This window comes from Falco rusticolus, chromosome 2 (assembly GCF_015220075.1).
Source record: "Falco rusticolus isolate bFalRus1 chromosome 2, bFalRus1.pri, whole genome shotgun sequence".
Lineage (NCBI taxonomy): Eukaryota > Metazoa > Chordata > Aves > Falconiformes > Falconidae > Falco > Falco rusticolus.
In genome coordinates, this window is record NC_051188.1 from 55,630,854 (window position 1) to 55,753,111 (window position 122,258).

A 122,258-nucleotide genomic window follows, 5' to 3' on the forward strand; every position below is an offset into this window, starting at 1 on the left:
ATCTAGTGAAAAGATAAATGAAGGATTACATGAAGGTTGACCCTTGGCATAAGAAAAATACATTACAGCATTATTTGACAGCAAGGAAAAATCGCTTCCTGCCTGCGTAATATTGTCTTCATCATTAAAACAACCTCCTTTATTATAGTGTTACTCTGTAGCAAAACCACTTTCCATGTCTCTCAAGATGGCTGTGTTAATAAAAAGCCTTCTATTTGCCCTTGATGTGTGGGATGTGAGCCTACTGATTACTCTGAAAAGAAATTCTTTCTTGTAGTGTAATTCTCTGGTCTGCATCATCATACTTTTGGGTCCTACTTCTTAGTGCTGAGCCAAAGGCTGGTTAAAGTAGAGGTATCAGACGATGGTTCAACAGGACAATCTCAGTAAAACTTCTCTTGCTCTTTGACCGGAGTATCAATGATGTTTTAGGAGCCTTGATTATCCCTCCTTGAGCTCTGAAAAGTCTACAGAAAAACTGTGATGCCAAAGTTCAGTCTGGTGTTTATCATAGCTGTAACAGGGAGAAGCAACACCAGAAGCACCCAAAGGGGAAAAAATAGACTACTCTCATTGTCAAAAGTGATGGTGTATGCTCAATAACCAGAGTGATCTCATGTCACCAAATGGCATACAGTTACACCAAAGAGAAGAGGTGCATACTACTCCTTCAGAGAGGAGACCCAAAGGACTGGAGAATGAGGAGAGGAATGAATAAAACTGGAAGTTGGCATCTTAAAAGAGTGAAGGCCACACGGGCCTGCAAAACCCTGTGTAGGTCCCACACCAGTAATGGTGGTATATTCAGGAACGGGTAGTAGAATAGCTGTGTCAGTTTGATGCCGTGAGTGCCTACTACTTTAAAGATGACATTTTACTAAATCAGTGAAATTCTTTGAGGATTTTACACGGCGTGAGGTTGCAGCAGCTCAGTTAGTGGTGGCACAGATATTTCTGCACTATGTTCATTGTCCAGACATACCATAAGAAGCAGTAAATTTTCTACACTGACCAAAGAAGTCTCAATGGGGGCTACACAAGGTTCATTCGGCTGACTACTGCAGTTGCACCACTGCTCAGGGATGACTAGCTGTTTCCATTGTTGGCTCCAAGATGCTACTGTTTTAGAGGTGCTTATATGGTAGCTAGTTATGGCTGAACTAATTTCACAGCCTTTTAAAAATTTATTTTTCAAGTGTTGCATGATCCTGCTAAAATGTTATGGTAATCTGTTAAATAGCGCTGTACAGTTTGGACTCTGAACTTATTTTGCTAGATGCAATGGTTCTAAGTTTCCAATTAACTAAAAATTAAGCATTAACTGGAATACCTTAATTGAAAAAAATATTAAAACATTTTAATTAATTTTAACAATTAGAAATTAGTAAGTAAGTACTAGTAATTGCCTCCCATAAGGTCATAACTCGACTTTATTTCTAAACATTTGTAATGCCTAGGGCTTTTCTTAAATCACTCAAGCATGACAGTTTCTTTCAGCCACATTAACTTTCTGTAGCGTTACTAAAGTTGTTCAAGTATAATTTGCTTATGTTATGCCTTTTTGCTTACTCACATGACTAAAGTACTTTTCTCTCCACGCAGTGGCATTACTAAGTCCCTGGGTTACAGAGAAACATGCTAGGAATACAGATTATAGCTTTCATATTTTGTTTCTGTGGGCTAGGAGCTGCTATTGCTGCTACTGCATCAAATGAGTGGAAAGTCACTAGTCGAGCATCATCCGTTATCACTGCAACCTGGGTTTTCCAGGGTCTTTGGATGAACTGTGCTGGCAATGCACTGGGTGCTTTTCACTGCAGACCTCACCTTACCATCTTCAAAGTGGAAGGTAAGTAAGTGTAATTTTACTGGAACATACAGAGAGCTATGTGTATTGCAAGATGTGAGCCTGAGGAGAGAAAGATTATTTTGGCTTGTACAAGAGATTACGATTAAAGCAATGTGATGAATATAAGCAAAGGATATTGTAGGCAGAATATCAGAAACAACTTTGCAGGAAAGGTTTGTATTCCAAAAAAGACAGTAAACTCTACTTGTGGTTGGTAGCACATGATAAGTATACCGGACAAAGTTCCAGTAAATACACTATCAGTAACAAACCACTGCTAGCAAAAAGATGGACTAAACTGTCTTCCAGCTTTATTTTCCATGCAAAAATAAGCATCCTGCTTGCTGGATGAGGAGAAGAGGAAAGATAGCAAGGCTTGTGACACCTACCAGTACTCTTCCTAGTATCTAATGAAATTAGATAGCAAAGAACCACATCCATGAATACTATGCAAATATTCATATGCTGGTAATTAGGTGTGCATGTATGTACTTTCTGTATCACAGGCTAATGTTTTAACATTGAAAATCAAAGGTGTTCTGTTTCAGAATGTCCATTTTAATGGAAAGCATTGGATTCGGAAACGGTCTATCAGAGCGTAAAAACAAGTGGGATCTTCTTGCCTTGTATCAGGAACAGGTTTTCTCAGAGACAGGGACTAACCAAAAATTTGCTACACAGTGTGTTTTCTGTTTTGCTCTGTGTGTAAAGCAGTAAATGAAGAGGTTTGTTTTCCATTTGCTGTTAAGCCTTGAGACAGTAAGCAAGATAGTGTTTTCAGTGAAACAGTATGTAAGCATTCATGAGGGCAAGGGCAGAGGGACTGCTTCTCCTGGATGTGGGCAGCACGCAAGCAAGATGGAGTCAGGCTGGAGTAGGAAAAATGGATTAAGACACTGGAATTTTAGGCAAACAGAGAAGAAATCCAGACTAGACAGAACCACTCTTCCAAAGCTTTTATGAGACCAGAAAGAAGCACAATTCTCAGATATTAACAGGCAGTGGCTGAATGAGATATAAAATGTACTGTTGCACGGTTGTTACCATATTACATAAACAGGGTCATAGACGCACACCACACCTCACACACACACATGGAAACATGGAATCATGGGGACGTTACAGATCCATACCTTTTCTTGCCTTTCACACCCCTGCCACATCAGACTGTGTGCTGAGACATACAGATCAACTCTTGCATGTACAGAGGATTTTGAGATAAAACTCATTATCATTTTTGTACACATTTTATCATGCCCTGCTCCAAACCATCACAAATCTTACATGAGGGATGTGAATGGATAAGAAGAGTTTTACTTCTTTTAAAGAATGCTGTTCATCAAAAATGGCTTAAAAGGCATAGAAATTCACACATATGCTTTAAAAGTGAATATTATGTATCTTTGCAAATAACCATTTATACATTAATTCTGCTGAGATTTAAAGAAAAAAAGCACCAGCTTTTCTGAGGTACACATGATCAAATTTTTTTAAGCAATGTAAAGTACTTCAGTAACTAGAAACTGCCATTATTGCTATTATTAGTAGTACAAAAACTGCTTTCAGAACAATCAGCTTTAATCCGTTTGCCACTTTGTGTTGTTACTATTATTTGATCAGTAACAGATTGGAATCTGAATAAACAAAACACACATCACTACATGTGCATTCATTAAATATGTATTTATCTAAGTAAGATTTTGCTTATTTGCTGTTTAGAGTAACATAGACAACAAATTCACAACAAATTAAAGTACTGTACTCTTGTAAGAGAGTAGCAAGTTGCTGTAGTGACATTTAGGAAGTCTAATTTTAACCTGCCAGTGCATGCACCAGCAAAGGGTAATGTTACATGTAGCATAAACACTACTCAGAAGGAGTGAGGCATTTTGTCTGGAAAACCTGCTAAACATAAACTCCTGGTAATCCAAGGAAAACAAGAGTTCAACAGGGAAAGAGCTTTGCACTCTCATTCCGTCCTACATTGTAAAACAATAAAATGCTCAGATTAAAGAAGTACATCGTCGTTATTGACAAACTGACGTCAGGGTGGGCTGGCAATATAACTTTTTCTTCTGCATGTTTATGATTTTATGGAATCTATTTGCATTTTATCCTATAGCCAAAGATAACTCTGTTACACAAGCTCCTCACTGCATTCCTACCTATCCATCTTCAGGTTATCTCACAGAAATCATTAGTAATAAGTAACATAAGTCATTCTACTCCAAAGCAGATTTATTTGATCGTTAAAGTTTTGATTGTATTTTTGGGATGATTTTACAGGAGAGGCTTCTATGCAAGCTTTATGAAGTTTTAAGATTTTTTTACTATTTTGACAGTAAACAGAACAGACTCCAGAGGTCTTTCTTTGAACAGGATTACCCTGCGGTCATAGGCGGTATGTAGGTATTTGCCCGAACTGACTTTCAGCTACAGGACTAGTTGTGCTGATAGGAGCGTAGCCAAGGCAATAAGAGCTCACCTTCTGCAACCCAGCCCACCTACAGATCTTGAGGGGTTCATGTTTCTGGAAGTCTGGATTAGCACAACCATGCTGCTAACAGTATACAAGCTGGCTGGGCTCTTGTCAAATTGTACATTCACATGTACAGCCACAGTGTACTCCACTGCAGTGACCGAAACATTCAGATGGAAGATCTTGGGAGGAGTACAACGTATTTAATGTAGCACAGATAGTCATACTGTTGTAGCTACAGTCATTTAAGGCAATGTTTGTGGGAAGAAGCAGTATCTTTTATTAAATCAGCTGCTTTGGGAGAAGTATGAAACAAAGTCATTCATCAGATCTGACACAAAATACAGCAAGCTAAATGTTATCTGGGAACATTGCCTTTTCAGTTAACTTGGTTATGATTATCAGTGTGCTGGATATACTCACGGAAATTATGGGATCAAAACCAAGGGACCATTACACACAGGCACAAACTCAGTGTCAACAAATGCCAGAAATTAAAACTAGCAGAAAGACAATATTGTTTAACAAAACCACTAACCTGTGATTAACCTCTCAGTCCTTACCAGTAAGAAAGACCCTCAAGACCCTTCAAAGGGTTAGCCTGAGAACTAAAGCTCCTGACTCCACTGGAGTCAAAGCTATCATGGACTCCAGAAAGATACTGTTTATGACAGTGTTTCCACCCACACTGTCTCCTGCTAACTCCTCAGTGCTCTCTCTACAGGCAGTAGTTAACTCTATTCTCATTCTTCTCATGTTTATCATCCTGATTTTTACAATCTCAGAATTATCCACAGTTGACAAAAACTAGCTTTTAGTTGCCTAGCACTGCTTAGACGCTTTATTTAGGTATTTTGCCATTGGTGATGCAACAGAGAGCTGTTTCATTCACATAAGACAGAATTGTAACTAGCAAAATTTATTGTGCCCACATCCCTTTTCTGTGACACTTCCCTCATCTGTCAGGGCAGCTACTAGGCTTCTTCAAACAATTAGTTCAGCATCTGGCAAGCCTTGCCTACAGCGCTGTTTCATGACTCCTTTGCACTCTGATTTTCCATACCATACATTCAGGAAGGTGTAGCAGGAAGTAGAAGAAAAGATTCCTTGAATCCTTGCTTGTTAGAGCCTCTGATCTTCCGCTGGCATCTCTTAGTCTTGCTAGTGCCTGTTTTGATGGAGCCAGGTAGGGCAAGTAGTGCTATCCTGATGGTAGCCAATATGGAAAGTGCAATGCCCATGCATTCTGGGTCACATTGACAGGCAGATTCAGAGCTCCCATTTCACAAAGCTGCCACTGTAGTGCAGCTAAGGAGTGGAAGGAAGTTGAAACAAGGCAACTGCTATTGCAGCACCGGTACCCAGATCAGCCTTGCACAGTCAAACACCAATTGAGTTCATCGGGGTGTGGAGAGCAATTCCAGCCACGCTTTGGGGTGGCACTAGCAACTTTCCCAAAGGGCTCAGCCTAGAGCAGGAAAGGACTGACATGAGAGTTTCCCTCACTAGTCAGAAACTTACTGCCAAGGAAAACACACTAGCCATTTGATTGCTGCCAGCCGACAATGACCTGGCCAGATATTTGCGTGGCAGCCAAGGCCAGGCTTCTCCTGAGCCTATGAGGAGCAAACCTACTGCTAAGTCCCCCAGCAGCCAATGTTGCTGCTCCACACACATCACAAGTGGGGTTACATGGCGGGCAGGCTGAGTGAGGACTGGGGCCAGAGAATGCACTCCTGCTCCTCCCTGCCTACCTGCTGCCTGCTGCCTGCCAGATGCCCATGCCCTGCCCACACCCTGCCCGTTGCCCACTGCTTGCTCTCCCTCTGCGTCTTGCTGCCTGCCGCTGACCACCTGCTGCCTGCTCCCTGCCAGCTGCCTGCCCACTCCTTGCCTGCTCTTTGCCCACTGCCTGCCCTCCCACTGCCCGCTCCCTGCCCGCCTGCTGCCCACTCCCTGCCCACTGCCTGCCCTCTCACTGCCCACTGCCTGCCCACCTGCTGCCCACTCCCTGCCTTCTGCCTGCCCACTCTCTGCCTTCCCGCTGCCCATTCCCTGCCCACTGCCCTCCTACTGCCCACTCCCTGCCCTCCCGCTGCCCAGTCCCTGCCCACTCCCTTTCCTCCTGCTGCCTGCTCCCTGCCCACTCTCTGCCTGCTTCCTGCCTCCTGCCCGCTCCCTGCCCGCACCCTGCCCCCTGCCTGCTTCCCGCTCCCTGCCCACTCCCTGCCCCCTGCCCGCTCCCTGCTCCCGCCCGCTGCCCGCTCCCTGCCCGCTCTCTGCCCGCTCCCTGCTCCCGCTCTCTGCCCGCACCCTGCTCCCGCCAGCTGCCCGCTCCCTGCCCGCCCGCTGCCCGCTCCCTGCCCGCTCCCTGCTCCCGCCCGCTGCCCGCTCCCTGCCCGCCCGCTGCCCGCCCGCTGCCCGCTCCCTGCCCGCTCCCTGCCCGCTCCCTGCCCGCTCCCTGCTCCCGCTCCCTGCCCGCTCCCTGCCCGCCCGCTGCCCGCTCCCTGCCCGCTCCCTGCCCGCTCCCTGCTCCCGCCCGCTGCCCGCTCCCTGCCCGCCCGCTGCCCGCCCGCTGCCCGCTCCCTGCCCGCTCCCTGCCCGCTCCCTGCCCGCTCCCTGCTCCCGCTCCCTGCCCGCTCCCTGCCCGCCCGCTGCCCGCTCCCTGCCCGCTCCCTGCCCGCTCCCTGCTCCCGCCCGCTGCCCGCTCCCTGCCCGCCCGCTGCCCGCCCGCTGCCCGCTCCCTGCCCGCTCCCTGCCCGCTCCCTGCTCCCGCTCCCTGCCCGCTCCCTGCCCGCCCGCTGCCCGCTCCCTGCCCGCTCCCTGCCCGCTCCCTGCTCCCGCCCGCTGCCCGCTCCCTGCCCGCCCGCGGGAGGCGGGCGCGCTCCTCTCTCCATGGTGCTGCAAGGCGGCCCCGGGGACGCGCGGCCGTGCCCGGGGGGTGCCGCGCCGGCCGGCTGGGCCCGGCCGCTCCCTCTGCTCCCCGAACGGCCGCGTGCCTCGGCCCCGGCTTCCCCGGGCCGGCGGCAGGAGAGGAGCGGTGCAACCCAGCCAGAGCCGCGGCGGAGCAGCAGCGGCGGGCACTTCTGGGAGGTCCAAAGGGGAGAGGGCCGGGCAGTCACGCGGGGTGGATGGCTGCAGCCATCAGCAGGGAGAAATCCATCCGGGAGGTTTTCTTCAGACTGATGGCCGGCCAAGGAGAAGTCTGCTGAGGGGTACTCCGGGTAGTCAAAGGGACCGAGTCACGGGGGTCTGATACTCAGGTTAGAGGATAACTGTGCCTAAGAACTTTCCTGTAGCAAGCAAACCCTTCTAGGAGAAGCGCCAACAGAAGGGAGGTATGGTTGATTTGTGTTCAATAGACTAAGCTACCCCTCCATTAAGTTTTTCTGCCCAATGAGTACAATATCATTTGCTAATTTAGAAAAATAGTCAAAACAGCATTAGCAAAGTTGCATCAATATAAAAAGAAATAGACACTAGGATCAATAGCGCAAATTCGGTGACCGTGAGACATGGCCAGAATTTATCGCAGAGTTTTATGGCTTAATTCCAATGTAATCGCAATTTCTCAGCAGGCAGAAGGGTCACTGGACTGACTGAAATGCTGATTCCAGCACAGGGACTTTTGTGTATGCAGAGAAATGGTGTTAAGCCCTGGTAACAAAACGTTCTCCACTCTCACAGTTTGCTTCTCCATTGTAGCAAAAGCCTCTTTCCAAGCTCATGGCCTCCATTCTAATATTAGATGACTAGGCCTGCTCCCAGTCAAACAGGGTAGCCTGAAACGCATGTTTGGTCTCTAGGGGAAGCTGGTAATGCACTAGAGGTCACGAGACATTGTTACAATATACAGCAATATTTTTTTTTTAATCTGTTGTATTGTATATTGTTGCCCACCCTCTCCCCTCTCCCCACCCCCAACAGTGAAAGAAGAACATCAATTGAAAAGTTCAGCCTGGGTAGGCGTTATTCTGTTTCAAGTAAGGGAAGGAATTGATTCGTATGCAGTAGAGCCATTCATGAAGCAGAGAGCCATGTTTGACCTAGAAGTCCCTGTTAGAACAGATGTGAACTGAAGGAGGGGGCTAATTCCCAAGTATCTAAGAGATTTCCCCCTAGTGAGCTCCACCAACAGCTTTGCAGTAGCTCCAGAGCAAAACCCAGGGCTTCTGTGGAGATGGAAGGCTGCTTCCTAGAGGAAGCGTTCAGAGCCCAGGAATCCCCCAAGAGGCAGGACAACTCTGGGAAACACACATTTTTGGATCTCAGAGCTGGAACACAGGTTAGAGATTTTGAAGTGGTTCACAAGGAATCCTGATGCCAAATTTTGTTTTCTCTTTGAGCTCTCTGTTTCCAAGATTTTAATCTAGAAGATCTGGAAATTCATGAATCTAAACCACAATGAATCACTGTTTACTGCTATTTACTGTGAAGACTGTCTGGCTCTGACCAACTACTTGCACCAGAACAGACCAGAGCTATGGGGCAGACTGGAAAGAGGTGTGCCTACTGCAGCCAGAAAGATACACAAAGTAAGTCCAAGAACTGCAGGACCAGACTGCATGGGCCAGCTGGAAAACACTGACCGTGGAGGTTTTCACAGACAGCTGCCATTTTGGAGGAGAAGCTGGTGGCAGGTTACAAAGGATAGGCTCTGACACTGCTTTAAAATCTGCAGGATTTCAGGAAAACATAAGGCATTGCAGACCAGCTGTCCTTTTTAGCTCTTGTTTAGATCTGGCGATTTGACAGCATCTCTTCAATCCTCTTTTTGTGCTATAAGCCTTCTGTCTTCCCACCTCTGTACAAGAGCAGAGGTTATGGTGCTGAGATCTTTTTCACTTTTCTCAAAACCTGGAGAAGAGCTTGTGCCAGGTGGACAGTCCCCCACAGGTGGTCTTCATTTGCAGAAAATCAGTGAGGCAATCTGGAAGGTGTAAAGTGCTGCTATTTGCTCGCATGGTTTCCACAAAGCTGGTGCAAGGATGGGAATGCAAAGCTTGTTATTGGGGCATTAATAACAAAGCCCTTTCATCTTCTAATACTCATGCCAGGATAGATTGTTATCTTTATTTTGCTTTTAGCTGTCTTTGATTACTCCTACATAGCAGCAGAGAGTGTACTGCAAAATGAATAGGACTCAGCAGTAATTGGTATGCAGCCAATGTCTTAAAATACCTTTGTTCAAACAGGTTTTTTACCCTGGTCTGCCTTGTGAACACCAAGGTGGGTGGGGAGCTTCCCTCTAGTGTGCACTGAGGAGCCTAAGGCTAGTGTACCTTTTCTAATCTTTCTAAGCAGTTGTGCTACAACCAGCGCTTCATTCAAAGTTACAGAGATACAATCCATTTCATTTTCACAAATCCCTGCAGCAGGAGGGGAGAGGAGACCTGGCAAAAACAGCCATGGTAGGTGGATGGGTGAGAGAAGGAGAGAGAAATACAAATCATTAAAACTGATTTATCAGTTTTGGAATTCATACTGCTGAGATTCAAGATTTTAAATCTTTAGCCTTCTAGCACATACGACATTTTCCGGGAGCGGTACAAGGGGGAGGAGAGAGGCTGAGCAGCAAAGAGCTGGGGAATGGGTATGGGAAAATCAGTGTAGCCAATGGTCATGAGATGAGAAACTGGGGGGGGGGGGGGGGGGGGGGAGTGTGTGTGTGTGGTGTGTGAAGTACTTAAAAATCATCTCTGCTGTGGATACCATATGGAGTTGGCTGGGCAAGTGTGAGTTAAGTGGCAATTTGGTAGCAAAAACAAATTGCTACACAGACAATAGGGGTATTAAATCCCTCAATGCAGGTGTTATTCTGTCTTACAGTACTTACACACAGTTTTGCAATGTCAAGCAAGATGCTAGATGAGTGCAGCCATTTTAATAGAGCTGTACACATGGGATTCCTCTCCATATTCCATATGCACCTAGCCTTACAGTGTCTGGTTATCCTTATAAGCCTTCTCTGGAGTGGGTGCCATGGGACTCTGGTGGTTTAGAGGCTGATTGATGTATCTTCTTGGGTGTTTCACTGATTCAAATTAAATCAAATACTTGGAGCAGAGGTGTTACCAGGGGTGTTACTGAGGGCTTCAGATTCCCGTTTTTTCAGAGCACTTGTTCCTTGACTCAGTCCTAGCGCCAGTGCTGTGAGGGACTTCTGGCTGTGCCCAACAGATGCCAGCAATCCACTCGGTCTTCTCTCTACAGAGTAGACATTGAAGTCCAAGGCTCCTGCATGGCTTTTCTCTCCAGGGATACATTTCCTAACAGAGGAGAGAGGACATCAACTCGGGTGGCTGTGCCTTAAAACAGGGCTTTGTTATTTTCTAGGGCACTTCTTTTTCGTGCTCACAGTCCATGGCCTCATTTGCCCAGCACAACCAGGCAGCAGCCCATGGACCTGATGACCAAACAATCAGCACAGGGGCAAGCAGCCAGGGGTGCAGGAGGTGAGGCAGAGGTCTGGAAGCTGGGCAGCTGAGAAGGGTCCCAAGCTGAACGTACAAGATAAACAGGCCTGGCAGCAGGGTACCTGGCAAGGAAAGGAGCACTTCCGATGACATTTCACTATTGAGGTGAAGAAGCAGCACCTCCCTTTTGATGGTATTCAGGATTTAATAATGGGTTTGTGTCATTAAAATCTTCCTGGATTTTATTACTTTTCTTTTTTTTTAAGACACATATATTCGAAACAAAATTCAGGTCACAAAGCCAAGCATTCAAACCTTCATTCATTTCACTATTAATAATAAACTAGCAAAGTCTTCCTGTTCCAAGGGATTCTTTCTGTTGGACAGAAATGAGCAGAAAGGCATGAAACCAGGATCAAAGGAAACAGAACAAGAGACGTTAGAAGGAGTAATTTGATGAGGTGGCACAGATAACCAACAACCCTGCCAGAATCTGTTAGTGCTGACCCTATGAACTCACATTTAACTAGCTGAGGTCACTCAAGAACAAAGATGGTGGCTAAATAGGATTGACCTATAGAACAAGATGGCCTTATTTCTACTTCATGCCTGGTGCGGGACTGACGGGGGATAAGCAGATGTGCTGGCCTGGAGAGACAGTTGGAAAAACAGATTCCTGTTCTTCACCTACAGTGACCCTTTATGGGATGCTAGGAGAGCCTGTTCAGCCTGTCCAAATATTTTAAAAAATAGAACTTAATAATTTATGGTATTAATCTGACAAAGCATATATTGAAATTCAGGCACATGCAAAGTTTCCTGAGAACGTTTTGTTCATCTGTCACCTTAAATACCTTGTACTGGTCACCCAGATATTTGCCCTCTAAATTTCTAAAAGAGGTCCTGAAACAGTTAAAAAAGCAGAGGCACTGAAGACTTCTGAAGACCATGCCCAACAGTCTACTGATGTGATCATTTTACAGTTATGTTTCTGTTTTACCGTGTTAACTTTTCCAAAGTAAATGTATGTTAGTCTGGAGGTAATTAACAAAGCTGTAGTAAAATGCATCCTCAGGATTAACTTCCTTAAAGACAGAATTTTAAAATTCCACATCCTGAGCTAAGATTTATGTTATACTATCAAACAGTTTTCCATAAATCAAGACTTCCATGCCATAGATTTTAATACTGTACACCATCAACTGGATATGTTATTCATCTGTTATAAGGTGATTTTAGGTTAGACTCCAAAATTTCCTTGCTAGCCCCCATTTCCCCAAAAGTTCATTACAGACACTCTACTGGTATTTGAAAGAGTATGACTGCATAACCTGACAGTCAAAATGAGAAGCAAAACTGAATACTTGAATATTCTCACAGATTTGCTTTCATAATAACATATATACTGGTTTTCTACCAGGTCCATTCTACCAATTTTATACTTGCTATTATTTTTGTACCCAGTGGAGATGTGAGGATACTCTTCTGCAGATTGCAGTCAGGCACAAAGATGTGTCCTGGGCTTATATTCAGGGGAGCAGACAACTGATTCATATTTCCAGAGGAAATGAGAGTTCCGAAGTACTGAATTTCCGCTGCAGATGGAAATCCGCCAAATTCTTCTAATATTTGGAGACTGCCTTTTCCTTCTTCACAAATGAATTTCTAAACAATAACACAGAATGTCAGATAAAAGCCTTTCTATTGATATTCCATCCTGTAAGCAGCAAAAACAGAAACCAAACCCCAGCCACTAAGAAACAGTGAAAGTTACTCACTAACCGTATCCTGGGTGACCAGGAGAACAGGACTCTCCAGAGGTATAAACAGCTTCTCCATTGCAAGACCACCATGAGCCCAAGCAGCTGCCCCAGGCTGGCATCCCATCCCAAGCAAGCAACACACCGCATACTGGGCCCTGAGTCATCCACCTTTTGTTAATAACAGAAGTAGCTATGTCACAATGTGGGGAAAAGAGGCATTTTAATTAACCAAATAATCATTAATGACATCTGGCTTTTCCACAGCATATTTTTAATGGAAATGTTCCACCTTACAAAACAGATGATACAATTATATTCTAGAAAAACTGATGCAATGAATTTACACCACCTTTCAACATCTTCATGCTGCAAGTATTTTTGCTTTACTCAGTGGCAATTACAAAACCTCCACTATCATGTTAACTTAATATTGTCCCTAGAAACTCAGTTCTTCACAGAAATTCAGCATTTCTTCATATTCATTGAAGAGTGCTGGTGAAGAGGGCTTTAAACTAAAGTTGCCAGGAGAGGGGAACTTCACTCCATCCCAGTCTTACCAGTTTGATGCCAGCGACAGCAACAGATGCCCAGAGAGTGGAAAGGGATGGCAGGGCAGCAGGAGAGCACCTGCAGAGCAGCACAAGAGAATTCCAGCTGCTCCAGCCAGGAAGTTAGCTTCCTTGGGAACCCAGCTTAAATACCTCTACGCAAACACAGGTAGCATGGAGAATAAACAAGAGGACTTAGAGACACGTGCATGCCTGCAGGGCTGTGATCTTATTGGCATCATGGAGACATGGTGGGATGGCTCCTATGACTGGGGTGTTGGAATGGAAGGATACAGGCTCATTAGGAAGGACAGGCAGGGGACATGAGGGGGAGGTGTCACCCTCTATGTCAGCAACCAGCTGGAGTGCATGGAGCTGTGCCTGGGGGTGGATGAGGAGCTGACTGAGAGCTTATGGCTCACAATTAAACAGAGGGCAGGGACAGGTGGCATTATAATGGGGGTCTCCTACACCCAAACAGGCCACCCAACCAGGAAGACTGAGTGGATGAGGCCCTTTATAGGCAGATAGGATCTGCCTCATGTTCACAATCCCTAGTCCTCATGGGGGACTTCAACCACCCCGATACCTGTTGGAGGGACAACACAGCAGGGCATGGGCAATCCAGGAGGTTCTTGGAATGCCCTGACGGTAACTTCCTTCTCCAAGTGCTAGAGGAGCCAAGGAGGGGAAGTGCCATGCTGGATTTTGTTCTCACTAACAAGGAGGGGCTCGTGGGGAATGTGGATCTCAAGGGCAGACTTGGCTGCAGTGACCATGAAATGGTGGAGTTCAAGATTCTTAGGACAGTGAGGAGGGTGCACAGCCAGCTCACTGCCTTGAACTTTAGGAGAGCTGACTTTGGTCTCTTCAGGGATCTGCTTGATAGAGTACCATGGGACAGAGTTCTGGAGGGAAGAAGCACCCAGGGAAGCTGGTTAATATTCAAGGATCACCTTCTTCAAGCTCAGGATTTGATGCATCCCAACAAAGGCAAAGTTGGGCAAAAACACCAGGAGGCCTGCATGGATGAACAAGAAGCTCCTGGAGAAACTCAAACACAAAAAGGAAGCCTACAGGTGGTGGAAGCAAGGACAGGTAGCCTGGGAAGAATACAGAGAAACTGTCCGAGAAGCCAGGGGTCGAGTTAGGAAAGCTGAAGCCCTGACAGAATTAAATCTGGCTAGAAACACCAAGGGCAACAAGAAAAGCTTCTATAGGTACATTGGTGATAAAAGGGAGACTAGGGAAAATGTAGGCCCTCTCCAGAAGGAAATGGGAGGCCTGGTTACCCAGGATGTGGAGGAGGCTGTGGTACTCGATGACTTTTTTGCCTCAGTCTTCACTGGCAAGTGCTCCAGCCACACCGCCCAAGCCACAGAAGGCAAAGGCAGGGACTGGGAGAATGAAGAGCTGCCCACTGTAGGAGAAGATCAAGTTCGAGATTATCTAAGGAACCTGAAGGTGCGCAAGTCCATGGGACCTGATGAGATGCATCCATGGGTCCTGAGGGAACTGGTGGATGAAGTGGATAAACCACTCTCCATCATATTTGAGAAGTTGTGGCAGTGTGGTGAAGTTCCCACTGGCGGGAAGAAGGGAGATATAGCCCACATTTTTTAAAAGGATAAAAAGGAAGAGCCAGGGAACTACAAGCCAGTACGTCTCACCTCTGTACCTGGCAAGATCCTCCTGAAAAGTATGCTAAGGCACATGGGAAATAAGGAGGTGACTGGTGACAGCCAACATGGCTTCACTAAGGGCAAATTGTGCCTGACAAATGGCCTTCTGTGATGGAGTTACAGTGTTTTTGGATCAGGGAAGAGCAACCGACATCACCTTCCTGGACTTGTGCAAAGCATTTGACACCATCCCGCATGACATCCTTGCCTTTAAACTGGAGAGACGTGTTTGACAGATGGACCACTGGGTGGATAAGGAATAAGCTGGATGGTCTCACTCAAGGACTTGCAGTCAATGGCTTGACATTCAAGTGGAGACCATTGATGAGTGGTGTTTCTCAGAGGCTGGCATTGGGACCAGCACTGTTTAACATCTTTGTCAGCAACACGGACAGTGGGACTGAGCACACCCTTGGTGAGTTTGCCAGTGACACCAAGCTGCATGGTGGGGTCAACATGCTGGAGGGAAGGGTTGCCATCAGAGGGATCTTGACAGGCTTGAGAGGTGGACCCAAGCAAACCTCGTGAAGTTCAACAAGGCCACGTGCAAGGTCCTGCACATGGGTTGGGACAACCCCCAGTATCAATACAGGCTGGGCAGAGAATGGATTGAGAGCAGCTCTGTTGAGAAAGATTTTGGTGTGTTGTTGAACACACCAACAAGAAGCTCAACATGAGCTGGCAAAGTGCACTTGAAGCCCAGAAAGCCAACTGAACCCTGGGCTGCATCAAAAGAAGCGAGGCCAGCAGGTTGAGGGAGGCAATTGTCCCCTCTACTCTGCTCTTGTGAGATCCCACCTGGAGTCCTGCCTTCAGCTCTAGAGCCCCCAACATAAAAAGGACATAGACCTGTTGGAGCGAGTCCAGAGGAGGGCCATGAAGATGATCAGAGGGCTGGAGCACCTCTCCTGTGAAGACAGGCTGAGAGAGTTGGGGTTGTGCAGCCTGGAGAAGAGAAGGCTCCAGGGAGACCTTATAGCACCTTCCAGTAGCTAAAGGGGGCCTACAAGAAAGCTGGAGAGGGACTTTTTACAAGGGCTTGTAACGATAGAACAAGGGGTGATGGCTTTAAACTGAGAGAGGGTAGATTTAGATTAGATCTGAGGAAGAAATTCCTCACTGTGAGGGTGGTGAGGCACTGGAACAGGTTGCCCAGAGAAGCTGTGGATGTCCCATCCCTGGAAGTGTTCAAGGCCAGGTTGGATGGAGCTTTGAACAGCCTGGTCTAGTGGCAGATGTCCCTGCCCATGGCAGGGGGTTGGAACTAAATGATCTTTAAGTTCCCTTCCAACCCAAACCATTTTATAATTCTATGATTTTCAAGTGTCAGTGACTCTTGTGCCTCTGTGTGCAGCAAGGCTCAGGTCCTTTTCAACAGACCTATTTGCCTGCCTTGTTGCAGGGCTGCCACCCAACAGGGTTTTTGACCCTCATGAATGCATCCCTGTTCAGATTGAAGCTCCCTGCTTTCCTGTTGAGCTGGGTGTCATCTTACTAGGCTACAAAAATCTCCATGTTGGGTGTACGCAGAGGTGGGATTTGTTGAAATGCTGATGCAACCTGACAAAAATGCTCCACCATATGAGAAGTCACCCATTGTCCGACTCAAAGCCCTGGACCTCAACTTTTAAAACAAGGGCACCCACCACAGCCAGGGACAGGATGTAAGTGGAAGGCAGAAAATTTGTTTTCCTCCTTACCAGGGATTTGGGTCAATTCCTGCTGAGTCAGAAAGACTCGCTGCCCTGATGGCAGCCAGAACTCGCCCCACAGTCCCAGAGGTTGAGCAAGCACCACAGGCTGGCACTGTTCACTGAGCTCTGCCAGGGACCTCACTGCCTGGGGCACTGTGATCACAGTATGGCCATCCTGCACACCCCCTGCCAACCCCATGGACTTCATCTTGTTTTCTTTTCTCCCTCAACCTTATTGTCCCAAGGGCATCTCCAGCTGAGACCATCACAGGGCTCCTTTTGTGTTTCTGGCTGACACTGGAATCTGACAGCACAGGCTGCAGAGGGACCGCGATGTTACTGCTGCCTCTGTGTAGGTGTTTGAGATGGGTACATCCTTCCAGGAGGTGCAGGGAACTCGGCTGAGGTAGAAGATGGGATTGTCAAAGGCAAAGAAATAATCTACAGCTGGAAATGTGTGTCCCTGAGAGAACAGGATGCTACAAACGGTAGAGCCACCTTCCCCTAAAGCAAATGCGATGCAGCATGGTTGGAGATGTTCAGTGCAGGGGTACAGCAGGGAGCAAAGGGGTTGTGCTTCTCCAGCTCTGTGCATCTCATCCGCTTTCCAGCCTGTGGTACAGGGCTCACTCTCAGAGGGTCAATGGCCAGTTGGGTCTCTGGCTAGGACATCCTGCACTGCTATAGCCATACTTTGGCCTGGGTTTCACCGGGGGTGCAGACACCCCCAGCCTATGGCTCAGCTAACTTCCTTCCGAGCGGTGAAGCTCCCCTGCCCTGGCTGCTGGTAGTAGTTCCTCTCAAGGAGCTGTGCCTGGCACATCTAGGGAGAGAGGCAGGAGGAGAGACAGGCAGCTGAAGCCAGCATCCCTCCCTGCAGGCAGCAGTAACCGTTTGTGGGCCAGCTCCTGCCCAGACATGTGGCATAGGGGTGCGGTGAGCTGCGCGGGGGAGTGCTGAGTCCTTCCCCTCCCTCCCCTCTGCACGCACCGGGCTGAGCCCTGTGTGTGTTAGCAGGAACAAGCATAAACATTTCCAGCCAAGGTACTTAACACAAGTCTGTTTGCCAAGTGGCTTCACTACCTTCTTTGGTTAAGGTTAAGAGAAACGTTGTTGCTCAAAGGAGAAAACAAGTGGGGGTGTTTTCCCCCTCACCCTTCCTGTCTGCAAATCCAGGCATCTCTGGTCTGCAGTTCCTTATAAACAAAAGAAGGAACTTTTGTGGAGGCTGTTGATAAGAGATACTCCACACCACCCCACATCCCACAGTCTTTTATTATTATTTTTATGTTTGCAATAATATGCAAATGGTTGAGCACTTCCTAGGGTCACTTGCTAGTCCTGCTGCAGTGTGGTGATTGCTCTGGATACTGCAGAGACCTGAGGGCAAGCCCAAGGCAGAGTAAGGCACAGTGGTTATCTGGGCCAGCTGATAGGACTTGCACTGAATCAGCAAGATCTAAGTATGTAAGACTGAGATGCACCCCAGTGAAAGGAGAGTCAGGAAGATAGGAATGGCTTTCTCTTGCACTCCTCTTGCTTGGGAACAATTTGCAAGGAGCCCAAACACTTGCAGCCAAGGGAAAGCAAGTCTGATCTACAACAGCTGGGTCATGGGGCAGGGAGAGAGCTCTTGACAAAACATATAGGCCACAGCCACCCAAAATACATCAGATAGTTTGATGGAAGGAGATGGTTAGGAAAGCCGAAAGAGTGCATGCAAAGTGCAAGGCTCTGCTTTGACCTGGTGGTGACAATTTGGCCACGATGTTCAGCACAAGAGGGACCAGGCTCAAGTTCTCTGAAATCTCAGCAAAGGCTAACTGCTCAACTGGGAAAAATTAGATCATTTCAAAAAACTTCTAGGATTTTAATCAAAAGAATGAGTGGGAACTCTTATTTAAAGATTATGAGTGCTTTCAACCACCTGTTCTTTACAGTTTTACCATCCTGGATCATTTCAAATAAAAATCTGTGTCCAGCAACAGTTCCATGTTGTGCTCACTTGTGCACGCAGCCCTGCAGCAAGATGGTTATAGTTCATAATACTGAAGGGAAAGCACCGCTCTACAAGGCAGAGGAACTAGGAAGCAAAGAATTGTATTTTAGGTGTTCAAGGCTCCTGAGTAGCTTTTTAAAAGAAGGAATGATGAGGAAAGGTCTGTTTCCAAACAAGATTAATTTTGATTATGCATGAGTCATACAAAGTGATTTTTAGAGACAGAGATTTTTTTCACTGTCATTGCTCACTTTTCTCAGTAAGCTAAAGACATAACATTACTTCAGGGTTTGAAGTTCACTGGGTTACATCTGCTTTCACTCAATTCTACCAACGGCAATATTTTCTAAATGGATTTATTTCTTTTTTTTCCCCTTTTCTCTCAATATCTTTGCAGCCTTACTGTCTCCTTCATGCCACTAGCAGAAATGGGATCATAAACTAATTCAATGCTATGTCTCATCTGGTACTGTTGCTCAAGCAATGTCAAGTTCTTATAACCTATCCCCTCCTTTGCCTCAAAATATCTACCTTCTCCTTTCTGAATAACTTACTAGAAACTCAACAGAAAAAAGCTCCCGCAAGCTTCTGGTCAGCTATCAGATCTGTGTAGATGGACCAGCAGGGATCAATCCAACATCCAGGATCCTCTCAGCTGGGATCAGACAATGCATGACATACAGCTTGTGCTGTGCTGCAAAAACAAAAAGCAAGTCTTTATAAAAAATATCTTGTCTGTAAGATGTGAAATGGCTTCTGCTTTGCCAAGCAAAGCCTCTGCTGCAGTACTGTGTCCAGCTCGGGTACTACACTTGGAGCAAGATGCAGAGCACTTGGAAAGAGCATGCAGATAAGAGCAACTAGAATCCCTCAAGTTTACAAAATGCGACCTATGAGGAAAGACTGGAAGAGTTAAGGCTGTTTGGTCTAAAGAAAGGCAGAAACTTTAGGCATGAAAACAGCCTTCAAATACTTAAAAAGTGGCTGCAAACAGGAAAAGCATAATCAGTTCCCCTTGCCCAGTGGTAATACCACAGGAAATAGTGGGCCTGGGTTACCACAAAGACTATAAGCAGTTTTAGCATTCTAACCTAAAAGCAACTGTCCTTTTTTGTCTGCCTACGAACCGCCTGCCTCTAACCCTTAGCTTAATTTTGTTACTCTGCAGTTGTTTTGCTCTGTGGTTACCTGGATCAGGTCAGCCTTGTGGTCAGTTCTAGCTGCCAGAAGTGAAATGTGCCCCCTGATGTCCTCCCTCGCCTCTTCTCTGTCAGACTTCCCTTTTGCAGCCAGCATGCTTAGCTGGAAAGCTATAATTCAGAAAATAATTTATAAAGTACCTAAGGCCCATTTTTAAGTAGCCTTTACTCTGCAAAGGTCTTTTAGTGGACTTCTGGTCTGCAAAGGTTGGTTGGTATTAAATCCTCTTGTGCTTTTTTATGTACATTTCCTACTCCCTGCCTGAATTTGGAGTGGGCATTTTGCTCTATGCTTGCAAAGCCCATAGTCCTGTGTAACACATTTGATATCAATGATTCAGCCTAGATGTTGCTGAGAGATCCACAGTCCTAAGCAAAGGCAGCACCCTCACATTCATCCTGTTTCACTTCCCTGTGCTATTTTCTCGTCCAAACAATATTCTCCTAACATATCTGAAACAGCCCAAAATGGAGGAGGCGGGGAGACAGTATAGGCCAAAATGCTTTGAGTACTCAAGCTGAACATTATCTTCCTTGTATCAAATATAAACAGCATTTAGACTCAGCCTGAACAAAACCCATCCAGTTAATGGCCAGCTCAGGAAAAGAGTCGAGTGAGGCTGGCAGGGAGAAGCAATGTTTTGAATAAGCTTGATGTCCTCTGTAACAGCTGGGATTTGCCATGAGATTGTAATCCTGTGTACAGAACGGAGAGTCACACATCAATGATCTTGAATTGTGTGGGTCCCCTAGTTTTTCTTTCTTCCTACTTAGGAAATGTTGTCCTGCTTTATCAGTCACCTGAAGTTAAGTACAGATGAGGTGCTAAAATTGCTGTACCACATCTCAAGCATAGGATTAGGATTTATCCCAGACCACTTTAGACATCTGTGGTGTAAAATGCTGTGTGTGAGCTAGTCACCCTGTGATCACCAGCCAAGAGGAACAGGGAATCCTGTCCCCTTCTAGGACAGGATCCGTCCTATCTCTGGGAGACACCTGTACCAGGTCAGAGGAGCAGTCTAGACATGCCAGTTGACAATAAAGTAGATGGATGATTAGTGAAGGTATAGGCATACTGGGCAGGATTCAACTGAATCCCACCCTGACTCAGTAGATGCCTGCAGGTGAATCCTACCCTATCTTAGATCAGCTGGATGTAATTTATACCCACAACTTTCAGTCCAAACCAGAGTGCACACAGAGAGCCATTTCATTCTTTCCTCCTGCAGCTAATTTTTACATCTCTCCTCTCTCCCAATCTGTGCTCAAAGGGAGCAACACTTTCACCAAAAGCTGTTACAGGGCTAAAACACTGCAGCTCTTAAAAACTCGCCTTGGGTTGAGGAGCCCCTCTCCATCCCACATTATTCAATGTTCATTGAATAGATCTTTAGCTGACCAGGACTCAAACTTTCCTTGACGTGCAAAGCCTTGTTTCCTCCTCTTTTCACACAGCCTACATGCCCCGATGAAATCCACATTCTTCTTCAGCTATAGTGCAGTGATGGACATGAGTATGGAAAACAAGTCTGATAGGCATTCACTGACAGCCAGGATCTCACTCATGCAAGAGATAATTCCAACTGTTTCAAAAACTAAGCCTGCCATTTATTCTTTTGATAGAGCTTTTACATAAAACATGCTCTGTGCACACACACGTGCACACAGTCATAGAACAGAATCATAGAATGGTTTGGGTTGGAAGGGACCTTAAAGATCATCTAGTTCCAACCCCCTGCCATGGGCAGGGACACCTTCCACTAGACCAGGTTGCTCAAAGCCACATCTAACCTGGCCTTGAACACTTCCAGGGATGGGGCATCCACAGCTTCTCCGCAAGTGTTCAAGGCCAAGTTAGATGGGGCTAGTCAAGCTGTCCCTCATTGTTCTTGTGCAGAAATAATGCTATCCTTCTTGAAAGATGCTTCACTAATACCAGGCTGGTGGAGAAGTAGTTACAGTGAGCAAAAAGGCTAAACAAGAGGAAGGGCTAGTTAAGCTCAGTTGTTTAAGGCTATATCATTGCTAGACAGATTTTGGGAATCAATAGATATTTTCATAAAGTGGTTAATAGTTAGAATGCACTGAGAAAATATAAACCCTTTCCAAAGGAGCCCTTTGTTGAAAAGTTGGCAGTATATCTCTGGCTGGACTCAAATAAATTAGTCATCAGATAAATCAGTCATGCCAGCTATGAGAGTGACACCAAAATAAACAGAATGTTTTAGTCAAATCTATGAAACAAAAGGATCAGCAAATCTTATTTAAAATTCCCCCATGTAATTGGTGCATAATTAAGCTTCTAAACATGAATGCAAGTATGCTGTTCCAGAGTATGTGACGATGAAGATTACATCTTTAAAAGTAAATGGGGATCTCCGGATGTGATTAAAAGCAATTTCTGAATTGCTGGCTCCAAGTTCCTACTGGCAAAATCCAAGAAATTCAAAGCCTGAGTCATTCCTAAATTACTGCATTTTTAACGCCAGGGAAACTCCACAGGTTTTGATGGAGTTACATCAGACTCAGACTGAATCAGGCCAATAGAACTTAGTCCTATTGAAAGCATACTGTCAAATTTTTAAAAATAAAATGTCAGGATAAGTTTATAGAAATCACATTCTACAACAACAACAAAAAAATAAAAATTGGGGGGGTGTAGCAAGTGGCAACATGAGTTGGGATAAGGCAACATGACTGTGTTGCGACCCAAAAGGAGTAGTTTAGGACGACCTTCCTCCCTTTGGGTTCAAGGAACAAGTTCATGATACCCTTGGACTGAATTAAGGTGAAACGACACCAACCAACCAGTTTTATGATTTATTAATATGAAATACAAGACATGTGGTTAGATACGATAGCTCAATTGCGGTTAACTGGATAAGCAAGTCCTGTGCCATACATTGTTACTCATATCTGGTCAGTATTCAATAAAAAGGGGGGGGGGATGGGGGGGGGGGGGATGGGGGGGGGGGGATGGGGAGAGGGAGAAGAAATATCACCACCCGTGGATTCAGCAGTGTCCTATTAGTCCTCTTCACACTAGGTGTCTTGGGGGGGGTGTCCCACCTGAGTTTTCATCGATTCGAATTTCATGCTCTTGAGAGGACACCTCATTGACATACAAATTTACATACCTGTGTCTGTGCAAGCTCATGGTGTGAGCAGTGGTCACAGGGCATCCTCACTGGTGGTTGTGAGGGGTTTAAGCAACCCCTGCTGTGCACATGAGCAGTTGCCTTATGTTGTACCACAGCAGTTTTTTCCAGGACACGCCACCTAGATCTTGCCTGCGCAAGACCTAAAGCCTTTTCACCCTGGACCACCTTATGGTTACCAAGTTAGGCAACAGTGGCTCACTGTGCAGCTACAGCTCATTTTAGCTCCTCTCCAATTTGAGCAGAACAGGGTTTATTTCAGCAGCTCTGCTTGAATTTGTGCATTAAGCAATGTTTAAGGCAATTATCAATATATTGGTTCCTTACAGACTGCCTTATCCCAGATATGTTGCCTTAAGTAACTTACCTTACTAGGTCTAAAATACACAATCTGAACTCTTAATTTTTTCTTGTCCTAAAATACAGGCAAAATAATAACAGATATATAACATTCGTTAATATATTATTAAATATAAATCCAACCCAATGTCATTAAATATATAAATATTATTTAATTTATTTAATTAATCAATATAATATTATTTAACGATTTATATTATATAATCAATATAAGATATTAATTTAATAAATGTAAAATAAAAACAGATACCTTTATAATTATTCCAGTTATCCTTATATTTAGCTCATATATTAATCATTATTTCCATACCAAATACTTTTAAAAAGCTACTTCTTTTACCAGTGTCCTTACCCCACTCCTTGGGATGCCTGTCAGTCTGGTAAAGGACCCAAGCCCTGGGAGGGGAGAAGTAGGGCATGAGAAAGAGACCAACGATTGTAGCAGTGTGACCAGGCAGCAGCTTGTGGGAGGGAAGAAGCACTGCTGTTAAATGGGTTGGGGAAGTTTGAAATGTTGCAAGAAAGCTTTTCTTATCCTGTTGGTGTTTGTTTCCTAATAGCCGCTATCTCAGCCCAAAATATTATGCTTTGGGTGCCTAATGTCAGATAAGTAATCGGTTAACTGGCCTTGTGCATAAAGGATGCAGTTCTCACTGGCTTTGTTGTCTGAGCCTCTGAAATCAAGTCCAGAAGGGTTTAGGGGCAGGTTCTCCTTTACCCAGAGCATATTTAGATACATCAAGTCTCGCAGCTTTGCAATGAGCCTCCCACCGTCCTCCCACCTCATGCTTCCCCGTGCCAGTGTCAGTGCCAGCGCTACCCTTCCCGTGCAGCCATGGCCACCTCTGTCCTGCTCCAATCCTCCCTACACCAGGTGCAGCTGGTGATCATGTCCTTTAGGCAAGGAGACCTGCAAGGGGATGGCTTGAGTACCAATGACCCATACCAAAGTATTAAAGCAGTTAATCCATTTCAGCTCGGGTTGACGATGGGATTCCCAACAGAAGCAGTACAGAGAGGTCTCTCAGAGGTAGAATTTCCCCTCCTTTGCATTACTGAGCGCTTGTTTCCATGAGATACCTCTCCCAAACACTAAAAATGCTCCTCACTTACCAAGTCCCTTAGTAGGACTAAAAGTCCTAAAAGTAACAGCCTTTGTCACATTTATTCATTGATAGTCTATTCAACATGCACATACAAGAAAGGGCAGGCCATCAATTCTGTGCACACTCACCAAATTCCACTGAAAAGACACTAAGGAAAAAGCTTCAGATGTATATCTTTGGTGGAATATCCTCAATGCAGAGAAATTTCACATTTCCTCCCGGAAATGGAGGAGCTTTGTTGAGATTTGGTGATGTGTCTGATAGTAGTGCTAAGGTTTGACTAAGATTACTTCCCTTTTACAGTAGCTTGTATACTATTGATTTCCATAACTACATTTTAATTCCAGCGATAATGTTGCATTCTTTCTCTTGAAGGATCAAACTGAAGTCAACACTGTATTTGCATTGGAAAGGCTGTGCCACTTTCATTATTACCCTAAACCACACAGATTTTAGAACTGACAAGGACTAGAAGGAAAATCTTGCTCTGTAGGGTGCTTAGGGCATTTGTGAATCTGTTCCTGCTTCGTGAGAAATTTTCACGGCTCTGCTGATGTTCGGCTACATTCACATATTTGGGGGATTACCTCTGTCTTATGCAGTGCTCCACCAAGGAACCAAACACAGGCATTGTGCTCTGTTTGCACTTAATAGAAACCACTGAAACCAGAACAAATATATATTATTTATTATTATTATTGTTATTGGCTTCTAGAACTAAATCTTGTAACTGGCACTGTGCAAACACAGAGCACAAAGCACAGCCCTGTCCCAAAGCATTTCTAATCTAGGGAGCAAACTTCAGAACAAGCAGGTAGGTTTATGCCATGAAAGAGGAGGAAGAAGGAGGTGGAAGAAGAATGAGCTTGTTTGATCACACTGCTTCACAAAAAGCAAAAAGAGAAAATCCATTGGATTGGTGGGGTTTGTAGGCTTTTTGTCAGGCTGTTCCTCCAGGGTTCTGGGAGTTACTCCACCAGTCACTGCTGCGTTTCCCAGCTTGGAATAATTTCTGTCAAAATCAAGAAGGTACAACATTTCGGCTCTCCTTTTGAAATGTTTTATAGTTTATAGTTCTTTGGCATCTTGAAGGAAAGGATCAAAATATCCAGTCAGGCCACACCCAGAAATGAGATGGGAACGAGAACCATTTGCCGCAGTGTGACCGCTGGATAGGAAAGGGCATCTGTGGTGGCAGCAGCGGGGGGCTCAGCAGACCCCCTGCTCCTCAGCACCCATGGGACTGCAGGGACACCTTCCTCTGCTGGGCGGTGCAGGTGGGCAGCCCATGAATGGCAGAGCGTTAGACATGGGAAACTGGATCCAGTCCTCTCCAGCTCTTGAGTTTCACACTAAGCCTTGGTGCATCTTAGGGCAAAACACAGTCTATATGATGAGAGGGTGTTTTGGGGTGGTTGATTGACACTGGAGCTAGAGAGTAAGCTTGCGGAAAAGGGACTAATTGTGGAAGAGAGAAAACTCAGTTCTGAAAGCCCGTGGCCATGTTCTCAAATTGTTTAATGATTTCTGAGTTGGTGATAGCACCCGAATACTTTTCTGGTATCAGTACAAGATTCAAATGGTGCCTCCACTCACCACCTAGACAAGTCACATTTTAAATTGATTTATCTGTTTTCCAAGGAAGAAATAATTTAAACACATAAAGGGTTTGACTGTTTAGCTCCAGTCTGTTTTACACAGATAACGCTTTTAAAGAGGGGGGTTGGATTACAATAATTATTTTCTTGAGAAGAGGACATAAGATAACGGAGATTTCCTGTGAGAAAGATGTCTCTAACTTTTACTCTATTCAAACAACAAATCTGAGGCCGAGAAGAATATGTGTAGGGAACATTTATATAATTGGATAAAGACTGACGTCTTGATCATACAGATTCTCAGTAACCACCATGGAGGCAGAAAGTCTCAGTGGTGGAGATTCCCCATGCTGTCCCTCCAAAATGATCAAGAAGGTTGTCAGTTGGTACAACCTAGGAAGAGATAGGGTAGTTCTGATCAATAATGTGCTTTTAATTGCATAATTTGAAACCTTTATCACACAAAACAATTTGGATTTTCCCCTTTGGTACAGTTAATGTAGCTCACACTGTGCTCTTCTTTTTTTATGTGTTGGGAGAAATTAATCTGCGAGCATGGGAAGTAAGGTTCGATGTAGGCACCAGTCTGGCCCTAACCATCTGAGCAGGAATAGGTTGTCCACTTATCTGAGCTTCTGTATTATACCTAAGAAGAAACAGATGATTTCTTTATGTTTGCATCTTGCTTTTGTGCTAATAACTGATTTTTCTATTTTTATATATATAAAATTTAATAATAATTAATTGTCTATTAACTTGCATATGACAGAAGCTCTTATATAGCCAGTTACAGCTGACACTAGGGTCCAAGGAACAACCATTAGAGGAAGAACTTTATGTAAATGCATCAAGAATTGGCATGGTGGCAGTTTTAAAATTTTTTATGTGATCCTCTGGGAGAAACATGTCTAAAAAAATTATGTTGGGATCCCCAAATTACTATGCAACACAGGAAAACAAATCTTTCTCACCTAAAGACAAAAAGGAAAGTGTCACATTACCTAGGCACAGGAGTTTTTTCTTTCTCAAGTTCCTCTCACTCTTTATGCTGGCCTGTTCAACCGGACTTAACTTGTAAAGAGGAGAGGTTCTACAGTGGATAATCCTTTTTGTCCTTGAAATGCCCTAGAATGTGAACCTTGTTGTTTGCCTGTTTTTCTCCTTTGAATTTAACTCCTATTCCTAGAGATTCAAAAGTTCATCAGTAAAAACCTAAAACTGTTCTCTTAGGCTGTTCAGTCCAATTGTGACTAAAACATGTAATAGTATACAAACCCAGTAAGGTTTCTACAACATATAAAACATTATCCAATGTTGTTTACATGTTTCATTTGAAATGTTGTCTTGCATAACCCTTGGATGTTAACGTATGTGATTAAAGCTTAAACTTACACCCAGCACTTGTTAATCTGCTTATAGCTTGCCTCTGCAATATCAGTGAAATGGGATACACCAAAGCTGATGTAATCAACCTGGGTTTATATAAGTCTGGGGCATGGCATTACCGTGTTCAGCTCTAGAGCCCCCAACATAAGAAGGACATGGACCTGCTGGAACAAATCCAGAGGAGGGCCGTGAAGATGATCAGAGGGCTGGAGCACCTCTCCTGTGAAGACAGGCTGAGAGAGTTGGGGTTGTGCAGCCTGGAGAAGAGAAGGCTCCAGGGAGACCTTATAGCACCTTCCAGTACCTAAAGGGGGCCTACAGGAAAGCTGGAGAGGGACTTTTTACAAGGGGTGATGGCTTTAAACTGAGAGAGGGTAGATTTAGATTAGATCTGAGGAAGAAATTCCTCACTGTGAGGGTGGTGAGGCACTGGAACAGGTTGCCCAGAGAAGTTGTGGATGTCCCATCCCTGGAAGTGTTCAAGGTCAGGTTGGATGGAGCTTTGAGCAACCTGGTCTAGTGGAAGTTGTCCCTGCCCATGGAATGGGGGTTGGAACTAGATGACAGCACACTCCAGAGAAGGTATGTCTTGGGGACAGCCAGTTGGTGTGGCCCAAACTGAGCCATAAAGTTGTACAGCTGGCAGCCGATGTCCCACCCTAGAGCTCATTGCTTGGACTTTCTTTACAGAGAAATATGCAGGTACTGAAAATTGCATGGACTTCTCTAAGACTGCTTCAAACTCATTATCTCATTCCAGGCTACAACTAGGACATCTGCCTGCTCTCTGTAAAACAACAGCCCTTGTTCGCCCACAGTGTGGCACACAGGCACAGTGCCCTGGCTGAATGCCCGCTGGGGAATTCCCGCCCCATCAATGTGCCTCCGAGACATTAAGAGGACATAGCAAGGGCAGAGAACTTTATCCATGGAGATTTTGCTGCCGCTTTTGATCTTTAAAGATTTTTTAAGTTATCTTCTGTCTTTAAAACACTTTTTAGGGTGAAAGGAATGCTTCAGGTAGAATTACAATGTCACACATATCACAGCCCTTCAAATATGAATCATCCTTTAAGATTTTGGCTCTAAGTCTGTATCTAGGTTTTTTTCAGACAACATTTTTGCCTGATCCCTCACAGGAGAGGGAAGTTGGGAAGCTTCAGGTCACAAACCATGCTTCAGGTCACGTCAAATCATGCTTTATAATGTTGGACAGAAAGGCACCTCTTTCCAGACTTGATGAATACCACTTGCATGTGCCCTGGATGTTCCGGCGGTTCTCTGTCATCCCCAAATACTACTCCCATGGGAGCTTTTGAAGGCTAAAGGAAGACTCTCCAGATAAAGCAGCAAGGTCTCCTGACCCTAGCAATTTAAAGTAACTTAGCCCTGACTTCCTTCGCTTTATGAGAGCTTTCCCTAAAAAAAAAAAAAAAAAAAAAGTGAGGGGTATTTAAAACTCACCCAGTACTACACGGGGACATAGAGAACAAGCCAAGTGCCTCGGCTTCGGGTTTGGTTACCAAGATCTCGCAGCGCGTTCCTGCGAAATGCTTGTCCCCTAGCGCTCCATGGATTCTTTGGATCTGCTGCCCCCTAAAGGCCATCCGGTGAATTACGGCGTTGCCCTGAACGTCAATCAAGTCTTCATGCAAAATCAATTCTCGGTTGTATTCCTTATCTGGAGCGGTGTTTGAGCTCTACGAAGGAGAGGAATAAATACTTTAAGGGTTACTTCTTGATGTAAGAACGTTTAAGTAAAGTCAGATGTTTTATCAGCAAGCAGAGGTTTTCATGATAAAATTTATCTAAAACTGAGTCTCAAGCATAGATGTGTTTAAAGTAGTACCTTCTTGTACAGAAAAGCGAAACACAAAAGTGAACTGGGTTGTCCAAGGCAGAAACCAGGATCTGGCCACCCTTGCTGCCAGCCCTGTGCTCACAGGAGTAAGTGATTCTCTCCAAACACACTGGGGCCTTCAGCCTCTCAGGTGGAGCTGCAGTATTGCTACAGTTTCGTGTGATCCCAGGCAAGGAACTTTCTGGTGTAGTAGAGTCTGGGCAGACTGTGTCTTACTTCAGATGGTGAATTGCTCCTTCGGATGAGACACTCAGATGTGCCATGAAAGACCTTTAACTGAGGTGCTGGATTCCCACAGCACCCAGTGGATAAAGAGAAGCCCAAGCTGGAGTGGCACACTAAGAAGCTGGTCATTTTGTTTGCTTGGTTAGGAAAAAAAAACCCGAGGCATTTAAAGTTTACCTGCTTGTTATTTGGACAGACCATGAGAAATAGCATAATCTCTAAGCATACCTGTAATCTGAGTAATAAACATTGTCAACCAGCGTTTGTGCTGAACTTCAGCACTATGCAGACATCTCTGGAGGGGAGGGGATCAAACCGTAGGTAAATTAAGTACCTCTCTCCAGTCCTCTCTGCGAGAGGAGCACAGGGCAGTTATACTCCTGAATTAAGTGGGATGAATCGGGGCCTGAGAGAAAGGCTCATCTAACTTAGACAGAAGGGAACTACTGAGGTGTTTAAGCATAGGTCATCTTAAAAGACCTTAAAATATCTGAGACTTTCCACAGTCCTGGCAAATACAATAGAGGAGACCCACATCCCACAGTCAGGGCAGTACAGATTGGCTCTACCAATAGCCAACACACTCTCCTACACATGCCAACATGTTATACTGGGATGCGAAAACTTTAAATTCAGTTTCACAACATAAAAACACTGAAAAAAGCCTACCTTAACATTCATAATTATGTCTTAGAGCCATCACTTAGTATCTGGAAGAGATCCAAACCAAATTATATATCATAAGATCCTGGACAATTAGCTTTAGCGACAACTAGTGAGTGGACATAAGCCACCCTGCGAATTTGGCCTGAGAGCACCGTCTCATCCCCAGGAGTGCCTTCAGCTATGCAGAGGCAGCCCATAATTCTTATTCTGTTAGGGAGGTACCGAAGCTATGCATGAACACAGCGGCCAACCCAGCTGACCACGCTGCTCACAGTGCTCTCTCAGTCAATAGCAAAGCCATTGCTACTGGCCACCTGCCAAAGGTATGAGTCACAAAGGTATTGCAAAGGAAATCCTCTGCAGATCTTTACCCTCTTCAAAGCAGACAGAATGAATTCAAAATTAAGCCACCTTGGCGATTTAGGTTCTTTGGACTAGATCTGAATCTTGAGCTACTGTATCCTTTCACGACGGTGCACCTCCTTTGTTCTTCAAGCTAATCCTGAGTCCAGTTTCAGTGTTTCTTAAGACTGCTCATCTTTGCTTTGTGCATCCCTGCCTTGCAATCTTCTGCTTAACTCCTTCTGTTAATGAGAGTACTGCCACATACCTTGCACTTTCTGAGGTCAGCCCAAAAATATAAAGCCCATACAAGCAACAGAACATTCAAACAAATGAGAAATTGTTAAAATAGGTGAGAGAGCAGATATCGCCGAAGGTGTTTTGGAATGGCTACAAAACATTACACATAACCAGTTTTGCAAGAACTGGGTCCAGAGTATCTGCAGAGTCCAAACCTCTGTGAGAGTCTTCTGTGAGAAAAGAGAACAATATACAGTAAAATGAGATATCCTGAATAAAGTTAAGTATTATTTACAGAAAACACTATGTTCTTTGGCAGGTGATGGGGGCACAAAGAGGTGTTAAAATGGGGAAGGATATAAGGTACATCTTCTAACTTCATAGAAAGTTGTATAAAACCAGTGAGATTTTATCACTTGTAGACCCAATGCATCCTACAGCAGTAACTCAGTCCAGTAAATACGGAGATAAAAAGGTTAGTAATTATGTTCATTAGAAAGCACTGTTCAGAGTACAGCTGGCTTGCAGGAAAACTGTTCTCAGAACTACATGACAGACCTCAAGGTCACTCAAGATTAGCCAGTCTGGGATTCCTTGTTCATATAAATGTGCAGAAAGTGCAAATAACTATTTCTTCTGTCAGGTAGTTCACTATCCTGCAAATGCGAAGAAAAATATCTTACCTTCTTTCAAACACCATATGATTGAAGGTATCAGGTTGTCACAGCTGAAGATAGAAATCCTACACTGTCCAAAAAATGGATGCAAAGAGGACAATAAGAATTAAATAACTAATTTCTGCTCTCCCTACTGTCAAGAGAACGAAAGAGGCAACTTGCCCCACCTATCTCAGACAACTGTTTTTGGATATCATGTCCTCTCCCTCTGTTGTCTCTGTCTTGCCTATAAAGAGAGCCTAGAGAATTGGCATATACTATCCCCTGAAATTTTAGTCTGCTTAAGTTGGACTAGATGAGAAGCATCTTAACAGTGCAAGTTTCTTGCGTGGTGTTTCATCCTGGAGCTAGGATGATCACCTCTTTTAAGAGAAGTTTATTTACCCATCTGTGACACTGGCAGATGGTCCGTGTGTACTATTTGTAATGGTCATTTGGTGCCTGGGCACCTTCCGTAGCTGTCTGTGCAGGTAATTTTATCTCCATAATCTGAAAGGACTGGCTGTAGAGTCTGTAAGTTACGCTCCCATTTTGCAAAGCCTAATTTTAGTAAAGGTTTCCAGGGATTAAAGTGCCCTGTACTAAAGCCAAAAAAAAAAAAAGGTCTTGGTAAATTTGAAAAGAAAGTTCATAGAGGTGTAGTTTGGTTACCTCAGGAGCATTTGGTACTAGACCAGTTACCCAAAGTATCACAAGTGCCTCAGCTGAGAACTCTGCTGAAGCACTACCATGTCAGGGTCACCACGACCCTGTCCTCGACTAAGCCCTGTAGGTACCACAAGCATTTTCCCCTCCATCACCTGGGGAAAAAGTTTGAGTTTAAATAAAGGTTTAAATGTTCCTTGTAGGAGTGCCTCCATGGAGTGCTCAAGGTTAGAGAAATGAATCTGTAGCACTGATAAATACAGAAGATAAATACAGAAGCCATTGAGAAAACATACAGAATTGTGTTTCAAATACTGCAAGTCTTAGGTATGAGAAACAAAATGATATGAGGAAAACAGATGCTTTCATGTGCTCAAAAGGACCACCAACCAGATCACTTGCTATGATTTATTTTTAATTCTGCTGAAAGGCTGAAATGTAATAGTACCTGGAGAACTGATGTTTGGGAGGTCAAGCAGACTCATTCATCAATTCCAAATAATAAAAGTAGCATTTACCAAGTACCATCAAGACAAATACATAGGGAAAAAATGAGCAGGTGTAACACATCAATACCATGTCAGCTCAGCTTTTTATAACGGCAAAGGAAAAGTGGCAGAACGTCCCAAACACACACAGGTCTCTCCCCTGCAAGAGCAAACGCGTGCCTCCTGACCAGGAAGCAATGTGCCACCAACTGTTGCTGCAAATGGAGCTTGCCTTAGAAGTGATGGGGAGGGACAGCTTTATGGGTCCTTGTGAGAGGGAGGCAGAGATGGCCATTTTATGCTGTTACCAGCATGTTGGTTCCTGTGTTCCTCTCTCATCAAAATGGGAATTAATCCCCTTGTCCAAAACACTTTTGCACTCATTTTACAATTACGATGTAGCTAAGACACAAGGAATCCTCAAGAGCAGAAAATAATGTTTCCTGAAATATAAGGTGTGCTATAATAGAGGATAGAATGTAACTTGCCCTGTAATAGCTGAAACTCTTCAACGGGACACAGAGATAGTTGGGCTTATGAAAGAGAAAAAATAAAGAGTAACTAGGTGGGATAAAGTTGAACAAGTCAGTATAGAGGGAAGGAGCGATCCATATCCTTGGCTTAGGGCTGTGAACGGGAAGAAAATAAATACACAAGAAAAACAAAAGTGATGACAGAAGAGTAAAAATGTAGCGAAGGACTTCGGGTAGGAAATGAAGCAAGTGAAAAGCTGTTCCCTCCTCCACAGAGATGCCGTGAAGTGCAAATGAATAGATGTAAAAGCCCGTCAGATACCTTAGCTGAAGAGCATCATGATGGTTTGACCAACAAATGCTCAGCCCTACTCTGGCAAAATTTGCAGTAGACCTTACCCAGGAAAAGCATTATATGTAGGACAAAACCACTCACACTGGAGCTTTCTACTACCTCACCAAACGCCAAACAGAAAAAACCCATCCATTTCCATACAGATCACTTTGCACAGAATACATTTGTCTCAAAACCTCTCATTGACTCCTCCATTTCCACGCCAAAAAATGTAGCAGTCTCTTAACAAGTGGTGAGAACAGGTGCAGACCTACTCCCAGCGAGCAGCTTAGAGGTATATGTTGATCAGCTCCCAATTCTGCAAGCGCTGCTTGGTAAAGCCCTTGCTTACCTTCCTCCCTCACTGCCCACCGAGCACCAGAAGGACCCGGTACTGGAGACGGGAGCAGCAGCACCCTGTCACATCTTCCTCCCAGAGGCAGTGAATGACTCGATGAACAAGATCTATGTGAATAGATACCTGAAGAGATGGCCATAATTCAACTGAGGGCAGTAAGAGGACATGCCAAGGCAAACACATTCCAGATGACTTGCAACACTGTGTGAAATTTCACCCTGTCATAAATAACACAGTAAATACAAATGTATTTCCCAAGGTACTGGTCAGACACATCCTTTTCCCTAAGGAGCAGATGTGGAGGAAATGTAACATCCTTGCTCCTTACCCCTGAAGGGCAGATCGGAGGGGTTCCTGCTGCGAGGATGATCACGGTGCCCACTGATCCCACCTGCTGCCTGCCTGGGTAGAGAAAGATGCTTCAAGAAAAGCTGCATACTCTGGCAGCCAGGGTGCACACTGCCAGTGCATTACATAAACACTGACGGTTCCTGGGAAGACAATGAACAAAGGTGTATTCCTTCCCCTTTCCCAGTGTGACCTTTTCCTTGTGTTCTAGCTGCCTGCAGCACGACACCTCAATCCCACAGTCATCTGAGGCCATATCCTTCCACATGTGTAAAAGCCAACCCACTTGTTACGCTGAAACCAGACTTTTTGATTGTGTCTACACATTATTAGTCAATAGCTTGGCTCATCCAACCATGGCTGGAGCAGGCATCACCGAAGAGGAGAGAAATCTTTCCCAGCTGTGACCACAGGGTCTGACCACAGACGGAGGATGACACAGGCAGGCACCAAACTGTTGGCAGTGTGTACGGTTTGTCACTGCTCCAGAAAGTTGCCTTTCCAGAGGCGCACAGAAACAGTTGCTCATTTCAACAGCACTAGTGCTTGAGTTGAGCAGTCGTAGGAGGTGGGACTCACCTCACCGGTTTTAGCAGTCTAAAGGGGATGTCCAAGGTAATCGTCTTGAACTCCTTCTGCAGTAGGTGGAAACAGACAGACGTCCCCAGAGGGCAATGCGTATGAGGTCAGTGGGCTAGATCACCTCTGGAAGCGTCCATCCACTGTACACGGAGTTTAAAGTCAGTGGCTTAGGGTAAATCCAAAACTTCCAACAGCAAAGTTAAGAGAGACAAATGCCATCCAAAATGGGTATGTGGCTCAGGCTTGTGGCTCATAGGTGAGGCCCATGATTTGTGTATTACAGATTCTCCGTGGACTCCTCTATGTTCATAGCTCTATTACATGAAGAGTAAGCCTTTCTTACAAAATGACCATGTATCTCATTTTGCTGTGCCTTCCTACCTCTGTGCCAAAACACTCCTAATTGCTGAGAGGTTCTTCCTCAGGTCTTGTTACTACTTCTCATGCCTGTGTTTTCCCTGCCCATGGGCAGCATATTCTGAAGTACCACACATTTCCAACTTTCCTGAGTCCACAGGAGAGAGGTTTCTTTCTTTCAGGTTTGTTTGAGACTGATTTGTTTCCGTCTTTCACTTTCTCATTTTTTTTCTGCCTTCCATTCCTGTTGCAGCCTCTGCATCCCCACGCTCCCATGTTGCTCTTACAGAGCATTGAAGTGTGAACAGACCTATTCCTCTGTCACAGTGCGGAGTTTGGGAACTCACGGGAAATTCTGTTCCCAAAGAACAGATTTTTCCCATCCCTGTTGCTGTAAGGTCCCAGTAGCAAAATGTGTTCAGGTCCAAGATCAGCTGGAGTGCAGGAAGCCGGGCAGCCCTTCAGGTCCGCAGGAAGCGGGAGCCACCGTCAGTTTGCACAGGCAAGGCTGGGAGTGGGAAGCAGTCAAGGCTCCCTGGGTGCAGAGCTTGGCCAGAGCTGCAAGGTCTCCATTTCAGGGCATGAGATGATGGTTCTGGGGACAGTGGGGGCCACCGGGGCTCTGCTAACCCTGCATGGCTCTGCCCACTGCACAGGGAGTGCTGGTGGTTGCTGCAACGCCCAGCACTGAGCAGGAGCTGCACGGTAGGACCCCACACCTTTACCGATGCAACACGGGGGCATTTCCAACAAGCCATTTTTGTGCAGTTGTAGTTAAGAGCAGCTTCACACCCAGCCTGCTCTTTGTGGAATGGCAAAAGGTTTAGACATGAATTTTTTCTTTATACTCCAGTGTTAGTCTTTTCCCCCAGAGAGGTGTTGGGTCCACATCTTTGGACATCCATATGCTGCCCACTTGCTCCTCCTTTTCCAAGGACAGGTAGCAAAGCTAACACCTAACATCCCAACAAAGGGAAGCTAACAGTTGGGCCATTGTCTGACTTGATCCTGCCTTATCCAGACTGGAGAAGAGAACTGGCCTGACGGACAGCTGATGTCACAAAACAGATCTCATTTCTTCTCCCTAGCAAATCTTTTCTTTCTGAAGCTCAAAATGACTGGAGGGAACTGACGATTCCTGTGACCCTTTTCAGACCGTTGGCTAAGACTCTGCCAAAGATGTTATGACGCATCATTGGTCTGTCAGCAGTACAAATAGTAGTTTGTGATCCTCACAATTGTAACACAGTAAATCCATCTGTTGACAGAAGTGTTTATTTGCTATTCACTTGCTGATACCTGGCCAGCATGCAGTAACCTTCTGAGTGATCACACACCTCCAACACAACTGCATAGTATCAGTGGAAAGCAGATACCCTGCAAACACTTCTGCGGAGAGCATACCGACTGGGGACTCTGGTAACTAACTGCTTGCTCCATTTTAGTTTATCCTGCTTAAATGAGAAGTTTGGAAGAGGCGTCATTCAGCTGAATAGGATGAAACTACTGAGAGACAGGAACGTGCAGATCCCACCCAGGAAGTTGTCTGTACTCTTCTCATGCCCCTTTTCATACATGTTTCAAGCATCAATGAACCTCCCACATGAGTGGGTGAACTGATAGCTCTCCCTTTTTTTGATACCTGAAATTACTGTTCTTTCAAGGACAGACTCACTAGGTCCAGCCCTTTCTTTTGCTTGCATTATCAATCTGCCCACATTTCAGCCTGTTCAGGGAGACAAGGTGTGTGATGTAGTCCTGAAAACTGACACTTCTTCTTACAAGTGGAATCATAATTGCTGTTTTGTTTCCTATGACTGGATATGGGATCTGATTATGAACCCAGAGCTGCATAAATCTTAACAGTGTAGATGTTAATTGAGTGATGTTGCTATAAAACTGCTATAGTTGATTATATACAGACTTGTCGGGTCGTTTTCTGCTCTGGATTTTCCAGGTGAACAGATACCAATACATGTTTGTTTGGGGTTTTTTTTAATCTTTGTTTTCATTGAGCTTTGGTGTATTTACTTGGAAGTCATATGTCACAAGAGACCACAGTCTGGTTATTAACCTCATCAGCAGATAAATTCACAGATTAGGAGCCATATGTACCAATACATGTACATGATCAGAACTGAACGAACAGTCAGCATCTAAGAAGTTGTTCATTGTGCCAAATCTCCTCTAGGAAAATTAAGAGAAGACTTCACTGTACAATCTTTTTTTTTTTAAATATTTTTACATCACTGTGCCAAACATTTTTTCCAGAAGAGGGCGCAAAATTTATCTCCAGCAATACAAAAGAACTACGCTGCTGCCAGCCTGCATTTGCAAATGCCAAAACCTTTTCAGGCTGTTTCTATCTTCATTTGTGAATATGGAATTCGACATTAAAGATAGTAAAAATCCCATCTTGTGACATTTATAATATAGATGACTATGCATTAATCTGTCCATCTTGGTTCCTTTTACAGTCAGTAATATGAAACAGACACTTCAGGGGCATAGTTCACCCCATTTCACCCTATATTTGATCAGCTGAGTAGCTCTCCAGACTCCTTTGACTATATTGCCTGCAGCTGTAATGACTAGCCCAGATGTGAACATCTGTACTTTGGACATCTAAGTTAAGAGAGAATCCCACCTCTTGCATTTGCAGGTAATGCTCTGCAGTAACAGTGTGGGACAGGATTACCCCTGCTGTGCTTACTGCCAAACACCACTTGTCATATTACATCATATAAATTGCAAGTTTAAGTGAACTTGTGGAAATTTCCAATTCCTTTGTTTGTGGAGCTGTTATCAACATTGCAATAGAGACCAGGATGAAGGGCCCCTTGCAGAGGCACGAGAGAAGTCATAATAAAAATGCCTGGCAAGGGAAGGGAGAGGAAGAGGTGCATCGCTGTGGTTAGACAACACTGCTACTTATGCCAGCTGTCGCACAGATCAATAGCTCAGTTTATTCACGTGTCATCAATCCCTGTTACCATTTTGCGTGGCCTTTGTCAGCTCACTTTAAACTTCACAGACTGACAGATCTTGAGGAGCGGTTGAAAGCTTGAAGTCCTTCCTGCTAAGTCTTCCTCATAACTGTCTGCATGAAAATGTACAAGTGTGGATCATTATTCAAAATAATGACTCATTTCAGAGATGTACGTGTTTTGTAGATTGTGCCACCTCCACTGGCTAAGATACAATCTTCAAACACAGTCCTTCTGTGATTTATGTATTCACAAAGGGTTGCTTTCAGCTCGGAGATGTAACCCTGCCCCTTAAGCATATATACAGCAGTCATCACACAAAACCACTTCTGTTAAGGTGTCTCTGCATACTCAGGTGCAAGGCAAGCATCACATTTCTAGCTGTGGTCCAGCCAAATGGGGAGATTGCACAGATGGCCCTCCTGTTGTCTCAGCCTACACAGCTGGGAAAAATCTTGCATTTCTCTGCAGTTTTCCATCCGAAGATTTCTTCGCCGGCACAAGCGCATTTTAACCTCACCCTTGCTCCCAGCAAACAGGGATAGCTAATAATTATGTAGTAGTATTGTCTTAGTTTAAGAAGCAACAAAAGTAAGTCTAAGATAAATTCATGAGCATGTTAATACACAAGGCAAGCTCAACCATTACTACCACAGTTTAGAGAGCCTTCCTGAAATGAGCATCAGAAAAGGGTTTGGGAGCTGGAGAAACAACATTCACAGCTTCACACCTACATTAAAATACTCCCATATTAACGTCATAACAAACTAAGTCCCTCACTGACTTGCTTTTTATGGTGTTGATCTTTCACTGCTTCCAAAATAATAATAAAACCCACCAGGATCGGGCTTGTAATGACGAAAGAACCACAGGCAACTGGGTTTGGATGTGAACTATTTAGTGAGCCAGTCGTGAGCAGACATCATTCAAATACGACTGTACGTTGCTGGATGCAGAATGCAGAAATAATTGTGCAAACTGACGACTGGCTGTTCTGAAGGAAGACACCAGGCAGAGTGGGACTACAGCAAGTTTACATGAGCTGGCAACTTCATCCTTTTAACAGAAAACCTGGCAAGCTTTCCTGATGAGTACAAATTACTCCAAAATTACACACACAAGAGAGTGCTTATACAGGGCCACCATCAAAGCTCTGGGTACTCCCAAGCTTACAAATATATTGGGACAGTAAAGCTAAAGTCGCTGAATGTGATGGAATGCTAAAGTGAAAATCACTGCATTGCAATGGTATAGAGTGTGCCTGCAGAAATGCTGAACGCTATCCTTATTGCCCACAGGAGTATCAGCAAGGGTTTGAGATAGCTTACCTTGCCAGGCATTACTGCTCCCATAAAAGTGAAATCAGCATCAAATGCTAGAAATCCACAGAGAAAGAACCTCAGAAACGCCTCTGTTCAATGCTACTGCAGCCCTATTGAAAACAAATGGAAATTACTCAAGTAACTTACTTCCCCCACTACAAAAATCCCAGCCGCTGCACAAACAAACCAAGCCAGAACGTCATACTTCGTCACAACCTGCAGTTTGTGTGGAGGTGATGAAAGATAACAACCCATGATTCATAACTGACTCATTTGGGAAATCTCTAATGGATTTAACACATTAAAGCAAGTTCTAACCACCAAGAACACTAATAGTGCAGAAGGGGGTAAAAAAAAAAAAAGAGGATGACAAGCAAAATCCTAATTATATTAATGTCCTGATGGGTATTTTTAAGCCAACGATTTTTAAAGCAAAACAGCAAGGAATCTGTTTTCAAGTAGTTCTAGATAATTCCTGACAAGGCTAATGAATTGTTGTAATTATTACATGCCCATCCCTCTTCTAGTAATGAAAAATCCTAGTGATATACAGGTGGTAGGTGGTAGTGTGTAGGAATATCTAATGCAGAAGAAATTCTGTGTATAAAGAGAAGCCCTGTGATCAGACACCATTTGCAATCTCCAGTTGTAGCCTTCTGTAAGGAGAGGGAAAAGATCTCATTTTTATCTGCTTAAGGGAGGGGTGGGAGCTGGGTTACTTTGGTCTCCTCTACTTATCCTAAACTTTTCTTTCTCTCTTGCTGTTTTATGAATTGGCTTAATTAATTTGTAGTAGCAATACTTACTGAGCTGTACATGTGTTTAATTTTGTTAAGAAAAGGTGAAACTGTGGTTGGTGGGTTTGTTGGCTAATATTGTTGCTCCTGTATCAAGGAAATAGCACTTTTGGTAACAGCTTGATCTCTCTTTCCTGTTCTGAGACATAATATAAGGCAGGGATACAAAAAGGTCTTTGTATCACATTCTTTCAATATATACATCCATATATATGTATTTATATATATGAGTGTACTTGTTTGCTTTGTTTGAAAATGTGAGAGATTTTCTTTGCAAAAGATTAGTGATTGGTATTTCAGTCTGTTTGATAACTTGCAGAGAAAATTTTGCTCTTAGGGACATGCATTCTAGTCTAATGGCTTTATTTATTTACTCATGTATATTAGTATATTCAATGGTGCATGTGCCACATAAAGGACTTGGGATTATTTCTCAGCATGATGAATATGTGGCATGAATTGTTCCTCTAGGTGCAGCTACAGGCTTTGATGTATTCAAGGGTAGGCTTCCTCCGCTAAGTTTAAAGTTCAGGAGTTCAAAGGCACTTCTAATTAGAAATTAACCACGACACTTTAAAAACAAGAAGGGAACAACCTATTCCACGCCTGAAGAACTTGGCAGGGGGCATTCTCAGAAGCCAGCAGACACTGGCGTGCTCAGAAGTGTCTTGCAGAAAAGGGGTTGAGTTCAGGGGCAGCACAAACAGGAGAGTGACCTCTTACAGTCCTGCGTTGGAAAACAGGCCCCTCGGCTCCTCTAGGCCCTGTCTTGAGAGCAAGGTCTGCACCGTGAGCTGTAACAGGCTTTATTTACAGCTGTCTATATCACTCCGACCACATGGTAGATATCTAGCTGAATATCCAGATGGATGCATGCCCTCGGGGCATCATACCAGCCCCAGCCCAGACAGTTCAAGCAAATCTTTAACTTTCCTGTCTTTTCTGGTGTGGCGCAGAAACCGAGAAGCTGACAGACAGAGGCAGTAGGTTAATCACTGAAACGCAGCTGGGCAAAGAGCCTGTCAGCTGCCAGGCGTGCATCCAAGGATGCTGCTGGTCCCTGCCAAGAGCCAAGAAACACACCGGTGCCTGAGAGGTTCACTGGGCAACGGGGCAGTTTCTGCTTGCACGACATGCTCACCTGCGGCAGCCACTGTTAGAGGCGTGAGAGGGGCCGATGGATGAGGGTGTTAGAGACATGAGAGGGGCTGATGGATGAGGGCTCGGGACTCGGAGATGTCCATTTGCTGAGCCACTCATGCCATGACTCGTCAGGGTGAGAGCAGCCAGCCGACGCGTACGGTTAGGTGGGAGGCCTGGAAGAACCCAGGACAATATTAGGCTGGTTGGAGTGGGCAAGAAAAGGCTGCTCGGTCAGCGCTCCAGGAATCAGGCTTAAAAATATGCACAAAAATAACTTTTCAACTTTTGTTGAAAGTTTTGTTCGAGGATTGAACTTTCCCTTTGTTTTAACTGTATCTTTTCCTTTTTACACTTTAAACTCAAATCCTCAAAACCCATCATTCCTTTAATTTCTCTGGTCACCCCGTGTAGAGGTCGGGCATAACTCCTGCCTGAGACTGGTGACCTCCAGCCGCATCCCCTGCAGCAGCAGTGGCTTGAAACAGAGCTGCTATGGGGCTCTGCAGAGGCAGATCACAGGCAGGTGAGAGGGGCTTGCGCCTTGGGTCAAGCTTAAGCAAACCTCAGCCTGCAGAGGTGTCCAGCACTGGGAATTGTGCTGCCAGAGCTGGAAAACATTTGTGGCAGAGGTGGGTAAAACCTCCTGCAAAGTACTGGCAGCAAAAGGGCCAGGAGCAAACTCCAGGGCATTGCGCTGGTTTGATGAGGATCTCAGCCTGAGGTTAGCTCCTATTTGGGATGGGAGGAAAACTGAAACTAGTCCAAGCGTGTGATCCCCAAATCAATATTTTTTCAGCTCAGAGTATGTGATGTGTCACCAGAAAGTGCCCGGCAAGGACAATGGCTGGCATAGGACCACAGCTCCACAAGGCTCTAGTAAGCTCTGCCACTGACCAGCCTGCTCACAGGCATCCATAAGCTGATGCTTACGCCGAAGGCAGTCCCTCTAGGTTTCCTTTACAAGCAAGAGAATTCCTCTCATAAATCAGCACATCTTCCAGAGATGCCCTATATTTAATGGGGCTGGAGGAGGGAGAGTGGGATTTATGACAGGGAATTGAATTTCATGCATGATTATGTTTTGCATTCATACTAAAGTGCCGTATTTTGCATTAACAGGATATCTAGCAATAACACAAACACTTCCTCCAGCTGAATTTTAACATTTCTGTCAGGTTCTTTAATGGATGCAAGAAACGTGTAGCTGTTGCATGCCAGGTTATGTCCTAACTCTCTTACCAAATCAGGTTTATCCCGTATGTACATAGAAAAGTTAACACTTCTCAGAACCCCACATGAAAAAAACGCTCTGGGTGATCTTTCCAAATAAACCCTTAATCCTCAGACACCACTGAAAGTCATTTTTGTCAATAGTGCACTATCTCATGGAAAAGAAAAAAAAAAAGAGTAGTTGCTACAATAAGCACTAGTGTCTCCAGCCTCACTGTTTGGCATCTGCCGGCAGTTATATTTTGTTGGTATTTGTCAAGCAATTTAGACTCAAAAGCCACCACTTTGCCACACTGAGACTTCTGAAATTTATGAAATTGCTGTTGGAAGTTTTTCTGATTCCTGCCTACACATCAGGTAATTACACCAGACACTGGGAAAGAAAAAGAAACTAAATTTCCCCAGAGCACAAAGTAAAAAGGTTGCTTCATTATTCCATTTTCTCCCACTTTACAACTTTAGTTACTAAAAAAAAAAAAAAGTGCAGTGCAATATTTAAATCCACATAAAAGCCTTACTATCAAAATCAGAAGCACCGGCTCTGTGCATACAGCATCATTCTGTGCAGCAAACTTTCCTTACAAACAGGAGTTGTCAAAACTGTTTGAGAATTTCTCTTTTTTCTAAAAGTTGGAATGTGTTTCTGACATGAAAAAGACTTTACATAGTTTTATTACTAAATTCTCAAAAGTACCCTTCTTCACGTGGCTTGCAGCTAAAATGAATTAAAGAGCTAGAATGAACATCTAAATGAGCCACTGAAATAAACAGCTGAGAAAAGACACTTGAACAAAGAGGTAAACAGAAAAACACAGTGGAAAATGCTTTATTTCTTTACAAGGGCAATAGCAAGGTAGAACTTCTGCAATGTAATGAAAGAATTTTTTTTCTGTATGGGAAAATGAAAGCATTAACATAACAGGCAGAGCACATTGTGTCCTGTCCTTGGCGAATGCCTTGTTGGATACTCTGGACTGTAACCCAGCAAAAATAAGCAGCCCAAATGCATTTTCTCCTGGGTAATATACTGCTCCATTTACCATGTGCAGTAGACACTGGCAGCCTGGTTTTTTTGAGAGTCAGTGTGGGGGCACAGCATTGCTACTGAGGAGTAGGAAGACCCCGTGCTGCACACAAATTGCACACAAAAGGAACCGAAGCACTGCTTCGTACACTAAAAAACCTTCTGAGTACATTTGATCCATTTGATTTTTGACAAGGCAGTGCTCTTGGGGGATGGGAAGACAGGGGGAACCTAATCATGTCCCCCAGCACGTGCACACTCCCATCTGCATCTATGTTTTTAAAGTGTTTTTTTCTGGTCTGATCTCATTACTGTTAGTTTTATTTGTGATTCTTTAAGCTCAGCAAGTTTAAATTTTATTTTAGATCTGTGCTCTTTATCCAAGAGCTTCTGTGCTTGCAGGCAGCCCCCCTTTTTGCTGGAGGCTTTTACCCACTTCTGTCAAATCAGTCTGGCTATCACTTCTATTTCAAATACACACACCACTTCAGAAACCAAACCAAACCAGCAGGCTCAAAAGAAGCAGTATTGCTGGTGGATCAAATGCATGTTAATTTCAACCCGTTTATTGATTTTTTTTTTCTTAATCTGTATTGATCAAAACAAGTCACATATTATTTCCTTATTCCCATTGTTTCTGAGTTGCTTGAGCATGTTGATCTAAGTCAGCTTTTAACTGTGCTTTGTCACTGTGACCTTTTTTGATCCCAGCCCATTTGCTCTCAAATGAAGTCACGCTATAGAAGCTCTTTTGCTCCTTGTTGTGGTTTTCATGCTCTCAGTTAAATGAAACTTTTCTATGTCACCGGCTGGGGCAGCTGGTACCTGGTAAACAGCAGGGCCAGAGATGGTAAACCACAGCACCCTCCTCGTGGCACAGCCCTTCTCTGAGTAAGTAAGGGACCACTGTGGGAAATGGGGAGAAGAACAGGAGGAGGGCATGGAGAAGAGCTTGCCTGCAGATAGAGATACTGGTGGGAAGGTGTGAGGCCACTACCTTGACTCACCTTCAACTGTCTCCCCTTCCTCCCAGCTGGAAGCTGGGAGAAATATGTGTTGAGGGCTGTTGTACCTAAGCAGGGCTAGGTACAAAGAGCATGGTGTAAATTATCACCCCTTGTCCGTGCTCTCCTGCAGCTTATTTCTGTCTCCTCCAGGGATTTTGCCATGCCTGTCAGTCACCTCACACCGTGTCATCTCCTCAACCAATGTCTCCAGTTGCTACCACCCCTATTAGTTGAAGCACACGCTTATCAGCTTTGTTCCTTGCATCCACTTGGGAAATGAGTCCCTTTTTTCCAGAAGCTCGTCTCTTCTCTTCATCCCTGCCCTGCTGTCTCAGGAAGGTTATTACAGTGGCACAGCTAAAGACCTCCGTGTCATGCTCCATGCTTTAGCATATCCAGAGGCATCCTCAAAAAAAAAAAAAAAAAGAAAAAAGAAAAAAAGGATGACCATTGGAAACATTTCCCTATGTGTAAACAAACAGCTGGCAAAGTAGTTAAATGTACCACTGTTATGAACTGAGATACATGTATTGGTGAAAAGATTTCGGCACGTGGGCTGAGTAACAGGATAGCAGGAACCACATGCAATCGTGTTCTGAGTGTAACATATAATATATAATCATTAGTGCACCAGTGCGCCACTTAGAGCTATAATAAGCCAAATGCCTCCCAGTGCTACTACTCTATTTGCTTCAATGAGGTAACAAAATCATAGGGTAATAGAGTAATTCAGGTTAGAAGGGACCTCCAGAGGTCATCTAGTCCAAACCATGTCTGATCAGCTGGGCTTGTTCAGGGCCGTGCCCAGCTGAGTCTTGAAGACCTCGAAGGATGGAGATTCCACAGCCTCTCTGGGCAGCCTGCTCCAGTGCTTGACCACCCTCATAGGGAACATTTTTTTCCTAATAACTAATGGGAATTTCCCATGTTCCAGCTCACGCCCCTTGTCCTGTTCCTGTGCTTCTCCCCGAGGGTCAGCTCTAGCTTTTCCAAGTCCTCTGACCGGGAGTTATCCTGGTGTCTGCAAAAGGTGACAGGCTCCTTGTGCCCAGATCTGTCAGGTGCTCAGGAAACGGCAGAGACCGGCTGCGGCACACAGGGGCAGAGGACACGCTCGGTGGGAAAGTGTTCCCACTCTGGGAACACCAAGGTCTCAACCCTGTCCTGCAGCTCAGCCACCGGTAAGGACTCAGCCTCCTCATCTTTACGGCTCACTGCAAGGATCGTTTCTGAACACTGGCTGCTTTGGAAAGACATTTGCTTATCTGCCTCCCACCTCCATTAGATCCTTTTAAATTCCATCAGACACCGTGTTCTTTTATTGTGCAGACACTTTCTAAATCACATTACGTAAGGCCACATGTTCTAAAAATGAGCCTGAAAGTTTCCCTCCTTTCCTCTGCAACCTACCTGCATTTAGCAAACCTTGATTTGATGTGGAGGCAATGACGAGAGCTGCACCTGTGCTGTTGACCAGGTGGAATGCACCTCCAGTAAAGTAGGAGATGCACTTCTTCACATTTCCTGCTTAGTTTGTTAAACTGGTTATATCTATTTTTAAAAGCATTGTATTACATCAGGGAACAACACAGGCTTTTTTCAACAAAATTAAGCTGACCAGGAAAAAATAAAAAAGAAATAACGCATTAATCTCAGTGTCAAGAAACAAAGTCTGTAATGTCTGAACGCGCTGCACAGAATGGGAGAGGGGAAAGTTTATTGGCATGTGGAATGCAATTTTTCACTCCTTTAAAATGTTCTGGGTTGTCACTTCCTATTAATTTTTTACTTTTTGTTACGTAATAGATGAACTACATAGCTTAAAATCATTCTTGTCCTGGCAGTTTACAAAAGACGTGCAGTAATTTAATTTAATTCCATTTCTGATAGCTTAAGAAAAACAACAGTGGCGGCCCCAGCAAGGAGTGGTGATTATTAACTGATGTTCCCACTCCAATGGATTTTTTTTAGGCAGTGCAGAAACATACATTTCTCTGCTCTCCTTTGGAGAAGAGGATCTGGTTGCTCATTTTTTAGGCAGCACTTTTTGTTCTGCACAATGCAGAACACCACACAAGGCTCCTCATTTTACAGTTGTGTTAATCTCCTCTAAAGCATACGCCAATTCGAGATTTATTCCCCAGATCTATCACCGACAGCAGACCTGATCTTGCCCTGGTGATGACACTCTTACGAGCCTGCCTATATTTCCCACATATCTGCCTTATCTTATCTTTTCAATATTCAGATTCTCAGGGAAACCCTAGCAAACAAGGAAGTTGTCCTTCAGCCTTAGAAAAATAAAGTTGGGGGTTTTTCTTTTGGCACCCTGCTCTTGGCACCCTGGAAATCATAACACGGCAGAGCCAGGAAAGAGTCTCAAGTTGCCCAACCTATGCATGGTAAAATTACAAGAAAAATTACTCCGGTACAAAGGCATGACGACCCTAGCTTGCTTATCCTGGCTGCAGAACAAATGTTGTTGTCACCTGGTGTTTAACTTATGAGGCAATAACAATTGCTTGTGATTTTGATCCTGCAAGAGCTAAAATAATATCCTGTATTTCAGACTTGAGAGCAAAACTGTTTCTGAAGGACTCTTCCATACATAGTAATACAATAAACTTTTGTACATTTTAAAAATCCAACTATTTAATAATATTCCATTCTGATTTGTAAAATACACACAGTTCAAAAATCTTGAGATTCTGGAAAGTTCCCCCCTAGCTGGAAGCTAGCCGATGACATTCCAATTTACAAGAAGGCCATGAAGGAAGACCCAGGAAACCACAGACCTGTTAGTCTAACCTCAGATCCTGGAAAAATTATGGAGAACATTATACTGGGTACTGTTGAAAGCCACATAAAGAACAATGCAGTCATCAGCCACAGTCAACATGGGCTTACAAAGGGAAAGTTTTGTTTAAATAATTTGATATCCTTCTATGATAAGGTCACCTGCCTGGTGGATGAAGGGAAGGCGGTGGATGCAGTTTTTCTGGATTTCAGCAAGGCTTTTGATATTGTCCTTCACAGCATCCTACTGGTCAAGTTGTCCAACTGTGGGATGAGCAGGTTCACAGTGCGCTGGTGAAGAACTGACTGAAGGGCAGGGCTTAAATGGTTGTAGTGAATTGGGCTGGCAAAGAGTCACCAGCGGTGTTCCTCAGGGCCAGTCCTGTTCAACATATTTATCAACAATCTGGATGCAGGAGTTGAATGCACCATCAGCAAGTTTGCTGATGATACCACACTGGGAGGTGCTACTGGCTCTTTTGAGGGACAAGAGGTCTTGCAGAGAGATCTAGACAGATTGGAGCGTTGGGCAATCATCAGTGGGATGAATTTTAAGAAGTCCAAATGCTGGATTCTGCACTTGGGACAGAGTAACGCTGGGCACAAGTATGGTTTGGAGGAGGAGTGGCTGGAGAGCAGCCCTGCAGAAAGGGACCTGGGGGTGCTGGTGGGCAGCACGCTCAGTGTGAGTCAGCAGCGTGTCCTGGCAGCCACAGGGGGAAACTGCACCCTGGGGTGCTTCAAACACAGCATAACCAGCCGGTCAAAAGAGGCGACCGTCCTGCTGTATTCAGCGCTGGCACAGCCTCACCTTGAGTAGTGTCTGCAGTCCTGGGCCCCACAACTGAAGCAGGATGTTCATGTGAATGTGTCCAGAGGAGGGCAACAAAGCTGGTGCCAGGGCTGGAAGGCATGTCCTGTCAGGAGCAGCTGAGGACTTTGGGATTGTCTAGTTTGGAGAGGAGGAGGCCAAGGGGTGACCTCGTTGCTCTCTGCAGGTTCCCAGGAGGGGAAGTGGGGAGGGAGATGATGATCTCTTCTCCCTGGGATACAATGACAGGACATGAGGGAACGGTCCAAAGCTGCACCAGGGAGGTTTAGACTGGACATCAGGAAGCATTCCTTTGCCAAGAGGGTGGTCGATCACTGGAACAGGCCTCCTCGAGAGGTGGTCGATGCCCCAAGCCTGTCAGTGTTTAAGAGGCATTTGGACAATGCCCTTAATGACATGCTTTCACTTTCGGTCAGCCCTGAATTGGTCAGGCAGCTGGACTAGATGATTGTTGTAGGTCCCTTCCAACTGATATATTCTATTCTAAACACTTACTAACAATTCTGCTCGAAATGCCATTTTTGTGCCCAAGAGTCAATGAGACTTACCACAAAAAGTGAACCACAGGGTTCAGTTTTCTTGCAAAAAGGTGTGAGCACATTTCTTTCGCAGCCTGAGGGAATAAATCTACACTTCTTCAAATGACCCAGCACAAAACTGTGTGAATACAGTGATCTGATCAATTCATGTCCAGAAAAAAATAACAGGAATCAGTCCCACAGCGGTCTGAGCATCTTAAATAAATAAATTCCCGAGTCATAGCTTGTCCCAAAACACAGGAACAAGAAACAAAGCAAAGGCCAAGTCTTTCACTCTACTACACAAGTTAAAAATAGCTAAGAAAGCCAAGTAAGCAAAGCCACAGCCAGAGCTTTGGTAGCAGGAAAAGAGAGGCTGAAGGGAGTTATAGACATGTCTTCACATGGGTATGAAGTTCCTACCACAGCGATGGGGAGAAAAGGGGCCATTATTTTCTGGAAAATTGTAAGCTGGAAGATGTGTAATTTAAGCTCATGACAGAGGGACTTGCAGATGCACCAGAGAGAGGAACTGAAGATGTAACAAGGGGAGAAACACAGCCTCACAGATGAATGTTTTCCAATGTCTAATCCCTGCAGATCCCAGCCAACACAAAGAAAATGCCATGGGGAAACCGTATCTCTTGCAACTTCCCTTACACTTCAACCTGAAGTGAATACTCAGCCATGCACAATGTCACTTGGGGGTTACACTACCACAGGTTAGATCAGAAGCTCATCATCTTACTTTGATTTTAGATGAGAAAGACAGTAACAACCGGATGAGTAATGCAAACATCCTCAGAAGCAGCAATGTCAGGAGCAGAAAAAGACAAGCCTTTCCCTGAAGCTGAAGTGACTCTGGTCCTCACATATGCTGAGGCCACTTTACATCATTCTGGATAAAATGTGGTTTACAAGGGAATGAACATTTTAAACCAGCCCTGCTTGAAGGGTCCTTACTGACAGGCAGAGAGTGGGTTTGAGGTGGAATTAATCTCGTCTGTCCTAAGCCACCTGCATGGGCTCTCCCTGAAGCCCCTGGCAGCAGGGACACATGGATCCACACTGCAGCTGAAGTCCAGCTCTGCTGAAAACTTCACAACACAGCGATCTGGGACAGCAGAACTGGTTATCAAACAGCCCGAGCCCGCAGCAGCTTCAGCAGGGTCACCCACCCAGCCTGCCCCTTCCACAGCCCCTGACTGTGTGTCAGGAACCTCCTCTTCCTCCTCCCTCTTCCCCGGGGTTCAGGCTCAGACCTAGAAGTCCTCAGGCCATGCTCCTATCCTTCAACGCTCACTCCAGCCCTCTGGTTATAGTGTGGCAGCACGCTGAAAGCTGCCGTGGGCCCTGGCCAAAATTTGCCCAGACACTAGTCCTGGGGTTCCACAAGCTTTACACCAAACAAAGCGGCTTCATCACCAAGAGAACAGGCGAGCTCCCCACATCAAGAAAACACGATGACCCAGACTTGGACTCCAGTCTCCCACCCCCGACTGGATTCGATCCCAGCTGATAGCTGCTTGGATCGACCTAGCTTTCCACCATCAAGAGAAACCCAGTCTTCAAGACCTCAAAGTGCTATGATGAGGGAAAATATTCAAAAAACCTTTTCTTTTTTAATCCTTTCCATTGCCATGCCCTGCTATAAATAGATCATAATGTCTTGTAGACGAGACTTGGATCTACAGCCATGCCCCTACTCTTTGACCCAGAAGCACTTCTCTGTGCCCCAAAGTGGGCTCTGGCTGCAGCCTGACACCACGGCAGAGTGCAGCTCACCCACATCGAGACCCTTTCACCCTCTTTTCCCTCCAGGGGAGAGGACGCCTCGGCAGGGAGGCTGAGCGGGAGCTGTAGCACACTCTGCGAATGCTGCCGGGCAAACAAGCCCACTGCCTGCTCCCCCCTTCTCCCTCTTCCCTGCTGGTGCCTCTGCGGGTCACCCGCGTGTCAAGGGGTACCAAGGAGGCAGAGAGCGGGCAAAGAGCCATGGCATCGGTAAACGCAGCTGCATACCCCATTTTATCCTGCTGGGGCATTAGCAAATCAACAAACAGCCCGTTCCCACTGAGCTCTGACAGGCGTCCAAGGGTACACCTCACTAGCTGTTTGGTTTAGTTGTTTTTTAATGTCTGTAAGGTGACTGCATCCGGGTTTGTGTCCACACAGCAAAACCAAAGAGCATTCATCAGAAGAACGGTGATGTAAATGTGGCTTCTTATCCTCCAGTGATTGCCCGTCTGGCAAAAAGGTTTAGAAATTGTAACAATAGTTTTGAAATAAATAGGAGGAAAGTAAAGACCGGCAGTGTACTTTCCACATCAATGGCAAATATATTACTGGTGTGGAAAGCAAACAGCTTCGAACAAGAGGAGAAGCCGTGGTTGATAACCACCCCCGTGAGCTGCAGGCTCGAGTGCCAGCGCATCAAGACCAGGGTAGAAACCCCAGGTCCATCCCCTCACACGGCAAAACCAGCTGTCAGAGGCCGCGCCGCCTGCGGCCGGGCAGCAAGGGGAGCCCAGCTGAGATTCGGGGGATTAAACCCCCCTCGCCGCCTATTTCCGAGCTTACCTCCCGTGTGAACGCGGAGCGCCCGGTGTGGGCGGCACACCGCGAGCAGGTCCTCACCCCCCGCCCCCTCCCCGGGCAAGGCTGTTTGCGGGGGCGGGGGGCGCCTCCTGCGTGCAGGATGCGCAAACCTGACCCAGCGCTAAGGAGGGACCCGCCGCGCTGCGGCCGCCCCCCCGCACCGCTCACCGGCGGGGGACGGGGACGTCGGTTTGCCTTCGGGTCCCGTTACTGCACGCCCGGGGCGGGCGGCAGAGCTGCCCCCTCCCGACCCGAGCGGCCGGGGGGACCCCGGGGGGACCCCGGGGGCGGGGCGGGGCGGGGCGGGGGCGGCCCCGGGGGCGCGGGCAGGTCCCTCCGCAGCTGGGGCCGCCCCCGCCCCGCCGCGCCCCGCCCGCCCGCCCGCCGCCGGGACTCCGCCGCCGCGGCTCCGCGCCGCCCGCCCGCCGCCCGCCCGCTGCCTGCCTGCCGCCGGGCCCATGGCGAGCACGTCGGCGGAGATCATCGCCTTCCTGCTGACCATCTCGGGCTGGGTGCTGGTCTCCTCTACGCTGCCCACCGACTACTGGAAAGTGTCCACCATCGACGGCACGGTCATCACCACCGCCACCTTCTGGGCCAACCTCTGGAAGACCTGCGTGACCGACTCCACCGGCGTCTCCAACTGCAAGGACTTCCCATCCATGCTGGCGCTGGACGGTCAGGCTCCCGCCGACCCCCATCCCACCCACCCACACCCCCCGCCCCCGCGCCGGCCCGGGGCTCCGGGGCTCCTCCCGGGCGGGGCCCGGAGCCGGCGGGGCCGGGCGATGCCCCCGGCGGGGCTGGCGGGCGGGGGGCGGCGGGGGCGCCCCCGCGGGCTCGTGGGCAGGTGCCTGGGTGTCCGTGGTGGCCCCTCTGGCTTTCCCTCCCTCCCTCGCCTCCCCCCCCCCCCCCCCCCCCCCCCCCGCCCCGAAGGCTCCGTGCGTGTGGATTTGACACAAGAAGAATGCGGGCAGATTTTTCTTGCTGATTAATTTTCCGACTGTCGTGACATTCCACTTTTTTGTGGTTTTGCCAGCCATGCTACAGTCGGTGGAGAAGAACAAGCCGTGGCGTCGTTTTGTTTTAATTTATGTTCCTTTGCTTTTTCTTTTTGCTGAGCAGTTATTAACTCGGATGTAATTGCTTCATTGATAAATGACAGTGTAAAAGCTTGGGGCGGTGAGGGATGCGCAGGTATGGCGAAGTGATGCAGAGCTCAGCCTGGGTTTAGGCGGTGTTATTTTGAAGCAAAGCTGAGAGTTTTGCTGTAGGGCCTGAAACCAGAGGCTGCCTTGGGGCTGCGCTTCTTCCCTGGTTAAGGGCTGCTTCCCTGGTTAAGGGGAAAGTGGCTTGCCCTTTTGGGAAGCCCTGCTGGGAAACTGGGTCTCTGCAGGAAAGGTTTGCAACTAAACTTTTGGTTGATAAGTCTGCGCTGATGATGGCTGGGAGAAACAAGGGAAAGTGAAGGTCATGCGGGTTTATGGGCTCAGGAGTGACTGTAAAGGAAGGAAGAAAAGGTTTTTAAAATTATGGCACCTTTTCCAAGTTTTTATAGTCATAAACAAATGCAATATACAGTGTTCCAGTGGCTTTGATACAAAAAAATTTTAATAAATCAGGCCTATTGTTCACGCTCTGGCCAGGTACTCCCTTTGCACTGGAGTCTGAGAGTGGATTTTGCTGTGAAAGGTTTGTTTGAAAGGAAAAGAAAGTCTGTTAATCAAATTACTAACAGAGATGAATGTTATCATCACAGGGATTAATGTTATCATGAAGCTAATTAATACCACTATCAGAAAACCTTTAACCTCTGTTTGTACAAAGGACTAAAAAGAGGTAATGCAGGCAGCCCTTAAGCATCACTGTTGCAGGATGCTTCCCTTGGATGGAGAAGTACCATTCCCCAAACCTTCTTTTGAGCCAGCCCCGTGGTGGCGGGGGGGTTTGCCAGTTCCTCCAAAGGGCTGGGAGGCCGGGCTGGTCTCAGTTGGCATCAGTCACCCTGTCACCCTATGGCCAAGTGTAGCAGCTGAGAACGTGGTTTCCAGGCTGAGGCAAGGAGCTGTGGTCTGTGTGCAGGTGGGCATGGAGCGATTGCCAGTGTGTAACCTTTTGGATCCACCAAAATTTAGCTGTTCTTTTAGTTCTGCATTAATCTGTTTTCAGAGTGAGAAAAGCATAGTTACAAACAAGGTGTGCAGAACTGGGAACACTTAAAATTCCGAAAAGAAGAGACTTGACAGCAAAGCCCTTACCACCCCTTCCTCCAAACACTGGTGTGTTGAGATGTGGTGTGTTGGGTAATGTGTTCTACTTGCCCAAGGAATGAGTTTCTGAGGCACCTTGTGCGCAGTGAAGCAGCCATCAGAGCACTAACGCATTTTGGACAGAAATGAATCTGCAATGCATGTCTGGAAGGGCCTTATCCCCTCCTCCTGGCCAGACTGTTTGTCAGTAGTGGAAGTGGAAGGTTCTTGGCATCAGTGTTTCTCAATAACATCTCTAATACGCTGTGGGGCCAGGTCCTGGTGTCCAGGCACAATGTGAACGAAGGGCAGGCTGGAGAGAAACACCATCCGCACAGCATGGGCTAGGCAAGCTGGGAGGGGGCGGAGGGGCAGCCACCGCAGTCAGAGGTGCTCTCCACAGCTGGCCGAGCCCAGACTCCCCTCCTTGTGGTTACGGGCTCTGCTGGAACCCGTTAGTGTCTAACAGTGGGTTAGACATCCTCTTCTCACCCTAACCCTTCCCCTTCCCCGGTGCAGGAGTGTACCTCAGGGTTGCGGTACGTCACACATCACTTTGGAGGATTCGTGTGTCAGCACTAACGCAAATCTGCCTTGGCCCCCGAGTAGCCTCTCCCTTCCCTCCTTTCTCTCTTTGCACAGGCTTGCAAAGCTGGATCCCATTCCCTGTGATCAGGAGCACGGGAACTTCCTCACTCCATCCTCAGGTGGGGGTCTCAGAAGACACAAAAAAGGACAGATCTGGCTTCCCATTGTCCCTGAAGAGTTTGTGAGCAGAAACAATAACCCTATAGAGATATATGTAGTGGTAACATGTTGCTCTCCTCAAAACGCTAGGGCAGGACTGGGAAATTACTAGAAATACTGTTGTTGTCCCAGGGAAAGGTGGCTCCGTTCCCCTCCTTCACACAGCTGGAGAGAATTTGCCTGGCAGAGCAGCTCCTGCTCTATGGCAATGCGTTTTTGTCAAATCAGAAACCTCGGAGTTGTGTTGGATTTCTTGTCTAGAGAGACTCCTCAGGTCTGCCAGAGGTTCAGAGGCAACACGAGGGGGTAAGAAGTCGGGGTGTCACCATGCCAGTTGCTGGGTCTCTCCTCTGGCGTGCAGGAGAAGCGCTTCCTTCTTCAGAAGCGGTGTTGCAGTTTGGGTCAGGAGTGATCCAGAGGTGGGTCCCTCTTACCCTTGATTTGGTTTGCACCATGGAGTGGTCTTGGACTGTGTTCCCCGGATTGCTGTGAGGTGGCATGGCCGCAGGGCTGCCCCGATGGCTTTCAGCCCATCGCTCCACACGAGTGGCTGCCAGAAAAAATTGCATGCAATGCCCTTCCACATTTATGCATTCCTGTGCAAGAAATCAATTGGGCCAGCCCTTGTTAAGGGCTCAGCCCCACATTCTGTATGCAAGCAAAAATATTCTTGCTGTCTGTGGGACTTTTGTGTGCTACCACTCGTAGGTAGAACCTTAGTGATGAAACCACCGCCCAAAAGAGGATGTATCGGTTTCCCTCTTTCCAACGGTGGATCCGATGACCTTTTGCTAGAACAGAGCTGAACAAAAATTTACTCATGAGTTAAAAGAGGGTATTAGAGCTTAGAAAAACATACAAAAGCAATGGGTGTGTACTTTTGGAAGGAATCTGTGCTGTATCCGTAAGGCAACCTCTTCCACTTCACGTGATGCAAACTGCAAGATGCCACCAGAGGCACTTATTGTGAAAGTGACAATCCCCAGAACTTTGCATATTTTTTTTCTGAGTGTCATATGATATGAATATATGAATTCCTCCTAACTCTTCATGAGCATGAGAAGCAAGCGTGGGGGCAATGAGGCAAAAAAGATGAAGATCTAACAAGATTAATTTGAATGCAAGACAAAACACATTTGTTTAAAAAAAACGCACCTTGAAATAGGTTTCTCTTGGAATGCTGCTAAACATGACTTTATAAGTAATGGATGTTTGTCTGCTTGTCTGTTTAAAACACATGGCTTTTTGTTGCTTGGGAGCTTCATTTGGTTAATACGTACATGACAAGCTCCCTACAGGAGTTGGTGCAAATACAGAAAATAAATGTTTGGAAAAGGGACAGTTTTTGATCTTGAGTGGAGGAGTGTGGAGAAATAGGCAGCTCCCCTTCACACTTCTCTGCGTTATAACCCTTGGTAAGCAATATAATGTTCTTGCTTTCCTGCTTTCTAGCAAGCCAAGAAAAAGTTTAATTACTCCTACAGCCAAGTGTTATGCATCGTTTTAACTGAGGATCCAGATAATAGGAGGCTGGATTTGGTGAAAAGGTTAATTTCATCCTTTCACGCATCCTAATGCTCCAGTCAGCCTAGTGGGACTAACTGAGTCTTTTGCTCTTCCATGTTACTGGTGTCAATTGTGATTTTCTTTTTTTCTCGTATATTTTGTTTTAAAAATGTGTGCCAGTTGGATGATTACACAGTCTTCTGCTTTTCCACGTTATTGGGTGTAGATTGTGGGTGGTTTTGGTATATTTAGTTTTTAAAATATGTGCCAGTTGGGTGATTGCTGTGGTGAACTGAAACAAGTCCCCCTGTGGTTGGCCGGCCCAATTCGGTGAAATATTTAGTGAGGAAGGTTATTCATTCAGCAGAGCTGAGCAGTCCCCCAGCTCATGCTGTTTATAATTGAAAATGATTTCTGGGTGAGTTAATTATTTCTTGCTGTCTCACTACCCTCTAACCCTCTACCTATTCTAAAACTGTGTATTGACCTTCAGGAATAGCTGAATTTCAGCCCTGTGGTTCCTAGCATATGCTGGTTATATTGGTTGGGGTGAATATTTACTGTTTCTCCTAGGAGGTTCAGACATAAATAAAAGTTTAGAGGACCTCCGGGTAAATATGTTCATGGTTCAGCACTTTAATGTGTCAATTAGCTACTAACAGTGTCAATAAATTGGACCTGTCAAAAATAATAGCTTCCTTGCCAGTTTTCATCTCCTGCTTTTTACCTGTGTGCTACAAGAAATACATTACACACAAGTAAAAGTAGTAAAAGCCAATTTTTCTGTGCCTATAGCAAAAATTAACAAAGCAAGCCTGCTTTCTTCAGACCTGGGTCTTGCACAAATGTGACTTTCTTATATTCCAACATGCGAGTCGTACAACGCTTACAGTTATTTCATTGATTATTGTATTTCTTTAGCAGACGGGTTACAGAAGCATGTTGCAAATGGAAGAGGGCTGTATGTGTGCCAGCAGGTGTAGGTAAATGCCAGCAGGTTGCACTCACAGACGTGCAGCACAGCACCTAAGCTCGATAGGACTGATAAAATGGGGTGTTAGGAGCTACAAATCGCCTCTTGTGAGCTGCTTGTTACACCAAGCTATGATTCAATGGGGTTTTTTTAAACGTTGTTCAAAGACAGAGTGGTCGTCCTGGAGCTGATATGCCTCCAGCAGCGGCTAAAGTGGGCAGCAGTAAGGAGAACAGAAGATGGCCAAGCATCCTTTGTGGCCATCTGCAGCTCAAGAACCTGCCGGCCAGACACAGATTTCTCTTTAATGAATGTATCTAGTCTCTTTTTGAATCCCTGTAAACTTTTAGCATCCACATATCCTGTGGAAAGGAGTTCCACAGCTTCATTACATGAACAAGTGCATTTTTTGTATTGAATCTGCTCCCTTCTGGTTTCATTAGATGTCTTCTAGTTCCTGTTTTAATATATTAATCTCCTATATATTAAAGACTTCTATGCAGGGGTGGTTTTTTTTTGGTTTGTTTATTTGTTATTGCATAAAATTTGGTGTAATAGGCAATGAAAACATGGTTTAGCTTTCAGCATTTCCACCCACTGGAGATCAAAGCGAAAGGAATGAATACCCTAACAGTGGCAGTACATTTTCACTTTAAATGAGCAGTAACAACAGGTTATGAAGAAAAATATGTTGTGATGGTTATTCAGCTGTGTAAGATTGCAGTGTTCCACCCTCTACACAGTGATATGAGATTATCAGTCTTTCAATTACAAGATAGTCTCAGAAGAGAGAAGAGGCCAAGCAACCCATTGTCCTGCTGAAAGTTCCTGGATGAGGGAGGTCCAGCTCAGAGCAGTCTCAGCCAGCACATCAAAATTGTATGTGGATAAAGCCAGCCACAAGTCGTTACTCCAGGCCTAAATACAGCAGTGATTTGTTTTATATCAAAGGGCTACTGCTGTCCATAAAGCTGAGCAGGTGTTTGACTTCCCTGCAGAATGGGGGTCTTCTTGCTGGATCTGAATCAAATTGGTGGCATGTCCAGGCAGGGCCAGGACCCCAGCCACGGTCAGTGCTGCCAACCTGCTGTCAGTCATGTGGCATCTGCAACACACATGCACAACGTGACTGACATGTAAGTCTTGCTTTGTGTGCACAGAGTGGCTCTGCAACCTGGGACAGCCACTGCGCAGACCACATGGAGTTGCTCTTCAAAACCTCATGGGTACAACCTCTTGCAGATACTGTGCCCAATACCGTGCGATTGTTCTTTGCAGCCCTGAATGCCGTTCATAGTATGTTTCTTATAAGCTGGGCTCAGGTGATGATGCCCTGTGGAGGGTGTACATCATCTAGAAGAATACGCTCGATGGTAAGGTGACATTACTCCAGCCAAGGTCGGACTGAGTTGGCAACAGTGAATGCCTAACGCTGTGCAGAGGGAGAGGAACTACAGCAAAACCTGTTGTGATCCCAGTTCTCACAGTAGTCTCACTCTTTCTCACTGCAGGTTACATCCAAGCCTGTAGAGGACTGATGATCTCTGCTGTCTGCCTGGGCTTCTTCGGTGCTGTTTTCGGACTGGTTGGGATGAAGTGTACAAAAGTTGGAGGCTCCGATCAGACTAAAGCAAAAATAGCTTGTTTAGCTGGACTGATTTTCATACTTTCTGGTAAATATACTTTATTTCTCTAAGTTTGCATATTTGAAGTCATACCAGAGCTGCTTCTTTTCTGCAGAAATCCGTGCACAATTCTCCATGACTTCACTGGCTTCAGGGTCAGGCCCAAAGCTCTTCTGCTGGTTCCACTGAATGGTTTGTCTTATGCTTTTCAGGGTTGTGCTCTATGACTAGTTGTTCCCTGTATGCAAACAGGATTACGTCTGAGTTCTTTGATCCTTCTTTTGTTGCACAAAAGTAAGTACTTTCCTATACCCATAAATCTTTCAAAGAAGTAGACCTTAAGTTTCATACTGCGCACCAGAGCCCATTTAGACAGAGAGCAGGCGCTTCTTGTGTTGGGTGGAGAAGGAGAGTGGGCTGCAGTTTTATTTAATAATTTTTTCCAACTGGAGTAACCGTGTGCTGAAATCCGCTGAGCGAACCCCTTCCTGTACAGCGGTTGCTCTGTACTCTTTGCGCCCAGGCTTACTGCGGCTTGGCAGGGCTCTGCCCCGCTTGCTGCAGAGCAGACAGGGTTCATCAGGAGCGAAGCTTGTGTGTATGTGTGTCAGAGATGCAGCAAAAGGATCGCACAAGGCAGAGGTGCCCGTTAGGCACATCGTTCGATGGGAAAGGAAGAAAATGATTTCCTTAAGCTTTTGATAGAAGGTGGTTTCCATAAAGGTGTCGAGCCTTGAGTCCTCTTGAAGAGAGGCCTCTGCAGCTCTGTGCACCTTTTGCTGACAGATTTTCAAATCCAGGTGCTGAAATTTGGGTTGTAGGCCTTACCATAACCTGTGATCTTATAAGCACTAACATGAATGCTGTGACTATACTTGTGATTAAATTTAAGGGAGCGTTTGTAGAATTGCAGGATCCATACCTGGAGTAATGAGCATCCCTAAAGACTCACTTTAAAGCTGTGCAAATTCTCAGGATCTACAACAGCAGCAATTCACGGACCAGTGCTTGGATTTTGGGTTCATGTCTTAACTACCAAATCTTGAAAATGTTGGCTGCAAGTTGTAGCATCATAGAATTTCCTGGTTTGGCCTCTTACACAACATAAAGTTAACTTTCAAGGCAGGGATTTCAAAGTTTTCTTCGTGGTGATTCCAGCATTGGGTAAACATTTCCCTGAGACCCAAGTAAGGGCTCAGTAAGGAACCCCAAGCCTTTCTGTTTCTCCTTGATAGAAAGAAAATAGCCTGAATAAATAACATTAACTGGATCCACATTTGCAGTCGGGCTGATGCTGTTCTCCTGTCTTGAAAACAAGTTCATACTTGTTTTCTCCATAGTTCTGCTATAGTTTCTGCTTGTTTGACACGGTGAGGACAAGATTGAAAAGCCTCCAAAGGAAACAAGAATGTGAGGTACTGTGAAGAAAACGGAGCCTGGCTATACAGCCAGATGTTAATTATTCACCAGGCTTACTGTTCCTAGTGAAAAATATTGTGGTTGTTGTGAGAAGTCCCTTTCCTACTGTATTCCTATGCTCCTCTGCGGCAAAAGAACAGGCAGACCACCCAGTGGAATTTTACTGTGAGGGAATAAGAAATTCAGCTTAAATGTTGAAATAAAGGTAGTAACACATCCTCTGCAGAAATCACCTTTTTCCCTGAACAACCAGCATAGCTCAGCTGTGGGCATATGTCATCACAGCTGCAAAGATAAAGGCAGAGGGGAAAAACCAGAAGCTGTGATTTGAGTTGTACAGGGTGTTTGCATCTCATGCAGTGACCTTGCATCAGATTAAGCTAATGGTGGCATTTGACTCCTTTCTCTCTCAACCATTGTAAAATATGTTGGAGCTATGTATTTCATTGCTGTCTGTGAACTCTTCCTTTGATATGCATTGTAGAAGCATTTAATATGCTTTGGTGCAGTATTGTGGAAATCTGGTATTGGCTCTTCACTGAGAGGGTTGCAGCCTTCCACCTTTTACCGAACCTTTCTCTCCTGAAGTTATTCTGGTGGTGTCAAAGACAGGCTTGAGATACTGTTAGTGGAAGACAAATGATAAGAGATGTTTAGCATCATCTCAGCCATCAGGATTTTCCTCCAGCCTTCTGCATTTGGAAAAGGCACCCTGACTATGTATGGGTGCAGGAAGAATCAGAGACCTGCCCTCAAGCTGTTGCCTAAGAGACTTCTGGTTTGAATTATGCACCTTACTTGTTGTAGTCAGAGTCCAACTCAGTCAGCCTCACACGGGGCACCAATTGTTGCAGCACAAACAAACCAGTAGGCTACAACAAGGCTTTTACCATCGGTCAGATTCTGCTGTCTGGGCTGTATCTCCTTCCTCCAGAGGTCAGACCACACTGCTCCTCCTCCATCCAACCCCCTCTCCCACCATCCTCAGGGCTATTTAACCACTTAGCGGGACGAGCTACAGCTGCACATCGTCCATGTCAATCAACCCACCGCTCTGAGGCAAGGCCACAGCTGCGTGTTAGCAATGCTGATCAACCCACTGCCTCCATTCCTCTACACTTACCAAAGAACGACAGGCACCACAGGGACACCCTAAAACCCGCCTTAGAAAGAAATCTTAGGCTGGACTTTATGTCCCAATGCAATAGTTAGCACTGCCAATTTAAAACAGCTCCAAAGGAATTGATTGTTTGACCCTATGTACTAACACACTCAGAGTCTTGGGGACAGCACGGGACGCCTTGCTGCGTACAGCCAAAATGGATTTTTTTTTTTCTTCAGACACCTCTAATAGGGGAAAATCTGTGCTTCTGTTTTGCTGTCTTGCTGACAGTGCTCCCACAGCTTCTCTTAGGAAACTTATTTTGTCACTTTACTACTTTTAATTAAAATAAAACCACAACCCTCTTATCGTTTTTATCCTTTTTGCCCCTTGCCACAGTTTGAACTCTGTAATCACGATCATTCTTAGTGATGAACAGGGTTAGTTTATCCAAGCTGTCTGCCTAACTTCCCATTCTCTTTTTTAGGGAATTGTTTCCTTCAGCTTTCCTGGCTCTGAACGGACTGTGCATAGTTCACATAGGCACTCTTTCCACTGTCCCGCTCTTACATTTGATTCTATTTTTCATTTTCAAAGAATCATAAGATTCATAGGTCTTATTTATGACTCATTGAAGTCATAAGACATTCAACTTGTGTATTTCCCTTGCCTAGCTGTGCTGATTCGGTAGGCAGGCAGGTAGGTTTACATATGCTGACATCCAGTCGGCCACTGAAGCTTCCACTGGTTTGGCTGGAAGTTTACTTCGTGGTCCTAATGCATGTAACAAATAGAATATTGTTCTTATATGCTGATATTCTTTATTTCACTGAATTCTGCCTCCCTGTCTCAAAGCAAAAAATCTGCTTTCAGCCTGCTTGGTCAGAATCGTTGAAGGTGGCTTTCAGTTCTCTGCAGCTGAATTCTTGTAGTCCTCAGCAGTTACCACCTCTTAAGCCTCTTCATCAATGTTCCGCTCCCCCCTGAGCTGCCAGCGATCTCTAATCAGATTGATTTCCCTGGCTGGAGACCGTGGATACGTGGCCACAGACTTTGGAGAGTGGCTGCTTTGGTTCTTGCAACCAAGAATTGTAAGAACAGAAGAGTGTGTTTCCTGCAAACATTTCAATGATAAAAGAGGGAAAGGAAAACCAGCAAGTGCAGAAATTTCATCTAAAAAAGCCTATCATCTTTTTTTTCTTTTTTTTTCCCCTGGAGGTACCAATGTATGTAAGTTTTTACTTACATATGGTGAGGTTTTTTACATACTGGATTTTGATAAGAGGTTAGAGCTGGCTTTCTAAACGCTGAAAAGATGGATTGGGTAAAATCCAGGAAGCCACACAGGCTGATATGCCATTGAAAATTTGAAATTTTCCTCATGAACACCAGTGTAAATCAGAAAGTTTTTTTTAAGATGTGGAGGAGAGACCAATTAGGCCAGCTCTGCCACTCATTAACCTAGCGGTGTGGCAGTCACCCGAGAAGGGTCCATACATGCAATCTGGTTATACATGTTGCAGTAACAAATGTTGCTTGAAAAGTACAGGCAGTCCCAAGGACAAAGGCTGGAGCCCATGTCTTCTTTCCCAACTCGAGGCAACACTCGGGTAACCCTTTTCTACCCAATTAAACCCAATGAAATATTGATTTCTTTCCTGTACAACTTCCAGAGGGGAGGTGGGGATTGGCCTCCTCTCTTTCACACTAGCCTCTGGGCTACCCTTTCATGGTGTTAGATGGAAATGTGGAAACGAACTTGTTTTCCACTTTCTAGGCAAATGGTCTTGGCAAGTAAGTTGTTACCACAGCAGCAGCCTTCCTGGGTCTTGGTCCAGCTGTGTTCTTCAGCACCATGGGGGTGCGCTGACGTTTGTGGGTAGCCTGGCCCTGGTCCCTGTGCCTTAGGTGTGCTCTGGCAGTACCTGCAGGGATGGAGAGACCCCCCAGGAGGGGGCTTAGCTCATTTCAAAGTTAGTCACTTCAGTCTGCCTTTACAGCTCATGAAAAGAGGTGCCTTGAGGGTGCTTTACAAGTGCACTTTGTATGTCTTGCGTGTTGACTCCAGCAGGATCTGGGATCCTAGGTGATGAGCTCAGCTGTAGATGTCTGCTTGCACTCAGAGAACCCCGAGTCCTTAAACAGACAGAAATCTGCTCAAGTCCTCGGAAAGCTGTAGCACATGGTTGGAAATGTGAGCATAGCTAGAATTAAAGCTTTACAGGTTTGGCAGATTTTGAAGTCAAACAGGGCTGGGTGCAGAGTTTTCCTGGGTGAAAGGCAGCAGAACTATGGTTTCCAGCAGCTTAATTTCAGGGTTGGGTGGCAAAGTCCCACACTGAGTATGGAGATGTTTGGGGGAATCTGATGCTTTTTTAGTGAGGGATGATAAATAAAAACTCTGTTTAGGTTATGTGAATGGAAAATGAAAAAGAAGCTACAGCAGTAGCAGGGCCACAGAGAGTCCTGTGCAAAGTGTCCTACCTCTGAGCTCTGGTGTCTCCCATCTCTTTTTGGCAGTACCTCCGCAAGTCAGACATTACTTGAGCCTTAGTGTCCGTAGCATCTGGCACTGATATCCTCAGTGTGGTTTTTAATCCCTGTGACTTTTTTTTTTTTAAATCTGTGCTTTACATCTGTCTAGAATCTCAAGAAAACGTGGAAAAGTGCTATGTTGTTCTCCAGCCAGTGTTCACCCCCTTGTAAGCTGTTACAGAAGCTGCCGTGTTGTTCTCTGGGTGTCTGGGCTCACAGGCAATTTTTGAGTGTTTTTGCAGTGTCGCCTTCGTAAAGGTACCAGTTCTGTAGAACAGCTTACAGGTGTTTTTGGGTTACATATTCCAGCTAATGTGAAATTGGGATCCGTTCACACGGGAGCATTCGGAACGGGCTGAGCAGTACGCAGCTGCAAAGTCTTTCAGTTGTAGAAGCAGGCTGGCAGGCAGAGGTTGCAGTTCAGCTGCCTCACCAGAATTTACAATAAATAAACTTAATAAAAAAGGCTTGAACAGCTTAGCCACCTGACTGGTAACTGCAGCTGGAGGCGGGAGAGGGGCCTGTGTTTGCAGCTCAGGAGGAGCTTGTCAGTCAGGAGGAGATAAAGGTTTCCTCAAGGAGGAACTGGAGCAGAGAAGAGGGAGCAAGGGACACATAGTCTGTCCCAACAGTGAGCAATATGAGACTCTGGAAGCTGGTGGGCCTGCAGTCTAACGCAGGTCATCCTGAAAGTGTTTTAAAGAGCAGTACCTCGGGCAAAGAGCTGGGGAGTGGAGCAGACAAGTGGCAGCCATGGCTTGCTGCTCATCTTGAAGCTCCAGAGCTCAGGTTATGGGCACTGAGCTTGAGCAGGGGGAGGGAAAGAATGTCTTCCCCCTGCCCTTCTTCTTCTTCATTTACTACCATAAAGTAGTTGTTTCTAAGGAATCCTGGACTTACCCGTATGTGATAATGCTCCTAAAGCACCACCATCTCCTCTCGGAGTCAAACGGAGCAGTTTGTGGCTGCCCTGGCCGGCAGAGGGGACGGTTACTGGTGACCTGGAGTTGTGCCCATGGGCTCGGAGGGGATGGTGCCTTCCAGCTTGAATGCAGCCATGGGGACCAGAGAAGCAGAACACTGCTGGCACATGGACATCTGCATGTGTGCACACATGTACATCTGCATGTGTGTACATACCTGTATGTGCACATGCGTATGTCAGATACATCTGTATATCTGTGTGTGTATATGTTGCAGCTTATGCATATTCTATATGTACAAAACCCTCATGTTTTACACAGGTTGGAGTGTGGGCAGGGAGGGAGAGAGATCCCAAGAGCTTAAGGGAGGAGTTAAGGAGAGCTGTAGGCAGCAGCTCTAGTTGCCGGCTCAGCAAAAGCCCCACTCCAGTTTGGGAGCCAAACCCGGGACAAACCCGAAACGGTCCAAGGGGACAGGAGCTGCGTGCCGTAAGTGGGCCAAAGAACCATGTAACCCGGCAGCCAAGAGGAGGTGGAAAAGCCACCGGGCTGGCTGCGTGGGGAGATAAGCATCGCCCAGGCGTACTGCAGGGACAGAGTTTGCCTCCTGAGTCAGAGGGGAATAATGACAAGAACACAGGTGAATGGCAGAGCTGCTGCTTTTGTGATGAATAATGTGTATGTCGATGGAAGTTATTCAGGAAAAAATAAAGTTTAGTTCTTTTATTCTGAAAAAAAAAAGTTAAATCCACGCTCTCTTTTGTTAAACCCATTTATTAAATTCCTGTAGGTATGAACTGGGAGCAGCTTTGTTCATTGGATGGGCTGGCGCTTCGCTCTGCATAATTGGTGGCAGTATATTCTGCTTCTCCATAGCTGAAAACAGTAACTCTCCAAGGTAAAACACAAGTTGTACATGTTGAAAGAAATCAATACTAGCTCATTTGTACCCGCTGTATGTATGTAGCTTGATTACTTTTACGAAACATGTTGTAGTAAGGTTCAGGAAGAGATTGTGTGGATGAAAGAAAATAATGAGGTTTAAGGGTAATGCTCACTCCATCATTAATGTAATTAAGAAAAGCTATTGACTTAGAACAAATACTTGTGGTATATATCCTTTGTAAATTTACTGCCACTGAGAAAAAAGTGCGTGCACTGACATAGGAAACGTGGTTAGGTCACTTCACAGGTGTGAACAGACAAGCTACTTCAATCCCAAATCATCAGATTAAAAGTGAGAGAGGTGAAGGACAGCACTGGTGGCAGTGGGAGCTCCAGCAGCAGCAGAGGGCCGGCAATGAAGCGGAGCAGCTGCAGGGAGTAACTGGTCACCTAGGATCTGCCACAGCCTAAATACTTCATGACTGGGCCCTAATTTCCTTAGTTGTGAACGGGGAATACGCTTATAGAAATACAGAAATATACAACTATAGAAAAGCAAAAGGCAAAGAGAGATGCCGGAGGGGGAATGTCAAAGCAGAATGAGACCACACAGGGAAAGGAGGTGTCCCCCCTGCCCCTTCCCCTGAAATTTATAGGTACGTTCCTATACACTTCTTCTGGTTTTATATTACTACAATGCTTGGATGCAGAGATGTCACCCATCTGCGGCATGAGCTGCAAATGGTGGATTCTCTTTTCTTTTCAGGAGGGGCTATGCATATAACGGAGCCACATCTGTGATATCTTCTCGTACAAAGGTCCACAACAGCGTCCCAGACAAAACCCCACCAAAGCACTTTGACAAGAACGCTTATGTTTAATTGTACTGTTGGAAGATTCAAAGCGTTTAAAAAATGAGTTTGTATGTTTCATTCAGAGTGATTTTCCCCCCACACCCCCAATGTAGTTACCACTAAGACAATGACTTTTTAAAACATTATCTTGCAGCTTTTTACATATTGATGTAAATTTTATTATATAATATTTTAAGATTTATGTTGGTATTGTAAAGTTTATACCTGGAAATCATGAGCTGGAGTTGCTTCCTTGAAAAAAAAAAAAATAAATGAGGTATTTACCAGTATGGTATGTTAATTGCTTGTGGGAATGGCATCACAATCACGGTGACTGCAGTGCATCATTGCAACCCCTTCTGAAACGGGTTTGGTACTGGACAAAACAGCCATACTTCACGCAGGCTAATATGTCAAATATCTCACCACTGATTAGCAGTGATGTTGGAATTACAGAGCACATCGTAACTGCAGCACCAGACCAGGACAGGCAGCAGGAATCAGCAGGCTCTTGCGTCCTTATATTGCCAGGGTGGAAGAATGTGTAACTTGGTCCATTCAGTGCCACAGGAGTAAGAAGAGGAAGAGACTGGGTGAAGTGAAAGTAAGTATGGGATTTGGGGAGCCCGGAGCAGGTAGAAAGAAGAGTCAGGGCCAGCTGTTTACAAAAACAATCACTAGAGAGGGTCTTGCACAGCCCAAGAAGAATGCATGCATAAGAACGAACGCACGCGTGATCGTGAGCTTTCATGTGCATGGCAGGGAGAGCAAAGGCTGAGCGAGGCTGCAGCCCGTGGGGAGTTCTGCGGTGGGTAAGACAAGGCTCGGAGACAGTTCCTATGTTCTGCATTTGCTTTGTGCCGCTGGGCTCCCACCTGCCTCAGCACTCATCCCTGCTAGTGAGGTCTCTTCCAGGTTTTCACTCGCTCCTGCTGGGCAGGGTGCTGGGACACCATCAGCTCCAGAATGGCTCCAAGCCAGCAGCTTATGAAAGGGAAGAAAAAACCCAGGCAATGCCAGCTGGCCTGCTCTGCCAGTGACACTGCTGAAGGGCTGACCACATAAAAGCAGGCAATACTTAACAGCACCTTTGGATAATCCTGATTTAGTTACAACAGTTCAAAAATTCAGCTAGTACGTTTTCTTTTGCCTATCCTTAGAAATGTGATGGCTTCTGAAGGAATATTCATACAGCAACTCAATAAATGAGATCAGAGATTACGAATAACCACAAAATGCCTTCTAGACGTCTGACACAAACTCAGGTCTGTCTTGAAGTCTGAACTGATGGACCCCTGGAGTTTCAGTACACTGGTTATTTGGGGACAAAGATGTAAATGTAAAAAAATGAGTAGTCCTATTTAGTAATGGCACAGTATGACAGAAAAGGTTTTGTATCTGATACCGTCTAAAACATATCAGAACTACAAAACCATTCAAGGTTCTTTTTGTTACTTTATTTTTGTATTTGACTTAAGTCAAAACACTATTGTGTTTTTTTTAAGAAGGCAGCTAATACAGACGAAATGCAAATATGAGAGTACTTCCATGATGGCAGGTCAGTGCGTTCCTCACCTTAGCTTGATGGTTCCGGTTTTTTTCCAATTTTGTGCTTTTACATTAACTAAGACTCAACACTAATAACAAAAAAGCCCCAAAAAACTTACCAAAATAGGCATTTAATAATAATAGTTTTATAGCTGAGGCCTTTTTTTTTTTTCATTTGATGTTTATTGTAAACCATGGTAGAAACTTAACATTTTAATACATGGGAATATTTTCTTTAAAATGTTCACAAGTTTATATAAATATTATGATAAAATACAACAAAATATGCATTTAAAAATTTATAAAGTAATACTCTGCAGTAAATTCTGTTCATTGATTAATAGGCTTTCTTGCAAGACCAGTTTCAGTCTTTAATGTAAACATTAGAGGCAAAAATCTTTACCTCAGTGAAATCGAAGAGACTTGCACCATTGAATTCACAAGAAAGAAGAATTAACTCTCAACTTCCAAACAGACATGGCCAGTAATGCACATATGAATATTCTTGTTTCAAATTCAGGACTGAAAGACACGAGAGCTCTCTAAACTGTATCCCCTTGTTGTGACATGACCGATATAAGAAATGACTAGGAAACACCTGATGCTTTCAACTCCACCTTCAACCCCAACAGAACCCGAAAGCAATGCCTCCCATCAGCAATGCAACAATTAGATATCTGAAGAATCACTCCAATCTGTTACAGTGACTAAGCTGCTTTTTAACGTGCTTGTATTATCAGCTTCATGAAGGCCTGTTAAAATAACAAAAAAATATTAACAATTAGTAGTACTATTTTGGGAGTATTTTTACTTTGTATCCATCTATGAGATAAAAATCAGTTGCTATGTGAGCAAACACCTGTGTACTCCAGAAGTCCAGAATTTCAACCAGTGAGGGAATTACAAGTGTTGGTTAATATGAAGGCTGTTTCTGTCACAGAATACAATACACACATAAGCAGTCAGTGTCAACATTACTCTCCTCTTAAAAGCAACTTGAAGTACTTCTATAGAACTGACACAGCTTTAAGCTTTATGTATATTGAAATGTTAAGGCTAGAAACTAGTGTGTAAGTTACATGTGAGACTGAGGCTATCACTTTATCAGTAGTTCACGTATTTATCTCAGCCTGGCAGATCACTTAGTTACCTTCAACAAACCTGGAATTTTATTATTAGTCTCCAGACAAAGTAAGAAAGTTTCCCTCCTCCCTTAAATTTGGGAAGGGAATTAATTTTTAAATGAGGCTGAAGCCCGATAGTACTATATGTTTTAAAATCTCAGTTTCTTGGCACCTCTGTATATCTATGTGTGTGTGCTCTTTATATATATAGGTGTGTATCATAAATATCACGATATTTATGATACACACTTTTACCTAAACATCATATATGATATTTGTGACTTAAAACCACGCACACAGTTTTTTCTTACTTGTTCTTTTCATACGAAAGACCACATATTGCATTACAATGTGTAATACACTAGACTTAAGTTCTCCTCTAGGTGTGTCAGTCGCTTAAGGCTTATAATGTGGAAGTATGAATACGTTACCTTCCTCCTTTGGTACACTTGTCTTTGGAAGACCCCATGCATGTACCACAGATGCAGCATTTGATTCATTTTTCTGAACTGTCAATGCCTTCTGACTTCGATCATCTTTCATCAATAAAAAGTCATCTTCTACCGATGATATATCCCAATCATCTTCATCAGCTTCTGTGAACTAACGACGAGAAGAAAAAACATGCGTTTTTCCTCTGTCTGTTAAAAGTTGTGCTGAAATCTTCTGTAAACTCAACAATGTGAAACTGCTGAAGAAAAATGCACTGGCACATATCCTTTATGACATCTATCACCACAGTTTTAAAATCCACATAATTCAATTACCTAAATTATATTAATTCACTAATATAGTCCCAAAGCTAGAAGTGTTGGGTTTTTTTAAATCAGGAACTGCAAAAATTAAAAGTTCTGCCAACCTATGTTTTCAGGTATTACAAGTCTAACTTAAAAAAGGATCATTGTTTCTGGGATATGAGCTATTTCAATGAGATGGAAAGTCCTTTAAGCATTAAAAAGTGTATTACATGCAAATAAAGAGATGACATGTTACCATGCAAGTGGCAGTTTTGTTTGCTATGTAAGCATTCTGTATTCACACTAGAAAAAATCAGTATTACAACATAGAAAAAATTAATATTGCAACAATGGCCTTTTCAATTTAGAACTAATTTATTTAAAGAGAAAATTAAATAATGAACATTACAAAAAAATCCCACATGGTGCTCAAAGTTAAAACATCTATTTCTCTAAGACTCACTGTCAGCATGTACAAACATATTTTTAATTGTGGTGCATTTGCAAAATGAGTCAAGCCAAACAGATGAACCTGAAGGCAGCGAGTCTGTAGCCCTTCTTACCTTATCTGCCTGAGAACTAAATATCTTCATTCAACTTTTGAAAGAAGAGCTACAGCATTTCCCTATTTGTCAATCTGATGTGGTTCAATGGAATCGAGCCATTATTAGACAGCTTAACTGTGGAAAGCAAAAGATGGTTTCTCACAAAGCTGAAACCTTACTTCACTGGAGTCTCTCAGTATTACAGTAAGATACAGAAGGTGCTTCCATTGCACAGAAGAAAGATTGAGATGCTATCAGAGAACAATGCAAGGTATGTACATACTAGAGAAAAATCAAGAAATACGAACATCATGTATCTTGAAAGAAGGTAAGAGACTGCAGTAATGCTCTATCTTGCAACACAATTCTATTTTACCATTGCAAACTGTTTTTCAAAAGCTGACAGATCTGCTCAGTATGCTTTATTATTAACATACCAGGATCCAACATTTTGCTGTTTTATCTTACCTGCATTTGGAGGGCATGGTAATGGGAAAGTCAGAGTCACATATATTGAGAAATGCTGGAGGAAGAGTTTCCTCAAACATTCACTAAGTCCCAACTGATTTTTAAAGTACAAAACACAGAGAAAAATCTCAACTTCAAACAGAACTCAGTTTTGATCAAGTGTAAATACACAGCCCCAATCAAAACTGCTAAGCAGTTTTATTAACTCAAAGACTTACTCCAAAGAAATACCATAATCCATACAATGTCTGGTACAGGTGAACTCAGGTAAAACAGCTTCAGGTAAGCACAAAATAACTTTTCTCTAAAAGATTTTGAATTAACTTCTGTGAAATGGGAGCTTTATAAAACACATGACAATGGGATACCTTGAAAAGGTTTTATGGTATTGTGGGTTTTGAGAACAACCATTAACACCTGTTAAGTATTTAAGCTATTAGTATTTAAACCAATACAAAAATCTGCATTTTCAGAGAAGCCATCATTCTAATGGCATTTTGTGTTTATCTTTGGGCACTTTTGAATATCCCACCTAACATTTAAAGAATTAACTTGAAGTATACATCTACATTTAAACATACAAATACGGACATGAATATACACACATTCATATACAATTAGCAAAGAGTACAGGATGGTGTGTTGTTCTGTAAAGATTCCAGAAACAACGTAGCAATGCCTGCACTGGGTTCATAAACTTATTTCAGACCCATCACATCCATACAGGAAACCACCGCTGTGTTAGTACATCATGGACACAATGTATCCTAAATGAATTATAACAAAAATATTTTTCATAGAATCATCGAATGGTTTGGGTTGGAAAAGTCCTTTAGAGGTATCTAGTCCAATCCCCCTGCCATAGGCAGGGACACCTTCCACTAGATCAGGTTGCTCAAAGATCCATCCAACCTGACCTTGAACACTTCCAATGATGGGACGTCCAGAACTTCTCTCTGGGCAACCTGTTCAAGTGCCTCACCACCCTCATCATAAAACAAACGTCCTCCTTATATGCAGTCTAAACCTACCATTGTTCAATTTAAAACCATTGCCCCTTGTCTTGTCACTACAGGCCTTGGCAGAAAGTCTTTCTCCCTCTTTCTTATAGGCCCTCTGCATTTTGAAAGGCCACGGTAAGGTCTTCCCAGAGCCTTCTCTCCTCCATGCTGAACAACCGCAACTGTCTCAGTCTTGCCTCACAGGAGAGGCGCTCCAGCCCTCTGAGCATTTTTGTGGTCCTCCTCTGGACCCACTCCAACAGGTCCACATCTTTTTTGTACTAGGCGCCCCAGAACTGAACGCAGTACTCCAGGTGGGGTTTCATGAGAGTAAGGAGAAGGAGAAGGAGAATCATCTCCCTCGACCTGCTGGCCATGCTTCTTCAGATGCAGCCCAAGATACAGTTGGCTTTCTGGAACGCATGAGCACACTGCTGGCTTATGTCCAATTTTTCATCCACCAATACCCCCAAGTCCCCTCCACAGGGCTGCTCTCAATCTGTTCAATGCAGACTAGGGGTTGAACGGGATTGCCCTGACCCACCTGCAGGGCCTTGCATTTGGCTTTATTGAACTTCATGAGGTTTGCACAGGCCCATTCCTCAAGCCTGTCCAGGTCCCTCTGGATGGCATCCCATCCCTCAAGCATACCAAAAGCACTACTCACCCTGGTGTCATCTGCAAACTTCTGAGGGGGCACTCAATCCCACTATGTCATTAAGAAAGGTATTGAACAGTACTGGTGCCAGTAGAGAGCCTTCAGGGACACCACTCACTTCTACTTGGACATTGAACCATTGAGTGTAACTCCTTGGGAGACGGCCATCCAGCCAATTCCTTAGCCATCTAACAGTCCATCGATTAAACCCACATCTCCAATTTAGAGGTAAGAATGTTGTGGGGGACTGTATCAAGGGCCTTATAGAGTCCAGGTAGATGACCATCCATAGCTCTACCCTTACCCACTGATGCCATCACTCCATCATCAAAGGCCACCAGATTAGTCGGGCACGATTTGCCATTGGTGAAGCCATGTCAGCTGTCTCTGATCACCTCCCTGTCTTCCATGTTTCAACATATCTTCCAGGAGGATCTGTTCCACGATCTTACCAGGCACAGAGGTGAGACTGATGGGTTGGTAGTTCCCAGGGTCCTCCTTCTAAAAACTGGGTTTGATCTAAAAACTGGGTTTGATGTTTCCCTTTTTTCAGTCAGGGACTTTGTCTGACTGCCATGACTTTTCAAATATGATGGAGAGTGGCTTGGCAACTACATTAGCTGATTTCCTTAGGACCCTGGGCAGCACCTCATCAGGTCCCATGAACGTAAGTATGTTCAGGTTCCTCTGGTGGTCTTGAACCTGTTCATCACCCACAACGAGAGGGACTCCATTCGCCTAGTCCCTGCCTTAAGGTTCAGGGGCTTAAAAGATGTGGGAAAAGAGGCTACCAGTGAAAACTATGGCATCTCTAAAGCATAGATTTTAAGGCTTATTTTGCTACAGCTCTTTGCTTTTGAAGCCCAAATTCCTTAACATAGTGGCCCACCATCTACAGATCTTTACAAAATGTAACATCCCTTAAATTTAACTGTGAAGATTTTACAGTCTTCTGTCATCTGACATTGCAGAGAATTTGAAAGTAATATTTGGACAGAAAATTACACTGTAATAGTCATATCCGAGTTGATGATTTTGAGTCTGGTGCGATTTGCAGCTCCCACACAGTCAATGGACAAGTTAGGTGTCACCAGTGGCAATTAAGAGCACATAGGCTAAATGTCATTACCCTATCATTACAGCTAAAGTTGATTAAGACAACCAACCCTTTCTGAAAACTGAAATAGTAGTGTCACTGTTTCTGGAAGGAGTGATAAATTTCAGATTTAACTGGAAGTCAGGAAGCCCTAAGGTATCAGTTCTATTATGGGTAACAGGATTCTCAGTAATTATTGTTTATTTAGTGAAAAGATACTTTCTTGAATGCTAGAACTAGTACCTGGCCATCTGCTTCAATCTAATAACTACTAAAAATTAAATAAAAACCACTATCTGCTGTTGACTTCTGATTTGGAGTAACTTTTGCTGCTTTTAAACATTTTTCAGGCAAATATCAATGTGCATCAAAGTGATTTACCAATAATAAAACTCTAGACTGAGGGGAAGACTGAGACCTTAGGAGCCTGAGGAGTTAAGAATAAGTTGTGTTAGTACTCTGATTGTGAACACATGCCATACTCAATGGATAGACATCAGTGACAGACCTGATGTAGTCTGAAAAGTGTATAATTGTAAATAGATGCAGCAGAAAAAGACCATACAACCAGAATTTTTCCTGTATCAGATAAAGCTCTAAAAATATTTTTAAATATTAGATAAGCAAATTATTTTTTTCCTCCATCAAAACAAGATACTAGGAAAGCAAGTAAAGAAGGGCTCTTTCTATGCTGCTACAATAGGAAATAAAAAGTATACCAATTGTGCCCAAACTTTGGGCTAGCTGTAGTGATCCAAAACAGTCACGGTATAAGCTAATAAGCAGTGTGGTCACTTGCCTCAGCTCACTTGCTAGCACTTTTCTATATACCAGTACAGACGTACCCAAAAAGACTACTTAGCTGTAATTCCAAAACTGCCTTTGAGAATTAAGTTCTTCCTGCATCAAGACGGTTTCACCATGACAAAACCCAGATAAATATATAGTTCAATTACTTAATGAAATAATAATGACTATTAAAAGTGATACCTTCAGTTCTTTCACCTCTTCTTTTTTAATAAATGCCTGTGCAACATTAATCCCTCCAGCTGGTTTGTTCTTATTGGCATGGTTAGAAAGACTCTTTCCAACTTGTTCGGTAAGTTTTTGAATAACTGTTCCTAAAATTAATAAAAAATTATATTGACAGTTTTCATTCACAAGCAAGGGACTTTACTGTAAAACCTCTAGAAATCTTCCACAAAGTAAAAATAAGTAAAAGAAGTCTCTCTGAGGCAGAGATTGTCTCTTTTTCTGCATTGATATAAACTAGCACGATACACACTGCATTTGAACTGACCCCTCTAGGTATTAATATTATTAATATAAACACATTACCAAACCCATGAAGTGCTCAAAAAATATATATACACTCAAGACTAGACAGTGTGCCTTCATTATGTTTTCTAACACAGAGATATTATCAACAAATGCATATACAAAAGTAGTGAAAAACCTTTTGAAGTTTTGGCAGGTGTCCCAGTTTCTTCAGTTTCACTTTCCTCCGTCCCATCCATATCGCTTTTGACAGAAGCCTTCTGAAAAGCAATGACTTTGCTGCTTGATGGTTTTGACTGCTTTTGCAGTAATTCTGGTGATACATGAGACTGTTTAATATCATCTTCATCTGCTTCTTCCTCTGAACTGAATGGTGGAGTTCTAAGCAAAAACACATACAATCAGAGGACTTACTGGATTTCAGTGACTGCATTGCTATGTACATATTTAAGCTTCCTTGTATTTTCCTTTCCAATAATACACATTTTTCTTCAGTGAAAAAAAGAGGAGCTCCCAAAAATTCTAACTATCCATAAAACTATTTAAAAGAAATCATGCTGCTAAGTAATCTCAGAATGTTCTCACAAAATTACCTCTTTTATAGACTATTCTTTTCCATCTTTGCAACTATCTTTACAGAAGAACAGACCAATATATTACAAATCTTGCCAGGCAAACAAAGATAGGCTTGCATGGATCAGCAGGGAAAACCAAGTTCAGGAGCAAGGAATCTGTACCACAGAAGGTCTGTTCTGACATTCTGTTATTTGAAAATAATTTAGGACTTTTCTAGGAATTTAGGAAATCGCAAAGTAATGTACCTGATGTGAGTGGGATCTGGAACACTGTGTTTAATTTTTGTCATAGTAAGAAAATATCAATGAACATAAAAAATTGGGTCACCAATGTCTTTAAATGCTTTTAAGTGGGTCAAAAAAAGCATCTGAGAATGAAACTAAGGGAACTGACAGTACCTGATTTTATTGAATGTCCCTCTCTAGCTTATAACAAAGAATACATCTACTGAAAGGAGAATGTGCTTTCAGGGATTGCGATAACACACTCAAATGGAGTGATACTTTAAAAGAGAACACGAAATACACAGTCCAGAAAGTGTTTATAATTTTAGCTTAATAATAGCTTTTGTGTGGCAAGCATGTGAATATTGTCACCAAAAATATTTTCTTAAAAAATATAAGGGAACAAAACATACGTGATGCTAGATGTCTTTCTGGAAACTCCATTTCCAAAAAGCTTCCTGGATCTAAAAGTAACAAGACAAGTTATTTCAAGGCCAACAGTCAGCTAAGTAAGCAAGCATGAAGTTTACATAGAAGTAATGTGAATTCTTTGCTCAATTCTTACTACATTAGCAGGAAGTGTTCACATCAGTCAAAACACTCCAAACTCATAGGATTGTCACCTGGAGTATAAGTACTATGAGAATAGCATTTCTTACTTTGGGGTAGATGTATTCTCAGCAACGGCTGTTCTTTGTTCTGCTGGGCGGACAGCTGTTGAAGACCGTTTTACTGTTTTTTGTGGTGTGACAGATGATAAAATTCCCAATTGATTGAACTTCTGTTTATCTACAAGAAAAGTTATCTATCTCATTATTAGAAACAATGTTTGATATCTTTTATATTTAATTTCTAGAATTAAAGATGTCTGCTGCAGATTATAGTTTTACAACAAAGAAGAAAAAAGTAAATTTTTTTCTTCAAAGCAATTCAGAGTTTCCATGTATCTTGCCAATATAGGAGCTAAGATTTCTTCAGTTAAACACAATGTCAAGAACCCTTTAAAGGAAACTGTTTAGTTGGCCATAACTATATAGAATATTTATATGAAACATTATGAAAGCAGCTATACAGAAATGTTGCTAAATAAAACCTTATATAGCAGTTACAAAATATAAGAGAATGAAAAAAAAACCCAAAACAACACCATTTTAACCTTCTGAAGGAAGTTGAGGACAGGAAACAGGTCTATTACAAGATGATGATTTCTCTTCAACCCTAAAGCTAACTTGGCGTTCAAGATGTTCTCGAATTCGGTGAATGTGAGGCTCTTGCTTCTGTTTGCATTCTCTAGCAGATTCAATAGCACGCAAAATTTTATTTAAGCGATCATTTGGGATACCACGAACACCCTAAGGAAACAAATTGTATTGTAAACACAGGGGCTATTATTTCTGGGATTTATATCCTACAATCACATACACTCTTTTAAACTTCAAATATCACAAAGCTTGTAGAAAAGTCATAGAAGTTGGTAACACTGCTCACAGGTGTAGCCATATTTTCCATAGCTGTAATTTGAGGGCCATCCTCTCAGGTTAATGAATTACACTTCTTTATAACAAGTGGAAATTTACCTTTGGATTTTATAGGTTGAGGGTTGTGGCACAAGAGTGAAAGAGCAAAAAAGTGGGACAAAGATGACCCCTCTTTTATATAACTCAAAATAATCTTACTGCTTTAATTCCCAAGGATTCCAGCTTCTCCTCCAGTGCTTGCTCCAAAACAACTCGTAATTCTTTAGTTAAAGAAGGATCAGTCTTCAAAGCATTTATTAAATAGTAGTTACTTCTACCTGTTTTATAATCATTTTTATCAATTTCTGAAATAAGAATGGAAAAATGCACTTAAGAGACATTTGAAAAAGCCACAGTTCACAAGACAACTGCACTGAAGCATGCATTTTTTAGAAACACCATAGACATACATGTGCACTTTTTTTCTACATGGAGTTGCACTCTTTTTAAAATCTTGGGCTAGCTTATAGAAGCCAGGTCACTAAACCTCAGCATCTTGTGCTCACCATCACAAATATCTTTTATTTTTCTTGTTACAGAATCGCTGTAAACATATATGCCTGAATATTTAGCAACAAAGATCTTTAGTTTTAGAACTGTACTTGGAAACTTCTGAAAACAAAAGACTATCTTCTGATAATTAAGTTCTTTAAAAGTGGTATTTCAAATCGAAGCTGAACTCCAGCAGGAATTAGGACAGGAATATGACAAGCTTGTTCTCAAGAAAAGCTCCACACAATGTAATGTTCTCTGATAAAAAACATCTACTGCAATTAAATCTTTGGAAAGCAGTAACACTTGCAAAAGCCTTGCTAAAGACAAAATCTCAGCCTGAGGCAGACAGTTTCACAGAAAAAACATGACGGACAATACTTATCTTCAAAACTCTTTCAAGGACAAAGTTCTCTGTTGTGTTTTCTTCTATGCAGGTCTATGACATCATACATACTTAAAAGCAGACAAAGAAGTTTCTATCACTTTTCCTTGCTTTAAGTGTCAGTAATGACATGACCCCTCATGCAAGAAAATCACCTAGACAGATTCTTCCATCTAAATTAAAGGCTGACATTTAAGGTAGGCCAAAGTATTATAGGGTCATACGGGGGAGTAAAGCAGCAAAGCATACACATTTGGAACCTGCTTATAAAGTGTCTCCAGAAAGATAAAATTTTACTGAATGCTACTTAGACTAAGAGAACCAATAATCTGTGGGACCATAGTTGCTGCTTCTGTCTGGCAGTGGTCAGCACAGCTGGCAAAGCGTACATAGAGGGGTACACAACATCCCAGGAAAGCATGCTGCAAACCACACTCCCAGCTTCGCACCCCCCCCCCCCCCCCCCCCAAAAAAAAAAAAGGTAAATCTTGGACAGGAGTTTGTCTCTTTCCAGTGTGCTTCACCAGGCAGCAGAGTCATTTGCCAGCCCACAGATAAGGACATAAATGAAGGAATAATTCCATATTGTGACCTTCAAATGTTTTCTTTCAAAACAAATGTGCCGCTTTTCCTATTTATAAACAATGATTGCTTAAAAAGCAGTTTCATTTACTTTTCATTTTTCTTTAAGGGAAAGATAAGCACCCTGAAGAGTATCCAAAAAAGCCTAAAGATACACAAATGATATTTAGGTTGTTTTGAGGAAGTGACCTCTGATGGATCCTGGAAATAACTGTAAGTAATGAAAACTAAAAAAGAGTCCAGCTACCATAGTAAGAGATCTGTGTTGAAGAGGACAGGATCTGGCTGAAATCTTACCTGGCTTTAGGAACTGTGTGGACAACTCAATTCCTGACAGAAGTGGGATTAAAAGTGATTTGGCTGGAGAGCCAAGTCCTAGAAGAGGCAAACTACTGGTTGGTGAGGAAATGTTGGTTGGTCTGGAAGAGGTGCATTATGCAGTATGAAATCCTCCCAGAAAGCCAGACGTGACATATTTTAAAGTGGAAGGCTCCAAGGAGCCTTCTGAAAATCTTGCCCCTTTCAGATCTTAATCCTTACAATAAAATAGATCCATCTAAAATGATTTTTAAATTCATAATTACTACATACTAATATGGGCAACAAGACTATTCAGCACTATCCTAAGTAATGACAATATTAATTCTTGCTAGTTAACTCAAGCCAAATCATCTTTGCCAGAGCCAACTATTTAAGGAACTGTTTCCTTACTCATTTAAAAAAAAACCCAAACAACAAAACAACAAATAACTAAATACTAGATTTAACAACTTTGCTGACAAGGGACCTTAAGTTTGGTCCACTGTCTCAGCTCCTACATAATCCTATGAAATAATATGCCAAGTCAAGAATTTTCACACTCTCCCTTACAAGTGGCTGTTACCGAAAACAAAAAAATCTTGGTCGATCTTTTCAGACTGCATTCTTTCTTTCTTTCTTTTGTACTGCAGGCCATGCCTTTAGGCACAACAGAAGAATCAAAGACAATCCATCAAGAGAGAAGATGGCAAGCAAGAGAAATAGTAGAAAGAACGGCAAAAATGCAAGCAGTCTTTATTTCAGATTGCTCAGAGTCACTGGATTTTCCCTGGGGAAACCTCTCACACACAGATGTATTCAAACAACAATTTTGTTTTCAAAACAGCATCATTCCTTCAAAATTTAAACTCATTGGCTATAAAGTTCAAGACTGATTTTGATTTTTGCACACAGTACAGATTATGATGCTATTCAGCTGTTTGGTGTTTCATCTAAACTACTGTTAGCCTTGTTCAGAAGAATACCACGCAGGATGAACCAATGCTTTCTCTTCCGCTACCATAAACGTGGCCTTCTCTAAGTTTTCCTCGGATGAAGCAGAAGAACTGCTGCCAACACTGGGCTACATCATTTCATTCAGAATTGCACGGCCCTGGCTGGAGCTGTGGCTGCTTTAGAGGTAGGTGTAACCTAGATTCCTTGCAAAAGTATCTTTGGTACAGTTATGAAAGCTGGGAGCTTCAACCTTTACCAGCAACTTCCTTCTTCTATATGAACTCCTTATCCTCTTACGCAGAGTTTGAAAAATAAGTAAGCACACATTGCAACAGTGTCAGCACCAAAAATTTCCTGGTAAGGGGGTATTCCCCATCAAAAATTTTTGCTCTGCTTAGCACAAGTACTTTTAGACATATGGAATATACCTGTTTTAAAGAGTTAGCCGGATTTTCATAAAAACAGTGAACTTGGATAACGAAATCATCATATTTACAAGCACCAATAGCAAACAGGAGACTGACACAAACAAGGAATGTGCCCACTCAGATCACATAAGAAACTGAAATACACTGAAAAATACTGTAGGTATCAAATAATATTTACTTTTTATTTTCAAGAAACGCATGCACCTGTATTTTGAGCTGAATCAACCATTACCTTTTTCCTCTTCTGAAAGCTCCTCTATGGGCTCCAGCATATGCACCAAGGGTGCCTGCTCTAATAATGAGGAAGAACAGGAACACCAGACAAACAGGACAGAAGAAGGTCAAGGTCCAGAGTGGGAAAGTTAAGCAAAAAAAACACACTGAAGTCAACTTTCCTGATTGCTGACAACCTGCGTAACAATCACAAGCCCAATGCAACATGACTCTTCACTGCCTTAGGTGGTACTTTTTGTAGAGGAGACCCTAATACAATAGTCACTTGAGGAGCAGTAGTTGCCCAAACATGGGTGTCTAGTGTCATCTCAGATACAAAAGAATTTTAAGCCATCAGCACAGGGCCGGCTGATAGATCACACAACTATAAAAAAACCTGTGCCCTTCTGGAAAGGCACCCAGAGGCCAGGTGGGATGTTTTTAGGAATCTACAATGACAAGGCCACCTAGGATTAAGTAAATGAATACTGTCATAAATTTTTCCTAAGAAGCGCTTTAATTTTAGAATTTATTTCAAAAAATTGTTTATGTGCGATTTGATACTAGAAGTTTACAAGAGGCAAGTGAAATGGACAGACACAGAAATCCTCAAAAATATATGGAAAAAATAAATCAACTCATTATTCCAGAGAATTATTAAGTACTGAGATCATAAGTGGGAGACACAGAAAAATTTTATAAATATATAATAATTTCCAATAAAACCTATTTTAAAAAAACATTCACTCATTCCAATATAGTGAGATTAAGTATTATCATGTGCTTTAAAGAAATCTTTGAAATGTCCTCTGCTGAAAACAGCTTCCTAACCACATTGAAATTATCATTCTTTAGGCTGTCAGGTACAATTTACTTTATATCAATGAAGCCAGAGTACAGTTAATTTACAACTTGATAGACTTCAAATATAAGGGATGCATGAAGACTTGTATGAAGACTAATAAAAATTCAGTGGTTTATAATGTTAATGTTCAAATTATATATAAATAAATAGAATTAATTTATTCCAATGAAAACTAGAACTTGAGTTTCTTCTAGGGTTTAAAAGGCAGAGATGTGCAAATTATACTTTCAGCATTCATCTACTGGCAGTATAGGAGAAAAACCAATTTATTGGCCAACGTTTTGGGCCAGCATACATTTGCCCAGCCTCACAAGAAACCTTTGGCACTACAAGTGGTTGCTACACTGTATGGGTAGAAGGGGAGGAAGTGATGCTGTAGTAAAGATGCCTGCTCTTCAGCACCTCTCATGCAATTAGGTACAAACATGGATGCACTGTGATGGGTAATCACAACGAAATGAGCACATGGAACTAAGTGACACTTACTGTCACATCTCCAATATTCCCCATGTGAAGGGAACTAAAGCTGGCGGTGTAAATACTTAGGTGTGGTAGCAGCTCTCTCCGTGCTGTCCATACTTGTGGTTATATTCAGCCTCTCACCTGCTCTTCCAAGCAGGTTACCAGACTAAAGATTTGCTTCTATATAACCTGCACTAAATAAGTAGTTGTAAAAAAATGCTTCTTACACCATCACAAGATGCTAACAAGATGCAAATTTCAGTGTGTTTTATGGAAACGCTTCAAAGCAAAACTCTGAGAGACAAAGTCTTCTGGTCTTTCAGTCTCTAAGGTGGTAAAATTTAACAGTGGCCAGAGCATTCCTGGGCATTGGAACATGATCCACCATGCTACTGATCCTGGAACACTGTTGCCCTACACCAACTAACATTCTCCAAAACAATGTTCAGGCACAGCTTGGGATCATTCCCAAAAGCCTGCAGTAGGCCTGTTTTGGAGGACAGAGCCTGAAGCACAGATGAGATGTTCTGGGAGGATTTAATCTAGCTGCACAGGCATTGAGGCCTCCGAGTTTCTTGGCTGGACCTACTAGACAGCCAGTTACTGTGTAATTGGATTTAAACCATAATTGTTTTACCTGTACTTCACTCAAATGCAATCTGCTTAAAGGAGTTGACTCATCTCTGCACAAGCCTTTGTCAAGTAACTTAACAGGCAAAGCCCGGTCCCCAGAACTCAGACTTGAAAAGAGTCTGCTGATCTGGCATAAAGGTACATGCTTCTCTTCCTCAGTGTACTAGAAACAGAGGAAGTTAAAAATCAGTAAAAGAACAATGCCAAGAGCAAAACCAAACTGTATTATTGTTAGTGTAACATTGTTGTTCACTGCATGACAACAGAGGAGATCAAATGCTAAGACATAGGGGAGTGCAACATCTGGAAGCACCAACTTCTCCAATGTAAGCAAGCTTTTTCTTTCTCTTTACTGTAAACATATTCTAAGAGATATTTATTAAATATCACATTGGAATCAAATATAAGCAGTGGCTTGGTTCACCACTCCTCTGGTTTATTGACAGATGTGTAGATCACCCTGCTTAAGGAGCCCTCTCCTTATGTTTAGCAGAAATATACTTCTGGCCATCTGATCAGACCTCTCAGCTCTTGCCTTAGTACGCATCCTTGAAATCAGCAGCAACTAAATATCATCAAGAATATTTCCAGGAATCATTTAAATCTGACTACCCAACCAGACCACAAGTCTGTACAATGCAGTTTTTGCTTAACTTAAAATCTAAATGCAGTTTTTGCTTAACTTAAAATCTAAAACAATGCTGCTGACGCAGATTGAAATCCTAACTACTCTGAATTACTGTAACCTCCTCTATTTTATCTGATCTTTTTGCCCAAAATCTCACCAAGCCACAATCCAAGCCTTAAACAAGTAGTCGCTGCTTCTGATTTAAGTAGAGCCAGTTACCTTATCAGCCCTAAATCTAGTTCAGCTGATCCTAGCCGATGCTGTTCTACACCAACATCTTCAATGTCAGACCTTGCTGGCCCAGATCTTACTCCTACCTTTCATTCAAGCCTGAGTGGTGAACTTACACATACTGCTTACCTCAGGTTTTGGACTCACACCTACAAATAAATCACTTGCTCCCGATCACTTCTCAGGTCCCCACTCCAGCCGAACAGCCATTCTGTGTCCTTGTCTTACTGGAAATGGATCCCAGAAGGCTGAAGCAAGGCCAGAGGCTGCTTGTGCTCCAGCAGATCACCTGCTTTGGACTTCCAGATTACATCAGTTTTCAGCTCAGATGCAACACCAATTATACTTCGTTCATTGTCACAGTTTGAACCCTGGCTCTTATCTCCACCCCTTTCTTAGCTATAAAATAAATTTCAACTCCATACTTAAACCTATTCAGTCAGGCTCTGCTGATGCTTAACTTGACCATAACTCTCTTTTTCAATCAATGTCTGTCTGAGCCTAACCCTAACCCAAGCTCAGCGATCCCTGTAAAACCTTGGTTCAGCAATAACCAGATGTCTCTGGGTAATACCAGCCTTTTGCAGACCCTGCCATAAACCAACTTCTGCTGCTGGCATGAAACCCCTTAACTCCAATCCTAATTCATTTGGTCCTCCCCAACAGCCCCCACACCTGACCCTAACCAAACAATATTATTGCTAAATCTTATACCTAGCCCAGTGGCAAATTCTAGATGCATCCCCCCCATATGTCATCAGCCAGCCTCAGTCCCAAACATAGCCCTACCTTTTTCCTCTGAAGAACAGCTCCTGTCAGCCTTAGGCCTGAACCTATCCAAATGGCAGCTTCCAACACCAGTCTTAACGCATGATGACTGTACCCATATCTCACTGGCCTGAACCCAGTTATATTAATTCTAGCCATCATTAAGACCAGCAACCTTAAGATGACCTCCACAATGATGTATCTGCTGTCCTACATCTCCCAGAGTATCTCTTCTGCCTGCTAATATGTGTGGAGAAATAGATGAGATGTATGAAAAGTACAGGTTGCCTTAATTTCTTCAGTGGATAATTATACTGTTGAAAAATTATGTGCCTGGCATACTTTGACAAATCATTAAATATCTGTTTTAAATAATATTTGAAGGTAATTTCTATGCAGCTAGAATAGGAGAATATTTTTAATAATAATGAAGAATTCAGGCTGTGTATATTTCAAGCGTATCATATATTATTTGTTCTTAACTACTAGTTCAAAAAACCCCAATATTCTGACAGTCCTGCTGGCAAAGCAGTCTTTGGCCAACATTTAAAGGAGAAATCTTGTCTATTTTCTCTGAAATATGAAATGCTAAAGAACTTTTAGCCTGAACAGAAGTATTATAATTATCTATAGTGGAGCATCGCCTACAGTGAGCACTCTGCACTTGCAATATGAAAACCCAGGATAAAATGTACCACTTATTTGCTGTAAACTGCTTCACTTCTTAAAGATGTAAGGAGCGTAAGCCATGGCTATAGTCATTATATAAGCCTTTATTTAATTTATACTCTGATTTTACATCCAAAGAGCTGCCAGACTTAATTGTGACACCTGTAATTTTGAGAGTCATCCTTGAATCAACGCACTTCATATGTTTTTCTCTTAACTAATCAATGGGAAGCCATACTGCATATAAGCAGCACAAATATTAATTTTAAACCAATATTCTTAAATATGATGAATTTTTTACACTTACCTGAGGCCTCTAAGTTAGGAGCCTAGTCATCTCAGACTCCTTCTACAGTCAACGCAGAGACACAGGCAACTTAAAAGAGCAATTCAGATCTTAGTTCAGCTGAACCAAACTCTGAAGGTGCCCCTTTTCTCTGTTCATTGTCTAGGAAGACTACTTTGACTAAATTTTCCTCAAATGCTTCAGCTACATCCCTAATGATAGCTGAGCCTTAGTCCATACCATGTTGGAAGACTGAGACGTAGGTTTTAATGGACAATCTAATATCTTTGCTTCTAAATTTGCTTTTTTTCCCCTTATCTAATATTATTGACCTAACAAAGATTAAATACGGAACAAGTATCAACATTTTAAGAGTAATATAGGAGCCAAAGCCTGATTTTAAAATACGATTTTTAAAAACAATTGTAATTACTCTGTTGCCTTTTTGAGAGACTGAAGTAATCTTTGAAAATAAGACTGAAGTTTTATCAGCACAAAACCCTACAGCTAGCTACGAAATAGAAGAATGGCCAGCCAGGACAGCATTCAAGGCACACTATTAGCTCTCACAAGAAATAAGGAAGGTTAACACAAAAGCACCAGGCTAACACAGTTATTCCACTGCTTTACACCTAAGATACCCAAATTACAAATGAGGTATCTTTTCATAACATAGATTTAAGGTGTGCAGAATGAAAACTAGGATGTAGAAGTTTCCAAGCAACTTTGAAAAATGTACTGAGGTTCACATTACAGAGCCTTTTCCAGAATTAATTTTCTTTCAGAGAAAAAAAAAAAGGAAGATATTCCATACGCAGGCAATTTCTTGGTAGCAAAACTACAGCTCTTGTGATTTCAGACATGCTCTGTGCTACATAAATTTGTGTATAGGAGTTACCAGCAAGTGCTTTCATTTTCATAATGGCACGAGATGCAGCCATGATGTCTTAATTCAGTATGTAAGTCATTCCATTGAGGAGCCCTGAAAATCTTGGGAAACACGCTATAACTTCTGCTAACCTTTATATCCAGAAATTAGGTAGGGTAAGTTTAAAAAAATCCAGAAGGGAAGAAAAGGGACAGACAGAGAGACCTGCAGAGATAAATAAAATAATCATCAGCAAAGGAATCCGAAGGAAAGACCTTCTTTGAGGTTTCATAATAAACTGATAGTGAATCTTTTGTATATCAATAGCAGGAACAGCCTTTTCTATCTTGAGAAGTTTCACGAAGTGTCACAGATTTCATATTTGAAGCAGCAGGACATCAGAAAAGATCTGAATGAGCTGATTTATATTGTCAAGAGTATAGAAAATACTAATGTTCACAGAACTCCCTTCTTCCTCAGTACAAATGAAAGTAAATGCACTAAGAAAGCAATGCTTGGCAAGCTTGGCATGTAAGCACTTAGCAGTAATGATCTTCATAAAACTAATTTCTTAAATTCAGGGCAATAGTTAAGCTACTTGCTGTGAGATCTCTTAGCCAGAAACGGCACTACTGTGTTGGTGCAATGAAGCTGGTTTGAATGAAAAAGAATTGGATTATTTAAAACACTATTACTAATAATCTATACTTAATATATCATTACTTTTCTCTGCGCAATATTTCATCTATATAGCTTCACTTAAAAAGCTTCAAGCAATGAACTACTAACCTTACATAGGTTAGAAAGAAACCTCTGTATTATTCAAATAATGTTACCATGTAATAAATAAACTCTTTGTTTCCTTCATTTAATAATTCCTGTAATAACAAATATTTTGAAATCAGCATATTTCAATATGAGGAAATCAGCAAAAAAATATGAGGAATATTTTTCATTCCTCATTAAGTTACTGAAAGCTTCTGTTGTATACTGCCCCTTCTCCTCATATGCCTTTTCAGAACTTTTTTAATTTGTTGAAAAAGAAAAATTCTGTAAAATTTTCTTAGACAAATTCAATTTTGTCTTCCTTTGGCAGGTTTTAAAACTGAGAGAAATAATAATAACCCCCCACTATTTAATTAGAATTCAATAATTCAAATAAACTGGTTTTTAACATTTAAATATTTTACTTGCTCAAAGTTCATTTTTCATTATTTTCCTACTTAAAATGAAAATAAAGAATTAATTGATTGCAGAATATTGGCATAGTAACAATACTCACCATTACTTTGCATACTGAGAACAAAAAAGAACTATTTTCACAAAGTACAAAACAATGTAAACAGAGGTTCATCCCTTCCTCCCACTTCTAAACAGTATCACAAGATGACAAGTTAAATCCTAAGTAATGATCTATATGTAACTACAGATACAGAAGAACTATCTAGATGGAATGACTCTACTTTGATCACTTCTGTATTTTTTCCTCCTTGCCATTTGAAGTCACATGGAAACTACAGTATTTCGAGACTTATAAACAAACATCTCCCCATATTTCCCTATATAAATTCCAGTAAATGCATATACCTATCCAGAACATGCATATACCAGGTAAGAATATTTTCTATAAGAAAACAAATTTTATTTCCTCAATTAGTTTCATTTACCTTAAAGTGCTTCAATACTATACATGTGTTAGGAAATATTCTCTAATTTTCCTTTGGTTTTCATGTATTCTTTTCAATAGTCATCTTTACAATTACTTGACAGAAATTCTCAATGCTGACATCCAGCAAAGCAATTCAAATTATGTTCTTTCAATATAACTGCTGTTACAGCTATGATGTGACAAACAACACATCTGAGAAGACAGAGTGTAAGATTTAAAAGTGCTGGATCTGGACCTATCGAAAAAGCTTACCATGCATCACTGGTAGACTTGGTTTAGATTCTTCAAGAGGCTCTACAGTAGTGCTCACTAAAGTAGCATAAAAGTAAAAAATAAGTATATGTATTATACTAAACAGTAACAGACATACAGATTCTTAAATGTAGCAATATTTAATCATATTTATAAATAATGTAATTTTTTGCTTTAATGGCAAAAAAATTTAAACAAATCATTTACAAAGTAAAAAATGGTCCTTCACAACATAAAAGTACATCTCTACGTATGTTTAAGATTTTTAATACTTCTAGAATCAGGAAAAGAAACTAGTAACTACAACATCACTGAACTGGAATGTGATCATCTCTGGTCACATCTGTATGCCAGTTTTGTGTCCCAGGGAAGAATCCTTGGCCCAAAGCTACTTAGTTAGGTCTACCCTGACCAAGGCTTGCATTCCCTTGCATTTCCCAAAGAGGATCTGCTGCATTTGCACTTCACATCATTTAAAGAGCACAGCCTTGGAGTGAATTATCACTTCAATTCTACGTTATTCAGGTCAGCTTGGGGCCTAGGATCAAATTTGCTTGTGTGCCATGGTCTTACATTTGTCTGTGCTTCAGTGTGGCTGAACATGACCAGCTCCAGTCAAAAAGTCATGCAGCCATACCATTACTTTGCACTCCCCTGTTAAGATTAACCTGCTCTCCACTGTTAAGATTCAGTTCAAGCCAAAGTCTTGCTAAGAGCAAGATGGTTTCCAAAGTGGGATTAGAATAAATTCAGCTGTCATGATCTACTGCAATAAATTTATTTCAAGTCACTGCAACTGCAGCATCAACTATATGGGTGTTTGTGGTGCAAGACTGCATCCTAAAACCCTATTATCAAGTTTAGCTATTTGTAATGGACATCAGATGTTAAAGCACTGCACAAACAAAAACACTGGAGTACTTAAAATTCTTTGAACACTTGTGTCGTAACTGACAAACTAATAAATTTTGTCTACTCTTTCAGTATTTTCCCTTTTGTGAGTTCTGCAGTCTAAGGACAGTCACTCATGAAAAAACAATTGAAATTACACTTCATAAAGCAAAGCTAAAAGTTGTTTACATAATACAAAATAGAGTTGCTGTATTTCACAACTCTTCACTATTCAAGCAATCAACTTTTCCCATTAGAAGCCCGTACAGCTGCAAAACATGAACTTTGCAAACCACGACACGGAAACAGGTAGGTACCCTGTGAAACACAAATACATCACCAATGCTGATTTGATTTCAATATTTAGTTAGCAAAGTTGATGTCTGTATTTTTCAATGAACCATAACATTTGTTTTGGCCAAGCTGCTGAAATCAGAAACAAAACCTGCTTTTTCTTACAGTTTGTACCTACCGTCATGTGGTTTAATGCTTGCAACTGATCTTGTGGACAATTCCTTTATCTAAAAGGGAAAAAGCATACGTGAATAGTTAAAAATGTAAATGATCAATATCTAGAAATGAACATTTAGTACAAAATACCTGGCTTCAGTACTATTCCATAAGAGAAATTATTGTTTATGATTTGGGGAGAAAAATACTACTTTTGCGGAACTCTGCTCTACTGCTACTGCCTAATGTGTATTCCATTTATGCTTAGTCAATGCTGAAGCTTTACTTCTGTTTGTTGTCTTACATGAACTTACGCTTTGTACAGCCTGTTATTGCAAGCTATAAAGAGAAACAAGAGCAGGCCTATGAGCCACTTCAGCACTTACAGTTTCAATACTTTCTGCTACAGCAATTCATGTTCAATTTTGCAAGTTTAGCTTCACTCCAGGGAAACACTTTACACATTGATTTTAAATGTATGAACAGTTCTCCTGTCTGCTCTACAGTTTTGTGTATTTGACGCCAAAGACATGCACTGAACAAAACTGAGATGGCAGAGGAAAGAAGCTGGCTATGATCTGATCTGAAGAAAACAGGAAACTTGTGAATCATCCTGTACCATTAAAACAATGGTGTTCTGCACTCCCGTTCCCCAAACAGAAGCTAAACCCAAACCATACAGACACACAGTCAATGTCAGCTGGAGCTAGCACAAGATACTGGACCCTGGTCCTCTTTCATTTATCAGTTTTGCTACAGCCAGTAGTGCCTCAATTCACTGCCCATCCAGTTCAGATTCTACAAAAGTGTTAGCTATTTCTCAAGCCCTTCCAGTTTCCACAGACTGAGAACACAGATCTTCACAACTATACTTCACGAACACCAGACTCAGATCCCTCCAAATCCACTTCACGTCTGTCACCATACTGTTCTGTTTTAAAAGGTGACCTTACTGTAAGAAATCTGTCTAGGATTAAGTCCTCTATTGCTCTAGCTATTGAATTTGTTAAGGTGGAGATGTAAAAACTATTATTTGTCTTTCCAGTTCTTTAAGCACTTAAGTAAAGGTTTAACATTAATCTCAAGAAAAATGTGTAAAATCAGGCGTTGGTTTGTAAAGAATGCATTCTGTAAAAGAGCAATAGGTTCTAAGGACAATGTAATCACGCCGTAGTGTAAACTGCAGACCACCCAGATCTTCACCCACCCTTCACCTCAAAAAAATCTATAGTTATTTTTGAACAGAAGCATATTTTAAAGAAAAAACAATTAAATTCCAAACAAACAATTTCACAGAAGCATACACTATTTCAGGTTGGAAGGGACCCCTAGGATCATGGAGTCCAAGTCCCTGCTCCTTGCAGGACTACCTAAAAGTAAACCATACGACTAAGAGTGTCACCCAGATGCTCCTTGAACTCTTGACAGGCTTGGTGCCATGACCTGGGGAGGCTGTTCCAGAGACCGACCACCCTCTCGATGAAGAATCTTTTCCTAAGATCCCATGTGAACTTGACACAGCTTCATTCCATTTCCTGTCATTGGACACCAGAGGGAGGAGATCAGCACCTCCCCTTCCAGTGCCCCCCTTGAGGAAGCTGTGACTTCGATGAGGTCAGCTCAGCCTTCTCTTCTCCAAGCTGAACAAGCCAAGTGATCTCAGCTGCTACTCCTAAGCCTTGTCGCCCTCCTCTGGACACACTCTAATGTTTGATGGCCATCTTGTACCGAGGCACACAGTACTTGGGGTGGAGCCACGCCAGCGCAGTGCAGATCAACCCCCTCGACAGGCTAGCTATGCTGTGCCTGATGCATCCCAGGACACAGCTGGCCCTTCTGGCTGCCAGGGCACACTGCTGGCTCACTCAACTTATTTGCTTTTTTAATTTTTAATGACATTAAGCCAAACGCCCACACCTCTTCCCACCGGGCTACGCTCTAACCTCGTCCCCCAGTTTGTACGTGTAAACAGGATTACCTCATCCCAAGTGGAGAACTGGGCACTTATTCTTGTTAAATTTCGTATGGTAATAATTCAATTAATTTTCACAATACTAAATATGATACATGACTTTTCCCACTAAAAATAAAGTATTACTTTCATCATATACACTACGTCTCATTATGATTATTTTGTGGCAGATTAAATCCCGTTCACCATCAGAAATTTTTCATCTGTAGACATTTTTTGGTGACTGCGACCTATTAATACTTTAACTCTGTGTTGAACTTATTAAAAACATTTGGGTTTTTTAAGCCTTTCCTTCTAATTGTGTTTTAATTCATGGTTTATATTCCTGTATCTCTTCTCCAGGTCTGTAATTTATCAACATAGTTTTTAAAGTGTAACCAAAATACTACAAATTGGGAATATTCAATATGCAACCATAGATGTATCACAGACCAATTGCTAGTAAAATGTTTCTGTGTCCTATGCTCTCTGAAACACAGTGTTTCACAAAACAGACCTGCTTCTTCTGAGTAATAATCAGATCATTCTGCTCCTGAAGCCTCTGTCCCAATTCTTCTATCCTCCTCTTATAAAATGTATTATTTTTATTCAGGTCTTCTCTCACTGATGATTTAAGCTTATCAATCTGTGACAGTAGCTAGAAAGCAAGAAGAAAAGTAACTTCACATTAACAGTATATAAAACATTTTAATACTCTAAGTTTAAACAAGCGTCATGCTTAAATCACTTTTTATTTACACCACGAAGACTACCTAAATCTCAATACAAAGAAAGGGACATACAAACACATTGCTGAGATTGCCTACAAATAAAAGCATACAACTCTATAAAAATGTTTTGGTTATAAACAGCGCCAAATAATGATATTTTAAGGAGATGAGGTATGAATTTGCATGATGAACCTAATATGTTAGTTAGCTCTGAATGTAGAAGAAAGGGAACAATATTTTAGGAGCATTATCCCAAAAGTAATACTTACATTACTCCTCCCTTATTCTATTCTTGCATTGTATGTGCGTGTATCATTAACTACATCCTTTTGGGGGAATGTTCCATGGTTCCTCCCCACTGCTTTCTTGCCAGAGGAGGAGAAGCATTGGTCAGACCACTATGATCTGCTCAGTTCTTACATGGTCACGCAGATGAAAGGAAAATGAAAGGAAAAGAAGCAAGAGAAACAAAGCAGGAAAGAGATTAAAAAGAAATGCAGACACAAAAAAAAAATCTGAGGAATAAAGCTTTGTATAGTAAAATATATAAACTGATGCAAAATAAAATGCCATGGTGTTTTTTCCCTGGAAAAGCTGAACAGATTCTGCGTTAGAAAGCTACAACAGAAAAAGCAGCAGAGAAGTGACAGAAAAGAGATAAAAAGATTGAGACATATGCCATAGGTCCATGGTAACAGAAGGTACAAGGTAGATGAAAGCTACATGTTGGTAAAGTTATATCTCAACTATCCAGCATATCCAAGTAATACAGAAAACACTGCGTAATACAGTGCTCACAGAATTAGTTGTAAACTCTCAAAAGAAAGATGCAGTTTCGGGTGTCTGTCAGATTCTTAAATGACAAATTCTGTTTCAGCCTTGGCCTTAACTGAAACATCAAGATCCTAGCATATCAGAAATACAGAGACAATAAATACATCTAAGAGGAAACACTCTTATAAACTCTTGATATCTAGGCTTTCTAATCCAACAGATGTATTATAGCACATCAAGAACTACTGAAAGGGTACGAACACAAGGAAAAAAATGTCTCCTTTTAGTTTAAGTGGTTTGCTGTGCCTCTTACCAGGGACTTTTCTGTCTCATGGTCATGATGAAGGGCTTGTATTCTAGATGTCCACTTACTTTCCTGCATAGAAGAAAGCAATACTAATTCCTGTTAACAACACATTAACATTTAGTTTGATATATGCAGCTTTATTTCTTGTTAATAACATATTAGCATTTAGTTAAATATATGCAGCTTTATTTTTCTAAAAAAGCATAAACGCTGAAAAGATTATTGATGATATGAAACATGTGTAACCCCATACTTAAGACCTAGAACAGTTATTAGCAAGTTTCATACATCCAAGTATGGTTTTCTTACCAATCACTCTAGAAGCTATATTTTTGTTCCTTGATTTGTATATATAGTGACTGTGAGTTAGAAATACACAAGTATTTTGATATATCTCTGTGTATTAACAATAACAGTAGTAAGAGCAGGTTTTTTCCCCCCAAAATAATGTCATTTCAAGCACTCATTAACAATTTATTTTGTGTAATGATGATAAAAAAACCAGTACTAATATATGAGTTTGAGAGTGAACTGAATTTTCTTTGATGAAATAAAAAAACCATAAAGTAAAACTAAATTTTCCACATCTTTGAGCAGATGTGACCAAACTTCTAGGTGATACCAGCAGCATGCAAAGATCTTCACACCCCAAGAACCACAAAATATATAATGTGTGTCTCAAAGTGTAAAAACAAAACCCACAAAATACAAAACAAAAAAAGAGAGAGGAGAGTAAAAAGGTTTGCAGGTATTTCCAAAGGCCTCACAACTCATTTTTTTTAGAGGAACAACCTAGACATGCAAGTGAGTCTCAGAGCAACGCAAGGACCTTGGCCTCAGTGGTCCTTCCTAGCTCAATCTTTCCTGCAGGTGGGACTTCGGATTGTCCAACAGATTTGAACTAGCACAAGCATCTGTGCTGGTCAGATGACACAGTCCTAGTACAGAAGTTGCATCTGACAAGCTCAAGTGCTTCATACGGCTCAAAAGCCACAGGCTGACAAATCCTGTCAGAAAGTTAACTTTTTTTTCATTTTGGAAAATAGAAAATTCCAATTTTTCCATAAGTGGCCTCAGAGATCAGCAGACATAAATGGTTTATCAGAGCCTTCTGCAACTGAACTGCAACAGTATCTGGTAAAGCTAGATATCAATAAATAAATAACAATTAATTGATTTCTAAAGAATAAGGGAAATAATTCCTTGATTTCTGTTATAAAGATTGTACTAAATACTAGTAAATCTTTAAAAACAGCTATTTTAGGCACTGAGAGGGATGAGAATTTTATTTATGGATTTAAAATCCTACTCAGAGATGTACAAAAATAAAAAGACCAATAGTCTATCAAAAGCAATACATTAAGTTACAATGTTACCTGTTTTTCAAGAAGCTTAAGCACACTGTGATAATCCTGAGAACTCTGAGGCTTCTCTTCTGTAAATTCTTGGCTGTCTTTCAGCGTCCCTAGATTGGATTTTTGTTGCATATTGGACTTTTGTAATTCTAACAATTGCTAAAAGGATGAGCGGAGGGAAATTAAGAACGTGTATAGAGATTTTGTTAACTGTCATTTAATACAAAATGTACTGTAAACATAACTATCCAGAGACTGCATCAGATACATTTGAAGTATTTCACATTTCTCATGAGTTCAGCATTTATCAAATTTCATGTAATTAATATATACATGTAGCAAAAATATGTCTTGCAAATGTGCACAGGACCTAGCAGCTACAAAATATAAGCTGCTCTGGTAATGCTGTGCATACTTGTTTTCTGACCCACCTACACTTTTACAATTCTCTTTCTAGTGAAAACTCTGAAAAGCATTTCCAAAGCACATATTGAAAACACATGCAGTTCTACTGTCAGGACTATAATGCAGAGGTTAGTCCCCTCCGTGCCAGTTATGAGAATATTAATATAAGGATACCCAATAGTCAGCAATAACAGTATCTACTAATCTATAAACAGGCATTCAAATGTTGAGAAGGAGAAAAAAAAAAAGACAGTTACTGAATGCATAATTCATTCATCCAAGACTATGCTATTAAAAAAGAACTGAAATTATGTTAATAAAGTACCAGTATAAAAAGATACAATTATGGCTAGCATTCAACCATTATTTTTTGAGTTTTGTAAGACAACCTCTACGATAACTACATCACATTTCAAATACGTGAAGTTCACTGCCATATATTGTAAGGGATTCATGCTTTAAAATGTTGGAAAATATAAATCACTTACATTTTCTAATGTTGAATTTCTTGAAGATAACTCCTTAAGTTCTTTCATAAACATCTCTTTCACTTTCTCTATTTTATCGGCTAATTTCTCTTTTTCATCCTCTTTCCATTTATGAAATGATTGTAGAATTTCTTCTTCTTTTGATTTTTGCTGTTCGCATTCCTGAAATTATTTTAAAAACTTTATTTGTTATTTTTCCCCACATGCAATAGTACTTCTAGTACCCAAACTACGTGTGGGAAGCAGTCACTTTCAATGGAAAATACCATGACATCAAAAAACATAAACCCCACCAGTTTCTGAAGAACTGTGAGTAGCAAACTATACATTTTGTTAGCAAAACAAGTACACCTCAAGAAGTTTTGGTCATTCATCATTTTTCATTGACTAACACATGAATGACCTTATTTGGTCATATCAAAGATCCATCTAGTTCAGCATCCTGTTTCTCACAGAGGCCATAAGCACATAGGTGAGAAAGGGTAATATCAGGGCAAGCAAACATGTGTGTTCTCCTTCGTAATCTCCAAGCTGCCAACTGTTTTCAGCTCAGAGGACCTCCTCAGCCTGATATAGTTTGGCAAACTTAGTAACCTTCCATACATTTATCCTCATATACTTTTGCAGTCATCCCTTGTGGCTGCATCAGCTTTTAACAACTGCAACATCTTTTGCCAGCGAGCTCCACAAGCTGCAGGAAGAGCCAAGTACTTTTTTTCTCATCTGAATCTGGCTCCTGCTAGGTTCATTTGATGGATGCTAAGTCCTGAACCGAAAAAAGAGAGTGAATCATTGATACCTATTCACTCTATGTAAACTCATGACTTCGCAGACATCATTATCTCACCCTCCATCTCCACCAAGCTGTTGTCTTTTTCAGACTGACAATTCTTAGCATGCTCAGTCATTCTAAATAATGACTGATCACCTCTGTAGCCCATCTTCGTAACTTTAATAATTCTATCACATCCTTTTTGAGATGAAGGGACCAGACCTACACACAGTATTTAGGCTGTGGCTTGCTTAGTGATTTTTCAGAATAATTTGTAATACTTGGTTTTCTTTGCTGGCTGCTACTAGCCAGTGTCTACACTTCCCTGGAAGTATGTATCACAACCTTAAGATCTCACCCTTCTTCAGTAATAACACTCAGCTCAGAACGCGCCATTTTGTAGATGAATTTAGAATTATCTTTTTTACTCGATTTTATGTTAAAATTCCTTTTACCATTCCATTACCTAGTCAGTCATTTTTGTGTAGTCCTCAACTTGTTGAAAGTCCTGCATTTCACTGCCCAGAATAGACACACTTTTTAGGCAACCCCTACCTCTTTCCACCACAGCATTCACTCTGAATTTGTTCTCCAACTACAACAAACAATCATTGTACATTTACAAAGAATGGGATCTTCCGTATCATTTCACCTCAAAGGAGCAGAAGGAACCAAGAATGCGAAGCATGACAGTTTTTATCCACGTTCCCTACAGCAGTGGTTCTCCTAACAAAAAGCACAGGTGAAAGATCTTCCACTCTTTCAGTCAAAAGATACCAATACATAACAATACCTGAATTGACAGTGGATGTCAGTCATGGCAGACAAACTGCAACCAGTCATGCTTCACATTTCTATCTTCCCTGACATCCCAGAAAAACACAGAAGCTTTGAAAGCTTCTTGTTGTGTAACACTGCAGGCTGCAGCTTCAGGACATTTCAGGCAGTCCCCTTGTAGTTAGGAGACTCAGCTTCGACAAGTGACTTCAAAATAGGCCCCTAAGGCACAAAAAGTCTACACTGCACTGTTATGACTGCTCCAAGTTCCATCTCGTAGGAAAAATAATGCTTAAAGGGCAGAAGTATGTTATAGATGTACTCCCAAAAATAAGGTACAGATGAATGAGTACAATACCTAGCACATGTTCACGCAGGGCCAAAGCCCGTTATTCTGCCAGTGCTTGCACTCCTAAGTGAAACTCTACGCACACTCTTCATTTGGTCATGCATTACTTTTGAAAATGGAAAAAAACCCAGGAAATTGAATGGTCCTGAGAAAAGGGGAACAAGAGGACTGAAGAAAGGAAAGTCTGAAGCTGTGCTCAGGGAAAGAAACACTGTGTCTTACAGAAGATCAGTCTTTCCTCTGAAAACAAGGAAGAAAATTAATGATAGCCATGTTTTATTTATTCCCTTTAAATTCAAAATGTAGTGTTTCTTCCAAAAGGTAATGGTTGGTTTTGTTTGAAGGTCCTCCAACTCCACTAGGAAAGCCATTTATAAGTTCTGAATATTGGAGGAAGGAAGGTTGTCACACGTTATGTTAACAAGCACAAAACACTGCTTTTCAATGTGATACACAGCAAACTGCAACTGCAATATAAAGATCAGTGTTTAATTCAATCATGTGAACTATCTTGTCCCTTATGCCAAAAATGTGCTCCTCAAATTGAAGTGCAAAGACCCTCTCCTATTAAAAAAATTTCCATCCCTATTTCTATAATTATCTGATTGCATTTACTTAAACAGAAATGAAAACTGTGAGATTATCTGAAATTATCAAGCTTTAAAAAAAATAATAAATTAAACAGCATACTTACAAGATTCAGTATCATCCTAAACAAAGCCTTCCATGTGATTACAAACAGATGATTACTGCTTTTAAAGTATTCTGCTCTAAAGTCTTTTTATTCACATAGAAACAGTTAAGACTACTTTCTGCTTTTGCTCTCTGGTCAGCCCAAACCCTAAGCACCTAAAGACCAACATGCAAGACCTAGACTGTTTTGGTTTTTCTCAGTCTCTCTTCCTTGAACTGCTTTACTCCTGTTAGACAGTAAAGTCCTCCACAGGAAAGAATAAATCCTACTCAGTTTATAAAGCCACATGTAAAATCATAGCCATATCTAAGAAACAATCATCACAAAATATCATTATGTCAAAAATAGCTTGTATTTCACCACAGTGACACAATTTTATCTGCTTCAATAACAGACCACATCTTATGGACTGGCAAGTGCTAACAAAGTGTCATCTCAAGCATTCTTTTCAATTATGTCTAAAACAAAAGTAAGGAGAAAGTGGATGTTCAGTATTATGGGAGGCAAGGGAGCGCTATGCTCTAATGCCCAAGCACCATCGCTGATGGACAGGCAAGCTGTAGATGCATTTTTGTCCTGTTCCAGTTACAAAAGAGGGAACACATTCCAAAGTACTAATTCTTTTGAGACGTTCACATTACTTAGCACGTATTACCTTAGAAAACCTGGCCATATTAGCCTGTTGTTCAGCCTCTAACTGGGACTTTGTCAGCTGCAACTGTTCCTTCAATTTATCAATCTCATCCTGCAATTTGTCCGTCTTTGCTTGCCTCTTCTGTTCTGTTTGAAACAAACACAGACAGAAAAAACATTTGTTGTAATTTCTGGAAATATGATAGTTACTGCAAATGCATTTCTATAGTGTTTCAGTAACATCTTCATGAAGTGTGACTCTCTTAGACCACTTACCCTCACACTACAATGATTCTCTAAAGATACTTTTAAATACGTATGTTCTCTGGACTGCTAACTTATCCCCAAAGACTGAAAAATACCAGTATTACTGACATGTGAAATAGTTTATGAAATATTTACGACAAAAAGTATTCTATAATCTAATTTCAAATGAATCTAAGCAGCACAGGCTCAAAAAAGGATGTATGAAGGACAAAGTGAAACTCCATTATGCAATTCTGTTAGGTTTAATTTATTCTACATAACTTTTGTAAGGAGTCCATTTGGAATACAACTCATTATTTACCTGGAATGAGTCAGGGGAATGTCACTGTAAAAAAACCCACGTTAAAATATGCAAAAATGCTAACAATCTTTAACGTTGAAACATTTTATCAATTTACGAAGGATTTACCAGCCCATCACCTGGGAATCTGAGCACAATGCAGAATATTATTTCAGAAATAACTGCATGGAGTATTTCCCTCATACAGCCATTTCAGACTAATTCTTTGCATGATTAGTTTAGCTGTTTCTGCAGCATCTTCCACTATGATTTTAATCAACTGTAAAGTGCACAGGAGCTTCTTTCTTATTCCAAAATATGAATGCTTCCTCAGACCCCTCTCACTGTTCCTGCTGTTTATTTGCCTGACAAGCTACAGTTCAGACTTTGCTGGATTCTTCCCACTCTTTCTCCTCCCAAATGCTCTTTTTACCTGACTCATTTCTTATCACTGCCATTTGTCAATACTCGTTAGTCTTTACCAATAAATCACAAGCATGCAGCCTAACAGGAAGGAGAGACTTTAAGAGATGGGTGAAACAAATTTTGAGAGCCTTGTTTTTCAAACTAAACCTTTTTCAATGAAGAGAGACAAAAGTACGTAAATTAGCGGTATAGCAAGATTATGATAGATACATGAAGTCAAGAGTAATCTTGACAGTTTATTTTTCTTACTATATTTTACAGTCAATTTAGTTCAGGAAAGCCTAATTCTATTCAAACTGATTTCAGGTGAGCTGGATTATTTCTGTACTGGTAATTCATACATACCCACAAAATGAATTTTCCTTAGCACAACTTGTTCATTTAACCCACACCTTCCTAACATGCATGCCTAAAGAGAAACTGTGCTCAGAACTCTGCTACAGACTAAAGTACTCAGCGGGATCACTAGTTTGAAAAGGTACTGTAAATATGGCATACAATTTTTTGTTAATTATCTTCCAGAGACTGAAATATAGGGTGCCCAACACATTTTGTCAGTCAGTGTTCCTTGCATTCACACAAATTGGTATCTGCCACTTAAAAATGGAACATGAAAATCATTCTTCCCAGTTACACAAAATCATGGACTGCACATTCTCACTATATTTACACTTTTCTAAACTGTTTACCTTAATATTTTTTATAACATTAAAGTACATACCCATCTGAGATTCTTCTGGATGACGCCTTTGCATGTGACTTTGTAAAAAGGAATAGTTCATAAAAGCCTTTTCACAAAACTGACACTACAAAAACCAGATAAAAATATTTTAGTTATTATTAGTAACATCTGTTTGGTAAGTATAGTTGTTACGGTTTTTAACAGGTTACATCTTATCCATACCTCAAAAGAAGGTAACTTTAATAAATTCCATCTCACAAGAATAATGACTAAAATTTTCATGATACCAGATTTCTGCTAAGTTATTAATATATTTGTGTTATGTAAGGTCTTTCAGTGATGGTCACGGGCAAGAATCTCACTGTGCTAGGCAGTGTACAAACTCTGAACAAAAGACTCCAGCCAAGCAAGTTCAAATTCAGATATAAACCACAGATTAGAGATGAATATAGGTAGGTAGAGAACTATAAGGGAAAAGTAAGACAACACTATTCAGCAAAATACACACTGACTCCAGCCAACTAGTAGGTCAGGTATTAAGATTCTTGTATCACAGGAAAGGACAGCACCACACAGCTAGGAAGAAACAATAAACGTCAGTTGTAAGATGACAGTATTAGAAAGACCATAGATATGTAAAAAGCACAGACATTTCAACCAGAATAAGGTAACAGTACACAATTTTGCAAGAAGTACATACACACATTAGTATGCTACCTAGCATCCTTCCAAAGCGTAAAGCCATTTCAATTACCATGCCTATAATTTACTTATTAGTTTTGATTTTCAATTTAAAATCATATTTTCAGGCAATTTTTTCATGTTCAAAGTACATTCCACTAATGTTCAGAATAGTAAAAAGAGATGGGTAGTACAAGGACAGAAGCTACACCTACAGATTTTACAACATACTGGTATGATTATGAATCAGAACCCCTAATCGCTTTAGGCAGCGCTGCTCTTCACCTCTCTCATACTTTTTTTCCCCATAAATATATTTTAGCAAACCACAAATACTCAGCTGAGTCCTCTTCCCTTATCAGTGTGATATGACTGTAAGAGATTGACTTAACAGATTCAAGATCTTCTCACCGTAATCAAATTCCCAGACTTCATCTAATATTTAAAATACTGCCACTGAGAGTCAGGTATCCTATTAAATACATCTTTGAGCAAACACTAAAGCCATTAATTATTGAGACGAATTTTGTTGTACAAACATAAAAAAAGGTGCTAACATAAAACCAAAGTAGAGATATAGTATGGCAGCAAAGCATTACTGCCAACCAAGAGGGAGCTTCCAGTGCAACAGATTGCACATGATTTATGGAATTAAATTGGCTGTGAAATAATGTTATCCATTCAAGCACAAACTTCACGTCAGTTTGACTTGTTAGTAGTGAAAGAAAGCTCTTACTGCAGGAGACAGGACTAACACAGGGAATATTTAGGTTTTGAATTATGTAACATTATTCTTGCAACTACTTTTCACAGTGTTAGACACAATGTGCGCTTTCAACCTACATCATGAATGAGGATATAAAGTTTCTGAACAAAGTATCAAAAAAAGTGAAAAATGATTGTATAAAATTAAATTTGTATTACTCTGATGAAGGTATTGACCAGCAAGTATTAAATTTATGACCTGTAGGCACTAGTACCATTTTACAGTAGTATTTGGTAATACCTAGCTGACAATCACAGTCTGAGAATTATTTAGGTTTACACATAAAATGATGCATGCAAATAGTTTTCTTTTGCAACACAGGACAAACTGTTCTTTAAGTTGCCTAAAGGCTTTTTAAAATTATACCACATCAGCAGCTTGGCCTTAAGACTAACACTCAAATGCACTGAAACAAGGTTCCCATGAAATCTACCGTATGTATAGCTCTGCTCTTGGAGCATGAAGTATTTTTTCCCTTACAGAAACACTTGAATCAACTTAGCTGATGTCTTAAAAAACTAAACTTTGCCAGCCTGCTGAAATTGGTATCATACCATGGGATAAGATTGTACGTTCTTAAGAAAACTTGCATTGGTTCTGTACTGCAACTATTCCACTGTTAAGGAGAATTTCAACAATCAGGATTGCTAGTATCCCAAGAATTAAAAAAAAAATAAAAAGAAAACTATAACTGCAAACATATAGGTACAAAGAGCTAGCCTGAAATCATGTCAAGTCTGTGTCCAGTGTACTCTCCAGACTTCAGACTACAACTGAAGATGCAATCTGCATTCCTGAAACCTGCTGAAAAATGCTGAAGCTGAAAAATATTTAAATCATACTATTACACCCAGAACACAAAAACCTCTCCCTCAAAAAATGAGTGCCGTGACACAGAGTCAGAACAGCAACGTACTAAGGCTCTTAAGGAAGAACCTTAAGGAACAGATTGTTGTGGAGTTAAAGATGAGCTACCTCACTGGGGCTCTTTAACATCATGCCTGAGTCACTTCTGAGTCATGCACACAAGCAGCAACTTGGTGCCTGGAGAACATTACTGCAGGAAAGTTTTGATGTGCTTGCCCTGTGTGTTTTCTGACCAAGTCGTTGATTGACAAGGAAAGACAGCAACAGAAAGCAGTAGCATATTTATCACAGGTTTTGTATGCGTGTGTTTGTGACACTTCAGATGCATCAAAAGCGAATCCAAAAATAAAAAGCAATTATTAGTAAAAAGAGGATTTGTTAATATGATGTGGCACTCTCCCAAATGTCTGTGAAACACAGACGGGAAGCGAAGCACCCTACTCCCTTTTCCTAAGGTCACCGGTCCCTCAGCTCCAGCCTTCCACCCCGCAGGTGACCGCACCGCAGCAGAGCGGGTCTGTTCTGCCACCTGTCCCCAGACCGGCTCGGAGCTGGCAAGGTGTGGGTGTGCCGGGGCTGCCAGGGCCTCTCCTCTCACCTGGTGGTAGCTGGCTCGGGCCTCCAGCATCATCTGCTGGGTGCTGATCATCTTCTTCCTCCGCCGGCACTCCTCCTTGAGCCCCTTGATCTCCTGCGAGTGATGGGCCACCTCCTTGCCCAGCTGGTCGCGCTGGGCCTGCGCCGCTCGCAGGGCCTGCTCCAGGCTGCCGAGCTGGGCGCTGAGGTACTCCTGGGAGTGCAGCAGGTACTCGGTGCACAGCTGGGACAGGCGCAGCAGCTTCAGCAGCAGCGGGTCGGCGGGGCCCTGGCAGTGGGGACAGCGCTCCCGCTCGGCGCTGCAGAAGGTGACGTGCTCCAGGTGCTCCTGCAGGGCCGCCACGTCCCCCTCCCGCGACACCCGGCCCACGTCCACGGCGCTCAGCCGCCGCCAGTCCGGGCTCTCATGGCGGCCGCGGAACTGGAAGGCGGGAAACGGCGCCTGCCCCGCGCCGCCCCCGGCTCCCCCCGCCGCCGGCGGGTAGTAGGCGCGCTCGGTGAAGGGCTGCGGGGAGAGAGACACGGCTCAGCCCGGGCCGGCACCCACCCCGCCCCCCGCCCGCCCTCCCGGCGCTCACCATGGCCGAGCTCCGTCCCTCGGGCTCCGCTCGGCGCCGGCGTCCTCCGCGTCGCTATAGCAGCCTCGGCCTGCGCGGGTGGGAGGCGGGTGTCAGGCCCGGCCGCACCGCCTCCCGCCCGCCCCGGGCCCGGCACGCCGCCCCCCGCCCCGCCGCCCTCCGCCCCGCCGCGGGGGCTCGGCTCCGCGACCGGCACAAACCCCGTCCCCTTCCCCGTCCCGTCCCGCTCCATCCCGCGGTGCCAGCGCGCTCTCCTGGCAGCGCCGTGCCGCCACCCTGCTCCCGCGGGTCCCCGCGCTGCTCCTGCCCTGCACACCCCGCGTGCGTGCCATCTTCACGCACTACTCACACCCAACACATACGTATCCTCAGCCACACCGTTACCTGCACGGACCCTTACCACAGCTACACAGCACGTGTTTTCTCTCTCCACATTCCTTTCACTTCTAGGAAGCCCTTACGTGGCGCCCTACAGACACATTTCACTTCACTGCATCGACGTGCCACCCCACCCACCACCCTGTCCCTCCTCCCTGCTGCTCCTGACTCATAAACTTTTCACACTCTATGACAACGTTACACGCCTCCACCCCTGTGCCGTCCTATGCCCTTCTCCAGCCTCACCTACTCACCTCCCCGAAGGGGTGACACCTGTCACCTGCCCACCATCAGCACATGGTACGTATGCCATTTCTCTCTACATCGACTTCACGCTGCTGCACTCTCATGTGCCTCAGCTGGTAGCTCCATGCAGTCTCTTCAGTGCAGTTCCATACCCTCCCAATGCCTGCACAGCAGCCTCCTGCCAGGTGCTTCCATGCACCTCCCTCACCCTAACACAGTCACACACCTTTTGCATGCTGCTTCCACATACTCTCCTCACTCGTCACACCAGCACACCTCTGCCTGGTACCACCAGACCTCCTCTTGCAACCACATAACCCTACAGCCTCACCACATAGGCCCATCATTCCTGCCTCATGCTACCAATCCCAAACACTTCATCCCCAAGAAGCACCTGGTGGGTTGTGTATATTGCCTACTTCATCATCCATGCTCAAATAATTTTCTTCAAGGCAACCAACACCTGCTGCCTATATCCCTGTCTCACCACAATTCCCAGTATGCCCCAGCTTAGTGTTCCCATTTCCTGCTCCTGCTCAGTCACTTCAAACACTGTCCCCAGGCAGGAGCATCCCTCTCCTGCATCACACAAAATTACCCTATAGCCTTGCTCATCCTTACTACTGTCCTCCAAAAGCCTGCTGTTCCTGTTAACACTTCTTAATATTTCAGTCCCCTATGCTACCTCGGCCTTACTGTCACATTCCATGTTTATACCTACCTGACTTTTCAGTTCCTTCCACACATGCTCTAGTTTCTCATCCCCCTAGTCCCTCCTAGATATGTACCTCTCCAAGAACATTCACACAACATATACTTAATCATACATTCACACGACGTATACTTAATCATACACTCCGTTCCACAGGTTCCTCTACATCATGGTTCACTGAGTCACATAAATGTTGTTCACAAGGGATCTCTGGTGATCATCACCTAGTCCAACTTTCAATGCAGGGCTGTCACCAACACTAGTTCACATCACGTTTGGCATTTAAGATGAATGAATGGTCCATGACCTCTCTGGGCAACCTGGTGTATGGCTGTGCTCTCTTCTTCGTGAAAACATTTTCCCTAGTATCTCATTGAGAATCTGCTACTACCAAGAAAAACATGGTTCTGATATTTTTGCAACTATTCTTAAGTAACTGTAGGCCACTATTAGAGTGCCCCCTTTGCCTTCTCTTCCCCACGCTAAACAAGCCCAGCTCCCTCAACCTCTTCTTGCAGAAGTAGTGCTGTAACCCTAACCATCTTGCTAGCCCTCCTCTGCCCCTTTCAGCTTCTCCCCATCCCTCAGACTTCCCTTTAACATTTTCCTCCATTCACCTCCTAGGAACGTGCAATGAACCTCATGTCTCATCTGCACTTTTAACATTACCCTTTCCAATATAAATGGTCACATGTCTACCATTAACCACAACATACATCTACTTCTATGCAAATACCAACAATGCCGTTACATGCACTGATGCAAGGTCTCACAAATTACAAGCTCTTAGGTTTATCTAGGTTTTTATATTGGTTGTACCAAAAATCTTGTTTGCTTTTCCCACATATAAGAATTGATATAAAAAAAAATACACCTGGACTAATTTAATTCCCCTATCTTAGCAGATATAGATTGAACAGAATAGAACAGAACAGACTATTTCAGTTGGATGTACAGCGATCATCTAGTCCAGCTGCCTGACCGATTCAGGGCTGACCGAAAGTGAAAGCATGTCATTAAGGGCATTGTCCAAATGCCTCTTAAACACTGACAGGCTTGGGGCATCGACCACCTCTCGAGGAGGCCTGTTCCAGTGATCGACCACCCTCTTGGTAAAGGAATGCTTCCTGATGTCCAGTCTAAACCTCCCCTGGTGCAGATTTGAACCCTTCCCACACGTCTTACCACTGGATCCCAGGGAGAAGAGATCATCATCTCCCTCCCCACTTCCCCTCCTGGGAACCTGCAGAGAGCAACGAGGTCGCCACTTGGCCTCCTCCTCTCCAAACTAGACAATCCCAAAGTCCTCAGCTGCTCCTGACAGGACATGCCTTCCAGCCCTGGCACCAGCTTTGTTGCCCTCCTCTGGACACATTCACATGAACATCCTGCTTCAGTTGTGGGGCCCAGGACTGCAGACACTACTCAAGGTGAGGCTGCGCCAGTGCTGAATACAGCAGGACGGTCGCCTCTTTTGACCGGCTGGTTATGCTGTGTTTGAAGCACCTGAAGCACAGGGACAGCTGCTCTGTGGTGCCCCTCCATGAACTCTGCTCTCCATATGGACATTGGCAACACTCTGGCTCGGCCTCAGGAGGTGAGCAGGCTGAGCATCGCCATTCCTCCTAAAGGAAACCTGGGCACACAGCAAACTCACACTCCAAAAAGATGGACTTCTGCCTGGGAAAAATGAGGGTCTGGTACTGAACACCTGCAGCAGAAGTGTCGTCCTTGCAGTCAACGCACCCAGCATGCATCCCAGAACCACGACCATGGGATACACCTCTGCTTCACAGTACAGACCCACGCATTTGCTCCAGTGCTCAGCTACCAAAACCTAGACCCAGATCAGTCTCAGTGACGGTCAGACACTCACTTCAGCAACCCAGGGTCCAACTCTTTATCAGCCTCTCCCATTCTTCACACTGACATCTACCCCTGCACAAAGGCAAAGAAGGAGGAGATTTCTTTTCATACCCACAGAGAACCAGGAGGACTTCTCTCTTGTTTTATCCGCATACTGAAAAGTTACACCCTTCTGTCTTCCCCATTTTTATAAAAAGCTTGAAATCAACCTTTCCAAGAACATATCTAGGCCCAGCACAAGGCTTCATTAATCTACAAAATTAATTTCAATGTATGGACATTTGAACTGGGAAGTTAAAAACATGAACGCAGTACTGTGGGCCCTCCTGCCTGTTGGCTCAAGCCACCCTGGAAGGCAATCTTCCAAAATACTTAGCACTACAACTTCCTTTTTGGACCTTTAACCTCAAGTCTACTGGCTACGCTTTACTGCAATGCCGGAGGTTCCATACATCCCTCATTCACATTCTTCCAGCACTTACCACTTTTTTTTTTAATTTAGAAAGATACTGTGTGGTGTTCATAACATTGCCATCTTCTCCTGCAAGGATGACATTTTTGCCACCCCGTTGTCCATGAACAGGGCCTCCAGCAATTCCTACCTTTAAAGAAATCTATTTAACATTTTTTATTTATATCACATATAGATCTGCCTGGTTTACTGCTGAACTTTGCACTGCTCTGACTCCCTAAGTAGTAAGAAAATATACTGCTAATCTCCTTTAAAGCTATTTCTAGTACATTGCAGAATCACTTCCATTTACAGTGTATAAATACACTTCTATTTGTAAGCAGCTAGATTTTTAAAAAATGCTCAACTACCCACTACTGTCCAAAATGTTCATGCCTCAAATTCCTTAAAGCACCTTGAAAACTTGTATTTGGATATTTTTCCTAGGCAAAGGAACTGTTAAGCTGTACATAACAGAATTTATCTCCCAAAGATCTGAGCCTAGCACATGCTCTATCTATTTGACATAGGAGAAACTTCTTCACATAAGAAAACATGCAAACTACCAATTTCTGTGTCAAGCAGAAGGAGCCTGAAAAAGCACACATGCAACAAGGGTCTTTAACTCACAGATGCATGGATTTAATAAAAAAAAAAATTAAAGACTGCAAAGTTAAACCAAACCCGTGGCCATGCTTATTCTCCTCGGCCAACGTGTTTAGTCAGGAATATACATATGGAGTTTCATGCTGCTGCAGCTAAACTTGCTTTAACTGAACGTGACCTCACAGCGATGCATCACGAAGCTGCGGGGAGGCACAAGCTGCCCAGGTATATCCATGGAGGCAGAAACAGTACGTACAGGCTGAGACAGACCTTTTCCATCTTTCTTTCTGTCAGATTTACTCCATCCTTGGAGCTGTGCCCATGCAGGTCAGGGCTATCACCCACCCGCCGGGCCCCCTCCGCTGGGGGTGGCACCGCCGTAGGGTGGCGGACGGCGGAGGAGGCCTGGCTCCCCCTGACACCCCCTCCCCCGGGGTGGGCGGCACAGGGGAGAAGCGGCTTTTCACCCCGGCCGTGCCCACAGGCCAGGCCCGGCCCCGGCCCGGCGGGCGGGCAGCGGGGCGCACGGCGGGGTGCGGCGGGAGCCGCCCGAGCAGGGCCGGGCCTGCGGGAGGCCCAAGCTGGGCTCCATCTCCCAGCCGAAACCTCAGGCTCCCGCCCCGCTCCCTCCCGCTCCCTGCCGCCTTCCCCTGAGGAGAGGCCCCGCCGCGCGCTTCCCTCCCCTCACCCCCCGCGCCCCAGCGGCTGCCCGGCCCCGGGGCGCGGGGCGAGCCCCCCGCTCACCTCAGGCTGCAGCTCCGCGGCGGCCCGGCCCGGCCCGGCCCGGCGGTGCGCGGCTCCCCGCCGCCGGGCGCGGAGGGGTGGCGGGGCTGCGGCCGCTCCCCGCCCCCGACCCGGGCGGTTACTGGTGCATGCCGCAGGGGGAGGCAGCTCCCCTCCTCCTCCTCCTCCTTCTCCTTGTCCTCGCCTCCCCCGTCCTCCTGCGCCTCCCGCTGCCCCGAGGCGGCGGAGGATGAGCCGGGGCTGCGGCAGGGGGGAGCGGCGGCGGGGGGCTGGGGCCGGCGCTGCAGGCGCAGGCGGGGACCCCCACGCTGCTCGCCGACTCTCGGCTCTTGACAGTCGCCCGGCAGATGTTTGTGCCCAGGCGGGGTGTCCTTTGTCCTGGTCCTAGCCCAGGAGCGGGTCCCGAGCCTCTTCGGCCAGGGGCAGTTTGCTTTTTTGTTTGGGGGGGGTTTTGTGGGGTTTTTGGGAGGGTTTTTGTTGGTGGTTTGTTGTTTTTTTTTTTTTTCAATACACGGGAAGTTATAAGAAGCTTTTGCAATTACTTGCCACGCAGTCACTGAAGACGAGACATTTAAACCGGCGAAGCGGCGCGCTCCTCAGCGGGCAGCCCCGGGCAGCGCAGCGCAGCCCCGCAGCGGGCGGAGGCGGGACCCCGCCTGCCCGCGGGGCTGGAGCGGGGACCTGGGGGACTGCCGGGGGCTGCCGGGGGCGCACTGTTAACTCCCGTGGGCGGGGGTGGTCCTGAGCGTTTTCTGAAGTGTGCAGGAGGACACCAAGTTCCAGTGGGAGGGTAAGGCGGCGGTATGCTGTCCTGAAGGTATCTTAAGTAATGTCAGGTGAAGAGACTGGGTTCAGTGAAAACAGGTGTAATATGTATAATATGGAATGGAAAATATAAACGAAAATATGTATAATAATATGTATCATGCAGGTAAGATCATTCCAACGGCTACAGATTACATCAGATCCTCCTAATTTTCCTCCTCTTCCCTGTAAGGTTTTGAATTGTGTTTTTTTTCCAGAATAAATGCTGTGCAGCCTTTGTGGCAAGGAGGAAATTTTCGAACAGTTTGTATTTAATATAAACTACACCAGCAAATTCAGCGGAGGGGATGACCACCACATATTTACAACACCTAGTCTTCACTGAGGAGTTCTGTTTGGCCAGAGAGACACCATTTTTTTTCCAAAGTACATAAGCAATAAATTCTGGAAAACTTTTGGCTCTCAACACACACGCTGAGACTTTGCAGGACACCAGCTTTCCTTGCTGAACCATGAAATTCTGCTGTGACAGTGTTGATGTGGGCACATATGCTGCATACACCAGCTTTAAGAAAATAAGTAATCATTTGGATGCTTCAGTTTTAATGTCCTAAGAGTACCTCAGCATGCTCCCATCACTAATGGGTGTTCAATCCACAGGATCAGGCTGGAGCTAGTCTGAAGGAAAACCCAAACATGTATAAGATGTGGACCTCAGGTCCTCAGTACTGACTTTTGCTTCTGTAGATTGCTTTTGTTGGGTCACTAAAGCAGGTGTTGTCAGACAAAGATGCTGATATTGAGGCTTTAGTGTGGTAAACCTTAGTTAACACTAATAATGAAGAGATAACTTTGAAAACTAGCAATGCAACGGTCACTGCCTCTAAGGGCCAGGCCTAGAGGCAAACAGTTGATGAGCACATTATGTGAATGGCTGGAGCACCCACTTAGTAAGCACGATGTGCAAAGGCAGTCCCTTCTGTGCCCAAGAAGTTTTGTCCAGTGCCCTTCTTAAAATGCCCTAATGGCAACACCATAGTTTGTTCAGCATGCTTTCTAAGGATCTCTTGCCGAAGCCGTTTGTTGCATCAAAGTAAATACTAACTGGGTGAGAAAATGTTGATGATTCTGGTCAGTTGGTAAAGGAAGGTGTGTAGGAGGTGTGCAGAAACTCTTGGGTCTTGGTCACTTATTCTAGGATCTGCTTAATATAAAATATACAAGCAGCCCTTAGAATGAGAGCTAGAACCAAGTTTCCTGTTCTGTGAGGGGAGGGCCATTACCCTGTCTGCTACACAGAGTCTCATTCTTTCCCTCTTACTTCTTTCCTGAGGTTGATTAATCTTTAATTACTTGCTGTAAGTGGTACAGCCTCACTTGGCAAGAGCAGGTATTCTTTAACCCACATTAGTGCCTGGTTCCTCCCCTCCTCATATCGTATAGCTTGGTGACAAAAGTACTCTCCTAAAACGTGCATGGATTTACTAGGAGAAGACCAAGAACGTTATAACTTTTCCCAGTCAGCATGACTTGATGCAGGAGGTTTAGGACAGCCAGCAGTCTGGCTGGAGCAGGCAGGTGCTTACTGCTCATGCACAAACAGGCAGTGGTATGCAATCACCATAAATCCAACATGCACCTACATCTGCCAAGAAGGTTCCAGCTCATACCCAGCTGCACAGGTGATGTACCCCATGGACTGCTGCCTTGAGAGATGATAAACACTCTCTGTTGGCCTGCTTCTGAAGTTCAGTCACCATCACATTTAACAGCTGTATTGTGAGAACACATGAGATTTGCTCCTCTGGTGAACTAGCTTAAGTTATGCCCAGCTTATGCACACCATGAAGCACTGAAAAAGACCCTTGGCAGCTTGTTTCTCAAAGACATGGTGCTTTGAGCATTTTCAGGCAGAATGGTGCATTTTTTTCTTTAGGTCCCTAGAGGACAGTGAAATACCAGCTTCTCCAGGTAGATGCCGACCTTTTTTCACATGTCCTGGTTTCAGCTGGAATAGAGTTAGTTTTGTTCTTAGTAGTGGGTGCAGTGCTGTGTTTTGGATTTGGGGTGAGAGCAATGTGGATAGCACACTGATGGTTTTAGTTGTCGCTGGGTAATGTTTATACTGAGTCAAGGACTTTTCCAATTTCTCAGGCCCTGCCAGCGAGAAGGCTGGAGGGGTACAAGAAACTGGGAGGGGACACAGTTGGGACAGCTGACCTGAACTAGCCAAAGAGGTATTCCATACCATGGGACGTCATGCTGAGTATATAAACTGGGGGGAGCTGGCTGGGGCGGCCGATCGCTGCTTGGGGACTGGCTGGGCATCGGTCAGCGGGTGGTGAGCGGTTGTGGTGTGCATCACTTGGTTTCTTTCCTCCCTTCCCTTTGGATATCATTCCTCTCCCCTTCTCCCTCCATTATAACTGTTTATTATTGTTATTATTATTATTAGTTTTGTTTTATTTTATTTCAGTTATTAAATTGTTCTTATCTCAACCTTTCAGTTTTACATTCCTTCCCTATTTTCCTCCCCATCCCTCTGGGTGAGGGGGAGTGAGCGAGCGGCTGCGTGGGGCTTAGTTACCAGCTGGGTTAAACCACAACAGCCCTTTTTGGCACCCAAGTGGGGCTCGAAGGATTGAGATAACGATGGGTCTTATCAGGCTGTGTTAGAAAAAACCTGTTGTCGGTATTCATTGTATTGGTTTAATATTCACTGGTCACTTATGCTGATTTCTCTGCTCTTAAAGTTGCTAATGGTCTTAGGGTTGCGTTATCTACTTCGCTTGAAGTATGTGCTTCCTGTTGTGCTGTTTGTTGTCCTTGGGACCTGGGCTAAAGTTATCATAGTGCTGTAGTATATAGTACTGGTTTACGACATGATGCACTCGCTGGTTGTAAAGCTAATCTGGTCTGTATATGTGGTGTTGTTGCCCCTGTGCATCGGGTGGTCCCTGGTGGGGAATGACAACAACTGTATTGAGGGCTTTGATTTTCTGGAGGGCCAGCCTGTGGGTGGGGTCCACACACACCCCTTCTCCCCAGGGCTAATGACTGAGGAATTTAAGATTTTTGGAAATTCTGAGTATCTTTGGACTGTTGGAACCACTATAGCACAGGTCCTGATCTTATTGCTAGGAATAGTGAATACGGTTTTCACCTCCTGGACCTAGTGGACAATTAAGCAACTAATTGTACCTGCTCTAGCCTCCTTGGCAGAAAGAACAGCTGCTCCAGCCCCTGTGGTGGGCACTGCAGCTACCTCAGCCCCTGCAACGAGTGATACAGAAGACCAACCCATGTCAGTATCCATTGCCCCTATGCAGAAGAAGAAATGGAAATGGAAAGCAGCTCGTTTAGTAAAGAAGGATGAAGCAGGCCATCAAGGAAGAGATACAACATATAGATGGGCCCAGGATCAAGGGGTGGGCCTAGCCATGGACACTACTGCACAGGTAATCCATGAATGTGAAATGCGCACTGCGAATAAGCAAGCCAAGTGGTCAAAGTCTCTTTGGTATGGAGGACGATGGCTAAAATATAAATCTGGGGAGGCCTGGCAGATTGACTATATTACTCTCCCACAGACCCGCCACGGCCAGCACCATGTGCTTACAGTGGAGGAAGCAACCACTGGATGGCTGGAAACATACCCCATGCCCCGTGCCACTGTCTGAAACACTATCCTGGGCCTTGAAAGACAGGTCTTGTGGCGACATGGCACCCCAGAAAGAATTGAATCAGACAGTGGAACTCAGTTCCGAAACAACCTCCTAGACACTTGGGCCAAAGAGCGTGGCATTGAGTGGGCGTATCGCATCCCCTATCATGCACCAGCCTCTGGGAAAATTGAATGATGTAACAGGCTGTTAAAGACTACACTGAGACCAATGGGTGGTGGAACTTTCAAACATTGGGATACACACCTAGCAAAGGCTACTTGGTTAGTCAACACCAGAGGATCTGCCAGCTGACCGAGCTCTGCCCAAACAACCCTTTTACATACTGTAGAAGTGGATAAAGTTCCTGTTGTGCACCTTAAAAATATGCATGGGAAAACAGTCTGGGTCATTCCTGCCTCAGGCAAAGGCAAACCCATTTGTGGGATTGCTTTTGCTCAAGAACTCAGGAGCACTTGGTGGGTAATGTGGGAGGATGGGGAAGTTCGATGTGTGCCTTAAGGGAATTTGATTTTGGTTGAAAATAGCCAGTGAATTGTGGGATGTTAATTGTTACATAATATCGTGTATTGTCACTTCTATATGCCTATTAGTACACTGGGTGCCTTGTGGCACCCATCTCTACCCCTTTGGATTTGATGATGTGAACCTGACTCTCAATTGCCACACCAATGAAGAATGACTTTGGTGTAGCCAGATCAGCGCAGCCGTAGCAGAATCAGAACTGGCTTCAAGATGCAATGATTCAACACCTTGTACCATCTTCCATGCCCTGAAAGATTGTTATAACATCTGGAGCCCAACATCAGGGACTAAATGAACTCAACAGACTTTAGAAGGATGGTCCATAGACTAAGGGAATGATATCTCCATATTGATGTTAAAAGACAGGAAAGGTGGTGACGTATTGGAAAATAAAGCATGACGTAAATGGTATGGAGTAAGGGTGGATACTGTCCTGGTTTCAGCTGGGATAGAGTTAGTTATGTTCTTAGTAGTTGGTACAGTGCTGTGTTTTGGATTTGGGGTGAGAGCAATGTGGATAGCACACTGATGGTTTTAGTTGTCGCTAGGTAATGTTTATACTAAGTCAAGGACATTTTTAGTTTCTTCAGCCCTGCCAGCAAGAGAGCTGGAGGGGCACAAGAAACTGGGAAGGGATACAACTAGCCAAAGAGGTATTCCATACCAGGGGACGTCATGCTGAGTATATAAACTGGGGGGAGCTGGCTGGGGCGGCCAATCGCTGCTTGGGGACTGGCTGGGCATCGGTCAGCGGGTGGTGAGCAGTTGTGGTGTGCATCACTTGGTTTCTTTCCTCCCTTCCCTTTGGATATCATTCCTCTCCCCTTCTCCCTCTTTTCATTATAACTGTTTATTATTGTTGTTATTAATTTTTTTCTGTTTTATTTTATTTCAGTTATTAAATTGTTCTTATCTCAACCCTCGAGTTTTACATTCCTTTCCAATTCTCCTCCCCATCCCTTTCGGTAGAGCCAGGAGTGTGCAAGCGGCTGCGTGGGGCTTAGTTACCAGATGGGGTCAAACCATGACATTACAGTAACAGATGATAGCTGGATGGGTATTTTAGGAATCTAAATTTGCATTGAGGCACTTAAGGCTTTTTATAGTCCTAACTCAAAGCCTTTTCTTCCACTTGTATTGTTTTATTCCCAGCTTCTTTTACCCAGTCACACTTCGAATTTTATACACTTTTCTTTTTCTAACCTGTACATCTCATCATTGTGCACTAACGCATTGTTTTCCACATAACAGCCTACTGCAGGGAATGGCTTAAATAAAGATCATTCCCAGTTTGTGATCCAAGTTTATCAAATAATGTCAAGTCTATGTTGCTACTTAAGTCCTGCACATTAAGTAGAGGACTCTGGCAATTAACAGAGTCCTCTAGACGTAGTTTGTGCATGTGATGGTTTTATGAAACCATTATGAAACTACGATCTGTTGTTCTAGGACAATTAACCGTGTTCTGTTGACACAGTGCAATGATGAATATGGGGTTTTTTTTTGGTAGAATTCAGGAAAAACGAGTAGGGGAGAACTGAGGTTTGTAAATAGAAAGATTTTTATGGAAAGCTGGTGAGAAGAGCTAAAGAAGAATTAAGATGGGATGAGGAAAGTGAGTTAATGTGCAAGAAGTAAACCTAGGGTACTGATTTGTGAGGCTTACAGAGGGTATCTGCAACTGGAGAACACAAAACCCGAGAGATTATTCTGATTGCGGAGTGAAATACGATGGCTTTTTGGGAAACACCATGGGTAGCAGGGGTGTCAAGGCACAGTGTGGGCTGGCTGCTCCCCATGGAGTGTCAGGGCAGGGACCCGGCAGCCCGGGCCCATCCTACCCCCTAGCCAGGAGCAGGGCAGCCAGCGGGGGGTGGGGGCGCTGGGGCAGCCCCATCCGTAGGCATCGGGCACCGCCATGGGGACAGGGCTGGGCTGGGGCTCAGTGGGGCCCATGGCTGGGCCGGGCAGGGCTGTGGGGAGCTGGAGGCTGGCTCTGCTGCAGCATCCCTGGGGCAGGGGCTGACAGCCCTGGGGGGCTGACAGGGGGTTCCGGGCCCGGGGCAGGTGTGGGGAGGCTGGGTGAGGACAGGCAGGCCTGGTGGTGCCCTCAGGGCCCTGATGCAATGCCTTAAGTGAAAAAAAATATCTGTGTGCTTTGCGGAATGGAGGGAGGATACCATACATGTTCTACAAGATGTTTTAATTTGAGAGGGCAGGTGGGAAAAGTGTCTTGGGAACTGAGAAACAGACTCTTCAGTAATCTTTCTTCTACAGCACCCTCAGAGTGACACATACCAGTAATCATTAACTCTGGTGGAAAGTTGACTTGAGTAGCATGGTACAGGTATAATGATGAGTCTAGCCAGATTCTCAGATTATTTAATCTTTTCCTCCCTACCAACTACCCTCATAGCACATTTTTCAATTTCAATGCCTACAATACTTCTGTCCATTCAATTTTTCCATCACTTAGTTTACCTGATGAAATCATTTAAATATATATTTTTATCATGGGAGAACAAAGCATTTAAAAGAAAAGAAAGGTAGGATGAGCCACTCTCCTGTCTCCTCTGTGCCACCTCCTTTGTTCCAACACACACCACCAGCTGTGGTTAAGCAGTTTGAAGAGATACAGCCCCATGGATTTTAACGAAGTTTATTTTCAAGTTTGGGTACTTCAGACTCTTCTCTGACTAAATCTTCTTTTCTTCAAGTAAGCCAGTTTCTTTTAAAGGTTAGTCTTCATGTAACAAGTCTAGCTGGATTTATGAAGATGGCCACACAGTTAATTTATCTCCCTTCCTCCCTAACAGAATTCAACTCTAAAGAAATGTCTGCAAACACAGTGATTGTGAATTTCATCTGCTTTATATGAGTATTATTGTAATAGCAAGCTGCCTGTCTTATTTGTGGTGAACACCTCAGTCATACACCAAGAAGAGCATTGTGAAACTTACTCACTTGGGCGAGTGTAACCTGAAATTGCTGTCTCATTTCTGACGACTTTTTGCCTTCTCATTAAGTTCTTTCCCAGTATGTGAACAATAAGGTAATTGCAGGTACCATAGTTTCAGCACAGGGATACTTTCCTAACTTGTCATAATTTACACGTGGCCAAGAGTCTCCGGGCACACACTACATACCTCTGCGTGATGAGGAGAGGGAAGGCTGCAGGCAGGACCTCAGGTAGGATGACTGTAATTCCTCTTGGCTCCAGCCATTCCTTTGCCAAACGCAGTTTGACCAGAAGCCTCTGTAGATACTCAGCAGAGCAACTAAAGTGATGTCAGCCTCAACCTGGCTTGCTCTCTGTTCTAACTAAATGGTCCACATTCCCCAGAGCCCTGTTGTTGAAGCTGGGACACAACACTGAAGCGGGAATCATATCTGCACTGCTTCCAGGTGGTTTGCAGCTCTGGGCAAGGTAGATTCCCTCTTCCAACCCATGGGGTTCACCCACTGAGCTCCACTCATCCAAGCTCAGGTTTGCACTCAGAAAAACATCCACTGTCCATGATCTGACATGTGGTATTTCTTTATTTAGAAACTGTTGATATAATTGGAACAATAGGAAGATCACTGAACACTGAAACTGAATCAAGGACTTAGTTTTTAACTAACACTTAGCAACCTCTAGAAGAATTCTTAATGGCATACATTAGATATTTGTTCTTTTTTTAGCAACTACATTGCACTTTTGCACCAACTGGGACACAGTCATTTTTGTGGGCAAGAGAAAAACTGTATGAAAAAGGAAAATGAACGCTATCTCTCAGAAGCTCAGTTGCAAAGCATACAAGGGCAATCTGTTTCCTCTTTCCTTTTTTTTCCCCAAATATTGTCAATCCTGATACTAAAAATTTAAGGGCATGCCTTAAGACTTTGTGCCCCTTCAGGACTTCCCAGAATCCTGGATTCTGCAAAACTCTTTCTGAAAACAAGGAAATGAAGATTTAATGTACCGGCCACTCTGCAGGATGCAGGGGAGCTCTTTGTTGTCTTCCTTCTTTGTTGAGGTTGCACTCATCTGCAGGGTGCTGTACTGAATGGCAAGAAGGATTAGCTGGAGAAAACCTGTGAGTGTGAGGAGAGGCAATGTATTTATATATAGATGATCTCTGCTTGGTGTCTGGTCATAAAAGAGATGCAAGATGCCTCCGTTCCTCAGGCCATCACTGATGTACCAGCAAGGTGAATACGGCTGCTTTTTTGACTGTGAGCAGTTAGAGGATAAATGAAGTCTGTTGATTTGGAGGTGGGTGCATAAAAGAGCATGTTAGATGGCATCACTTGCCAATAGCTTACATGCTTGTAAAAATGTGTATGAGGGGTATTCTGTTGCTGAATGCCTTGAATAATTGCTTAAGAGATGCTGGAAACTTCTGCTTAGGAAGGAAGATTACAAAGGTGTCTGCTAGAGCAGGCAGAGGTAAGGTTGCACACACAGACACTTAACTTCTAAATTCTCAGATGTGAGATTTTCTGACCTTGGGTTTTGGTAGGACGTAAGATAGGAATGAATACCTGCAGTGACAGCACTGTACTTTGTCAATTATATTTTTCACAGTTTTTAACATCAAGTGAGAAACAAACAGCTTGCAGTTATCATGTAGGTTTGAAATTTGGGAGCTGAGAAAAATATTTGTAATGAATGATAGGTAAACTAAAAACAGTTTCAGGGAAATCAAAACTAGATGAATTTCATAAATTGCTTCAATCAAAAAAAGAGGAGAGTTCATTAATGTTAAAATTTTCCATGTATTTTCAAACCAGAATGCTTTACTTCAGAAATATAACGGTATTTTAATGTTTGAAGCAAAGTTTTTTGACTTTCAGAGTAGCATTCTAATTGGAAAATGTTCTATGCCTTAATAATTAAAATAAATGTTTTAAAAGGGGTGTGTTTTCATAATAAACGAAACATTTTGCTTTCTATCAAGACTCCTCCCTGTAGAGGAATGAAGGCAGGTTAATTAACATTGATAATATACAGCTGTGGGCTGGCTGCAGGGGCAGCAGGCTGGCTGATGTGGATAACATGCAGCTGTGGCTGGTTCCTGCTAAGTAGTTAAATAGCTGTAAGGACTGTATGAAGAGGAGCACTGGATGAAGAGAGACTTGGAAGAAGCAAGAGGGTGGAGGAAGAGTGCCCTAGATGTAGGAGAGACAGGGTGAAGGCAGCAGAAGGACTGGCCTGAAGAGTATGAAGAAACAGCATGAACCTTTGATGTTCATGATGATGGACCTTTGAGACCTTGTGGGGGATTGGTGGCTGTGCTGGGGCAAGATGCAGGAACTATTTATTGAAGTTAATTTGGTGTGTGATGGTAGAGACCTTGCTGCAGCTGGCTAGTTTTGATAGTGCTGCAACACCCACCCCCCCAAATGAACAAAAGTGAATTATATTAAATCACAATACTTGAAAAAAATACTGGTTGGGTTGCATTGTTTCAAATTGAAGTTAGGTTTTAATCTGAATTATTTCTAGACTTTTTCTGGTCCAAGCAACAACAAAAAACCCCCACCAAATTATCTGCTAACTAATTGGGACACTAAAATGTCAAGGTCAAGTGTAAAACTGGGTTCCAAATACCGCCTTCCCTTTGACGCTACATTATATCAGAAAGTTAAAGTTAGGCAGCAGATAGTGGATGCATTTTGAGATGTTTGGAGTTTGTTGTTGCTACTGTGACTAGTGAGAAAAGTTGCAGACATAATTCCCCTGCTTAAAATAAATTTTAAATAAATTTGTGTAAAGAAACACTGATGTCTAATTTCCCTTTTCCAATTTCTGTCCTACATATAATGCAGCCCTGTTGATAAATTAATCAGTGATATAGCTTAGTGAATAAAACAGACTTTAGGACCTATATTACAAGAAGCTTAAAATAAATGAGACCAAATGGGCTATGTAAAGCATATTTATAGCAGTATACATAGGAGGTAGTAGCTAGTATTTTTATATAGCATCTACAGTCAAGGCCACAATACAGAAGGCTAAATAATTCCACACCAGAAATGTACCTCTCCCATCAGAGATATGACAGACATATGTGCAGAATTTTGTTAGGACATACAGAGGGGAAAGTGTTAAGAGAGGCTAGCCTTGCCTTAAACAAGCCTGGTCCCTCACACTCCCTTTCAAGTCCATGCATAAACACCAGCTTTTAGGAGCCCTTCTGCTTCCATTTATTGCAAAAGGAGCCCAGAAAAAGGAATTTCCCTTAAAGTCCTCTCCTATGAACACCAACCAAATGTGAAATTACCAAAATATGTGGTTATATAAACAGTAATCCCATGTTAACCGGAGGTACACTACTATTTAATTTAGTTCCAACACAACCAAGTTTCTGATAGGGATGCACATAAGTGAACATAAAAACAAGGTGTAAGGTCTGAGAGATCTTTTACAAGAAGAAGCCCTGAGAATAGTATCTCTGTGTTATCATCCTCTCTTGCCTCTTCCTTTATTTTCATACTTGACTGTGCAGGCAACATAACAGCCTGCTATATTGCTTCTTTTCTTGTATCAGGAAACTTTGTTTTGTTTGGGTGGTTGTGGAATCAAGATTATTAATTAAAATGTATTGCCAAGCATACAAGGGTCCTTCCAGGACCCTGTGTATTGTCACATCTAATACAGACTTCTTACTGTATTATATCTGAGAAGGTTTCTCGGTTAATAAATAGAAGCTACAGATTTAACTCCCCACCACAGATCACCTTATTCAGTTCACTGTCTCTATTAGAAGCAGTCATTCCTTGCTAACTGCTGCCTCCTGCTGTTACTGTATATATTACCAGCAGTAATTCGGAGAAAATTCCTTGGTTTTCCTCTTTTGAGCACTTTGAACATCAGTGTAGTCTTTATCCACCCTTTCACTCCAAAACTCAAGACTGCTGAAGAAACTTGTTTCTGATACTAGCCTAATTTTGGTGAAACCCTTTGAAAATCTTTTTGCACTGCGGCTGTATTGCTATTTTTCAAATTCTAAAATACAATGTTGGCATGTCATATGCTTTTGTTCTTTCGGTTTTTCTCCTCTTCTGTTTCTGAAATTGCACAAGGGAATATGATGTTAAAGAACTTTTTCTCCCAGGTCTATACTTAATATCTAAATAATGTATGATCAATGACACCAAGGTGTGTGCTGTGATCAACACACTGGAGGGAAGGGATGCCATCCAGAGGCACTGACAGGCTTGAGAGGTGGGCCCGAGCTCATGGAATTCAACAAGGTACAAGGTCCTGTACCTGGGTCAGGGCAACCCCCAGTATCAATACAGGCTGGGCAGAGAATGGATTGAGAGCAGCTCTGTTGAGAAAGATTTTGGTGTGGTGTTGAACACACCAACAAGAAGCTCAACATGAGCTGGCAAAGTGCACTTGAAGCCCAGAAAGCCAACTGAACCCTGGGCTGCATCAAAAGAAGCGAGGCCAGCAGGTTAAGGCAATTGTCCCCTCTACTCTGCTCTTGTGAGATCCCACCTGGAGTCCTGCCTTCAGCTCTAGAGCCCCCAACATAAAAAGGACATGGACCTGTTGGAGCGAGTCCAGAGAAGGGCCACAAAGATGATCAGAGGGCTGGAGCACCTCTCCTGTGAAGACAGGCTGAGAGAGTTGGGGTTGTGCAGCCTGGAGAAGAGAAGGCTCCAGGGAGACCTTATAGCACCTTCCAGTAGCTAAAGGGGGCCTACAAGAAAGCTGGAGAGGGACTTTTTACAAGGGCTTGTAGCGATAGAACAAGGGGTGATGGCTTTAAACTGAGAGAGGGTAGATTTAAATTAGATCTGAGGAAGAAATTCCTCACTGTGAGGGTGGTGAGGCACTGGAACAGGTTGCCCAGAGAAGCTGGGGATGCCCCATCCCTGGAAGTGTTGGGGCCCAGGTTGGATGGAGCTCTGAACAGCCTGGTCTAGTGGCAGATGTCCCGGCCCATGGCAGGGGATTGGAACTAAATGATCTTTAAGATTCCTTGGAACCCAAACCATTCTATGAATTTATGTTTGGTGATCTATGATAATCAAGAATTGTCCTTCATGGTTTATGGTCTCTTTCAAGAATTACTGTGCAATTCTGTGTACCTGGTGGCATTTCTAGCACAGAGCGACAATGATAAATGCTTTCTCTTTGAGCAGATCATTATGTAGTGTTCACATTACCGTTTTTTACACTACTGTCAGCCTGTAATGCTGACCTTGGCTCAGTATTTCAGCGACAAGGTCAAGGACCAAGGGTTTGTTAAGCATCTACTCAAAATGACAGTTGGATCCTTTAGCCATACTACATTCATCTTGCTTTCAGGGATTTGATGTCTGAATTAGTGTTCCAGTATGAGGTACCGAGTTTTCTCCAGATTGTTTTATCCTTATCTTGTTATTAAGGACCCATTAATTATTTCATCATCTCTAGTATTATCTTCAGTTATCTTAGGGGGCTGGAGGTGTAAATTCTTCTTTCATATTCAGTTTATCTGGCTTTGGTCTAATACTTTTTCCCTCCGATAAATCAAATGAATTAATTAACTCTAATAATGACTGCATTCTGCTCGGTTCAGTTTTAGGCTTTCATATTTTGTCTTATCTATAGTGCTATAGAGTTGTCATGTTCTTCTTCATGCTGATATCTTTAGAACATCATCAATTATTCATTTCACATCTATCACTTCTTATATTACTTCAAGTTCTTAATTCTGCACGTCTTCTGCAGGTCAGATTTTAAGGTGTTAACTTTGAAGCGTCATCTTTGAAATGAAACATTGAAAAGGGGTAACTTCATTTTCTTTTTTTTAGCCTGATCTTTCAAGAAAGCTTATAAATTATACCATCTATGGTGAGAAGGGTAATGTGACTATACCTGCTAAATGAAAAAAGAAATTTCTGTGGTTGCCAAATCAGACTTCAGGTCTCAAGTTTTTTACTTTCTTGGCACATTCCCTGCCTCCCCGAGAACATGACTCTTATTTAACACTGATGGGGTATAACATATAATATGCCCCTGGTGTAGGTTGTATATCCAACACTACCAGTCAGGTAATTTGAAACAATGAACAACTAGGTGCATACAGAGTTAAGTTTTTCTGTGGTATACTGTATTTTCATTATGAAAAGAAGGAAAAGATCTCCAAAAATACACATTAGATTACAGGCTATCTAACATAGGCTTTGCTTTCAGTTTACAGATCCGGTACAA

The 122,258-nt window shown here is 43.3% G+C and overlaps 2 protein-coding genes across 3 annotated transcripts; one reads left to right on the plus strand and one right to left on the minus strand.

Moving 5' to 3' along the window:
• Window positions 1-1,635: 1,635 nt before the first annotated feature.
• CLDN10 (claudin 10) lies at window positions 1,636-67,040 on the plus strand. 2 transcript variants are annotated; one of them, XM_037377761.1, is made up of 5 exons: window positions 1,636-1,849; window positions 58,077-58,238; window positions 58,403-58,484; window positions 64,960-65,067; window positions 65,821-67,040. In XM_037377761.1, exons 1-5 carry the CDS (start codon window positions 1,636-1,638, stop codon window positions 65,933-65,935), a joined length of 681 nt encoding a protein of 226 aa, XP_037233658.1. In that variant the 3' UTR covers window positions 65,936-67,040. The 2 variants fall into 2 exon arrangements, with proteins under 2 accessions (XP_037233658.1, XP_037233657.1); XM_037377760.1 differs by lacking the exon at window positions 1,636-1,849 and adding an exon at window positions 51,506-51,768 and having other exon boundaries at window positions 65,821-66,188.
• Window positions 67,041-67,685: 645 nt separating this feature from the next.
• On the minus strand, window positions 67,686-108,232 carry DZIP1 (DAZ interacting zinc finger protein 1). The gene is made up of 19 exons (XM_037377759.1): window positions 108,090-108,232; window positions 103,087-103,156; window positions 102,510-103,013; window positions 99,637-99,721; window positions 97,965-98,089; window positions 94,718-94,879; window positions 93,846-93,983; window positions 92,476-92,538; window positions 91,175-91,315; window positions 88,729-88,777; window positions 87,366-87,422; window positions 76,840-76,985; window positions 76,320-76,515; window positions 75,823-75,952; window positions 75,577-75,627; window positions 74,542-74,744; window positions 74,076-74,206; window positions 69,012-69,183; window positions 67,686-68,208 (listed from the first exon to the last, which is right to left on the minus strand). Exons 2-19 carry the CDS (start codon window positions 103,087-103,089, stop codon window positions 68,126-68,128), a joined length of 2,439 nt encoding a protein of 812 aa, XP_037233656.1. The 5' UTR covers window positions 103,090-103,156; window positions 108,090-108,232; the 3' UTR covers window positions 67,686-68,125.
• Window positions 108,233-122,258: the final 14,026 nt, after the last annotated feature.

Coding starts and splice junctions, on each gene's coding strand:
- CLDN10 (XM_037377760.1), top strand. CDS start 51,549: ATGGCGAGCACGTCGGCGGAGATCATCGCCTTCCTGCTGACCATCTCG. Junction 58,239..58,402: donor ACTGATTTTCATACTTTCTG/GTAAATATACTT, acceptor TATGCTTTTCAG/GGTTGTGCTCTATGACTAGT. Junction 65,068..65,820: donor GAAAACAGTAACTCTCCAAG/GTAAAACACAAG, acceptor TTTTCTTTTCAG/GAGGGGCTATGCATATAACG.
- DZIP1 (XM_037377759.1), bottom strand. Junction 92,539..93,845: donor TTAAGCTTCTTGAAAAACAG/GTAACATTGTAA, acceptor TCTTCTATGCAG/GAAAGTAAGTGGACATCTAG. Junction 69,184..74,075: donor AAGAGGTGAAAGAACTGAAG/GTATCACTTTTA, acceptor TCTCGTCGTTAG/TTCACAGAAGCTGATGAAGA.